This window comes from Hemicordylus capensis, chromosome 5, assembly GCF_027244095.1.
Source record: "Hemicordylus capensis ecotype Gifberg chromosome 5, rHemCap1.1.pri, whole genome shotgun sequence".
Taxonomy (NCBI): domain Eukaryota; kingdom Metazoa; phylum Chordata; class Lepidosauria; order Squamata; family Cordylidae; genus Hemicordylus; species Hemicordylus capensis.
This window is the reverse complement of record NC_069661.1, coordinates 78,592,858-78,720,882: the sequence shown is the minus strand read 5'-3', so window position 1 is coordinate 78,720,882 and position 128,025 is coordinate 78,592,858. Positions and strand designations below refer to the sequence as shown.

The window sequence follows — 128,025 nt, the reverse complement described above, 5'->3', positions numbered from 1 at the left end:
TGTGTTCTGGCATTTCTTAGCAGCTTCAGATGTTACAAAGAGGCAGCACCAGCTGGATGTTCAGTCGCTACCACATCTGACTGGAGTGGGTCACTGCAGTGTTGAATGGGGAACTCATGTAGGAAGTTTGTGTTGGGTGAAGAAGATGCACATACAGCCTGCTGAACGTGTCCTCTGTATGAAATCTTCATTCAATACTGCAGTGGAGTGATACTGCCATGCAGCTGTGCTAGTGACTCCAGATCCAGTTGGTGATGCTCTCATGATGTGACTCCTCGGACTCCATCACAGCTTTTAGAAAGCTTGCTAAATCTTGGCTTTTTATCCAGGCTTTTACATAATTGTTTTTATTGCTGCTTCTATGTGTTTTTACCTGTCATATCGTTTTTATGCTTGTATTTTATAGATTTTAAATTTGGTTTGTTTTTATATTTTTAGCTTAATACTTTTATTGTCATTTTATTGTATGTTTTTTAACTTTTGTCAACCGCCTTGCGATTGTTTTTAATGAAAGGCGGTATATAAATGCAACAATAAATAAAAAAATTAAAAAAAATGATCCTCATCTCATGCCTTTGCTCTGTCATGAAGAGTTCTGCCATGGAATAAATTCTTGAATCAGTTTGAGATTTTCAGATGTGGCTCAGCTCAGGTCACAGTTCATGACAATCTTTGCTGAACTGAGGTCTGGCTGTACCTTGATCAGGCTCTTAATGTATTTTATACAGGTTTGTTTGGGTGCAGGGGCTGATAGTGGCCTATACCCAAACTAAGAATTGCACGCAGAGAATGCTTCTGTGTGCAGATAGAGGGGAGGGGCAAAATATGGGATGTGAGTCAGTGGTGGAGCAACTGCTCTGCATGCAGAAAGTCCCAGGTTCAAACCCTTCCAGATAGGGCTGAGAAAGACTCCTGCCTGAAACCTTGGAGAGCTTCTGGGAGTCAGTGAGGCCATTCACACAATCAAAAACTGTGTTCTACCTGGGTTTAGGAGCTGTGTGTGCTCCCTGTTTTTGGTTGTATGGAAGCAAGGTAAGAGGAAAACCTGGGTAGAAGTGATTATGTGGAAGCAAGGTAGGAGGAAAACCTGGGTAGTTTTTCCTATGTACCTATAATGTCCTTGAAGAATCAGGGGGTTTCAGGACTCTCAGGAGGTACAGGCAGCTTCATTTTTTCTGTGTAGACCACTTTGAGAACTTGGTGGGAAAGTGGTATATAATTAGTCATAGTCATAGTCGTAGAAGGGAGGATTGTGGAAAATTACCCACGCCAGTGACTGTGCACTAGCAGAAGTGTTCCATGCATTCAGTTCTTAGTTTGGATGTAGGCCAATGTTATTTAATGGTTTTTGAAAAATATACTAGAATGATTTAATGATTAAAAATTTATATAAATTATCAATTTTATTGAGCCTGAAACCAACTGACAACTCTTTCAGTTGAACCAATGATTAATTTGATCACTCAGAAAATACAAAATTTTGCCATGCTGTGCTTCAGCATAGCCATCTGGGACACTTAGTAAATAAGCAGCTCCTCGTTAAAACCAGATGCTTGTATCTTAGCTGTGCTGTACTAAGAAAATCAAGAAGTAGTTACCTGTTCTCCTCCTCTTCTCCAATCCCCTAGCCCAAGCACATGGAAACCTTAGAGCTATTTGTTTCACCCATTTAGAAGGGCTCATACACTGAAGCCATGCAGTTATGTGGACAACTTAAAATACACTGGGGTATATCTGATTCCAAAATATTTCACATCTGTTACATGGAATCTGTTTGGACTGTGGAATAGGGTTAGTTTTGAACTTTCCAACGGAACACACCTCTATCTAACTAGCAGTGTTCTATGGAAACTCTCACATTGTTGGAATTTCAGGGAAATCTCAATGGGTATATGTCCAGATGGCTCTCATTTCAGAGATCCATAGTGTTCTTTGAAAATCTGTAAAAAGAAAAAAAGGAAAAAGCCACAGAATGAGGAACATAAAGTATTCCCCTGCCTTTCCCTTACTCTGCTCACTTAACTGGCTGATAGGGATCAATGAAGCATGAATTGCACAGTCCACATAGCTGTGGTATGTGTGTGGATGGAGAGGAGGAGGAGGTCATTTAGTAAACCAAGAGAACAGAAAGCTGCCACTGGGACATTCTTGAAACATCTTTAGATAATATTTTGCCCAGGGATGTAGTCCCCACCACCACCACCACTTCAGCCATTCGAGGATTTCCCTCATTTTACTCAACTCCCCCACCATACATAATAACCTATAACTTTAATCCCCAAAACATATTTACCCCATACCCAAATGTCTTTTCTCTCTTCCCAAAGAAGTTCTGAGTAGCTACTCCTCAGACTTTCCCTGTCTGCCCCCCTCACATTGCTATTGGCTGGAAAAGCCATTATAGTACACAGGGACATAGGAAGCTGCCTTATATTGAGTTAGGCCATTGGTTCATCTAGCTCAGTATTGTCAACACTGACTGGCAACAGCTCTCAAAGATTATAGGCAGGAGTCTTCCCTAGCCATACTTGGAGATGCCAGGGATTGAAATTGGGCCCTTCGGCATGTAAAGCAGATGCTCTACACTGAGATAAGGGCCTAGAAGAGGCACTTGTTGGGACTGTGGTGGCTACTAAAGCACCATAGTACAGGTGGACCTCATTATCTGCAGATTTGATATTCACGGATTCGCATATCCACAGTCGGGAAAAAGACACCCAACCTCAGCATGAGTGGAAAACAGGGGGAAAAAACATGCTGACCTCGCATATCCATGATACAGAGGTGGCCGGAAATGACCATGGGTGTCATTTCTTGCTGCAATTTTCTTTGACGGAGCCACAAAATGGCTCCCATCTTTGTTAAAAAGTATAAAATAAAAAAATGCTCTTTTTGGCCAATTTGGGGGCACAGCATGACTCAGGGGGAGCAGCAGGACACGCTAAGAAGCTCCCCACCATGAAAATTGGATGATCTTTGGCCCATTTTCAGCTCACCAGGAACCTAACCTATGCAATCCAATAGCCCACAATGGCTTGATATTTGCAGTTTCCATATCTGCAGCTGCAGCCTGGAACAGAACCCCTACAAATATTGAGGCTCTCCTGTACTATACTGTGAGAAGTTTTTGTACATATTTCTGCCATGCTAGTCATATTAACTCTACAACCCCCATTGTGTGCTATGTACATTATAAGTAGATCAGCAAAGCATCAACATAACTGCTGTGAACCTTGCAAGTTTTGTGTTTGCTGAACTGGTACATCTGGGTCCACTGACACAACCAGGTAGAAATGCCTTGACTAACATGCCTTAACTCCTGCTAACTTAGCAAAGAGGCAGCTTTTAAACATGGTGATTCCCCTTTCAATTTCAGTGCTGTTGTGGAAAGTTACAAATATTTGGCCCTTTCCAGTCCACTTAGAACTGCAAAGTTTTGGTCGACAATGCTGGGATTATTGTTCATTTCAAAGTTTCAAAAAATAACAGATATGAACAAAATATGGAAATTTTTTTGTGGTAAAGTAAGAGATGTGGAAATGTAAGTACAATCATTAACTATAACATGAAGAATTATGACTGTTAATAATAATTTAGACCTTGCTGGCTTGAAAATGAGGGTGGAGTTCAATGTGACAGCAAGAAATCATTTTTCAGATCTCCCACTGGCTGGAATTCAAAGCAAGCAAGTGCTGGTGCAGCAAGAGAGCAGCCTAACACAACTGCCCAACTAACTGTACCAGTGCATAAGGGAAGCGACAATATTTTACATCCACCCCTTCCCCAGAAAGCCCTCTCTGCTACCCCAAAAACACTGTATGTCCCTGAGGGTTGTTCAGCCCTTTAGGACATATTTTTGGGCAGCTTAGAGGCTTCCATGGGAAGGGGATGGCATCAAAATTTGTTGCTACCCTGGTGCAGCTATTTTTGAAATCATGTTAGGTAAATGTTATGTTATAACATATTGAGCCGGGTCTCACGATCCGTGAGACCCAGTTTGGGGAAGTGAGCGGGAAGAGTGGGCTAAGCCCACTCTCCCTGCTCACGAGCGGCGAGGGAGCCCTGGGCAGCTGGATCGGCCGCCCACACGATTGCCAGCTCCAAGATGGAGCCAAGATGCGCAGGGCATACTGGGGAGACCCCCGAGCCGGGAGGCTGCTTTTAAGCCTCCTGGACGGGGGTCTACTCACAAGTAGCCATGGTGCGGAGCCGCGCTGTGGCTACTCACAAGCAGATAACCCGAGTTTGTGGAACGCTCGCTCCGCAAACCCGGGCTAAGGGGCGGGCTACAGGTGCGGGTTAGCCGCTCGAGAACCAGCGGGCTCGGCTGCGAGCCCAGTGGTTCTGACAACCCGCAAAAATCGGGCTAGGCTTTCCTAGCCCGATTTTTGTGATCGTCAGAATAGCCCCATTATGTTATGTTAAATAACATAATTATTTATGTTAGTAAATTATGTCAATGCACCGATATTTCCTTGCTCTGAATCACCCCTGAATCTGGGGTGGAGAGAGAGCCTTACAGTAGAAAGTCTTTGCTAAGTAGGGTTTGCCTTGGTCTGCATCTGGATGGGTGACTACATGTGCGTACTGTCTGCTGTAAGATATTCCCCTTAGGGGATTGGGCTGTAGCTCTGTGGTAGAGCATCAGCTTCCATGCAAAAGGTCCCAGATTCAGACCCTGGTATCTCCAGGTAGGGCTGGGAAAGACTCCTGCCTGAAACCTTGAAGAAGCTGCTGCAAGTCACTGTATACAATAGTGAGCTAGATGGATCAGATCATTATAGTCTGACTCGGTATAAATCAGCTTCCTATGCTTCTTCATAATGGATTCTATGTCTATGGATTTTCATTAGTAAAAGCCTGGGGTTAAGAGTTAAACTCAAGGAGTCGAACCATTAACAGTTTTAGATCAGGTCTGGTTCCGGTTCATTGTTTGTTTTTAACTCTCTGCTTCAGTTCAGATTCAGATACTGAAGCAGTTTTTGAAACAGTTTAGATACATAAGAACCGCCCTGCTGCAACAGGCCCAAGGCCTATCCAGTCCAGCATCCTGTTTCACACAGTGGCACACCAGATGCCTCTGGGAAGCTCACAGGCAAGAGGGGAAGGCATGCCCTCTCTCCTGCTGCTACTCCTCTGCAACTGGTATTTATAGGCATCCTGCCTATAAAGGCATCTTGCCTATACAGGAGTTGGCCTATAGCCAACAGACTAGTTGCCACCGATAGACCTGTCCTTCATGAATTTGTCTAAGCCCCTTTTAAAGCCATCCAACCTAACAGCCATCACCACATCCCAGGGCAGAGAATTCCATAGATTAATTATGTGCTGTGTGAAAAAATACTTCCTTTTGTTGGTCCTAAATTTCCCGGCCTTCAGTTTCATGGGATGACCCCTGGTCCTAGTGTTGAGAGAGAGGGAGAAAAATGTATCTCTGTCCACTCTCTTGACTCCATGCATAATTTTAGACACCCCTACCATGTCTCCCCATAATAGCCTCTTTTCCATACTGAAAAGCCCCAGATGTTGTAACCTTGCCTCATAAAGGAAGGTGCTCCAGGCCTCTGATCATCTTGGTTGCCCTTTTCTGCACCTTTTCCAGTTCTACAATGTCTTTCTTAAGATACGGTGACCAGAACACAATCTGTTTTGGATTTCACTACCCTAAATAGCTTAGTGTCATCTGCAAATTTGGCCACTTCGCTGCTTACCCAAACATCTAGATCATTTATGAACAAGTTAAAAAACACTTGTCCCAGTAGGGATCCTTGGGGGACTCCACCTTACTTCCTGCCATTGTGAAAATGTTCCATTTATTCCTACCCTGTTTCCTGTCCTTCAACCATTTACCAGTCCACACATGAACCTGTTCCTTTATTCCATGACTGCTAGGTTTACTCAAGAGCCTTTGATGGGGAAGTTTGTTAAAAGCTTTTTGGAAGTCCAAGTATACTATCTCTACTGGATCACCTTTAACCACATGCCTATTGACACTCTCAAAAAACCCTCAAAAGTTTAGTTAGGCCAAACTTGCCCTTGCAAAAGCCATGCTGGCTCTCCTTCATCAAAGCCAGATAAGTTTAACAGTTTTGGCCTTATGTTTTCCATCAATTTACCTGGCACAGAAGTTAAGCTAAATGCCCTGGCGTTTCCTGGATCCCCCCAGATCCCTTTTTGAAAATCAGAGTTAAACTGAGGCAGGTCTCATGATTAATGAGACCCGCCTCCAGAGGATTTGTGGAGAGAGCGGGCTAAGCCCACTCTCCCCGCAGACGAGCAGCAAGGTTTGCCTGGGCAGCCACTGAGGCCACTCACACGACTGCTGGCTCCGTCACAGAGCCGGCGGGGGCTTGGGAGTTTGGGGGCTGCGTGCCCCCCAGTAGTTCCAGCATTCCCTGCGTTAGCACACAGGGCATGCTGGAGAGACACCTGAGCCAGGAGGCTGCTTTTTAGTCTCCCAGTCGAGGGGTCTAATCGTGAGTTGCTGTGGGGCGGAGCTGCGGAGCGGCAACACACAAGACAAAAGCTCCGCTAACCTCTGCTAAAGGGAGGGGGAATAGTGGAGTTTGCTGTCAGGAGCTGCACAGCTCCCATTGCAGCACATGATCCACTAAAAGCGGGCTAGGCTCCCTTAGCCCGCTTTTAGTGGATCGTGAGAATCTCCTCATTAGCTACTTTCCAGTATTCCGGTACAGAGTCTGATTGTAGGGACAAGTTACATATTTTTGCTTGGAGATCAGAAATTTCACATGTGAATGCCTTCGGAACTCTTGGGTAGATGCCATCTGGCCCTGGCGATTTGTTAAAAACTGATCTGGCCCTGGCGATCAGTTTTTAAAGACAGTTTAAAACATTCTCTCTCATCACCTTGAATTGGTCCAGTTTTTCAGCCTCTAAGCCTGAAAAGCTCAGTTCTGGAGTGGGCATATGGTCACTGTGAAGCACTTCCTCTGCTGTGAAGACAGATGCAAAGAACTCATACATCTTATCTTCAGTTTCCTTACCCTCCTTAATAATCCCTTCCATGGCCTCATCATCTAAGGGTCCAGCTGCCTCCCTGGCAGGTATTCTGCATCTGATATATTTCAATACATTTATGTTATTCCACTTGACACTTCTAGCTATATGCTCCTCAAACTCTCTTTTTGCATCCCTTATTGTCTCCTTGGATTTCTTTTGCCAGAGTTTATGTTCCTTCCTGTTCTCTTCATTTGGGCAGGACTTCCATTTTCTGAAGGAAGTCTTTTCCCCTTTTATAGCTTCCCTGACTCTGCTTGTTAGCCATGCTGGAGTCTTCCTGAACTTGGTGGTACCTTTCCTCATTCTTGGTATACGTTCCAACTAAGCTTCTAGTATTAGTATTAGTATTAATAAGTTCCATGCTTTCTGGAATGATCTGACCCTCCTGACTTTCCCTTTCAGCTTCCTTTTTACTAGTCCCATCATTTCTGAGAAGTTTCCTCTTCTGAAGAAGGAAGTGTTGGACTTCCCTGGAAATGCTCCACTCTCATATAGCCTGAATTGGGTCACACTATGGTTACTGTTCCCCAATAGTTCTACAACTCTGCCATCTTTCATCAGGTCCTGAGCACCACTCAAGATTAAGTCCAAGGTCACCTTTTCTCTGGTTGCATCCGCAACCAACTGTTCTGAGGTACAGTCATTTAGAATGTCTAGAAATTCGGCCTCTCTGTCAATACCTGCATGGAAATTTGCCCAGCCTATGTGAGGGTAATTGAAGTCACCCATTATTGCAGCTCTGTCTCTCTTTGATGCCTCTCTGATTTGCTTCTCCAATTCCAAATCATTCTCAATTCACTCTCAGCGTTTTGATCCAGAGGTTGAAGCTAGCAACACATTTCTTTTCAGTCCTCGTATTGTCACCCATAATGATATTGTGAAGGACTCCAGTCCTCCTAGGTTTTTTAGCTTGCTAGATTCTATCCCTTCTTTAACATACAGTGCTACTCCCCCCACAATCCACCCCCCCCTGGACTTTCTGTGGAGTACTTATCCAGGAATAACAGTATCCCACTGGTTCTCATCGTTCCACCATGTTTCCATTATGCCCACTATATCTATATTTTCATTAGCAACCAAGGACTCCAGCCAGTGTTCTCTCCAATTTTTTTCATCTGTGTGCAGAATGAGTTTTGTTCTGGGTGGGGGAGTATCAAGGCAGTGTGTATGCACATGCATTCAGAGTGGGACCTTCCTAATTCAACCTGAGCGGGATCTAAAATGAACTGAGCAGACAACAGAAAATGTGTGAGCATGCACACATGTGCATGCCTTAGAGGGAACAGTGCTAACCCCTGCTAACTTGGCAAAGAGGCACCTTTTAACATGGTGATTTTCTTTATTTAGCGGGGGAGAGTAACTGGCCCTATCCGTACCGCCAGTGACTGTTGCTGGTGTCTATCTTATGTTTCTTTTAGATTGTGAGCCCTTTGGGGACAGGGATCCATCTTATTTATTTATTAATTCTCTGTGTAAACTGCCCTGAGCCATTTTTGGAAGGGAGGTATAGAAATCAATCAAACAAACAAAAAATAAATAAATAAAAGTAAGTAAGTAAGTAAGTAACAACAACAACAGTGACTCCAGCTCACCCAACCTGAGACTTCTTGCGTTGGTATATAAATACCCACAGACCGAGGCTCTTACCTGGCATTGGCATGTGCTATCTCCTTTACTGTCACTTAATCTTTTTGACCAGCTGTCGTGTTTCCCGCTGCTCTACTCCTGGTTCTACTTTGTCCCCTTCTGGTTTCTTTGAAATGCTTGGACCCGAGCAACTTAGGGGATTTTGCTTGCCAAACCAGATACCACCCAATTCCTGCTGGCCACCCACCAGACGTCATTTTAAAAGCTGCTCTGTGGCCTTTTTGATTTTAAGGGCCATTAGTCTGGTTCCATCTTGGTTCAAGTGGAGTCTGTCCTTTTGTTCAAGCTTCACTTTCCCAAAATGTATCCCAGTGCCTAACAAATTTTAACGCCTCCTCCCAGCACCACCGTCTCATCCACATATTGAGACCCCACAGCACCACCTCTCTTGCTGGCCCTGCACGTGGAACAGGTAGGTTCAGATAATGCTACCCGGGGGTCCTCCGATACAACCTAAATTTGGCTTCCAGTACCTCCTGACTGCATTTCCCAACATTGTTGGTGCCGACTTGCACCACAACAGCCGACTCCTCCCCAGCATTGCCTAACAGCCTATCTAGATGCTGTGTGATATCTGCAATCTTCACACCAGTCAGACAAGTCACCATGCAGTCTATACCTGGGTCAGAAGCCCTCCTCTCTATGCCCCTAACTACTGAATAACCCATTACTAGGAGGCCCACAACCCTGGGGGAGTATCCTCTGTACAAGAGGATATTGGGCACTGCACCCAAGGAAGGGGTCCCTTCTAAGGGAGTATTCCCCTCTTCCTCAAACTGATGTCCTCCTTCCCTCAGATGTTCATTCTCCATAACAGCAGAGGAGCTGTCAACCTGGGAGTGGGATACCTCTATCCCATCCCTGAGGGTCTCATCCACAAAACTTTCTGTCTCCTTGAGCTTCTCCAGGTCAGCCACCTTGATTTCAAGGGAACAAACCTGTTCCCTGAGAGCCAGGAGCTCTTTGCACTGAGTGCACACCCACAACTTCTGCCCCTCATGCAAGCAGGGATACATGCAACACTGTGCAATACACTGGAAAGCACCCCCTCCACTGCTGGCATTCTACCTTCATAATTAGTTTTATTGAATATTTAGAATATAGAGAGCTTGTTTACTTGAAAACTAGGTTTTAGCTGCAGTTGTCACCTAATTAAAGGTTTTATGCTCTGTCCTAGAAAATTACAAAAGTGGGGTGTTACTCACCTTCTCCTCGTGCTGGGTGTCTCCTTTATGATAAAGGGGGACCACTTGTGTTTCTCCATGCACACTTCCTCTCTCCTCCTATATCTGTTAGTAAACGCCTGTTCACAAAGGTCCAGGTAGCAAAGTCCCCCTGGTCTTAGCTTTGCCTTCTCAGGAGCCACTTCCAAAGTGACCCAACATTCAATCAATCAATCTTTATTATGGTCATGGACCAGTATAAAATATAAGGTTGATTACATGTTAAAAGAAAACGTAGCTAAAAGTATCCAGGGTGATACAATACCTAAAACCAAAGCAGCAGTTGCTGTGCCTTTTAAAGGCCAAAATATATAATGGGGCTATTCACACAGTCTGCAAAAATCGGGCTAAGGGAGCCTAGCCCGATTTTTGCAGCCCGTGAGAACCACCGGGCTTGGCTGTGAGCCTGGTGGTTCTTAACTGGGTCACCCGCTTCTGTAGCCCAGTGCTTAAACCGGGTTTGCAGAGCAAGTGCTCCGCAAACCAGGTTTTAGCAATTGTGAGTTGCTGCGGTGCAGCTCCGTTCTGCGGCTATTTATGAAAAAAAGCCGCCTCCTGGCTCACGGGGTCATTTGGGCAGCCACTTCGGCCACCCAGAGCAGACTGCTGCTCGTCTGCAGGGAGAGCAGGATAAGCCCGCTCTCCCTGCTCACTCACCCCAGGCGGGTCTCTGTGATCGTGAGACCCGCCTCAATGATTACTATAAAATTACTAATATTTGTTAGTGACAGAGTGTGTTAAATAATTTCCTAAAAAATCATAGAAGGCATCATTAAAAAGAATCATAAAAGGAAAGTAACAAGTATATAATAAAATGATAGTCATATAAGTATAAAATGAAGAAATAAAAGGTATATGGGAACACAGTTGTAAACTACCCAGAGACATAAGTTTTGGGCAGTATAAAAATATGTTAAATAATAAATAAATAAATAAATAGTTTAAAATTAGATAAAGATCAGATGGTGGTCATACCAAATAAAGACATAAAAAGTACATGGAGTTAGATTAAAATCCAGATGCATCATATTTAATCATCCAGGGAAACTATAGGTTGCAAAGCAAAGGCCCAGATGTTGATGAGTTATTGGATGTAGGGCTGTCATGAAGAACTCTGGGGCACCATGTGAGGCTATACTCAAGTTCATAAAGCTTGGCACTAGGCATGAAGGGGAGGTCATCAACCGCCGGACGATCTGGCAACTCTTTAGGTGGTAGCAGGGTTGCTATCAGAAAGCAGCAAGGAGGTGTAGAATTGGTCCATACAATCAGGATAGTCTTGTAGTAATGGTAAGATGAAGGTCTATTTGCCTTGTGTCACAGGGGGATTGACGTTCTGATAGTAGAATTTTTCTACAGCATCCTTCAAGGATGGCTGAGGGGTTGCCATGGCAGTACGCCAGTGTGACGGCCTTCCTATACTTTGGGATTTTCCAGTTGAATATAGCATAGATATAGCATAGGGGAGGTGGCATACCTAAACCCTTCCCTAGCCAGAAAGTTTGGGGTCTTGCCTATATCAGATTGACACTCTATATAATATGCTGTTTGATGAGTGCTTTGGCCGATTCATAGCCCATGGCTATTAAGAGAGGTGGGGATAGGCCAAGAATAACTATTTTACTTATAGTTGACTGTATCCATTTGGATTGAAAGTCATAACTCAGAGTTGGGGGGGGGAGGCCTGAGGAGCAGAGAGAAAGCCTTAACCAGTAGTTAAGTACAGTCATCCAAACCCTTCCCTCCAGTTTCATCAAGCCTGTCTCCAGTCTTAAGGTGGCGTTTGAGACACATCTTGGAACTTGAAGGTTTGCTCTTAGGAACTTTGATTGCACACATTCCAGTTTGACAATGTTGGCCCCCACCATGCTATGACCCATGTTGACTTTCGCCAATGTAGAGCAAGAAGCGAAACCCTCGTTTTTTGCAGGAGGTTGGACATGTTATGGACATTCATGAAAATCCAGTTTCCAAAATTGTAGGACATGAATTCAGTCACAAAATAGGGTTGCAGGGCTGGTAGAGCTAGGCCTCCCCACTCACCCTCCTTAAATGCTACCACACAGGCCAAAGGGAAGGACGCTGTGTGCCATACTAGACGGAAGACCTGGCTTTCAACTCTCCGAAGGAGATCGAGAGGAGGAAGGTAGACTACTGCCAGGTTGTGTACTGGGGTTATCAGGTAAGTCCGGATGTAAACTGCTTTCTGGTACATGGTAAGGATCCATTTTTTCCACATGGTGATTTTAAGCATTACTTTTTCTTCCCAATCTGTCCAAGTTCCTCCCCAGATTTTTTCCTTAATCCTGTATTCAATCCCTAAAATATTTACTGTATCTACCCACTTCAGCTTGGACTCTGGGACCCCTTTGCTTTTACATTCAGAGATGGGTAGGCATGAGAGTTGCTGGCATTTTTGGTCCATTTTAAGAAATACATATTCTGAGCCCAAGATCTTGCCATATTCCCAGAAGAGGTCCAGTATAACAGAGATTTCACTTTCATCCAATAACAGTAATGTAACATCATTGCCAAGAGCTACAAATTTTACCCTAAACTCAGAATGTGGTTGTGAGCAGACAGGTGGATCAGCCATCCCATCGTTCTCCCTCCTCCTCCCTCCCGAGAAGATCTCACGGAGGGATAGAGACCAAGAGTCCTCGCAGACGGGGTTCTCTCTGAATCCTGATCAGGATCAGATCTGGGGCAAAAACATAAAGTAATGGGCTCAGTGGGCATCCTTGGCGGCCACCCAAATGCAAAGCAACTGGGTCGCCCTGCCATCCGTTAATCTGTGGTGTCACCTTTGCATTCGTATAGAGCAGCTGTATCCAGGTAACGAAGAGGGGTGGTATACCTTTAGCTTTCAACAATGTCCACAGGTAATTGTGATTGACCTTTACTTGGCCTTAACTTGGTCAACAATGGCCACAGGTAATTGTGGTTCACTTTATCAAGGCCTTAACTTGGTCTAATAAGAGGAGGTCACCTTTCCAACTTTCAGTTTGTATAGAGTAAAAAAGTTCACTTAGCAGACACAATGAGTCTGTCATCTTTCTTCCCAAGATGGCGCTTGTCTGCAAGCTGTGGACCAATTTAGGGGCCACTTTCACCAATCTATTATTTATGATTTTGGCAGAGATTCTGTAATCAATATTTGTGAGGGTTATCGACCTCCAGTTTTGTGGTAAAGTGGTGTTGCCTTTCTTGGGGAAAAAAATTAAGAGGCCGTCCCCAAAGGACCTATTTAAACGCCCATTGTCTAGGAAAAAATTAAATAATTTTATTAAGACTAGTAATAGCTGATCTGCGTAAACCTTATAGAAAGGCCATGTCAGACCATCAGGCCCAGGGGCCAATGCGTTCCTTCCCGTTGAGATAACCACTCTGACCTCTTCTATCGTTACAGGATGGGTCAAAGAGCCCTTTTCCTCTTCAGTGAGGGAATAGCCGAGACCATATTCATTCAGACCGCAGAACCTATCTAGATAAGATTGAATGTCCTTTACAGCAATATCTTTCAAAACATAAAAGTTTGTATAAAACCAGGCCATGATCTTTAACATATCGTGGGGGTCGGCCTTTAGTGGTCTACTTCCATCCGATCGCAGGCCTTGGAATGTCAAACTAGATACATGTGTCTTGTCCTTTGCCCACTCCCCCTTTTCAACTACAGACCCTTTAAAGCGATACAGCTTGTTTTCCAAACGCCTGTGCTGCAGTTCATTTTGATGTCCTGATTGTCTCTTTGTAGCAGCGGCGTGATTCCACGTCGAAGAGTTCTCCCCTGTTCATCCTATCGACAATCCTCAGAAGTTGGGTGATCGCTTTCTGATAATTTTTGACCCCTATCTTATACGTCTGGCTGGGCACTGCCCTAGTATGGCAGCCCACCCTCTTTTTAAATGTTTCCCAGCCTCCCAAAAATTCATCTTTTGCCTCTAATAGCCGAGGGATCTGTCGCTTCAGTTCTGATAAAAGGACAACTTTGAGGTATTCATCACTTAGAATTTTAGGGTGTAATTGCCACAAAGGTTTACCATGTGGAATTACCTCAGAGAGATTACAGATAAATCCCGCAACCACATGGTCTGACCATGGGGTAAGTACTAGTTTACACTTGTAGACTTCAAAAGAAGGGGGGCCCCAGAGTCTATCAGCTGTCTAGCTGATCTCAGGTGGTAAAATGTAAATTTGACTCCAGATTTAAATTCATGACAATACTACAATTTAAAAACCTCTTCGTGGGAGATTGGGGAAAAATCAAAATCATTATATACCCCCAAGGCCTTATCATCTAAACCCAGAGTCTCACTCAGAAAACATTGGAGAGCTTTTTATTCACTCATTATAGAGGGATTTGAGCGGGGGACTGGGAGGCCTCCTGAAAAGGCTTTCCTGTCGCTCAGTTGGGCTCTATTAAAATCCCCTGCGATCAGGAGGTGGTGCTTGGTGTCACATATATCTTTCAGTTTAGCCCAAAGAGCCTTCCTAGGGTGTGATTGTACCGGGGCATATATGGCGCAGAGTCTGAAGGCTCGGTCAAACCTCTGAGTGGTTGCCAAGCTTGGGTCACCCGACAGTAAAATCTACATACATTAGTCTGCCCTGATCAATTTCCTATACCATTTCGATTTTGAGATCAGATCTGTCTTTAATCAATATCGCTACTGCCGCATTGCCGCTCCCATCGCAGGACCAGAAGGATGGACCCACTGTCCATTGCAGTTGTGCTGAAAAGTGGTGGCTCTCATTCTCGAAATGGATCTCTTGAAGGACATAGATGTGATAGTTCCACTTTGTTAAAAAGTGTAGGATCTCTTGCCTACGATTTGGTGACCTTAATCCATTAACTTTCCACGTGAGTATATTATAGGAATTGGTCGTACAACCCATGATAGAAGAGTGTTTGTGTAAGGCAAGGACCCATTGAAAGAGTCGCTGTTTACGTAGAAGCGAGGCAATAAAATGGTAGGCGTTTGTACCTCAGATCTCAGATCGTGTCAAGTAGAGTTCAAAGGGGTTTATCGGGTTATTCAACCGTCACCTCCACGTCTTCCATGATAACAGCATTACCTCCTACCCCTTCCATGTTTACTTCATGTGAAAGTGTAGACCTACTCTGAGGCAGATGGGCCCCGGGAAAAGTCAGTAAAGGGGAGGGGAATTCGAGTTCAGGGATGGGAGGCAAGGCAGGGTGGTTTGGGATGAGACTAGACCCACTTTTGCTCCTAGGTTCCTGGGAGGCCTCTAAGGGATGTTCTTTTTCTACACTTTCATCCCAGCTCTTTTTAGGATCTGTCCCTTCTTCCACTAACATATTCTCTTCCGTCATGGTACTATCATCAATAACACCATTTTCGGCCAAGGTAGTTACTTTGTGTCCCTGTCGGGAGCCCACTAGGATGCTTTTAATTTGTTCCATTTCCTCATGTATATTTCTTATCTTTGTAAGCTGATAGCTGTAACTCGAGTTTGTCGACTTAAGTTCTGCAGTATCTTCCATAATCTGGGCTAGGACTCGGTCCAGTTTTTCCACATTGGGGTCTTTCTCCCCTGAAGTTTTGATAGATGGGTCTTTTGTTTGTATGGCTTGGCAGAGGGCTAACTTTTCCTCTTCATGATGTTTTAGAATACTCTTGTATTCTTTCCTTAGGTTCCATATTTCTGCTTTTTTTGTCTTGTTCCACCCTCAACTCTTCCTCCAGGTCGGCTACAGTTTTAGGTGTATTTAGTCCAATTTTGTTTGGAGCCCTTGAGTGCTTCAGGGATATCCATTTGTTTTTTGTGGGCTTTCTGAGTTGTCTCTGTTCTTTGATCAAGTCATCTACCTGTTGGACAGCTGCCAAGTCTGAAGGAGGGATTAATTCATCATTGGCATCTGGAACCTCTGCCATGGTTGCTAGCACCTTGAATCTATTCTGTTGGGTTAGACCCCTCCCCGTGTCCCTGGGGTGTCCATTTAGATTGGTCAATCTGTTTCTCTCATCCTCCCATTTGTGCCCGGAAGGCCTGCTGGCAGAACATTAGAGTTGCCCCCAGCTGGAGCTCCCAAGCGTCTCTTGCTATCTGGGGAGTGCAGAACTTAATCAGTTTAACTCTAAGCCAACTCTAATGATTAGAATGCAGAAACTCTAAAACTCTACTCCAACTGGTTAAATGCGTACACCAGCAGTAGATTGACAAGTAAATGGTACTGGCGCTGATGTTTATAGACTTAGTTCCAAAGTTATTAAGGGATATGCATTATTCAATTAGGCTTTCGTCAAAGACTGTAGTTATGGGTAATGATTTATATTGAGAGCATTTTACATGTTGGGAGAGATTCTTGCCTGCAACCCTGGAGATGCCGCTGCCAGACTGTGTAGACAATACTGAGCTAGATGGACCTATGGTCTGACTCAGTAGATGGCAGCTTCTTTTGTTTCATACTATACTTGTCTGTATGGGGAACTAAACATGTACTTGATCACTGTACACCCAATTCACTAGTCCAATCTAGCAGCCAAGACTGTGCACATGAAGCCTTGTCAAAGGAGCTGCCACCATGCTTACCAGGTGTCTGAAATGGGGAAAAGTGGGTGTGTTTATTCTCGTCACATTCTCCACAAAATCAGTGCAACTGAAGCTAAGTTGACAAATGAATGTAATCACTGTCGTAAGCATGCTTGTGCAATGGATTGAGGGCAAAGTGTTGTTTCAGTGTTGTGAAATTGGCAAAACACTTATCTTGAACTAAGAGCCTCTTGTCTGGGATATGATCCACCATCCAAATATGCATTTATTCACCGTCTGAACTGTCGGGTGAAAGAATGAAGTTACATTTCAGTATGTCACTGAGATACTCATTCTTGTCTCATCCGCATGTACAAAATACTTAATATTCCCTGGTGGAGTAAAGCAATCCGCAAGTTAAGATGACATCATTTGCAGTATCTGAGAAGTAACCTACTTATCTTCTTACTGGAGATAAATAGAGTGATAGAATGCCTAATGTAAATCGGACTTAATGGATCTTATGATAGCACTGCACAAACATAGAGTTTGGCATGGGAGCTGGGCCTAACAGGAACTGTGCTAAAATCAGTATGCTACTCCCCAGTAACCTCCATAGCTATTTGCTTCACTCCATGATGACCAGAAACAAATTAACTTATGCAGATTTGCTTAAATTTTATATATTGATTGAAGAAAGGGTATTTGACTTTTCTGGAACAGAATGTGGGTACCTTACTTTCTTTTAGAGCAGTGTGTACTGAGCTCAGGGTATAAAATCTTGGCAAAATACTTTTGATTCATAATTATGAATTTGCTGGGCAAGCGAGAGCAAAGATGACAAAAGCTTCCTTTAAAATCTGGAACAGACACTGAACACATCCTCCCAGCAATCCTTTTGCCTTGTACTTCATTTTGCTCTGTTTTCAGACCATCTGAGATTGCTTTCTCAGTGGTAATAAAACCACTAATTAGCTGTTAATCCTGCCCTAAAGGGTAGCTACTCCTAATTATCTGGGGACAGGATAAACATTCTTAGACCTACAGATGACAAATGTAATAAAAAAGTTGGTCTTATATTTAAAAAGGTAGTGACAAAAGTACACACCACTTCACTTTCACAACACCTTCCAGTGTACAAAGTCCTTTATCAACTCTTAGTATCTCATTTATCCACACAGCAAGCATATAGAGAGACTGGATTGAAAGGCAATCAATCAACCAATCAATCAATCAATATTGGCTGACATACCATGTAGTCTTGGCGGGGGTGGGGAGCACACTGCCCATGCTGCAGTGTGGGTCAGAAATACAACACTGCTACTGCTGCTGTGTGGGTCAGAAATACAACACTGATGCAGTTGCTGAAGAGTGCTCTTATGCAACTCCCAAAAATTACGTCAATGAAGCTTTGCAACCATACAGCCACTGGAAATAATGGCCATACAGTTGTACAACAGCGTCCGCACAATTTTGGGAGTTGTGAAACTTTGGTGGTGGTGTGTTTCCGTCTCATGCAACAGCATGGCTGATGCACTACTGCCCGCCTAGCACTAAACAGTATATCAGCTGTATGGATCCATCAGATGTCAGCCATATGGAACCACCTTGTCCGCCTGGATCCAGTGGGTCTTCTTTTGGATGTCTTTCAACCTCCCAAAAGGTCTGAATCATCAGCAGAATTGAATTCCTGTTACTCTTTTGATTACACATTTGTGGACAATGTTACTAATCACTTTTCTTAAATGCTAATTGCATTTGCAATTCTGAATGTTAAGACTGTCAGAAGCAATTCCTTCTTCCTTCCTTATCATGGTATAGGGCTTGTAAGTGTGGTGCAATAGCAGATGATGTGTTTCATGGTTTCCTCCTTACTCATAGAATTATACCATCTTCAATGGTGAAATGTGATTACATTTTAAAACCTCAAAAAGATGATAATCTGACAGTATTGTCTTGAAATTTTAACTAACATGCGAGAGTTTATACTTGCCTGTATATCAAATGAAATATGTTAAAATAGTTTGTGAGTCATGTGTAATCTCAGATAATTCACCCACAATGATCTTATCAGTTCTAAGTTCTGAGAACTACCATCATGCAAATCATTTCTGAATCTGAGCAACAAAGCAGCTGAGCTGTCTCAAAGCATTTACTTTCACACAGTGTCACATCCAGATTTATAATACACATCTCTCTGTCACATTAATACAATCCCCAAAAAGGCAATAGGGAAATCAACATTTTGAACATGCTGAGGGTGCAGTCCGATGGAGACCCGAAGCTCATGAAGCCTCTGGTCCTCCCCAGTGAACCGGGCCACTCATGAGAGGGCTAATCCCTGGCCAGCAAGCCGACATGGGGGCAGGAGTGTGTTGGGGGTTCCTGGACTGCTTTGACCATGTCTGCCATCACAAGAGTATCCTTTGTCACAGTGGACCATACCCCCAGGATCCTTTGCCTGCCCTCAAATACATATTCTCTCTTGGGAAGTCAACATGATCCCTTCCTGGAGTAACAGAATAATAGTGCCCTCCTCAATTCCCCCCATTACCAGTAATTGTGACTATTTGGCTATGGGGCTCTTGTGAGGGCAGCAGGGCAAGTGGTGTGAGGAAAAGGGTTTAAATGCCATTTAAAAGGATTTAAATATCCTTTCCCTGCTGAAGGCGGGCGGGGCATGCCAAAAAAGTACGATCACACTGGGCACGCCCCCTTGAAGATCGTGGCTTTTGGTGGCCACCCTGCTGACATGCTGGTGCCTTGCCTGCAGTCTGGAGACACAAGCGTTATGGAGTTTGCTAGGGCATGGCTTCAGCAGACCAGGAAGAGGAAGGGGCCTCTCTACCCTGAAACTGGAAGTTGCCTGACCTGGGTTGGAAGATCATCTGCGGGATGATCTCAGGGTTCAGGGATTAACTTAAGATTCATCAACCCGCGGTTTGGCATTATGTGTGAAGGCGGCCTACGGGTGTTTCTTGCTTAATGAAAAAAAATTTTTTTTAAGTGTTTGTATTTGCCTGTTGTTATTCTGGGTGAATACTTCACAAGATCTTACAATTAATGTAGATCAGTTCTCATATATTTGTTTTTATCATGGTTTTTAATTGAGGTTCTAGTTTGTTGTTTACCTTTGGTGTTTTGGGGACCTCCTCCTCTTCTGTAGTTGGTTTCATTAAAAAAAAAAAAGGCCCACATTTTATAATAGTATGGGTGCAGCTGCTGCTGTCCTTCTTCCCATGGGAGTCTATGCTGCCGCTTCCTATGCCAGTGTTACCTGGTTTCCAGAGCACTGACACTGGCATGAAGAAAAGCTTCAAGTTAAGCTCCTCCCATGTGGTCCAGGAATTCTCATGTTATCCATTGATACAGATAGAAGTAGTGCAAACCCATACCACCTAGTAAGAGAAGCTGGCTTGTTCTATGCTATGCTAGTTTATGCTAGTTTTGCACAGGTACTAGGAACACAAATCTCTGCCATTAAAGATTATTGGCCTGACTGATTGTCTGGTAAGATAGCTAGAAATCTACTGGTGAGAGGCACTAGATGGAGAGAGAGAGAGAGAGAGAGAGAGAGAGAGAGAGAGAGTCTCCACGAGAGAAGCTTGAAATTCCTGGTGGGGACTGACTAGTGTAATACAGTTTTTCTCCACATAAAGATCTGACTCCCAGTCACCCTGGGCACACATTTGAAGGCGGGGAGGGGGAAAACCAATGTTTCTATTAGTTAATTATGGATATAACTGGCAGCAACTTTTGTGATTGTGATGGCTATGTTATTGTTAACTGCCCAGAGGTGAAAGTTTGTGGCCGTGTACAAATTCGATAAATAAATAAATAAATAAATGGAGGGGGACACTGCAACAGTCATTGCTTGTTTCACACATTATGTTCACATTATGTTTGCCTATGCATGTATGAGGAAAGTTAGGACCCCTTGTGTGAAGGAAAAGACCTCAAGGTTTCCTAGCAGGAGAGCTACAACTGCATTTTTAACAGATGTGTGTGTGTAGGAGTAAAGCTGAAGATTAAAACTTTTTAAAATAAGCTTAGGGGTAAAGAGGGAGTACACTGCACAGCCTCAATAAGCAAATTCTCCTAGTCAGATCTGCCGGCAATTAAATAAAATTAATAGTCTTGAACACAGGAGTTATTAGAACTTTCAGCATTATGAGCGTTCCTATTATGAATTTCCGGAAGAAATGCAAGTGTAAAGCAATGTAGAATTGGCAAAGGCAGCCAAATGCCTTCAAGAAGACAAAGTAAGATGAAGGTTTAATAAGGTTGAATAAAGGCAAACCTTGGATCGAGAAGAGCAGACAGATGAGTTTCATCTTCCTTTTCAGCAGACGTGGAGGTTAGTCTTTGTCAAACAGTGATAAAATAGGTTTGATATGCTGGTGTTTAGACCAAGATGATTCAAGTCTTCCTCTTATGACAGACTCTTGGCACTACCAGTGCACATAAAAGATTTTGTTCAAATAAACTTCGTTAAAAATACCAATCGCCCTTTTTAGTCCTGCCAGGTATTTGCACTTTGAGCAATAATGTACTGCTGTACAAAATATATAACCAACAAGCCTTTGTAGAAAGCTAGTCAGCAGCATTGGTGCTAATTCTCTTACCGTCTCCAAACAATCCAGAAGGAGATTTGCTTAGAATTAAATAGCATTTATTTTTATTGACACAAGGCTACAAAATCATATTGTGTTAGTGGAAATCTGAATGATGAGCCTTTGCTCAAGTAAGGGTAGTGAGGGTCGAGAGGGTTCCCTTCCCTCTCCATCTTTTACTGAAGTTTAGTGATTGTGTAAATGGTTTGTGTAGGAATTCTTTCACTGCCACATTTTGTACAAATCCTTCCTACAAATCCTTCCTTTTTGCTATCCTTCAAATAGAGCACACAGAGGGGCAATTCTCATGATCCCCCTGGGCAGGCAGGGAGAGCGTGGGGGGAAGGCTGCTTTTTTACTTATCTCCCCACTCGCCTCAACGACCAAGCAGGTTGGCTCCGGTTTGCCTCCCCCGCGTGCCCACATGGACAGCCCTGCTCCATGCAGCTCCATGAAGCATGGAGCAGGGTGGATGGATCTGGGGCCAGAACTTGTTGCTCCGGCCTCCAGGCATCCCTCAATGCAATGCGCGGCACGTACCGTCTACATCCCTCAATGCAATGCGTGGCTCTATGCACCATCTCTGTGATTCCTCGGGCTGCAGACAGCCCAAGGAAACACACCATTCCTGGTAGCTGGGTTAAGAGTGCAAGAGCACCCTTAACCTTGGCTAAAAGCCGGGTTTGTTAAGGGGGTTAGGTGGGAAGGGAGCAGAGAGATCCACAAGGATCCCTTGGGGCAGCCCAGGCAGGGTTAGGCTGGTCGTGAGAAAGGCCTCAGAGTTTTCCAAGTTTTCCAACCATGAATACCTTTATTTCAGCTCAGCTTCATATTTTGATTGGATTGAAATAGTCCATACCACTACAGCCCAGTCTTCCTGTTTACTTGAAGAAGGATATCCTTATTCAAGTTCAACAGGACTTCCTTCCCATTGTATGTTGAAGTATGCTTAGGATTACAGCCTTTGCTGATACTAGTTGAGATTCCTTTGGATCTTAATAGGTAAATATTCTTTACCTGTAGCCCAGACAACATTAAAACGAGTCACTAAATTGAGACGTGTGCACTGAAGTCTAATGCACATGGTTTTAGCTTGCAGGTGCAAGCTGCATAATAACTGAGGGAATTAGAAGGTGAAATCTGAAATCCTTAGAAGGTGAAAGTGCAGCCTCATGACTATAGTTTTGTAAACACCGTTTTAGGGAAGAGGTGTGAAATGGCATAGATGTTTCATGCAATACTAAGGAGAGCTACAGAGGATTGTGACTGTTGTGCTTGAACCTGGTACACACTAATCAATACCCTATTTCTTGTTAAAGTTGTGGTGGTGATTAAATTATTTAATTTACATACCGCCTGACTCCAAAGGCTCTAGGCAGTTCACAAAAATAAACACAATAAAACCAAAATAAAACTAACTGTTAAAACAACAATTAAAAAAAACTAAAACCTTCAGAGATTACTAACAGTTTGGCTAAAACAATGTGTCTTAAGGGCTCTTTTGAAGGCTGGTAAAGATGTTAAATCACAAATGTCTATAGGGAGTGCATTCCACAGCCCAGGAGAGACTATAGAGAAGGCCTGCTTCCAAGTCACCACCAGATGAGCTGGCAGTATATAGAAACGGACGTCTCTCAATGCTCTTAATGTACAGTGGGGCTCATGGAGAAGAAGGTTCTCTCCCATAGCCAATTTAGGCTATGGCCCTGGCAATTAGCACTCTCATTTGCAGCGGTGGGATGGGGTGGGGACAAAACGTTGCATCAGAACCATTGGGTTCCTGGTTTTGTTTATAGGGATGGGATTGTGCTGAGTATTGGCAATGCTGCATCACAGCCCCTCTCTTTCCATAACAGATTCATCTGCAAGGCAGTGTAAAGGCAGCATAGCAAAGCTGCACCCTCCAAAAGTGTTCAGTTGATGTAATACTCCAGGTGTTGAACTGCACTTTTACCTTATCCACGCTCACTGCCCAAGAACTACAGCTTCTTGTTAGATCAAATCAATTGGTCTTCCTGCAAGAGAGACACAAGACACTTGTTTCAGGATATGTTTCATTTATATCCTGGATGTTGTACTGCTCTGGTGCAAGGCTCCTTGCACTTTTTCCTATCCACATTTTTTGCCAAGACCTACAGCTTCTTGTTAGAACATACCCTTTGCTCTTCATACAATGGAGTATTGTCTCTCTTCTTGTCTCATGGTGTGTTTTACTCATTTAAATGTCTACACTGCCCCATCCTTTCCATTTGATGCATGTTGGCCCTAACCAGTATGAGCCACATTGGCTCCCTATCTGTTTACATGCTCCATTTAAGGTGCTGGTACTTACCTTTAAAGCCCTTGACAACTTGGAAATCGGGAACCTTAAGAAGCACCTCTTCTCCTATGTTCCCTCCTGTACTCTTTGATCAACAACTGAGGGCTTGTTCCTCACTCCTCCACTGAATGAAATTTGGTGAGTGGTGAGTGGTCAAAAGGCACAAGGGTTTCCCCCCCCCCAGCTGTAGCACCTGCTTTTTGGAAAGCCCTTTCTATTGAACCCACCTGACTCCATCCCCCTCCCCCTTTTGCTACCCCAAAAGTCTTTCATTGTCAAGACTTGGCTCTTTAGAAAGATTTTTCTGGGGTGGCTGATTGTTATGCTATCAGGGCCTTCCACTGAATAATGATGATGATGATGATGATGATGATGATGATGATGATGATGATGAATTCGATTTCTATACTGCCCTTCCAAAAATGGCTCAGGGCAGTTTACACAGAAAAATAATAAATGAATAAGATGGCTCCCTGTCCTCAAAGGGCCCACAATCTAAAAAGAAACACAAGATAGACACCAGCAACAGTCACTGAAGGGGTGCTGTGCTGGGGGTGGATAGGGCCAGTTACTCTCCCCCTGCTAAATAAAGAGAATCACCATGTTAAAAGGTGCCTCTTTGCCAAGTTAGCAGGGGTTCTCAGTAACCTTCAGAGCAGCCCTATAAGGCAACCCAGTATCATTTCCTCCCATGATAGTGGGATGGGCGGGGGGTAGGCAGCCTTGTGGCTCTGTGGCTAAGGCGAGATTCGAATGGGGAACCTTCCCAGCTTGGACTTGGTCACCAGCAGCGAAGAGGAGAGAAAGGGCTTCAGGGCGGGGATTCCCGACCGGTTGTTCCCTCTCACAGAGGACTCACAGATGCCGAGGACTACAACTCCCAGAATTCCCCCAAGCAAAAGCCATTGCAGCGGGGGAATGAAATCTGGCATTTTGCTTCTTTGCTGAGGTTTGCTTCTTGGGTTTTCTTATTCTGTGTTTGTATTGTATTAGTATCAACTTTATTAATCTGACTAATTTTGTTCCTTTTATTACCACTCTTGCTGTGCTGTTTTAGTGTCATCATTCATTAAGGAGAAAGAGCTTTTCTGTTTTGTTTTTTTTAATTGTATTTGTGTCACTGTTCTAAGCCACTCTGAATTTTTTAAAGAACAGAAAACAAGTTTTTTAAATAAATAATGAAATTAAGCAGAGTGAAATTAATTCTAATAGGCACTAATATCAAATTGTGCCATCAGCTTTACTCCAGACAGCCAATTTTCAACATTCATTTATTTACCTTTAGTGGAATGGTTTCTGCTGCTTTCATGGTTGCTTCCATGTTGGTAAAGTTGAGCTATATGACTAGGCATTTTAACATGTACCCAGACTCCAACTGTAGAAGTAATAGCAACCATGCCAATAAGTGCTGAAGGTTGCTTCTGAAAGTTGCTCAGAATTGGGCTTTGATGGGTCTCCAAAAAAGAAGGAGTTCCACATTTGTGGGCAGTCACAGAAAATGGCTGCCTAAACTTGCTATATGGATGGAAAGCTCAAGTTGTTGTTCCCAACAACTCATTACAATAGGTCACAGAGGAGGCAAGCACTTAGTTTTGATAGACCCAGACTGTCTTATGCCCAGGAGTGATGTTTATCCTGTTTAACTGAAGCTAGTAGTCATTGTTAAAACAACTCCTCAGATGTATTCCTTGCATATATTCAAAACAGTTCACAGAAAGTGTGTTTGCTCCAGGGAATTGAACTCTTCTTGGCATACTTCCACGGAAATGGAAGACTTGGCGTTGCACCAGATAATTTTCTCCATTACAAATGTGAAAGCTTTATAAACTCTTAAGTATCATGGGTTGCCATTCCTGAGAAATTTGATCATTCCAAAGAACAATGCAAATTAATAAAGAGCACTACTCATAAATACAAATCATCTCAGCAAGATACACCCTAGATTATTCAAGAAGGTCATCTGATGAGTTCCCCACCCCCGCACCAAGGAAGATGTCATTGTCAGTCCCCTACTCACACCACATGGATCATACAATCAAAGCATTTATGCCAGGCCCTTACCAGTCAGTAAGACTACACAGGTGCACATGATTCAAAAGTTGCAGACAATGTTCATCTTTTAGACCCTTTAAATGGGTTTAAAATAATCCCTAGGAAAATAATCACCTTGGGCATTGCTAAAATCACTGATCAATAAGCAAAGCAGCTACATGAGAAATGCCACCCCTCCTCCAAATTTCATGCAGATCTGTTGAGAAATTACTGAGACACAGCACTGACCTCTAATGAAGGGGTAACAAATTAATGAGATACAGCACTGACCCCCAATGTTTTTCACATGTAAATGACTTATTTGGCTACAGATAACATTTTTTTTGAAACTGTCCTTTTAAATATATTATCTACAGTATTCCATTGGGGCCTACTGAGAGCCATCACTGAGACAATTCAGACACTACTCCAACTCATTGAATGAGGCAGGAGCATGGGTTTCATGTCTCTTCCCAACCCAGCACACTGTCATCTAATCTCATTGGGGATGGTTCATTTGACCACTGCTCCCTAAGCACTGTTGAAATACTATTTTAAAGCAGTATTAACATCATGAAGGTAGACAGGAGTGGGATATGTGGAAGTAGGTGAATCATTAATTGCTACCGGATGCTAGAAGGATTGTGATATCTCACTGATTAGAAAGCCCTACATGAAAAAATGACGTCCAAGGCTTTGGATACAATTAAGTTTCTTATCCACCCCCACCCCCCCACACACACCCAGTTGATTTAGTAGAAAGCTAACATATGCATGACACTATATTCCCAAGCATACCTGAGAAACTAAGTCAAGATACTCAGCCCTTTTTATTACTGTAGTACAGGGCAGCCATAAAAGGACAAACTATGTGAGGCATGTATATTGTATTATCATTGTATGGGAGCATAGCTGGCATAACTAAATTAAATTTACTTATGAAACTGGAAGAGGCTTGAACTGTTTGTCCTGTAAGTGAGAAGTCAGTGCCTTATCAGCTGAACTACTCATGCCCAGCCCACTGCACTTCTGAAGAGCAATTTCATCTAAGCAATGTGTTGCTGAGTCTTATTTAGAACAATGCTCTGACGGTCACTTCTCTGAATCACTAGGAGGAGCTGAAGGAGCTTTCAAATGTCTTACAGCAGCACTGGTCTTAGATACTTTTGCACCTTAAGCAAAAAGGCCAAGTGGTCATCTTCATGCCCTTTTGCTACTCTGGATTGCAATGTGTTTATTTTTAACATGGTTATTTGCAGCAGTAAATGGCATATCCTCTAGGATTTGCAACCTGAAGCAACTGCTTCAGAGAAAGGCAGGTCAAGTTTAAATGCACATGGTATGGAAATGGGTCATGGTTATGCTAACTCAAGGCTGCACAACTTTGGCCTTCCTGCAGATGCTGGACTACAACTCCCATAACCCCTGACTATTGGCCACTGTGGCAGGGGATTATGGGAGTTATGATCCAAAAACAGCCAGAGGGCCAAAGTTGTGCAGCCCTCATTATAAATGGTTATAAGCGTAGAGACCCTTTGAGATGCCTACATCTCTTTGAATGTTGAACAGGATGAGGGGAATCAATGCCGGTCTAGGGGTCTGGGAGGTTAGACCAAGGTAGTGGGAGGCCAACACAGTTTAGAAAACAGAATTTTTTAAAAAAAAATTAAACACAGTAGCGGGCACTCTGACATGACACCAGTGCAAGTAAATAAAGCACTGTGCGCACTACTACTACGACGAATAAAGATGGCTCCCTGTCCTTAAAGGGCTCACAATCCTAAGAAAGACACCAACAACAGTCACTGGATGAATGTTGGGGATGGATAGGGGTTGGATATGGGCTAGTTGCTTTCCCCCTGCTCAATAAAAAGAATCACCAGTTATAAAAGGTACTTCTTTGCTCAGTTAGCAGCACTATCACCTACGTTTCTGAAACGTGAGTTTTCGTGTGTGTGTGTGTGTGTGTGTGTGTATGTGATTTTTGCTGATCCCCTCTTCCTTCAGAAGCACTCCGTGCAACCCAGAAGTAGGTCCTAAGCACTGCACATGTGTTTTCTTTGCTTTCATGGACTCAGCATTAGTCAAGATTTCGGCCAATGTATTTAATCCTCTGTCTGTATGGCAACTCAAGAGTACAAGAGATTGGTTGTATGTATGTATGTGTGTGTGGTGAGGCAGAGGTTTATTAAAATCTGGGACTACTATATGTCCCTGTCCTTGATCAAGACTTCAGGCTCACTTTATTGGCCAAATTGGTCATAAGAACTTGCACAGGCTGCCATTTCTGCATAAGGTGACCCTGGACAGGCCACACGACCATTTAGCATACTATAATTTATTTTAAAAACCACTGTTTACCAGCTCCAGCCATGTGGAGAACTGGCCATATATACCATCTTGGTCATGTGGTAAATTAACATAATGCTCTCCCTGTTGGCAGATTGTTATGAGATTTCCACCTATAGTACTAGCTGGTCTAGAGGACAGGCTAGAATTGCTCAATATTCTGCCATGCTGAGATGGCAAAACCAGAGATTATAGTAATCTTTGGCAAACCAACGCTGTATTTTCTTTCCTACAGCAATGCACTTTTCCATGTTGGCCTTTCCACCACCATATCCAAGCTCAAATGGCAAAATACTACAAGAATTGCTTTTTCTTTGGACTTTTCAGACTGTCTCAGCTAGAGATTTCTAAGTGTTTGAATAAGTATTCACAGAAGTCATCAATACATGTCTCTTCAAAAGTGATTTATTTCCATTTATTTTGTGGATGACACAGTCGGAAAAGAAAGAGCCACAAGAAATCAGAGAGAGAGATAGGTAGAGATAGAGAGATAGAAAGAGATGGGGTGTGGGGAGACCTATATGTTGTTCTCACAGTAAAGCTACTTCCAAGAGGTTTTTCCAAACAGCAATTTTGTCCTGCTTTACTCTGATTAGGGTAGGGAGGAGTTCAGAAGAAGTGGGGATTTAGAGTGACTTCAATATGGTAACAGCAAGGTGCTGTTCATACAGCCAGTGGCATGATTCAGCCTTTTAAAAATGACAACTGGCCCTTAATGCATCATATGCACATCTTTTAAAAGTTGCACATTGGGAGAGTGTTCAAAATGGTTGTGTGCCATACTACAGCATTTTTGTGGAGCCATATGGAGAGACTCCGAGATAAAGCATGAGATGGAGGTGTGGCTACCTGTTTGGAAGTGACTTTGGAGAGTATCGGCTCCACCTGCTACCCCTCTCAATTCCACCCCTAGGCAGACTTGCTTCCTGCACCCTGCTGTCTACTTCTGATCCAGACCGTCTCCATCTAATACTGATTTTTTTAAAAAAAAATGTCCCCAGTGTTCTAGCACTCTAACAGCAGCGCACTAGAACAATAGGAAGGTTCAGTTGCTGCAAAATCCATAGCAGGTGGGGGGATAGAGGGGATGCTGGAGAGTATATGCTCGGTACACAGGAAAAGCAGAGTTTGGAGAGGTCTTGCGGGGGTCAGGAAGCCCATGCTCCCTTCCACTTGTTTATCCTTTTGTTTTTTAATATACCTCCACAGTGTTCTTGTGCAAGAACACTAGTTCATCAGATCAGCCCAGTAATATTTCCTTGTATAAACAGAGAAAGAAATCATAACAGTTCCATGGTGTCTGAGGAGGAGGGAGGGGGCAGTGATGTGGTAGATCTTCCAGTTCCTCTAGATCTTCCAGTTCACCAGAAGTTCTGGTGTACTAGTGTTCTTGCACAAGAACACCTTTGGGATTTTAATTTTTTTAAAAAAAATCTCCAGGTGACGGCAAAAATGGATATTGCTTCCATTCCAGAGGGAAACTTTCCACTCCTGGCCCCATTCCCAGCAAGACTGCAAAATGTGGTTTGGATTTACTGCTCCATTACAGTAGCTGGAGCTTCCCATTGATCTAGTGTGCAGTTAGTGTGCAGGGGGGGAAATTAAGACAGAAAATTACATTTGGGGGGGATTCACAGGCACTACGCATGCACTCACACATGTATTCCCCCGCTTATCTTCACTACCTGGGCACAGAAGAATGTGCCAGTCAGAAGCAGGAGGCGGGTCTTTGCTACAAACCTATTGGCCAGAAATCGGTAGGATGGATCGGGGGGAGTTATGTGAACAAAGGAACATTTGAAAAACTGTAATGAAATGTACTCAACTGTAATAAAGAGCAGCAATGTGAATGGCCCCAATTTACTCTGATTTATGCTTGTACATGCTTATACATGCTGTATATACTCTCAGCCTAACTTACACCACTTCCTCCTACAGTAAAGCCCCCGGTCTAGGAAATCTCCAGATGGGAGTTTCTGAAGGGCATCTAATGCACTGAATTGCAAACCATATGAGAACGATGACACTTCCCCTGCTGATTCCTGCTCATTTCAAGAGATGAGGGATGAAGAGCACCAATGAAACTGCTACAGTTTAAATGAGTGTTTTATATATCCATGCTGATAGGTCCCTCTCTTTTTGTGGCATTTCCTCCCCTTGCTTCTGGTTTTGCACTATGTTTTATAGCTGCTTCCCTCATACACACAAGGATATCTTGCGTGGCTTTAACTAAAGGTTTATTCAGCAACAACTCAATTTTCTCCTTCTCCTTTCCCTTCTTTTTCCTTTCTGACACCTCCCCCGCACTCTCTACAGGATCCCCCTTGGGACACGTGTCCAAACAAACAAACCAACAAACTGCAAAAGATAACTGGGTAGGATTCAACACACTACAATTCAAATGATTATTGGAGATCCAAATATTCTCAAAGGCTTCCCATCCGGAATGCCACCATTTCAATCCAACTTCAAACTAAAGTCAAGGCACATTCTCACCACTGAGTAATACTGACCCATTTAATTTTTCTTCACCACCTTACTTGGACTACTTATGTCTGGCTCCAACATGGCTGAGAGCTTTAATCAGATACCACACTAATGAAAGGTATGTCAGAAATGATGTCAGATGAATAGAAGTCACATGGAAATAACCTCATTTGAAAGAGAAAAAGAAAAAGAAAAACATCCAACAGTGCAATGCTTGTTTTTCAGCTGCTTTATGACTTGCCTGAAAAATGACTTGGTTCACAACGAAACTCGGCAAATGTAGAAGCTGTTGCCCTAAGAGTTTCACACTTCTAGGATTTTCACAATATTCTTTTCATTCACTTAAGTTAGACAAATAGTGGAAATATCATTTAACTACTCATATCATCAGCTTCATATATCAGCACTCACGCTACATAGGAGAAAGTAGGGCTGTATATTAACTAAAGCAGAGGAGGCATTTAACAGAGATAAAACATTTCAGTATTTCGTATAAAATGGCTTATATCATGAAATACATCTAAGATAATTTATTTGGTGGTATCCCTTCTAAGGTATGGAAAATGTGGCTTTTCTCTCTAGATTATGAAGCTTAGCAAGAACTCGATTATGAAAACTGGCTTTTGAAGATTAGCATTGGAAATCTTCATAGATAAAACAGAATTATTGCTCTTGGGCTATTTTCTGGTTTAATGTAACCAACTGATAAAAATCTTTTACCCTTTAAAACGCCACACTTCAGTCCCTTTCAACAATGAAAGCCTTCTCTACTCGTATTGTTGATCCCCTGAAAAGTGGATCATGTAGCAGCAGATATAACAAGTTCTGCAGAATGACTTGATAATTTAGAGCTCAGTGTCAATTCTATGTTACATAAAACTCAGCAAAAGCAAAAACTGAAAATGATGTTTGAAATCATTTTCTCCGCCACCATTGCACTAGCACAGTGTGCTGCAGAGCTTCATTGAATGTCTAAGTCGTTGCTCCATTCAGCAGCCTGGGAAACTGGGCAGGTGCCCTCAGCAGCTTGCTGTGATCCGTCTGCATGTCACTTTGTGGACAAAGTTGCTTGCATTTCTTCTGACTTAGACTTCAGGATTCTTGCAGTAGATGATGACGTGCCTCAGGCACCATCTTGTCCTGTTGTTATGGACAAGACAACAGGGAAGTGAACTGATGCAAGTTCATATCCCTTGCAACAGTTCACATTGCAGCTGGTGCAATCAGTCACACCAGTGCAATCCAGGGATGTGAACTAAGGCCCTCTGTGATGTGACGCTGACATCAGGGTGGCCCACAGTACTGTGATGAATCAGGAAAGAAGCAAAAAAAATATATTGCTTTACCCCATACCTCTAGTGGGGGGCAGGCCCCTTTCAAAGCCCACCCTTGCATGCTTGGAAAATGCATGGGGAACAGGAAGGAGTGAACGTTACCAGCAGCCTCCTCTTCTCTCATCATGTTTCTGGGAAGCTTTGTAAAGACTTTGACGACTGGCACTCCTTGCAAAGCCTGCAAGGGTCAAATCAATTCCCAAGAGCTGCTTCACTGGTTATGGCAGGAGGGCACCTGCAGGAGATGAACATCATGCGCTCTTGACCTTAATCATGGAGTGGGAACTGGATGACTGGAGATAATTATTAATGCTTCATTGAAGGAAGGCTAATACTGTGCCTCAAATGAAGTGGTGGGTGATCTAGGGAAGGTTTTGAAGAAACACACCCTCGATGATTCCAACCTGGAGAACTACCAGCCAGTTCTCTAGTCTCCAACAGTCTCTCTCCATTCTCTTGCCATTTGTGGGCAAGGTGATATTGCAGGTGGTGGTATTCCAGATGCAGGGGATCCTGAATGAGACATCCTTTCTAGACCCACTTCAATCTAGCTTCTGACCTGAATTTGGTATTGAAATTGCTGTTATCAGCCTGGATGACAACGATACTGGGAACTGGAGTGTATCCCTGCTAGTTCTACTGGACCTCTCAGCAGTGTTCAGTCATAATCCATGAGATTCTTCTGGAACTCTTCTCTGGGATGGGGATCTAAGGACTGGTCATGGATTGGTAGTGGTCCTACCTTGAGGAGAGGTTCCAGAAAGTGGTGCTGGGTAACTAGTACTCAGCCATTGGCTTATGGAGTTCCACAGAGTTTAATCCTGTCACCCAGGACTGCATTAGAGCAACATGCTAAGTCACTGAAGTAAAGCACTCTACAAAACAGATACTCCTCTCCCCACTTTGTATGTGATTTGGCCAGACCTAGATTTAAACAAGCAGTTCTGCCACATTCAGGTCTAGTTTAGCCCTAAGGTATTGCACTCCATCCTGAACCCTTATTCTTTGTTCCAGCAGTTCACAGGATTGGACTGTACTCATTTCCACAGAAACTCTGAAAGTGAAATCTTAATGGGAGACTACTGTTAAAACACCAAGTAGAAACTGCTAAAATAAACAAGATAATTATCTAATTTTTATAATATCACTCATAAAATGTCTGCCTCTTGCCTTTATGAGGTTCATAGATTAAATACAAGGCAGATGTTTTGTGCAATTTGCTCAGAAAACAGGAAAATTATTTTTTAAAATACTCATAAAACTCACAAAATGAAAATGAAACTAATTTAAACCATATGTAGTCTACAGGTTCAAATGAAATTTAATTTTTGCCCCCTGAAGCTATAGATGGGCTTTTTATGAGACAAAAGGCATCTATTCTGCATGCATTATATTCCAAGATGTTCTTAAATGGGTTGTACAAATTGAGGTCCTTCTGAATGATAAAGATGGCTATTTGCATTTTTAGATAGCTGTGGCTACTCTCCAAAGACTAGTGGTTTCAAATAAATAAATTCTTGGCTTCCAGGGTACATGGAAACCAGTGCTTTGCGAATACTGTTCAGCAATCTGATTAAACAAGCAATGTGCCCTAAATAATAAACAGCTTGAATTTTGTTGGATTTAGAATGCGCATACTTGTGGTGGAAATAAAAATAAACTTCATGTCCTTCTCAAGTTCATCTTTCTATGTTTAACACACAGAGCTGAGACTATTATACAAAGAACTTCATGGAAATGAAGTTCATTCTGTGTGCATTCTGATTTACCCACATTGCTGTAAGGGAGTAAGAGTTTACACTCAGTAGCTCTGCGCACCCTAAATTTTTCCTAATAACTCAACTGTTTTTATTGCTTACAACCCACTGGAAAAAGCCCAGCACATCTGAATTAGATGAGACGAAGATGAACCACCACCACCACTGTTCTGGAGACCTGGAGACCTGAGATCAGGCACACAAGTAACCAAACGCTTCCCCTTTCAGCACTATGGGAACCTCTTATGTACAGCTCCTATGGCAGGCATCCCCAAACTGCGGCCCTCCAGATGTTGCTGAACTACAACTCCCAGCATTCCTAGACACAATTTTGTGTGGCTGGGTATGCTGGAAGTTGTAGTTCAGCAACATCTGGAGGGCCGCAGTTTGGGGATGCCTGTCCTATGGTGTACAACTGGCTTTTGCCTCAGATTTTGGCACTTTTCCAGAGTAACTATATTTTTTGAACAAGTGGAATAAAACATGGCGTGGCTATCCTAGTGGTTGGAGAATGGGACTTTAGCTGAGTTAGTTGAGTTATTAGGAAACAAAAACAGAATACTGAAGCCAAATTCCACAACTAGTTCCATGTGCCCAAGGGGTGTTTATCAATGGATTTTATTATTTCCATACCACATGGCAAACCACTTTTGGACTGAATGGAATTTCAAAAAACAGTTTGTGATGTGGCATATAGAATTCTCACATTCAAGGACATCTGATAAGAACTAATCTGCTTACTTTCCTTTCACTATAATCTTAATTGATAATTACCATCTTCACAAGTTAGCCTACTTCAGCCTCAAACATTCAAGCATCCGCCAACTTGAAATGGGATGGATTGCATCATCACAAACTACGCCATTGAGGTGACCCTATATGTCATGACAACTGCACCAAATTTGGTTCAAATTGGTCCAGGCATTAAAAAATGGATAGGGACACACACACAAACACACAAAGCTGGGTGCTCTCATAAGCTTGCAGAAAGTACAAGCAACCTCCCTACTGTAAATGTTCAAATCGCTGGACTCATTTAAAATAGTTCTTTGGATCCCAACCCCTTTGAATGGGGTTCTCAACTTTGGGTCTCCAGATATTGTTGGACCACATCTTCCATCATCTCCAGCCATAATGGCTTTCAGGGCTGAGGATGATGAGAACTGTAGTCTAACAACATTTGGAGACCCCTGCCTTTGATGATAACTGAGGCAAGGAACTGTTAGTCACACTGACTTTGACAGCACAAACTGCAATGTCCAATCTATAAAAAGCTCCAAACCAGTGTTCCCTCTAACAGGGATTCCCAGATGTTGTTGACTACAACTCCCAGCTGCAATGGCTTTTGCTTGGGGATTCTGGGAGTTGTAGTTAACAACATCTGGGAATCCCTGTTAGAGGAAACACTATTCCAAACCATTAAATATAGGGGAATGCCATCTTAAGAAATTCAGGCTAAATTGACAGATGATCCAGTTTGCTGTTCTTTGATTGCTATAAAGCTACAATCTTGTAGTTCTGTAGCTCTGTGGATTTCACCAGATTCCTGAGATTATTATTCATATGTACATGCAAGTGCAAAATACTTTGTGTACTGCCAGTAAACAAAGGATTTAAAACATGTACTTGTTGTGCCCATTAGTGGTAAAGAAATATATGAGTTTTATAGTCCCTGAGCACACATAGAGAAAATACTCCTGCAATGAATATAAACAATTTTATAGCTAACCATAGGGCAAGAGGAAGCCACAGAAGTGGAGAGCTCAGCAGCTGTTCAGGGGAATGGCAGCAGTTACGGATTCACATTGTGCTAAACTATGGATGCACTAGCAAGTGGTTAGGGGAATCTGGCCACTTTTAAAGATATAACTGAATTCAGGAACAAGAGAACCAAATGATGAAGACCACAGGGCAGCTTGGGACCCCAATCAGGCCGATCCCCATCGCTTGAGAGCTCACCTAGCAGCTGACAGACATGGCGGCTCGGTACAAATTGTTAGTTCTACAGATAGAAGAAGAAGAAGAGGAAGAGGAAGAAGAAGACGACATGAATGTTTGAGGCTGAAGTGGGCTAACTTGTGAAGATGGTAATTATCAATTAAGATTATAGTGAAAGGAAAGTAAGCAGCTTAGTTCTTATCAGAAGCATAGGTGGCATGATTTAGTAGACCAACTTTTGGGTGGAAATACGGAGCAAAATAGTTTTGGGGGACAAAAATAGTTAAAAGAAAACCTATTTTAGATGGGAAGGATTAATGTATACTAGCTTAACCCGTGCAGAGCATGGGTAACTGTGGCCAGATCTGCCTTCTCGAGAAAGGGACGCAGCTGGCGCACTAGCCGAAGCTGTACAAAGGCACCCCTGGCCACCGCCTCCACCTGAGCTTCCGAAAGCAGAGCCGAAACCCCCAAGCCCTCATGCTCAGGCAAAACTGGGCTAACAAAGCCAAGCCCGGTCTTGCCCACGTGTGAGAACTGGTGGGATTTCACCTGATCCCAGCGGTGCCTCAGTGGTAAACCTGCCAAGCCAACCACCCGCTTAAATGAGATTAAGGGAGTTAGTGCTCCCTTAGCCCCGTGTTTTTTGACTGATACCTCTGGCTGCTTGCAGCCAGGGCTGGGAGACTGCAGGGCTCCTGACTGGTGTCGGGGCAAGAATCCCTAGAATGCAACATGCACTTGTGTGGTGCATTATGGGAGTTCAGGGGGCGGGGTGATGCATCCCAGCCCCCCAACCCTCCACAATGCCAGAGAAGGCAGCTGCACAGGGGCATAGCTAGCCCGCCGGCGGCCCGTGTGCAGCCGTGGCGGGCGCCCCGATAGCCCCGCCCCCTGCGACTGACGTCAGACACAGGGGATAGCTATGCCCCCGCATCTGATATCAGACGCGGGAGGCGTGGTCTGGCTCCCGAATGGAGCCTTGGGGCTCCGTTCGGGAGGAGCAGCTTAACTGCCGAAGGGGCCGCGCGGCCCCTTCGGCAGTTAAACTAAGGCTGGTGCTGCGTTCACAGCGCAGCCCAGGAGCAGCTCTTCCCTGCAGGGAAGAGCCGCTTCTGGGCTGCGTTGCGAATGCAGCACCAGTCTTAGCTCCTGAAGGGGCCGAGCAGCCCCTTCAGGAGCTAGTTAGGCTGGCGCTGCGTTTGCAGTACCAGCCAGGAGCAACTCTTCCCTGCCTTTGCAGGGAAGAGCCGCTCCTGGCTGGTGCTGCGAACGCAGCACCAGCCCTTCTTTAGCTCTTGAAGGGGCCGTGTGGCCCCCGCTTGGGAGCTAAACTCCTGCCCCAGCGTCTGACGTCAGATGTAGGGGGGCATGTCAGGGCCGCTAATGGCGGCTCCTGATTGGGCACGGCTCGGGTTCTTTGAACCCGTTTGCCCAATTATAGCTATGCCCCTGCAGCTGCATATCTGGGCACACAATCTGCCCACACAGACCAGAAGCAATCGTCTGCAGGGAGGTAAGCTTTTCGAGGATTTCTCCCCACTCTCCCTTGAGGCCTTTCTCTCCAGTTGTTAGAAAGGGCTCCAAGTCTGTGTGGCAAAGGATGCATACCAGGAAGCAGAAACAACTGTGTGTGATACTGCTCTGTGGGTTTATAATTATTTTTTAATGTGTAACAGGCTTGCATGTGCATACCCCTAGCTGTATGAAGAACCACGTATGCAAATGAGTATTGTGCATCTGCTACAATGCCATTTCCAGGGACTCACAGCAGCTTCAGGGAGGAGATTTCCAGGTTGGAAATGACATGGATACCTCCATGTCAGAAGTTAAATGCCCACCACCTCTGTGCCACCATCCAGGCACATTTAACGTCTTGTCTAGGGTTGCCTCTATAGAACTCTCCAGGACTGACCTGGAGTCTCCAAGAATCAGCAACAATCTCCAGCAGTCTATTGAAAGCAATCCTGGAGATCTGAATGGTGTGCAGTGAATGAATGAAGACGGGGAAGTAAATATCTCTAGGAATAGCTTTGGTCAGATATATGACATATATGGCATGTTCTCTCAAGAACTACAAATCCAGAATTTCTTCGTTGCTGCTGTCATTTCCTGTGTACAGGGAGGAAAAGTCAGCGGAATATATGGATGGACCAGCAGTAGGAAGGAGGAATAAGTGTAATAATCAGGGACATTTTGATCTCAGGGACAGCGAGTACTAGTGTTGCAGATATGATTTACAGGCCCCAGAACATCTACAAGAAAATAAATGAGGCTTCTGGTCTATAGAGTGCATAGAAGAGTCAACACAAGATCCCAGGGACAGATAAGAGTGCCCACAGGGCATTTTTCAGTGCACTCATCTATAATTACTCTACACACACGCCAAGCTGCAATGCCTGGCTATAAATACAAATCAAGCAGTCAGAAATGTATGAAGCTTAAACAAAGCTAAAAGGACACCAATTAATCCTCAGGTGTTGTTGTTTTTTTAAAACAGGCAAGGGAGTGTGGAGGAAACCCAAGTTTGTAGCAGGTCCTGAAGAATTATGCTTGGCATTGTCCACTGAGCTTAATGTCTTGTTTTTCGCTGCAACTGCAAAATCTTTCTTTGGTTAACCAACAATCTCAACTGAACGACAGCATGTTAAATGGTATTATGTCTTTCAGAACTAATTGTGCTTCATATATTGACCATCAAATGTAGTTCTTAAATCCAAACATCTGCGACACCACAAGCATTTGGGTACACAACTGTCCTTATCTTATATGAAATATCAGCAAGAAAAGCACATTAGCATGATGACAGGCGAAGTTCAGTTTGGGGAAAGCCTCTTTGAAGACAGGATTATTCAAGAATAAGAGATGTGGGGAATGTGACATTTATCACATGTGCATCTTTACTGTTTTTTTTAGGAAAGATGCTAAGGAATCTGGTTCAATTAAAAGCAAAAGCAAAAGAGGCGATAACAGAACCCACTCTGTTAAGGCTGGCTGCACAACTTTACTGAAAACGTAGTGACAGATAAAAGCATAAATCAGCTCTCTTATCATTCTAACTTCCCTGCCTGCCAAATGGGGGTTCCGTTTATCGGCGACCTATGGGCTCACTGCCGGCCTTCACACTTACGCCTAAGCAGGAGTGGGGGGGAACTGAATGGAAGCTAAATGGCTGTTCTAAAACATGTTCATGTAAACAACCCAAGGTAGGACTTCCTTGAACTGCCAGTTATCTAAGTGTGATCCATCTCACTAAACTGTACACTTGATAGGAGTGTATCATTGGTATCTCAAAAAGAAAACAAATAAAAGTAACAGTGTATTGAAGAGGTCATCTTAATAGTATTCCACAAGATGGAAAAAATATCCACAAGACTATGTTTGTTCTGGTAGAACTGGTAAAAGAAAAAAAAGACTATTCATGAAGAAAAGAAAGAAAGAAACTCTTTGAAGCCTTCTGAAGAACCATGTGGTTCTTCTCTAACATTTGTGCTGTTTCACAACTTATTTCTGTTTTCAGAATAAGTTAGAAGAAAAATCAGCCAAGTGAAGGATAGCTTGACAATTAAGAGGAAAGGGAACCAGACAGCATGAGTGAACAGAGCTACAACTGTAAAACGCACCAGCCATTCTAAGCATCTCTGCAGGCTATTCAGAGGAAATAACATCTGAAAGTTACAAAAGTGACCTTAATTTGAACCAAGGGAATGTGATTATTTCTGAACTGAAATGTTAAAATGAAGTTTGGATTAAATGTTTCACCAATGCTAATGCTTCTAAACTTCCCTTGGCACTGGGTTCTCATTTTCGTTGTCAGCTCTATATTCATATTCCCTCGTTTGGTCTTCTGGTTTCTTTGACCTCAGTGTGACATTTTAGTTGCTTGATTAATTACTGCTAAATGGCACTGTGTTTATTAAATGGAATCATTGTCACCATAACAGCACAGTAACAATGCCACAATTCAGTCTGATAACTTTAAATACACAGAGATCAATGTAACAGTTTCTAATTTGCCATACAACCAGAAAGGGCTTGTGATTGGCCAAGACACTCAATGCTCTAAGAGTAAGTACCCTCAATAAATGCATCCATCCCTATCACATCAGCCTATTTCAGAGCTTGCAGGAGACAGTAATAGTCCATTTGAACCTAAGTACCTTAAAACTAAGGCCTAAGGGCTTCTTCTGATAACATAAGAACATAAGAACAGCCCTGCTGGATCAGGTCCAAGGCCCATCTAGTCCAGCATCCTGTTTCGCACAGTGGCCCACCAGATGCCGCTGGAAGCCACAGACAGGAGTTCAGGGTGTGCCCTCTCACCTGCCATTACTCCCCTGCAACTGATAATAAGACAATAATAAGAACTGTGGAACAAGAGCGTTAATCTACTCTTTTTTGGCAGACAACAGCTGATCTGGTTTTTAAAGACCTTGTTCAGAGCTATAATTGAATTTTAAAAAGGCAAATATCAGCAAAAGCACACTTGAGGAATAAAAACAGTCATAATTCAGTTGAAAATATTATGGAACTAGAATATCAATAAAGTAGGAAAAGAACCAAGCAATGCCTCTCACACTGAAGTTTTGTGTTTGTTTTGTCAAAGTGACCTCATCTTGGGAAATAGTGATAATCACTGAACTAGTTGGTCCTTTGAATTAAGCAAAATTGAAGAAGGCTACTAGAAAAAAATGAAAGGGGTCAAGAAGAAAAATTAGACAAATGGAATAGGGACTGGTCTATCAGTGGCTCTTATCAGCCAACCATGATAGCTAAGAATTGGAAGTTCATGTTAAGAGGCAGTATACCGGTTAACCAGATGCTGGGAGCAAATAACAGTATCCTGTTCCAGGCTGAGCCAGGTTCTCTGCCAAGGGAGGAATCTGGGAGGGTCACAAATTTCAGAGAGCTCCCAGAGAAAGGAGCCAGGACCATGGATAGCAGGACTACAAGAGAGCTGGGTGTAGCAGCATAAGAGGCATGTTGCACTAGCAACTGCTTGGAGTTGAATGGCAGTTCTTATGGATGCTACCCAAGCATAGCAGATTGGACCTGCTTCTTTCCTTGGGAAGGCTTTGTTGTCTAAAGGGGCCTTGCCTGATAGTCTACATGCTGGCACTGGGGAACTTTTCTAGGGCTGGCACATCTTCAAGGGACTTCTCTGAGTCAGTAGCTGAAGACAAGGCTGTGTCTTTGGGTTTTGGTGGAGGTACTGGCTTAGGTTCCCCTGGTATGGAGATGGTTCTGGCAGTCTTTGGGATCTCTGTTATAGTCTTCACACTCTGTTTCCTTCTTTGAACTGCACATCTCATCATGTAATGGGTTGGGTGTCCCAGATTTGGGTTCATAACAAACAGGAAATGGCTTTCCATCACACCTTGTGAAATTACTAGAAGTATGCGGCTGGCCACTGCAGGAGACAATTTGCTGGACTTGGTCAGGTCAGATAGAGAAAGGCAGTTGGAATAAAGTCAAGGCGGAGCATACATTACTACTAATAAAGATACAAATTAATTACTAGTTTTGTTTTTTATACTCATAATAAGGATCAGCACACTCAATTACCCTACTGATGGCACCTCTTCTTCTCGGCTAATGGTAAACCCCTGTTCATTGCAAACCTGTCATTCAGCACATTCACCACAAGCAACTTTTTCAGTTTTTCATAGTATTGCTCTACTATATTTAGAAGGTTTGTAGTGGGCAACAGCATAGCTGTAAGAGGCCCTGCAGGGGGCATTCCTCACATAGCTCCTCAGCAATATTCCAGGCCCCTTCCTAACTGTTCAGTTTTTGGTATAAAAAAGTACAAGCAGTGTTTACCTAAGTTATATTGTGTTTATGATGGTGAAGCCTTGCCTTATACAGTGTATGAGTGAGTGAGGTGGAGGAGCTGGGGCTGAATGGAGTGGTGCTGTGCTGTGCTGATCAATGGGAGGTGGAACCACAGCCAACAAGCTCATTCAGTGGTTTTAGGCAAGCTAATATGCTCTTACTCCTCACCGGCAATATGGAGATAACATTGACCTCCCTTACAAAGTTGTTGTAATGCTTACTGAGGTAATGCATGTGAACTGTTCTGAACATTCAAAAGTGTAACATGTGAACATATTAAGCTGCCTCGGCTCATTGCTCATCAGTTTACACTAACTGGCAGTGGCTCTCCAGCTTTCTAGTATCAGGGACCTACAGTAGTCCCTTCCCAGTCACAAAAATTACATCTTCATCACCACTGTTACTACCATTGTTGGCTGGCATTCCGAGCAGTGTCATGTAACAGGAGCTGCCTCTGAGAAAGATTCTGTAACGGAGCTCGGTTCAGTACGTTTATTTTATTTTATTTTATTTATATACCGCTCGCCCAAAAATGTCTCAGGGTACATTTGTTATTTTACAACAAATAAAAACAATTAAAATGAATTAACAGCTAATATCAAAACTAAATCAATTAAACAATTAAAATCATTTAAACATTAAAAACATTAACATTAAAATCACTTAAAACCAGCATTAAAAATTTAAACCATGAATCTAATTAAAAGCCTGGGTGAATAAATGTATCTTCAGCACCTTTTTTAAAAGTTGCCAGAGATGGGGAGGCTCTTATTTCAACAGGAAGCGCTTCCAAAGTCCAGGGGCTGCAACAGAGAAGGCCCGTTCCCGAGTAGCCACCAAGTGAGTTGACGGCAACTGCAGCCAAACCTCACTAGATGATCTCAACAGGCGGTGGGGCTCATGGTGAAGAAGACTCTTAAATACCCAGGGCCTAAGCTGTTTAGGGCTTTATAGGTAATAACCAGCACCTTGTATTTTGCCTAGAAACGTATTGGCAGCCAGTGTAATTCTTCCAACACAGGAGTGATATTGTCTCTCCTAGATGATCCAGAGACCAACCTGGCTGCCGCATTCCGGACCAACTGCAATTTCAGGACTATGTACAAAGGCAGCCCTACATAGAGCACATTGCAGTAATCCAGCCTAGAAGTTACCAGCAGATGTACCCCCGTTTTGAGGTTGTTCATCTCAAGAAATGGACACAGTTGGCATATCAGCCGAAGCTGATAAAAAGCATCTCTGGCCAACACCTCAACCTGGGACACCAGGGAGAGGTTCGGATCCAGAAGCAACCCCAGACTGCATATCTGTTCCTTCTGGAGGAGCGTGACCCTATCCATGTATGTTGCCAAGCTATTGCCACTGCCCCTGCTCAGTTAGCCCCTAACTCAATTAGCCCCTGCTAACTGAGCAAAGAGGCACCTTTTAAAAGTTATGATTCTCCTTATTTAGCAGAGGGAGAGCAACTGGCCCTATCCATCCCAAGCACATCATCCCTCCAGTGGCTGTTGCTGGTGTCTATGCTATGTTTCTTTTTTCTTTTTGGATTGTAAGTCCTTTGAGGACAGGCAGCCATTTTATTTATTTATTTATATCTATGTAAGCCACTTTGGGAACTTGGGAAAGTGGTATATAAAGATATGTTATATTTGTAAGCAGGAAAACATGTGCAGATGGGGAGGCCGTTGTGGTTTTTGTTGCCCTCTCCTCCCTTCAAAAGTATTTTCTGATAACACAGCTTTAAGGCACATATTTCTGAAGTCTAAAAGGACTTTTGGAAGGAGGAGAAAAGAGCCAAAATTGCTGTCCTCTCCCCCTCTGTATATGTTTGCCTCCTGTTACAGCTCCTATTATGTGCTTCTGTCACTGCTTGGAACATCAGTCACTATTCCCTATTAGCCAAATCAAGGTTTGAAGAAGGTTCCTAGGATCAGTTGTTCAATACAAAGCTTACTTATTCCCGTCTTTGAGTATTCTGATGAATAAAGGCAAAACTCACTGAAAAAACTGTTCTTAAACTTAAAATGAAATTTTATTTACAATATTCAATAAATCAAATAAGTTTATACATGATGATAATTTGCTCATATTTAGCTCTTTGCTCATTTCCCTCCCTGACTCATCATACACATAAGCTCTGCCACCACAACTTTTCTGACAACGTGCCTCAATGGCAAATGAGCCAGATGACCAAGTGCCAGGATCAGAAATCTGTCACATCCCACCCCCCAAAAAATTTATGGATATTGGGACCATGCCAGTAATATGTCACCTCAATTCTAAATGTATTTACTTGGATTGCAAGAATAATAATTTTTATTTTTATTATATTTGTATATCACCTTTAATCTCTGGGTGGTAAGTTAAGAGAAATTACTGCCAGGTAAGTGTGTGCAGAATTGCATCCAACTGTGACTGAAGTTACTGTTCAGTGATCTAATTCCACATTGGAAAAGTAAATGGAATTCTCTTTTTGCCACAACTTAACACCACACTGTGCAAAAAGGATGATAATGGGCTTCCACTCTGTATTAAGGAATTTGGTGAACTTTTATGTGGAGATCAAATGAAGGGACATCCATATCCCTTTCTGTTTCCCACTTGGTAGTATCTGAGATTTGGAGTACAGTGCACACTTGTGTGAGCATTTGAACACAGAGGTTTTGAACCCAAATCAAAGACTTTAATTTTAAAAAAAAACTGTAGTGCATACAATAAGCAAAAGAACATAACTGAATAGTGAATTGAGGACTGAATTTATGTACTGCCCCAAGCAAACAAATGTACATTAGACCAAATGTAAATTTAATTGAACTTAATACTGTTTGGATTATTTTTTTTAAAGGAATCATTATAGGAAAGGTACTTTATGCTCTTATGATTTGGGAGGAAAAAAATTCTCTACAATGTTAAGTGCCAGACATTGTACCATCTGGAGACATTAAAGCACTCCTGGCCAGAGGCTAAACACCACTAATAAACTCTAAGACTAAGTGAAGCAATAAAAACCATAATCACAACTCTTTCTAAAAGGATTATGATAAAGGTGACTTTGACCACCAGTAATAGTCAAAAAGGACAAAGGTGCACAAATGATAATGTCCCATGCTTTGCAACATTCTCTTCAGAGGGACTCAGAGTGCAGACTTCACTAATTTGATCAAGAAAGATAATGAACAATTCTCAGAGGCAACTCTTTAAATTAGGCATCGTTACAAGCAAGGTGCATGTCTGTAAAGTGCTCCACATTTTCTATGCATACAATGCATCGAGGCAAATCACTGGAAGAGATCTAATTATTTTTCTGTTGATTTACATTTTCCTGAATCAGAAGATGAGGAAATGTATGTATGCCAAGAATATATGCTAATATCTAGGAGAACTGGATCTGGCAAATAAATATGGAAAATGCATTACTGGGTTTAAGATTTAGACCTGTTGAAACTGAAAGGACAAAGCTAGGATTACTTAGCCATGTCACTTCTTGATAGCGACTTATCTCGCATGGCAAAAACCAGCTGTCATCACATGACGGTACATTCAAATGAGATATTTGCCACACTAGAGTGATGCAGTAAATATTCATGTGTAAAAATGATGCAAAAAATGAACATGACTGGCTCTCAGAGCTGCTGCATACAAAACAGCTGCAATATGGGGGCCAGCTTAAATGCTGCATTTTGGTTCCAGTGTCCACAGTGATTTGAGGATTTGTCCGCTGCAGACATACATCACATAACAGTCATTTCATGAGCAGAATCCATGAAGCAGCAAAACACAGAGAAGTCATTCACACAATCAAAAACTGAGGCTCTTCTCATGATCACAGGCAAGCAGGTTAAGGGAGACCAGCCTGCTTTCCTGCAGTTGTGGGAACTGATGGGAGCTGCGCAGCTCCCAATGGTTAGTCCGCTTAAGTTCTCCACGCCACCCATCCACTTAAACAAGGTTAGCAGAGCAAGGGCTCCACTAACCCCATTTTACTGATCATGTGCCGCTGTGGCTGTACATGAGTAGTCCCACAACAAGCAGCCTCCCAGCTTCAGTGGTCTACCCCAGAATCCCCTGCACACTTGAGCAGGGCATCCTGGGACTTCTGAGGGCCAGGTGGTCCCCGACCCCCGCCGCCACTACCGGCTCTGTGACGGAGCTGGTGGTTGTGTGGTTGGCTGATCTGGTTGCCCTCTCTCCCCGCAGAACCCAGTGAGGCGCTATACACGGATTGTGCATAGAGCTTCAATGACTGGCAGCAGCTCTCCAGAGTTTTAAGCAGGGTCTCCCGCAGCCCTCCTGGAGATGCCAGGAACTGAACTTGGGACCTTCTGCATGCAAAGTTCTCTACCATTGTGTTCTATCCCTCCTTGTTTTGGTGTCAAACCTAATGCTGTTTGTTTTTTTACTTCCGATTATATCTTTGGGAACCTAAAGGAGTCCAAGCACCTCCTCCAAGCCCCCATAGGTCCTAAGCTTCCATAAGCCTCTGAACCCTGTCTGCTACTTCTTTCTTTACCTTCTTACTTAACTGAATGTGGCTTGGGGAATCTCTCCCTGTAGGTCTCTCCGGAACGCCCCCATTCCTCCTTAATAGCAGCACCCCAAGTGATTGTACCTGCAATCACTGCAGCATTCAAATTGCCAACGAAGAAGGGATGGTGGCTTCTAATGAGATCTTCCTATCACTGCTGCTGCTCTGCCAGGTAAATGGGAAAGGAAGAGAGCACTGGTGAGCTTGTTCTCAGTTGGGCTGAAACGTCATTCAAGTTCGAGCTCAGCTTGTAATCAGGCTGAAGGGAAGATAATGCTTACATTCACCATTACCAACTCCCTACTTTCAAATTTGATGGTATCACTAATCTGGAGTGGTACTCCCAGACAAACATTTGCTACCATAATTATTATGAATATGATTGACTATTTATATATCACTTTTCAACATAAAAAAATTACCAAGTGGATTCCATAGAAAAAGAAATAGGAATAAGATTATTCCCTGTCCCCAAAGGGTTCACAATCTAAACACACACACACATACACACCACCACCACCAGCAACAGCCAACTGGAAAAATACTGTGCTGGGGCTGTATAGGGACAATTGCTCTGATAAATATGAGACTCGCCACTTTAAAATGTGCCTCTTTGCTCAGTTAGCAGAGGTTATGAGAATCAGATCTTAATTGGTTTGTGAACCATGAGATAACAACAAACCCATATCAACCCCATGAGGTCATTCACACAATCAAGAACTGTGTTCTACCTGGGTTGCGAGCTGTGTGTGCTCCCAATGTTTGGTTGTGTGGAAGCAAGGTAGGAGGGAAAGCTACCCAGGTTTCCCTCCTACCTTGCTTCCACACACCAAAAATTGGGAGCACGCACAGCAACCAAGCCCAGATAGTTTCTGATTGTGTGAATGATCTCCATGAATTAAAAAAATCCTGAAGTAAATTAAACCAGGGAAGACCCCCATTTAATTCTAAATTTCAAATGCATTTAAATTCTACAAGATTACTTGCTTGCTTTGAGCAGTTAGTCTCACTAGGATCTAAGTTGGTTGTGACTACTTTGTATATTAATACTTATGGGATGTAATTGCAACTAATTTTCCCATATTGGGGGCCATCGTTTTCTCTATCCCCAAAACTGGTAACTGGTAAAAACTGGAGTTACCTACTCCAAGTTTGATTTATGTGATGGACATATGCACTACTTGAATCCATTTGGCACAGCCCAATCAATTTCAGTGGAACTTTCAAACATTCGGTGTCCTCTGGCTTACGCCCAATATTTCTAGATTGCAACTATTGTATTTGAGATGAATGTTATCCATTAGCAGCTTCTCCGTCAGAACTGGGCTGTGGATACTCAGAACTCACTCAGTGTTTGGCAGCTACTTTGTTCCGAACTGTATTAGGCTTCTGCTTCATGTTGCTGAAAGTTGTAGGGTCAAACTCTCAGTATTCAAAGCACAGGACATTTCCTCTCATTTTAAATAACTGCTTTTTTACATACAGGAAATCATTAAGGACTTTTTATTAAAAAATTCTTTATTTTATAAAGAATGCTGGGCAACAGGGTGATTTGAAAGAACTAATCTAATGCAACATATTTAGCCTGCTGAATGAATAATAAGAGAACACTCTGCTAGTGAAAACTATGAGTGGGGAAGACAGACAGAGTGGGGGGGAAGCAGTACAAAAGCGCCTTGTACCCACCCTCAACTTAGGTCCAACTGGGAAGAAAATACTAATAAGATTTTTTTTTCCCCTATAGTCACTGATATCTACACACAGGCTCATCCACAATAGGCTCACACATTCATTCATTCATCCATTCAATCAATCAATCAGCCATTTATGTTGTAAATAAATAAGCCCTTATAAATAAATGTTCCACCTTTCTACAATATTTATACTCAATATGGCTCACAAGTTATAAAGCAAAGCAATAATATCACAAAACAACGCCCTCCCCCCCAAGACACAATAGTGGTGTGCAAGAACACACAGTAATGTTACATGCACGTAATATTACATGCACGTAAGTTGCACAAATGCAAAAATTGTGCAAATGACATTATACAAGAGTAAACCCACTGGAAATAATGGGATTATTCTTGTAATGCACCACTGAGAGACCTTAAAGGCCAAGTTGAAGACAGATCATCCTGGAGAGAATCTAACTATGTAGTTGCTAAGCATTGACACCGACTTGACGGCACTTAATCAATCAATCAATATCATTTGTACAACTTGTGCACATGCAATGTACTGGGCTGGCATACCCTTCCACAGTATATCAGTCATTATAAACAATTTAAAAAGGCTTATTTAATTTAAGCATGCTGGAATAAAGCAGTCTTCACTGCATGCTGAAAGGTGGACATTGACTGGGCCAGGTGTGCCTCCTTAGGGAGAATGACCCTAATCTGGGCACTACCACTGAGAAGGCCCCTCTCTCATGTCCACACACCCTTGTGCCCTCAGATGGCAAGATGCAGCCTCTTTAAGACATTCCTGGTTTGGGCTGGGCTGAATTGCTGCCTTTGTATTTAAGGCTACAGTTGGCCTCTGCCTGCTGCTGAAGCAAGTTTGTTGTGGATATGTTTGGCCTTGTTTCTGCCCCCTGCTTTTGGATTCCTTGGCTTCTATCCCCTTACTTGTTTTTGACTCTGACCTTGCCTGCTCTCACTGAACTGATCCTTGGTTCCTGACCCCTTGCCTGCTTCTGCTGTACTGATCCTTGGCTTCTGACTCCTGGATTATTTGCCTCTGGCCTTGCCTGTTCCTGCTGGTCTGATCCTTAGCTTCTGACCTCTGGTCTGCTCCAACAGTGTGTTTCCTGCCACACCTGACTTGCCCAGGTATGATACAGATGGCCCGGGTCACGTGCCACCTAGTGAGCCAAAAGCAGGGCTGGCCTGCCTGCTAGGTGGACCCAGGTGGCCACCTGGAGGTGGCAACCTGTGGGATGTGTAGTTGCACCCTCTGCACCCTTGCTCATGAGGGTGAAGAGTGTAAGAGTGCCACAGCCAGGCTTCACCTGAGGTGCCAGCAACACTTGGGCTGGCCCTGATGTTAAGGGGACATGGCGGAAGACCATGGCGGAAGTGGATCAGAGCTCTTCAGAAGTTTCATACAGAAGACCATTAAATGAAAGCTGAAAATTCAGGGAAGGGGCCTAGAATATACCTGAACGGTTCAGCCCCTGCCATGGCTATGACCCTGACTGAATTCGTGTTTCAGAAGCCAACAATCAGGATATGCTTTTTGTTCCTGTCATCTTGCTACTTACCATGTAACCTGAAGCATTTCATCCATGACTGAAATCAAGGGTAGAACACCTACAAATGTTAATAGGATTCATTGAATCCTTGGTTTATCCTCCAAGTACAATTAATCCTATGTGTATATATCTCATATTATACACTACATCCCAGAACTCAGAGCATCCTGGGAGAAGGATCTTGCTTTTTTCTCTCTATTCCTTTTCCCTACCATCAGCGCTACCAATGAATCTACTGAAGTGTCAACAGTTTACCCTCTCACCTCAAGAGGCAACATGACAATGGTCCTGTATTCTTTTCCTACTCTGCAAAGTATAAAGGTAAAAGTAAAGTGTGCCGTCAAGTTGATTTCGACTCCTGGCACCCACAGAGCCCTGTGGTTTTCTTTTGGTAGAATACAGGAGGGGTTTACCATTGCCTCCTCTCACGCAGTATGAGATGATGCCCTTCAGCATTTTCCTATATCGCTGCTGCCCAATATAGGCGTTTCCCATAGTCTGGGGAACATACCAGTGGGGATTCAAACTGGCAACTTTCTGCTTGTTAGTCAAGCATCTCCCTGCTGTGCCATTATGTGGCTGCGCAACATACAGACTATATTATTTATTTTTATTACACGTATAATCTTACCTTTCTCCCATCATAAACCTCCAGGCAGTTTACATGAGGTTCCTCAGTGACCACCTATTCAGGCACTGACCCCTAAATCTGCTTCACTACAGTAAGGTGCTGTATCATGTGCCCTGGGATCCACATGGGATGAGTACAGAGGGAGGGAGAGAGAGATGCCTCACTAATTTCAGTTGACAGCCCGCAAGACCTCTTCAGGCATTCAAAAGGAATGTAAAGTAAGGGACAGGAATGGGCTAGCTAGGCACATCCCCAGCACCTACACACAGTGGCCCCCCCCCCTTTTGGCACTGTTGGAAAATGACTAGCTAATGGGGTCTATTTCCGCCTTTACACACATTATTTGAACTCCCAAAGAAGGCTGTTTTGAGAACTGAATGGAGCTCTTCTCACAATCAGTGAGAAGAGCTCTCTGGAGGTCTGTGGGGAAAGCGGGTTTGAGTCACCCTCTCTGGAGACAACCAAGCTCTCTTCTCTGGGTGGGCGGATTGCCCACCCAGATGACTGGCTGCGCTCCTGGCAGCTATGGGGGTTGGGCTGCTGGGGTGCACGTTACCCTGCCCCCACAGCTCTGATAATGCACTGCACATGTGTGCGGTGCATTATGGGGATCCCCCTCCCCCCCCGGCTGATTACAAAATTACAAAACTGCAATTACAAAATAAAAAAATTACAAAATTGTCTGATTACAATTACAAAAATGAGGTTAAAGGAGCGTTCACTCCCTTAACTTCATTTAAGAGGGTGGCTACCTAAGCAGTGTAGTGGATTAAAGCCTTTGTCTCAGAGTAAGCTCACATGAGGGAAAGAACTACTGAATCATCCCTGCTGAGCTACCTGGCTAAGCAGCTCCTAAAACTATTCTGTATTATCAGTAGGTTCAAAATGCTGCCACCAAGCACCTTAAAACTTGCAGAGAACTGGACCAGTGGATTGGGTGCTTTAATCCAAGGTCCCACTGTAACTAGGTATTGAGCAAATACAAAAAAAATTTTAAAAGACACCTTACCATGTGAATGCCTACATGGGATGAGAAAAACTGATCATTGCCTAACATTTGAAAACATGTTTGCACCAGAGTAATCCCCTTTTGCCCCTGAGTTAAAAACCAACTCGGAGAGGCTTGTAAAAATAAAAGAACTAAAAAACAAGTTTTATTCAATTACTACAGATTGCTTCTGTCTGAGGCTTTCTCAGCTTTTATGTACAATTAAGAATACTTAGTAAGATTACAAAAATAGGTTGTCTTGATGCACACTTAAATGTTTACAGAGGTTTTTGCAACGCCCTAGGTAGGATGGGTGTAGGCTAGTGTTTCTTATTTTAATTATGTTACAGGTAAACAATAATAGACCAGTATTAGGGATATACAAAAGCACACACCAAAGAAACAGAAATTCTAATGCAAAGTCTGATTAAACAAAAATTTCCCTAAATTAATCTTCCTGAAGCCAAAGCCCTGGCTTAAACTCACCAAACTCCAGATGAGAATTCAAGCTTCCTGATCTCTTGTCTTTCAAGGATATGCAGAGTCATTTTCCTGCAGCCATCCTCCATGGCCACATGTTCTTCTTAGCACCTCCAGCCTGCTTCTTCGCCAACAAAGACTGCCCTTCTTGTTCCCAGAATTCCCAGCAACCTCTTTCAAGGTCCCACCCACCTGGTGTACTGATTGGCTACCCTGGAGTTCACCAGTGTGTCAGTCAAGACAAGGGTTCACTCCCTGTTAACTCTTTAGGGGGAGGGTAGGCTGGTCACTACAGGCAGGTTTGCCGCCATGTTGCTGATGGGATCGGGCCCGATCCCGGTGACTCACACAAGTCTGCAAAACCGGGCTGGGATCCCTTAGACTGGTTTTGCACGCTCGTTTGAATTGCCTCATTGTTTTGGCACTATCCAAGACTATCTTCGATACTATGGAGCAGAAAGGGAGGGGCGGTTTCCCTCTTTCCCCCACTTGTGGGCTTCCCAAGGGCACCTGGTTAGCCAATGTGTGAGGCAGGATGCTGGACTAGATGGGCCCTGGCCTGATCCAGCAGGGCTTTTCATAGGTTCTTATGTGACTTTTCTGTCTGTAAGCCTTAGCCAAACAAGATGTGTTGTCCTTCTGAAAGACCTAAAGAGATGGACGTAACTGGGCTTTCTTAGGTAAAGTGTTCCATAATATTGGGGCTGCAATGAGAACTGGAATATAACATTAGTGGCGCTACCAACAGCCCCCTTGGAAAACATTTGGAAGGACTTGTAGCCCAACCCACCTCCATTATGAGGGTACTTGCTGTTTTTTTTCTAGAAAAAGAAAAGTGTATGTAAAGTGTGCCTAGGAAATAACTGTGCCTCTGAGAACTCCAACATGTAATTATTATACATTTAATTAAACACATATGTTTGTTGTACTCACAAACCTTTAGACCACCATGTCAGGTTCCAGCCAATAAAACAGAACTGCAAGGGCTTAATTGATACCATTTATCTGTATGTATACTGTTTGCGGTACCTGGTCTTTTTGGTATCCCCATAACTAAAGGTGTGGTTTTGGGTTTTTTAAATCATAGAACAAACTTTTTATAAGGATTCATTCTGTGATGATACTCTTGTTACTCTATGTGACCCCTAATAACTCTTTTCATTTCTGTCTCAGGGAACACCAAAAAATTTGAAACTTTGAAAATGAGAAAGGAAGAAGTTATTGTGGGTTAGGGCAAGGAGTTCAACATGCTTACTGAGGCAGTGATTAGTGGATGTCATCTTATGGATGTCACAGTGGCGTCTTTTGGGTGACATAGTGGATGTCACAGATATGTGAGTTTGGGGCAGTTTAAAAATATGCTAAATAAATAAATCTTAGTTCAGCTTTAGTTCTACCCTTTTTAATGCAAATCTGTAGTGACTTCCCTCCTTTTTTCTTATTGCCTTCTTTTCCATTACCAAATAATAAATTTCCTTTGTAGAGGCCGTATTTATTCAGCTCACAGAGTGTTTCCCCCATACTGTGTTTCTGTTGGTGGTAGTGCTCATAGCTTCTTCCTTCCTGAACAGAACGTTGGCTCTTTTTATGGCTTCTTTCTGTGTAACTAACTCTGGCGGCTTTAACGTTTCACCCTGCTCTGAATAGAATGTTGGCTTTTCAAGAAAGGTGTTAGCCTCTTCAGACGTCATAAAAACACCCCACTGTAGCCATGTACAGTGGGGTGAAGGGAGAGAAAGTCCTACACACACCATGACAGTCACCCACATGGCCCACCACTCATGCTTACTGTGGGGCTTGTCTGAAGAGGGCAGAGCCCTACCCATGATGGTGGACACTCCCTTGATTGCAAGACTGGATCGATCTCCACCATGCAATCACGGGAGTGCCCACTATCATAGGTAGGGCTCTGCCATCTCTAGACAAGCCTTGCTGTAAGCATGAGTGGAAGGGTGCACAGGTAAGTGATGCAGCATAGACAGGACTTCCTCCCCCTTTGCCCCCTGAACAAGCCTATAGCAGCCATTTTTGTAACCTCTGAAGCTGCCTATATTTGAAGGCAAAAAAGAAGGCATGTACTTCAGACAGTTGTTTTATTATGAACTTGCTGGGCCGGGCACAGAGCATATGCGCCTCTAGTTCTCTCCCCACCGCCACTATTTTCTCTTCGCCTGCCTGCCACTGCCATTTTCTTCCCCGCACCACCCACCTGCAAGTAAGCCTGCCAGCGCTGCCACTTTCCTCTCACCCTGCCAGCAGCTCACTCACGAACTCTCACGAGAGCTGCTACACATGGGATTCGTGACGGGTACACTGTAGATAAATAGATAGATAGAATGAACAACAACTGCTTTTTAAAGTTGGTATGAAACATCCATAGCCATATTCTCTCCCTCTCCCTCACAAACACACACACACACACACACACACCCCGCTTCACCGATTTTGCTACCACTTCAGACACAGTTATGTGAAAACAAGTTTACATTTTACAGTCACTAAATGGAGGCTGCCTTAAATGGCAGCTGTGAATAAATGCTGAGCCATTTTGAGTGCAGTAGCCAGAGATAGCCCTTCTATGAGTCAAGGTGAGACAGTCCCCTTAGGTAGCAGATTATTGGAGCACCAGTGAGATGGCAAAAATGCCCTTCTGCCCCCTACTTTTAATGAGGGGAGGGGGAGGGTGCTAACAAGGGAATGGCATTTGGCTCTCTGCCTCAGGTACACAGAGGCCTCAAGCTGCCACCAGCAGTGACTCGCCATTGAAATGGGGTGACTTTCTCCATGTCACTGAAAAATATGCAAAAAGAACAGCTTGTGGAGGTTTATTAAAAATTGCCTCAACTGAATGATAAGCTGCTGTTAACAAATAGCTTTCAAAGTGGCCACAACTGTCATATGGAGACTGGAAGCAGCCTTCACAAAGCAGCAGCAGGACATAATACTGCCTCAGCTCCAACCAATGTGTCTTTTTTTCATCTGGGAAAAATGCTGAGTGTGGTTTGTTTGAAAAAGCCTTCAGAATTGAATTGAATTGAACTCTGAAGGTGAGTATATTCTGAAGAGTCTTTAGACATACAAATATTTGATATTCAACATTCACATTTGACACCCAGTCATTCTGTAGTAGCCACAAAAGTAGCTGAGATGGAGCAGTCCACACATTTAACAGTATTCAGCAATAGATCTGCAACAGGAGTTCATAAATTTTGCATGAATTTCATACATACAATCTATCAGAAACATCTCCCTCAAGAGCAAACAAAAAACAAAGTGATGGAGTGTTAGATTCAGAGAAGGGACCGTACAGCTCAGTAGAAAAGCACCTGTTTTGCATGCAGAAGGTCTGAAGTTCAATCACTGGCATCTCCATTTAAAGAGTCAGGTAGCCGATGATATGGGAATCTACTGCCTGAAATCCTGGAGGACCACTGCCAGAGTAAGTTATACTGAACCAATGGTCATAAGAACCAAGGCAGCTTCTACAACTCCCATCTCATCTCGAAGAATCTTTAACCAGTCTCTTGATAGCATCTTGATCAGCCCATCTGCTATCATCTCATGAGTTGGGCAGCACTTCAGCTTAACTAGCCTATTCTCTTGTGCCTCTTGAATACAGTGGTGCCTTGTGTCTATGTGCTTTGTTTGAGACATAGAGGCATGTCTCACAATCAGTGAGACCCGCCTTGAGAGGGTTAGTGGGGAGAGCGGGCTTAGCTTTCTGCCATCTGCCAGGCTTATTGAGGTTTTATAAGTCACCTCACTGAACAGTTCTTTGTCTTTAATCAGATTTGCAGACAGATTCCCACTGTCATTTTTGCAATCACCTTCAACATTATTTTCAGCAGATTCAACAGTTTTAAAAAATTCTGAGTCTACTCCGTATCCCTTTTCTGCTGTTTCCTTTGAATCTCCTTTAGCTCTGTGTTCATGTTTTAGAGTAATTTGAGCTCTGGCTACTGAGTCATCCCTCTTGGAATTTCTTTCATCAGGGCATCTGTGGCCAGGGCCTTTGTTCTGAGAACAATTCACTTGAAAATGGCCTGGCTTCCCACACAGCCAAAACACCTTGCTGTTTTGCTTGGTCTGAAATGCTGTAATCTGACTATTTTGGTCAGAGACTCCATTAGGGATTGTAACTCATCTTAAAACCCTGAAGTCTAGAAATCAGAAATTCCAAATTAATCTGTTCTCTTGATTCCAAAATGCAATGTATCACTTGAAATCTCTCTGGCAGACTATTCAAAACAAATCCAATAATTGCTTGATCTGGTAATTTAAGATTTTCTTGTGAAACCCTTCTTGTAATGTGCTGCAGTCTCCATGGTAAAAAAACATCCCTGCCATTTCTCTGGAACTCCTTTCCAAAGAAGCAGGCTTTCCACTTACTTACTGTGCCTCTTTGTTTGCTTTCTCTGGGTTATCTGGATTCACTGGGCCTATAACCCTGTTAGAGAGTTCAGGAGGCAAAATTTCTTTATCTATCCCTGCTATAGTGGAGGTGCACAGGTAAGGGAGCACTGCTAATTAATATTGTCTGGTGACATGGAGTTAAGTTCCAAATAAAGTAGTTTATTTAGGAAATCCATCAGGGAAATAGATTGAGACCTACATGCCTCATTGCTAGCTACATACAGAAAAAGAAGGGAGGGAGAAGAAGGAAGTGTCTCTCTCTCTCAGGTAAAAGAATGAAACCTGAGACTACCAGGCTAACAAAGGGGATTCAGAGTTGAAAAAGCATGGTCAGGGGGGAATGCCCTTACTGGCTATCTCTGTCCCTAATGCTCCTAGTGGTCAATAGCATTGCTGGTGCTAAGAGTCAATGATATCAAAAGCTGTATCTGCAACACCTTCTATATCTGAAATGTTTTTAAATATCATTACTTTCAATAATGAAATATTCCTTTGGATTTACCCTTTAATGTAATTTAATTGAAATTGGATTTCATTTCATAGCCAGAAGGAAGTGAGCCCATGCTTTTCATGACAAAATACATTTTGCAGAACCTTGTCATTAAGTCAATTAAACTATAATCTGTGCCATTTACAGATGACATTTATGCTTGTAATTGTCAGAAGGGGAAAATTATAAAGCCTTATTTAAGTGTAAAGGTAAAGTGTGCGGTCAAGCCACTTTCAACTCCTGGTGCCCACAGAGCACTGTGGTTTTCTTTGGTAGAATACAGGAGGGGTGTACCATTGCCACCTCCCGTCCAGTATGAGATGATGCCTTTCAGTATTTTGCTATATCACTGCTGCTCAATATAGGTATTCCCCTTAGTCTGGAAACATACCAGCGGGAATTCAAACCGCTGCACCACTTAAGGTAGCTAAAAAGCCTAATTTAAGAAGCCCATAAAATCATACCACTGAGACAGCTGAAATGTTATGTTATCATGTGGTATCATGTAGGCTCTTAAACATGAGACCAGGGCCCTTCCAAGATGGAAGTTTTACCTTGCTTCACCATGCAAAGTGTGTGTTTACATTGATATTTGTGTGGAGACATCAAGGTGCCATTCATACATTGTTCAGCTTTTTTCTTGCAGATTGGAGCTTAGTGTGCTGTATCTCTGTGCTAAAAATTTGCTTTTTTAAAGGTGATTTTTTGGTATGCTTCCTGTTTCTTCATTACAGCTACTGACACCTCCACTGACTTCTGCTTCCCCCTTCCTCGTCCACCTCCTCCTCATTCTGCCTCTACTGCCCAGCACCCACCCAGACACTCATGCACTTTCCAAAGCAACTGAGCAGCTCAGGCGGAAGCTCGTGCAGCGTCTCATGGTGCCAGTGAATTGGGCAGCAGGACAGCACACAGCTTCTCTCTCAAGCAAGAGAAGGGGGAATCCATGCAGCATCCCATCTTGCTGACCTGTCTTGCAACTGCGCTCTACCCAAAAGGCTCAGAGAAAGGCTGCTCTCCATCCCACTGCTGTCTCATCAACAGGTTGGCAAGCTGAGAGGCTGCACAGATTAGGGGTGTGCACGGACCGTGGTCTAAGTTCCGCTCCAAATTTAGACCGGCCCACAATCCAGCAAACCAGTTCAGCCCAGTTTGGCCAAATTGTAAACCAGTCTGGCAGTTCAAGGTGGTGGGGTGGGGGAGGCAGCAAGCAGCACCTTTAAAAGTAAAGACGCAGGTCTTCACCAGCATGACTGCCACTCAAGACAGCTTCCTGCTGCTCCAGTTCCCTCCCCACCAGGAGCCCATGTGCAGTAGCAGCATAGCTTTGTCACTCACCTGGCATCCAGAGGAGTTGCAGGGGCTGAAGCAGCAGGGAGGCGACTGGAACGTTTGTGGAGGAGAATTCGGCTCGAATTTGACAGAACACAGCATAAGACCCATTTGAAGATTTATGTGGTGGCGGTATGTGCAGCAAAAAAAAGATTTTGGTCAGCACGCATTGCATCTGCAGGTTCACATTCAGTAGAGCTATCTCAGGTTGTGAGGAGCTTAATTTCCACGCCTTCTGTCTTAAACCAGTCTCCAGAAACGTTATTCCGCTGTGACACCTTTAATGGGTTCTTTGTGGACAAAATCTCCTATATTTAGGCCGACTTAGACTCCGCCATTTCTGCAAAGTCTATGAAGGGGGTGTCCAGCAATCCCTCTTGCAACGTTAGAATGGATCAGTTTCAATCTACGATTCCTGAAGATGTGGACAAGCTGCTTGGGGCGGTGCGGCCTACAACATTCTCTGGACCCTTGTCTGAGTTGGCTGCTTCTATCTAGCAGGGAGATTGTTGGAGGTGGCCTAGTTAATATCATAAATACATCACTGAGGGAGGGTAGGGTGCCTCCTTATTTGAAGGAGGCAATGGTTAGACCTCTTCTTAAGAAGCCTTCCCTGGATCCCTTAGTGATGGATAGTTATATTCCAGTCTCCAATCTCCCTTGGTTGGGCAAAGTGATTGAGAGGGTGGTGGCCGACCAGCTCCAGGCAGTTTTGGAGGAAACTGATTACCTAGACCCATTTTGACCTGGCTTTAGAGCTTGCTATGGGGTTGAGACAGCCTTGGTCGGCCTGATGGATGACCTTTACTGGGGAATCGACAGAGGGAGTGTGATCTTGCTGGTTCTTTTGGATCTCTCAGCAGCTTTTGATACCATCGACCATGGTATCCTTCTGGATCACCTAGGGGAGTTGGGGATAGGGGGCACTGATTTGCGCTGGTTCTGCTCCTATCTCTCAGGTAGATTCCAGATGGTGAAGATTAGTGCCAATTGCTCCTCAAAACAAGAGCTGTTATTTGGAGTTCCTCAGGGCTCCATTCTGTCGCCAATGCTTTTTAATATCTACATGAAACCGCTGGGTGAGGTCATCAGGAGATTTGGTGCTGGGTGTGTTATAAGTATGCTGATGACACCCAAATCTACTTCTCCTTGTCATCCTCATTATCATGAAATGTCATTCATTCCCTAAATGCCTGCCTACAGGCAGTAATGGGCTGGATGAGGGATAGCAAACTGAAAATGAATCCAAGCAAGACAGAGGTGCTCATTGTAAGGGCTCAAAATCTGAGGGATGTTTTATATCTTCCTGTGCTGGGTGGGGTTACACTCCCCCAGAAGGAACAGATATGAAGCTGGGGGGGGGGTACTCCTGAACCCCGACCTCGCCCTAGTATCTCAGGTGGAGGCTATGGCCAGGAGGGATTTCTATCAGCTTTGGCTGATTCAACAACTGCATCCATTCCTTGAAGAGGACGACTTCAAAACAGTGGTGCATCAGCTGGTAACCTCCAGGCTTGATTATTGCAATGTGCTCTACGTGGGGCTGCCTTTGTATGCAGTTCGGAAACTTCAGTTAGTTCAAAATGTGGTAGACAGATTGGTCTCTTGGGTAACCTGGAGAGACTGTATTATGCATGTTTTAAAACAATTACACTGGCTGCCGATATGTTTCCAGGCAAAATACAAAGTGCTGGTTATTACCTTTAAAGCTTTGAACAGCTTAGGTCTGGGTTACCTTAGAGAGCACCTTCTTCTGTATAAACCCCACTGCATGTTAAGATCATCTGAAGAGGTCCATCTCCAGTTACCACCGGTGTGTCTGGTGTTGACTCAGAAGCAGACCCTCTCTGTAGCTGCTCCTTGGCTGTGGAATGCACTCCCAGCAGAAATCTGTAGTTTTAGTTCATTGCTGGCTTTCAGGAGAGCCCTTAAAACCTATCTGTTTGGCCTGGCCTTTCAGAGTTTTAAATTGTTATTTTAATTGTTAATGGTTTTATGCTGTTTTCACATTTTCTTTGATGATTGTTTTTAAACAGATTTAATGCTGTCTTAATATTGTTTTGCAATGGTTGTTTTTAAGGGTATTAATTTGTGGGCTTTGTTTTTGTTGTTGTGCACAGCCTAGAGCCATTTGAATAGGGTGGTATATAAATGTAATAAATAAATACATAAAACAATAAATAAAATATAATTTTTAAAAGGCCTGTGTCTCATTAGCTAATCCAGCCAGTTATTACTCCCTCAATACCTGTTCTAACTACTTTGGCTAATACACTTACCCCAGCTAACACTTCACTTTCTGCAGTTACCTCTGCACACACAGTCAAATTGAATCAAAAGTATCCTACTGCCTCTTCTCAGCCTAGTTGACAAAAATCTTGTACATTTTACAAGGGAAAAAAAAAGCCATGGCAACACTGAAAAAATGTTTAAAACATTAGGCATGGTTATTCTTTACAACAACATTTTATATTGCTCACATCCACTAGTGTAATCAGAAAATGTTCCAGCTTGCACTAGAGTAAGCCTCTTCTTGGGGCAGAAATGAATGAATTATGATCATGTGCCCACCGAAAGACTACTAGTACAGGATGGCCTTTGCCTCTTCACTAGGTGAGTGTTATCAAAAAGTTTCTAAGACCTTAATATTCAGCTATAAAACTCCAGGGAGAATCAAGTCACATGAAGTGATTCTCTCTTATATTTCTGGACATCCTGAAGAAGATGCCTTACATTTTCCTAATAGTACTTACTTTCTTTTGGATATGATGTTTTGGAAGAACAGCTTGCATTTATAATCAGCACAATTTATCACCTATCCCCCAAAGTACCCTGCTGTTGAAATGCCTGACATATATATTAGGTGTTGTGGATTTAGCAAAAATTGAATTATAAATTGCCTTGCCAGCTTTGCCTCTGGAAATAATGAAAACCCTAGCTAAACCAAAGTTCTGTGGAAGGATTTATTTTAAGTGGCTATAGCAAAAGAACAACAACATCTGCATTCATCAAATCTCATTCTTGCATTAATAGAATGGGCTTGAAATTCTATAAAGGATTTTTTTTTATTTGATAAGCTCAAGGTGGGATCATTTCAATTGCCTAACAAATAGCATAAATGACAACAATCAGTTATTTTTAAAAACTAATCTATGCTCTTGATATATTAGGTACAGCAGCTGCCAGCATCTTCAGCATAGATCCCACTGGAATGAATGACAGTTGTTCAAAAGCACATCCAAGCACATCAGAAATAGGCTGTTAGTGAAACACGATGAATATGAATACAATAAATACCATTTCATCATATTCGAAATAAATTACTCACAATTTAGACAGCATCTTATGTTCATTGCAGATGAAATTTTATATATTGCCATGGTTAAGCAGGATTGACTCTAAGAATTTCAATATCAAATATAAAGAATTTAGCCATATATTGACTGACATCCCAGACATAAACACACTTGTCCTTGGAAACAAGTACGTTATTACAATGGAGGCAGGGGGTCGGGGTTTGGGGCAGAGGGGGGCAGTTGCTTCCCTCCTAGCTAGCCCCCCCCCTTCTCTCACTAAACATATCATCTCTTCTTCTCTGCCTTTCTCTGTGTTTGTCTGTCTCTCTTGCTTGAATGTAGCTTTTGCATTTTCACTGCTTGACAGTAGATGGCACTGGCTCTAGGTCTTTTTTCTAAATTCCTTTGCAAAGGGTTTTCAGTGGGATCCATGGCTCCCAAAATAAATAATTACCATACTTCGTCACTACCCCAATTTCAGACTGGAGATTCTATACTGGAGAGATGTCATGCCTTCACCTCTTGCCTGTGGGCTAGGGATGTGCACGAAACCGGTTCTGTTTACTCCTGGGGGGGGGGGTCGCTTTAAGGGGCAGGGAAGGTGCTGCCTACCTGCCAGCCCCCACTCCACTATTTTCCTCCTGCCGGCGCTCTTCTAAAAAGTGGGTGTGTGGGGCTGCAGTGTGCCTTCTTGCAGCTGGGATAAGCATCACCACGCAAATGGCCAATGTGCATCAAATGGAGTGCCGAACGGTTACAAGAACATCCCTACTGTGGGCTTCTTAGAGGCATCTGGTGGGCCACTGTGGGGAAAAGGATGCTGGACTAGATAGGCCTTGGACCTGATCCAGCAGGCTAGCCCTGCCCCCAACCAATCATAAATCAGCCAATCAGCTTACAGGCACCTATTCTGACCAATAGCCAGCAAACAAAGCCAGCCCAGTAATTTGATTTCCCAGGATCCTTCTAGGCAGGCCCTAGCTACCTTTCTCCAGCCTCCACTTTTCCAGAGGGAAGGCAGCCCTTTTCTCCTCTCTCAGCACTCTGATCAAGCCCTCAGGAGCCACTGGATTTCTCCAGCATTTGCTGGGAGTGCTCTTCTTTATTATTATTTTTTCTTTTTAAAAATACCACTGGCAAATCTTGGCAACATTCAGAGATCTAGAGAATGAGGGGGGAAGTTGGAGATATGGTGGACTGGCACTTCCTCTGGGTGGTTGTTTAACTAACAGGCAAACAAGCAAGCAGCCCCCCGCCTTTGTTCTTAGATTTTAAGCAAAGCCCCTTTCTAGCTCCTTTATCTTTCTTACTCTTTCACCTCTCTTGAGGCTGAAAGAGAGGGAGTGGGCTATGGTTTCCAAATAAAACAAGACATTTAAACTGAAATTACTAACTGGGGGAAACTCCTATATCGGGCAGCAGCGATAGAGGAAGATGTTGAAAGGCATCATCTCATACTGCGTGGGAGATGGCAGTGGTAAACCTCTCCTGTATTCTACCAAGACAACCACAGGGCTCTGTGGTCACCAGGAGTTGACACCAACCTGACAGCACACTTTACCATTACTAACTGGACAACTTCAAACTTATCATGTTTGAAATGTGTGTGTCTTTTCTGTAGAAATTTGTCTTTATTTTTAAAGGATTCTGAGATTATTGTCTTCTCTTCACTGGCAACCTAACACACACAGCATGGAATCCAGGCCAGTCCAAATAGTGAAATAGCTCCACCAGTCTATAGTCCTTATGCCAGTTTTTCTTTGCTGTTGTTTGGTTATTTTGTGTTCCCCCACACACCCAGCCAGCCTTTTTCGTGAGTGATAGTAGCAGGTGCGTAACAATGATAGGGCAAGGGGAGACAGTTGTCTGGGGGCCCCACTGCCTGGAGGGGCACCCCAGGGGCACCTCATGTGACTCCCCATTGCCCCCTGCCCAGCCCCTTAGCCTCTCAGCCACTTGCCCTCTTCGCCGTCTCTCCTGCTTTTTCTGCTGGCCGCAATCGAAGCAGCAGGCAAGCTGCAAAGAGCTCCTTTTCTCCCGCCTCTCAACTGATCAGCGGGTGGGCGGGGCTTCCACGGAGGCCTCCGTGTAGGCCGCAGTGAAGCCTGAACTCGAGTAGGGCCCAAGCAAGCCAGGAAGGAGGACGAGGCAGCCAGAGTGTTCTCTGCAGCAGAAGACCCCTTGCTGCCCTGCTTAACCCAGACCAGCATTTGCCAGGTAGAGTGTGAACTCCTTTTTGTGGTTACCTTTCCCGCCCCCCCCCATATATAGGGATCTGCTTGCCATAAGGCTTGCATATGGGGGGGGGGGGACCGAGAAGTCTCTGAATATTTATTTTGAAACAGCTTGGAAAATTTGCTGACTTAAAAAAAACTATCTAAAAAGTCCTATAAGTGGCTTGTTTCATGGCAGAAAATTGCAAAAACTTCTGGAACAGTATTTTATTAATTTTATTTATTCATTCATTCATTTATAAATGCACTTATGTTCAAGTTGTTTTGCAACCCAGAAGGTCTGAGTGAGAACTGTGAAGCATGTGTGGTGCTTTTATTTTATTTTTCTTGTGTGTGAACTGCTCCCCAATAACTTGCAGGGACTTCAGGGTAAATCTGGCCAACATGTGAATGCAGCACCTCCATTCCAGAGGAGATGTGTCTTAAAGGGCTTTAAAAGCCTCCTGTGAAAAACCTCCTGCAATCAAACTTGACTGAATTTGTTCAGAATTCTGGGAAAACAAACATAGGTTCACCCTGCATGGTTGAAAGTCTCCTTTGCTAATCTGCAGCGAGGGGCCCATTTTAATAATTCATCTTTCTAGTGTGTTCTAGGCATTAAAAGTAATACAAATGTATAGTACTCAATGTATATCACTATATATTGTGATGTGTGTGTGTATTCAGTGAAATGTATTTGCAGGCAGCATACTTATTTTGGAATATCAGACTTAAATCCTGGGGTGTGCGGAGGCCCTGGACTTTGGGGGGGGGGCCCATTTTAAAATCTTGTCTCTGGGCCCACTCCAACCTTGCTACGCCCCTGGATAGTAGTATTGAAAGGAGAGGTCCTCAGCATAAGTTCTTTGGACAGGTTTGTGATTTATATGACTTAATTTTCAATTCTGATAGGGGATTTTCTCAAGCAAATGTTGCATAGAACTGCAGCCAATTCTATACAGTTTATTTCAAGTAAAGCCTTAATGAATTCATTGAGGCTCACTCCCAAGTAACCGTTGGGTGCATAGGATTGCAGCCCAACGACATATCCCAGAAATGTTTATATTGTGAGAAAGGGAGAAATAAGGCTTGCTTTTTTTAAAAAAAAAAAGTACTGTACATACACATTTGTGAGGAGAAAGGAAATCAGTGGGTATTGTGTGTGACCAAATGCATTGTGGTATTTTCATGTGGTGTGAAATGTTGTGTATATGCCGGTGCTACCTGCAAATGAAACTCACTGGGTGACTCTGGGCCAGTCATATCTCTCTCAGCCTAACCTACCTCACTGGGTTGTTGTGTGGATAAAGATAACCATGTACACCACTCTGGGCTCCTCGGAGGAAGAGCAGGATAGAAATGTTTTTTTTAAAAAAAGATGCTCAGGACTCCAACCCCTCCCCACCAGTTGATCTTCTTAGCCTAATCCTGCAGGGGGCGAGGACAACAAGGAGTGGGAGAAACAGAGGCAATGTTGATAGAAGAAGGGGTGGAGCTACTGAGGGGAAGAAGAGTCCTGGGGACTTGAGAGAGAAAGGGGGTGTTGCTACTTTCCACACCCACAATTAACTACTCTAAGGGCAGGATTCCTTTACTCACAGCTAACCAAGGGGCAAATTTAGCACTAGATCAGCACTAAATAGCCAGCTGCCAAGTGCTGGTGTGAATGATAGATATTTTGGTTGAGAGAAGTAAACAACTTTATAGAAGACCATGGAATAGTTCTTTCTAACTTAGGGTTAGAACTTACTATTAGCCCCACCTATGGTTACCCTAGCTTCTTTCCCTCTCCTCTGCCCCCCACCAGCCCCAAGAAGCAGCAGCCACCAATGTTTCATTAGATCTTACTTCCACTAATGTGATTCTGACTAAATGGAATCGCATTATTTTGAATTAGGGAAAGATTATTTTAGGCTACAGTTGGTGCAAATTGTATTTTCCTAAGTCACCCATGCCTTGTTCAAGACCTTTCAATGTTCACTGTCTTGAAATTATCAATGAACAGCTTGTATTTTAGATAAATTTACATATGATCTAGAGAGTTGTTCTCTAAAACACTTTTCTGACAAAATGTTTTACTTACAACATATTAAAATAGTGATATCATCATCATATATACCTAGTTGTGTATATATGGGTTTTCTTGCACTAAAACCTTGTTGAGTTTTGAGCAGGATAATGAGTTTTATCCTCTAATAAAAAGATAACATTTTGCTTCTATAAACTGTAGTTGGAGTCAGTCATAAGAGCCATATTCAGATATTAAAATGTCTATGAGTATGCCTGTAGAACAAGTGCCTTTTAGTAAATTTGTATTGGGATATCTTAATATTGATATGTTCGTTAGCAGATTTAAGATGCAGAATAGAAACCTGAATGTATTACTAATTACATTACTAAATACTAAAGTTAACCTTACACTGAAATAGTGCAGAAATCTAAAGTAAATGGCATGGGATGGAAAATATTCCAAACCTTCGGTATCCTCTGAGCCTGTAAGAAGAATACCTGACGTTCTACAAGTGGAGTTGGGAGGATCATTTATTGATGCATTAAATTATTGGTCTTCATGACATTTGCTGCCTGTTTAGGCAATGTATATTACTGAGTACAGGAAAAGGGTGGAGGGGCTAATCCCCTACAGCAAAGCCTTTCTTTAGAAGAGCACTATTCCTTCATTGCAGTGAACTTTTATTCAAATGTCTAACTATTCAAATGGTACTCTGTCAATTTTATTTCTGCATCTTCTCCATTACAGCTGACTCATCAGGTGCTGAGTCCAGAGGCGTAACTAGCAAAAATGGCGCCCAGGGCAAGCACTGAAATTGAGCCCCCTCCCCCCCAACATCTGACACATCTTTCAGAAAACCATAATATTAGCTCACACTGCCAAAAAATTTAAAACTAGCTTTCATTTCTGAACAATAACGCATTTCCCCATAGAAACCTCAAATATACACTTGGATAGGTGAAAAATCAAGAGAAAATCAAGTTGAAAGCCTTGCCAGTACAAAGAGTGGAGGGAGTTTTCCACTGCTTCTGAAGTCCCATTGAGTTCAGAGGGCAGCAGACTTACTTTGGCGGCAAGACAGTTCAACAACAATGCAGGCAGCTCCAACCCCCCAAGGAAGCCCAAGTTCTACATTTTGCACCATGCACATCTGCTGCATTAGGAACTTCCTTTTCTGCATGAGTTATTTTGCTTTCTTTACAAAAATTTGAAAGGGAGGAGAAAAGCCTACTCCCCCTCTCCTTTTGTTTCTAAAGATGAAAGCACTACAATATGAATTGCTTCCCATTGCAATTCAACATCCAGAGAAGAAACCAGAACTTTATAAGATTATCAAACAAGCTTTTAATCCTGAGAAGAAGTAGTACCGGGTAGTTCAACGCTCCGCCCACCATTTTTTTACTTGAGTACTAAAGCACTCAAGGGAAGCTTTCCGTAGCTGTATCCTTCCCAGCAGAACGGGGAAAGTGCTGCTGCATAAACAATTTCGAACTAACGTTACTTACACACAACAAAAAATGCATTTTTAAAGTTGGTTTAGAGCCTACTCCTCTCCACATTATAGTCCAAACTCTACCTGTTAGGTGTTTTTTGTGTTGTTTTTTAAAAGTTCCTTGAAGATAAAGCAAGGGAGACTTGGGCTAGTCTGCTGTGGCTCCTGGCTTCATTCAAATACAGAGCGACCAGGAACTCAGCAGCGGACCAATTACGCTCCTTCTCCAGCGAAATCTAAGCTTCCCCCCACCCCAAGAGGAGTTAACCCTTTCCTTATTCTGAGGCAGAGGGAGGGGAGGAGAGCTCCAAGCCACGTAAAGCAGCAGCAGGAAAGGAGGTGAGGCAGCGGCAACTAAAGGGTGGGGGAAAGAAGGAAAAAATATCACCACCAGCAGCAAAAGCCAATGATCTGGTTTGCTTCATTTTCATTTCACCCAGCAGCAGAGAGAGAAGGATAGAGGGGTGGAGAGAGCACGTGTGTGAGCCAGAGAACTTGAGCAGCAGCTAATTCTCCCAACCTGAGTCTTGCATTTTTCCTTCCCATTTCTCCTGGCTCTTCTTTTGTGTAATAGTTTGGAAGAGAAAAAAGGAGCCAAAAAAGGAGGAGCTGGGCAGGCAGGGGAAAGGGAAGGGAGGATCTGCGGTTGGCGCTCCTTCGCCTTCCTCCTAGGGCTCCCTCCTTCCTCGCCAGCTCACATAACTCTCCGAAGTGGGTTTAAAAAAAAAAAAAAAATTACAAAACTTACTGGTTGGCTGGAGTGATAGGAGGAGAAGCTTCTATACACTCAGTACACCGGGCATCTCGTCGGATTAAAACACATGACTGCCTCTGGCTGCCTTTCCCACTCCCTTTCCGGCGCTTGTCCAGAGCAACAGGAGAGCACCCGCCCTGCCCCTACAGATCTTCCAACTGGCGAGTCCTGTGGGCGCCTGTGCAAAGGGGGGGAGGGGCCGCTTAAAATTTTTTTTTAACTTCCGACGGTCGAGTCCCGTGGGGCGCCTATGCAAAGGGGGGAGGGGGGGTGAACTCATAGCCAGCAAGGCGAGCAATGGGGGGGCGGGGGCGGCGCTGGGATCGGGGGAGGGGGCGCCACGCCACCATGCGGACCGGAGTGGTCAGACTGCTCTTCACTCTGCTGCGGTTTAAAACAAAAACAAAAAAACGGAAAGCCAGGGGCTCGGTTGGGGCACTTTTTGGCGCCCCCCACGTGACCAACCAGGGTGGCGCCTGGGGCACGTGCCCCCCCTGCCCCCCCTATCGTTACGCCTCTGGCTGAGTCCAATATATCCCAGCACCTTCCACAATCAAGGCCTCTAAGCAACCTTCTCTAGTCCTTTGTGTTCTCACCATACATCTTGCATTGGCTTCTAATTAATAAATCCAGAGCTGCCCTATAGCTTTTTAGTTATAGCATTATTTATGTTTTTATTTCAACTGTATATTCACTTTGTCTTATTTATAAGTTTTTGAGTTGTAGTAATTAACTCCCTCCTTAAGATTGGGAGGCTCTTGGTGGTTTCAGTAATATACCCTAGAGTATTGTGATATAAGTGGTATGTTTTTATCTTAAACTGTGTTGTATGTTCTATTCTATTTCCTTGTTGTGCTGGTCATAGACTGTAATAAACCTTGAACTGAACTGAACACCATACATCTTAACAATATGAAGAATAATGCCAACAGATTTGCAATACATGCTTTATACACTGAGTTGCACTTTTTAAAATCGATATTTTATTTCATTTATTTCATTTGAAATATCTGTATCTTGCCCTTCCAGTAAAACACTGCTTGGGGCAGATTACAGATAATTATATATAAACATCTTGAATATTTGCCTATATGATGGTATAATGGTGTGTTTTGTGATGTTTCTCTAAGCACATACACGGCACAGCCAGTCTTAGAATCCCCATAAATATGCAAATTTTGCACTACTCATACATAGATCAACATTTTTTATATTATCAGTGTGATCCATAAACAATATCAGAATACTCATTTTTAAAGCTGATTTCATACTATTATTATTATTATTATTATTATTATATTTATATCCCGCTCTTCCTCCAAGGAGCCCAAAGCGGTGTACTACATACTTGAGTTTCTCTTTCACAACAACCCTGTGAAGTAGGTTAGGCTGAGAGAGAAGTGACTGGCCCAGAGTCACCCAGCTAGTTTCATGGCTGAACGGGGATTTGAACTCGGGTCTCCCCGGTCCTAGAACAAAAACCCTGTTAAAACTAAATATGTTCCAGTTTACTATAGATTCATTCACTAGACAATTCATTCTTGAGCTTGCTTGCTAGAATTAATTGCTCTTAGATTGCCACAAAAAAAGTCTAAGGAGCGCTGTGAGATTGTGAGAGGACACTTTTCATTTTCACTAAGATAAGGCATCTTAAGTGAATAGGATGCAAATTGATTAATTTATTGTCTTACCCCAAAGCAAAACAGCTACTACCATACAACAAAAACAAAAGCTCTTAAATTGTCCCAGCTGAACAGAATAATTTAATCTGAGCCAGTTTGCCAAGTTTCATGGCAAATAGTCTCACAAAGGCCTAATAAGCCCCTGAACACAGGTTACCTCAATGAAAATGCTGACAGGTCCTTAACTAGAGTGGTGTGAACAGCCATGCTGTAATAAGCAGTAATTTAAAGGCTGTGGGCCAGGCAGCTATTAGTGCTAGTAAACAAGTGACCCTGATGGGATTTCAAATTAGAGCTTCAAGGGAATCATTTGATTTTTAACTCTGCTCCTTTTACACCTAAAACAAAAGGTAACTTCACATTGCAGTATAACATTATCCCACAATTCACTTTCTTGACAAGTACTGGACTCTGAAAGCGGACAATACTCTCATTAAGAACAACAAACTCCACTGTGCCTGATGAAATCACTAAAGATCCTTTTCCTCATTATTGCATTTGTAGCACGAAACTCTGCTACAGTTGGCTTTTCTTTTGTCCGCACTGAAAAGCAATGGGATATTGGCTCAGTCCAAAGACCAATAACTCTACAAGTCACACAACTTGACACAGACTCAGATCCATAAAGCTGAGTTAAAGGAATGGAAGTTGAAGAATGGACTGCATGTTGGTCTGATGATCCTGTTGTTGTGGAAAGCCCACAACACAAGTTCAAGCATCAAGGGGATAGCGGTGGTGTGTAGATCAGATGAGTGCCCAGTATGCCAAGTGGGGAGAAGTTACCACAGCAGCCAGCTCCATCTGCTTAGCACTGAGTGCATACTTGGAAGACTTGTGATTGCCCCTCACTTGAGATTGCCCCGCCAAGTGATTGCCCCTCACACACAGTTAAAAATGTTCTTGCGTGGATCTACAGTAATTTTAGTGGTGAGTTTTAACCTGTCACATAGTGATCACCTGAAATTCAGCAGTTTATTTGCATATGCCATCAATCAATGTGGCAAGTTCAAGAGAGAAGAATGCAGCTTTGCTACTGTCAGGACAGAGGTGCTGCTACCTGACATGGCTATGAATTTGTGGCTATGAACTTGTTTCAACTTGTTTTAATCTAGCTCTTAATCTTGCAATGTGTTGAGGACCAGTGTGGAAGAGTGGATAGAAAGGGGGATCTGTGTGTGTTAATGGGATATGTAAATAGTTCTGCTCTCCTCTCTAGTATGAGCTGGAATGCTGTTGTAAAGTGTGACTGTTCCTGTACTGGGGGCGGCGGGGGGGGGGGGGGGGGAGAAGAAGCATTCAAATCACCATTAAACCATGAGACTCACTCAGTGACCCTGAACCGGTCGCTGTCACTGCTGGTACTAAACTGTATTTATTTATTTAAGATATTTAAAACCTACCCCTCAAGCACACTACTGCTCAGGGCAGCATACAATAAAATCATAACAACAGGAAAAAAATAAAACAAAAACATGATGCCACACAATAAAAGACAGCAAGCTAAGATGGGTAGTATATAAAATAGAAATAGATAAAACAGCAGTCAGAAATAAAATTGATTAAAAATGGAATGCCAATTTCAGCAAATTTTAAAATGCTTATCTGAAAGAGAGGATTTTTACCGTAAGTTTTTAAAAATTAGTCAAAGAGGGAGACTGACAAGCCCCTGTGAGAGCAAATTTCAAAGGGGACCTCTACTGAAAAGTCCTAACCCTATAGGAAGCCATGAATGAGAATCAGAGCAAGGAAAGATATCATTGTGCAGGCAAAGTCCCAGCCTAAACAGGAAGTCATTATAACACTTCTTGGTGAGGAAAGCCAACAGCCATCTGGGTGAGGGACGTCACTCCAGCACAGAGGAACTCTTTACTGTTTAGAGAAACAACTGTGGTGGCTCATCACATGTGCAGGGGCGTATCTATGGTGGAGCAGGCAGGGCACATGCCCCAGTCGCCACTTGAAGGGGGCACCATTTTTTAAAATTATTTTTTAAAATGGCCACCGAAAACAAAATGGCCACCATGCATACTCAAATGGCCTCTGTGAGGCCCTAGGCCATGCCAGGCCTTGCAGAGGCCATTTGAGCATACGTGGCAGCCATTTTGTTTTCAGTGGCCATTTTTAAATATATATATATATTTTAAAATGGCCACCACACATGTTCAAATGGTCCCTGTGAGGCCCTAGAGGCCAGTGGGGGGAGGTGGAACCTTTGCAGACACCCCCCCCCAGACTTTAGGAAGCCCCCCAAAGGGGATATAGGTAAATTTAATATTTACCTATAGAATATGTACACATATTCAGTTTGGCACTATGTACAGATAATCAGGGCTTGTGAATACTGAGCTGAAGCTTATGAGCTAGGATTGTATTCATTTGCTCTCACTTTGCTTCTTGTGATAATTGAGTTAAATGTGATGTCTTAATAATATGGCTATTAATGGTGAGTTTGTCTTTGAATCAGTGTGAAATCCTTAGTATTAAGGCCCACTGGGAGTTTCTTGCTATCTTTCTCTCATTTTAACTGTCTTTCTGAAATACTAGAATATATTCCAAGCAGTGATACAGTTTACTCTGCATATCCTTTCATTATTGGGAAAAGAAAATAATTATTGGCATCTTGGAAAAGTCAAATTCTCCATTTATTTTTAAAACGTATGTAATAGTGATGCTCCAATGCATAGCAGAGAATTAGACAGGCACTTCTGTTTAGTTTTCCAAGTACACCTCCACATAGTATTTGGGTATTTCATGAGTCCCACCATACTGAAATTTGTAGTTTTCCAGCATCTTTTGGTCTGGCTACGTCCACTGCTAAATAGTTTTTGAAATATTAAAAGATTAATGAGCTTGACTTGTATTTTTCAGCTGATATTATGGTAAAGTTATCTGAAGGATGGGTGTCAGATGTTTGGACAGTGGGCGCAATGTCAGTGCTTGCCCTAGGAGCTATTTTCCCTAGATATGATTCTGCACATGTGGCAACTATGCACAGAGTGTAATTTAACTCATATGGTTGTTGTGAGAACAAAACAGAAGTAGAGATCATGTACACTGCCCTGAGTAGGGGTGTGCACAAAACCAGTTTTCCCAGTTGGGTTCAAATCCAAACTGGATTCGAACTGGACCGCCTTGGCACTACCACCTCAGAAAAGGGCCCCCGGCTCAGTTAGAATTTAAAATGGCTCAGGCCCAGTTCAAAGCCATTACTGATGGGTAAAATGGCTTACTTTACAGATGATTCAGAGTCTCCAAGGACTCTGAACCAGCAGTAAAGTAAGGTTTACAAGGGCTCTGGGGTGGTTCAGAACCACCTCCAAGGGCTCTGGGGTGGTTCAGAATCTCCAGGGCCAGGCCGGGACCAGTTCAGGGCTGGTTTAGGCCTTCGTCTGCCTGTTTCAGGCATTTGTGCTGCATAGAGGCCTTTTTATTTACCTCCATGTATGCGCACAGGCCATTTGTGTGACCACAAAATGGCCTCAAAAATGGCCTCCATGCATGCACGAAGGCTCAAAATGGGCCAAAGAATGCCTGAACTGGCCCCAGAATGGCCCTGGAGACTTGCGGGGAAGCCGCAGAGGTTGGGGAGCCACTGCCGCCTGCCCCCCGCCCCCCCCCCAGCTGCCACAGCCATTGGGAGAAGCCATAAAGTAAGCCATGTTACTCATCAATAGGAGCTTCGAACCAGGCCTGAGCCAGCCCAGTTGGTTCAGTTCAACCTCGGACCATACTCGACCCAGTTTGTTCTGAGGCCAAGCCTTCTAACCAAGCCAGTTTGCATACCCCTAGCCCTGAGCTTCTTGGAGGACAAAAAGCAATAAACAAATCTAAAAATATGAATATGGATAAGTATGGTGTATGAACTACATTAGGAAATGGGCTTACTCATAGCCCAATTCAGACATTATGCTGTACGAGGGTACAGATGTCTGTACACTTGTACACATGTTTGTCTGAATGACTGTAACTGCTTATTTTAAAAAGGAACCCGGATACAGGCCCTTTAAATTCATGGTACAAATAGGACGTGTTCTGGTGTACTTCTGTTCATCATAACAAGTGAATGACTGTACCTGTGTACACATCTGTACCTGTGTACACTATACACTCAAATTAATGTTGAGAATAATGTGTGAATGGGCCTATAGTGAGTGTGACATTCACAAACCTGTTAAATCAGAGCACTTGGTATATGCCAGTTTAATCTCACTGAAGCTGCCGGAACTCAACTAGTCTTAAATATCTAGTGTGAAAAGAGCTTCTATTGTTAGACTCACACAGGCAGTCAATACCAGAACAATTTCAAACTACGGTATTATAACAATGGGGCATTTGCCTCACGCAGGCAGATGTTGTACCAGAACAATGTCAAACTAGAGTGTTATAATGATGGTGCAGAGCAATAATTTTAGCAATCCAAGCAAGATTCACTGTTTATGCTAGTAACCTTACTAACTGGGCAAAGAGGCAACTTTTTCTAACTCGTTGGTTTGTTTTAGATTGTGAGGCCTTTGAGAACAGGAAAGCATCATGTTATTTCCTATGCAAACTACTTTGAGAACTTTGGTGTTGAAAAGCAGTATATAAATAGTAGCAGCAGTAGCAGTGTAATTCTAAATCAGTTAATAAAAGCATACCAGGTCTTAAACCAGTTTAGTCCCACTGAACTGTAGGGTGTGCTTTAATATTCCATGTTAGCTTAATTTGGTTTAGTCCCTGAATCTTCAGTGGGGCTAAAGTAATAAGTCCAAGTATACTGCTTTAAGTCATTTGCTGCTTGCCAGATTAGAATATATTGGAATACATGTATATATTGGTATACATTATGTCTTCTCCCACTTTTTTTTGACTGCACTGCACTTTTTCTGACTGCACTTTTTTTTAAAAACTGCATTGTCTTGATCTTTGGATTTATTTGACTCATTTTTTCATGTAATGCAAATTGTCTTGGGAGCCCTTGGTAGGGTGAAAAGGGAGCATATATAAACCTAAAGGAATGAAATAATTAAATTAAATAGACATTAGACATTAAATAGACAACAGACTTCAAATCCGCATGCTAATGCTCTGATGCAGAAATGGACCCTCGCCCTGCAACCTCTTTCCTATTCCTTTTAATGAGGGGAGCACATTTGTTTGTATATTCTTTGGGTCCACAGAGACCGGCTCCTTCCATTGGAATGAATGCAACAATGTGTGAATGGAATGGAATGTGTGCATACATCAGGGTGAACATGAACCAAGATCAAATCAGATGTTACATCAAGCATGCAATTGGCCCTGGCATGTGAACCTTTTTTCCTTTTCCTTTTCTTTATTCTTTTGCTTTTTGCTAAATAATAGCTGCAGACCTAATCTGTATCAGGATCACAGAATGGGGGAGGGGGCTTTACTCTTTGCTCTTGCCATGGTCCTGATTCAGACCCCTCCTCCCCAACCTACAGCTGTTTGCCCCTGTTGGGGAGTCTACACATGATATTCACAAAATCACTTGACAACCTGAACAGAAGTGTTCGTCATAACTTTTTGATTCACTGACTGTCTTCGTATAAGGCCAAATTAACACATACTGTATTTGATTAACACAGAAGATATCCTTGCTAAAAATAAATAAATAGTAGTGTTTACTACATTAAAATAAACAGTTTTATATCAACTCTCAGTGCAGCAGTAGGGCAGACTATGACTGTAAGCTGCACGCTTTAGAGAGACTTTTATGGCTTTTAATTTATCAAAGGAAATAATTAGCACACTTTGTGGCAGCCAGTGATGGAATTTATTCATTTGGAAGGCATTGGTTTCCTGTCATTAAAACTACATCATGTCCTTCCTTTTCTATTAAACTTGAACTGGGGGCAGTAAGAAGTCACTAAAAGGAAATGAAGAGGTTTTTTGGCAGTGCTCTCATGCAATGATTTAATGCTGCTAAAAGATAGCAACCCTATAATGTATGCCAACATAGTTTATATTATCAAGCTTCCAATTAGCATGTTTTCTTCATCTGATGCTTGTTACAGCCCAACCCATTCTGATGTACAAAACCACTTCACTTAATTTTTCTATTGAACAGTCATTTTTAAAAAATTAATCTCAAATTGTGATGAGTGGTTGTATGTGTGTGTGTGTGTGTGTGTGTGTGTGTGTGTGTGTGTGTTTCTGTCTGTGTCTGTCTGGCAAAGAATAAGGTTTTGCCCTTCAGTGACTTTGATTTATATTCTGTAAGCTATTTGTTTTCAAAATGCTCGATCATATACTGTGCATCTAATAATAATTCTGACCAAACCAGGTTTTCCAGCAGTTTTCTCAAGATGAAGCCTGCAGTGAAAAATACCAACCAGAATACCATCCACCTTACCTAATGATAACTTGAACAACAGGCACAACAGAGATTGAGAGAGTTTCAGGCTGCCGGACCACCACTCCCAACCCCACCACCCCCGTTTTTTCACAGGAGGTCTAAATAATCAGTTAGCAGGGAGACACAATTACACATTCACCCTCAGGAGTGGGTGGTCCTTGTAGGTCATGGCCAAGGCACACTAATGGCAGACAGAGAATGCTCCCAACATTGCATGAAAATGTGAGGGCAGTATAGAGATTCAAACACATACCAGAATCTGTCTGTCTTTCTGACTGCCTGTAATTTCTATCCTGTTCAGTCCCTTTAGCTCAGGGCTATTTGCTTCATGTTAAAGCATGATAAAGTTATATAAAATAAATTCTCCCAACCTTCTGCCCAGTCAATATCAAGCTTTTCCATGGTATGTCTGGCCATTTGCTTGTTTGACAGATTGCAGAGGGAGTGAGAGGCAGTGGGCTGAGGAGGCAGGGCATGTGAGAGTCCAGAAGCTTTTGGCATTTTAATTCAAATTGAGAATGGAACTAGGCAGTCACATCACGTGTGCATGGCTTTTGGCCTGAGCTGTGCCCCTCCCCAGGTGAACTCACTTGGGAAGCTGTGCCAGTTAGACCAACACCAACATGGGGGAGATCCCTGTGTTACTTCTTCTGGAGCATCCTCTCATGCCTGCCCTTTCACCAGGGCTGGCATCAGGGGACAGCATCATAGGGCCACTGCTAAGGTCCTAGGGCCCTCAGAAGGGCCTACTGCTGAGACGATCTGAGTCTGGGCCCATGGTCTTCATGCACTGGTGATGGAGTGACTATTTTGTTGACCAAGAGAATGGCTCCATCCTCACTCACTCTCTCCCATCCACCCAAGTAAGTCCCACCCTGAACCTTATGGAGCTCATTGAAGCCATTTGCCAAGGGACCCCTGAAACCTGGAGCCAGTTCTTCCTGCTGCCTCTCCATTCTTGGCACAATTTCTTCCTCCTGCAATCTCTCCCTCAAGCCAGTGGGCTGCAGACAGGGCAGTCGTGGGTCTTGCACTAGCCTTTGGCATCCTCCCACTATAAGGAGAACAAGGGAGGTAACACAGCTCCCCTGTCACCTGACATCACTAAACATTGTGGAGCACACACAGGAGAAACTCAGTATGACCAAATGACAGAAGTGCCAAGTTGTTCTTCTGGGAAACTATCCAGGTCAGACTTGATCGGATCTATAGCGGCAAAGTTCCAGAACAGGGAATGTCTGTTTATCCTTACTTTTTTGAGGTTGGGAAGGATTGTGAAGTTGGCATCCTCACCAGTGTTCCCTGTAAGAGGTATTCCCAGGTGTTGTGGTCTACAACTCCCAGCATCCCCAGCTGCAGTGACCTTTGGCTGGGAGTTATGGGAGTTGTAGTTAACAACAACGGGGAATACCTCTTACAGGGAACACTAATCCTCAATAAACTTCAGTGGCCATAAAGTACCTTAAGGAAGAGCTGGCTTCTTAAAAGAAAGAACTATGCCATTTAGAGCAGCCTTGCAAACTGCACTTGCCTAGTCACTGTGCATAGCTCTAGGGACTGGTTGAACCCCCATTCTCCCTCACACCCCTGAGAGCCACTGGCATTGCAAGGCCAAAAGGCCATGCACTATGCTGTCATTCTCTCCTCATAAAAAGGGAGAAAGAATCAGTCCTCTGCTTTAGGACGCAGCTCTGATGAATCAGTGCTGGGCTGTGAAGGTTATGAGTGAGGGCTTTTTTGGTCTTCCTTCTAGCCTTAGAAATGCAAGCTCCTCACCTAGCCCCTACCCCCATGCATTCGTGTTTTTTTAAAAAGCTGCTTTCTAAAGGCTGTGAGCTCAGGCTTGGGGAGAGAGAGGAAGACAGACACACAGACCCAGGCAAAACCCTAGTGCTGGTAGATCTAAGACTGGAAACAGACCAAAATGGGTGTCTCCTTTTCAGCTTTAGATCTTTCAGATCAGGGGTTCCCAAACCTGGGTCCCCAGATGTTGTTGGACTGTTGCTGGGGATAAGGGGACTTATCATACATAACAATATCTAGAGACAAAAGATTGAGAACCCCTGATCTAGATCTACTAATACTACTACAACAACAACTAATATTTATATTCCGCTCTTCAACAAAATTCTCAAAGTGGTTTAAATAGAAATATACATAAATAAGAACCCCCAAAGGGTTCACAATCTAAAAAGAAACACAAGGTAGACACCAGCAACCGCCACTGGAGGAATGCTGTGCTGGGGTTGGATAGGGCCAGCTGATCTCCCCCTGCTAAATATAAGAGAACCGCCACTTTTAAAAGGTGTCTCTTTGCCCAGTTAGCAGGGAGCAGGACTGGAAAAGATGCATCTTCCTTTCTCCTAGTCTTAGAGTTTGTATATCACAGTCTGGAAAGGAGACATCTGCATATCATTTCTTCCTTCCTTCCCATTCCCTGCCTCCCTGACAGTCTCTATTATACAGCCTGCAGCTGAAAGGTTTGCATGAGAATGGCTGATATTACTGTAGCATCAGGCTGCAGAAAACAAAGCAACCTCTCTAGCAGTTGCCCATCAAGGCTAACATTTGCCCATCAAGGCTAACATGTTGCAGAAGAGTGAAGGGAGAACTTGGCTCAGGGGAGCTGCTCTTGTTGATGGCAACTCCATCTTTGCCCTCACATCTAGTACTGCCCTGACTGGATATGGAATGAATCTAACATGTTGAGAATGAATATAAATCTAGAGACAGCACAATAATGTAATATAAGTATTAAGAGAATGCTTATAAAGCATGTTTATAAGTATTAAGAGAATGCTTACAAATGGTAATAACCATTTCACATGTCAGGCAAAAGTATCTAACAGCCTATTTATAACCTCTGTGGTTTCAGTCCAGTTCTATTGATGTCAATAGCAATTTTGACATTTACTTTACAGTGGATGTGCTTTTCACCCCATATCTATGGCATTTCTGTGCAGCTAAGCTTACTATTAGGATTTTCCAGTGTTATATTCACTTTCTAAATCCTTGAACTGTCATGAACTAATCTTACCCTCTAAAGTTACACCTTATCACCAAAGCCATGAGCTTCAGCTTTATTAAGGAGTCAAAAATGATTACGCTGTTCTTTTTCCTTTAGTTCCTTATGAAATCTGCTCAAATTCTTTTCTTTTGTTTTTAGTAGTGCCTTTTACTACAGCTCAATAGGAAATGGGTTAAATTCAAGAATGTTTTCTCATCGCTCCTTAAATTGGACTCTGATATTGTTGCTGAGTTTGCAAATTAAGATATAAGATCAGAGCTGGCTGAGATTGTCATATTGTCTCCTCTAATTTGAAAAAGTAGAACTAGGCTAGGGAGAAGCCCATAAAAAAAGACTTTATTGCTCTCTACAAGGCTGACATGGAAGCTGGTGCTCCAACCCCTTCTCCCAGCCTCTTGCAATTACATTTCGACAGGAAGAAAGGGAAGGAATTAGAAACAGGATAATGCAGCTTTAAATCACTTCTCGGAGCTTTGGCCTTCTAGTGGGAGCCCACCGTTTTTTGAATGTGCTTCCTATATTGTTTAGTGTGACACAACAGAAAGCACAACTTGTTTGACCCTTCCTCAATAAAAAATCATTTTGTTCTGACATCCTATAAAACCTGTGCATGAGCCTGCTAAGCCCTGGTGTCTCCTCCAATCGACATGGTGAAGCTTTGCATAACCATACAGTAAAGATCCATATGCAGATTGCGCTCAAAGGTGATCTAGATAGAACAACCCATGTCATCAGACAGAGTGGTAGCACATAGCCAGGTGCTTCTGGTGAACAGCACTCATATTTCTTGGGTTGGAATTATGTCATCACTAATCTCTATGTAAAGGTTCTGAGTTGTCTGGGTTGCCTTGCACTTGGGGGAGGGTCAAGTTCTTTGGGTATTATGCAGCAATATATAACTCTTCTTATGAACTCATCAGAACACAATGTTATTGTCTACTCACTCCCAGTCTGAGAAAGACATTCCTAGCACAGCACAGCTCTCTTGCTCTTTTTAAAACTTCAGTCTGTTTTCTTTTTCTTTCTCTTTTGCTTGAGGGTTTATTACACACACACACACACACACACACACACACACACACACAGTAGCACCATAATTGAATCCTGTACCATTTTTGTCCTCCCCCCCAAAAAAAGAGGAGTATCAATCTAAAAAAAAAAAAGAGGAGTCTCAGAGCCAGCGTGGTGTAGTGGTTAGAGTGCTGGACTAGGACCGGGGAGACCCGAGTTCAAATCCCCATTCAGCCATGAAACTAGCTGGGTGACTCTGGGCCAGTCACTTCTCTCTAAGCCTAACCTATTTCACAGGGTTGTTGTGAAAGAGAAACTCAAGTATGTAGCACACCGCTCTGGGCTCCTTGGAGGAAGAGCAGGATATAAATGTAATCATCATCATCATCTACTGGGCAGTTCTCCAGCTCAAGTCCCAAGGAACAGGACTTTTGCAGAGCTCATTCCAATAGAATGCTGGAGGATTTCGCTGGTGATAATGTCCAAACTCCAAGGTCAACTTATGCAACAGAATTAAACATATGCAACATATACTATTGTTTTAATTTATTTATATAGTCATCCCTCGCCAACCATGGGTTTCCCAATCACTATTCTTAGTAACTGCAACTGGGAAATTGTGGCAGGTCTCGCCAACCATGACCCAAGTACCCACAATTTGATGAGATTTTTTGGCAATTTCTGGGGGGGTTATGCAACTTTGGGGTGTCTGGGAGGGTATGCAACTTTGGGGTATCAGGAGTGATTTTTGGGACTCAGGGGTGATTTGGGGGGGTCAGGGGTGATTTTCAGGATTCCCCTTCACTCCTCTTACTGACTCATGATGATTTGGAGGGGGGATTTGGAGGGATTCCCCCCCCATCTTTAACTGTATTTAGTGGTCCTTCCATAACCACGATACCCCTACACACATACACACACACACCCCGTTTGCCATTGATTTCAATGGCTCAGCAACGGCTAATTTGCCAACTGCAAGGTTTTCCCGGAACGGAATCCTCGCAGTTGGCAAGGGATGACAGTATTAGCTCCTCTTAGGTTTGCTTCCAATTATGTTTAGGATGAGCATATTAATGTAAAATATGCTGCTATTGCTCTTTCAGAAATCTAAAATGTGGGGCAAAGATTGCCACCCCAAGAAATACATGTTGCCTCTTCTGTACCCCCATTTTTTTTTCTGGCACCATCACTCTGGCATAATTTACAAGCTTAACTTGTTTCTGAACCAAATAATTTATCAGCTCAATATCTCTGGCATATGCTACCTTATTTTTCCTGATCTCCACTTGTGGTGCACAGTGCTATAATCACAAATTCAGAACTGCAGGCACTCTCCATGACAGCCCCCATAGCCACACCCACCATGACAGCCACACCCATCCCAATGGCAACACCCCTTACTTAGAGAGATGCAATAATTGAGAGTGTCCTGTTACAAGTAGTCAAGGATCATGTAGACTCTAGGGAATGTAGTGGAATGAATGACAGGGAATGCCCACTGAAATGGACTGGTTCCTTCCAAATGGCCATAGGAATGCAATTTAGAATGGCTGTTGGCCATCCCCAAATACCATGCATTCTAGTCCATTTCGGTGGGCATTTCCTGTCATACATTTTAGGATGTCCTGATACTGGTCTATTGTATCATGCCAACGGTCCCAGGTTCAATTCCTGGCAGCATCTCCAGGAATGACTGGGAAAGACTCCTGCCTGAAACCATGGAGAGCCACTGCCAGTCAGTGTAGACAATACTGAGCTAGAAGGAACAAAGATCTGACTCAGTATAATGAAGCTTCCTATGTTCCTAAGACAGGAAGAATGGTAATAAATACTTGGACTAGCAAGGGCAGCAGATTAATTCAATTGAGAAAGCAAAGGGTTTTGAATTCCTGCCAAAACCCTGAAAGGGGAAAAGTCCCGGGACTGCATCCCTGCCCTTCCCTGCAGCACTACACCACTGGTGGTGCAAATGAGGTGTGATATGTGATGAGTGGTGGTTATTACTTTTTTTGGTAGATGATCATCATGGCCTCAACTGCTTTAGACTTGCAGAATTTAGAAATTTTATTCTGGCAAATTGTGCCAGTCTCCTAAGCGTGCATTGCACAAAAACATGTTACTTAAGATGGGGTCTTAAACATGGAAGTCATTCCACTGCAGCTTATTGGAACTAAAAGTCCACATGTGTACACATTGTGGCTGCCAAATGAAACTACTTCAAATTAATCTATATGGCAATAGCTTTGGTGTCGTGGTGAACCATCTTCTTACAAACAGCCAAGAAGAAAGCTTCCTGGAAGTTTCCCCCCCAACCGGGTTTTAGTTCGCATCTCCTCCAGAATGGAGGTGTGTGTTCACATATTGGCCAAATTTACCCCAAAGTTCCTGCGAACAATCAGGGAGCACTCCACACACATAGGGAGTGTTAAGAGTGTTGAGTGTAACCCGATTTATATCCGGGGTAAAAAAAATCCACTTCTTTCATCGGTTTTGGGGGGCAACTTCAAACTCACAGTAAAGACTCGCAGAAAACCCATGTTAAAGCCTGCTGTCTGGGAAAGTGCCTGATGCCCTCACCTGTTTGGTGAGCTGCTGCACACAAAACACCATACTGAGCAATTTAATATGGCTCCTACATGCCAGTCATGGATGTGTAGATAGGCCTCCTTTTCCAAGTCAATGCGCTTAAGGGTTGGAGTGTAAGCCTATCCTAAGGCTGCTTAAATTCCAGCAGTAAAGATTCTCTTTGTTCACCCACATTTATTAACAGTGCAGATCTATTAATTCCATGTGTTGCTATAGCTCAGCATCATCAGGTGACCAGGAAAACAGATCTGTAAGCTGCAGATAACATTCTCTCTCTTTCTCTCTCTTTCTTTTTTCTGAGGTCATCTTCCTCAAAATATACCCTAAATATTACACATGTGCAATACAACTGTATGCTTTATAAGGTTTTGCATTTTGAAGAAACAATTCTGGATTAAAATAACAAAGGGTCCCATGGTAGCTTAAAGACTAACAAATTTACTATGGCATAAGCCCTGTCTTCATCAGAAGAATGACGAAACATTTTTACCCAGAACTGAGTTCCACTGGACTTACTCCCAAGCAAGTATGCATAGCCCTAATTTACTGCTGAAATGAATGGGGGGGGGGGGAGCCAAGCAAATTTATGAAATTAAATGTGTTTAAAGTTATCTATATACTAACACCATCTTCTGTTCCTCTCAGTATGTTAGGAAGTTCCATACTTTACTAACAGAAGCAAATAACATTTTAACATTGGCATTGATTTTTTTTCCTTACTGTCTAACTTGAACATTACAAGTTTAACCTGAAGCAAATAAACATTACAGTTTTAATCTCAGGCATGCTATAGACTCAGTGTTTTCTATGTGGAATAGCCCACGTAATAGCCATTAAATTGCTCTAAATAAATTAATGTTAGGAAGAACTACATGTTACGTTGCTGCTGCTGAAAAAAAAGATGCTACAACCTCATTGTCTCTCCTATAATGTTAGTCCAACTTATGTCACAAAGCTGAGTATTTCCCCAGTCCTACCAATGGCAACCCATGATGTGGTCTGGGTCAGAGGGAAGACATGTCATGATTACTCTAGTACATCATAGGGTAGGTTTTACTAAATGTTACAGAGGGGAAGGGGATCAGCTATGGTTTGATGGAGACTGATTTTAAAAATAAATGTTAGGACCAAACCATCTTGTATACTATTAGGCTCCAATTACATTTTACAGTAGTAGCTTTTGTTATCAGGTGCAGAACAGGAATTGCTATAATTCTGTTGACAGGCAAGGTCACGGGAGGAATCCTAGAAATGAAGTTTGTGATGCTGAGGCTTACTCATGTTACTTATCATTTCTACATGCACAAAGTGCTATATAGCCATATGTTTGTTCAATCTGCATTTGGCTTTAGACTGTGTTCTAGCAAAATTGGTAATGAAATGCTCTCTGAGGTGCCAGAGAAGCAACCAAGAGGCACAGGAAAGCTATAAAATGTCAAGAACCAATGGCTCTCGGAAGACTGTGAAATACAGTTAAAGATCAGCAAATAGAGCAAAGACACTTTGCACAAGGGGGTTAAGATAAGCTGTACTAAACATTAAAAATGCACAAAGAACGAGAGGTCAGCAGACAAAACAGGAGGATCACTATGAAATGACAGGAGGCACAGTAGATATTAGTAGAAATTAATTTAACTAAGGAGGATGTGAGGCTGGTGCCAGAACAAGGCATAAATTTCCCAAAGGAAGAAGAGATTCTGAAAAAGATAATCATCATGATTATATGAAATTAGAAAGTCCACAGCCTGACACATTTCTAAGACCAGATGCAATCTGGAGGGAGCGCCAGACCAAATATCTTTCTGTTCTGTACCATTAACTCTTCTAGTTGTGAAATTCTGGGATAGTTGGAGAAAAAATGACAGAGTTGGATAGTTGGATGAAGGATTTTGGAGAGCAATTTTGACCTGATGGGTCACAGAAGGGTTTTGTTTCCCCATTGTGATACTGGATTTCTTCCCCTTCTTCTGGACCATCAGTGACTTTCAAAATTAGGGTCAGGATGTTGATAGCATGGAATTGCAAGTCTCTGCCTTCCTGTTTCCCAAGTTTTCTTTTGGAAGACTTGATGGATGGGTTTTAAAGACTGTATGATCAACCGTATTTGAGATTAAGAAGAAATTATCCCCAAAGTACATTTGCTGGCCTTATCAAGTTCATCTGGAGCAATGTGGTCTGCAAATTCCCGAGATACATCTACTGTCTGTTTATGGTATATGTTAATAATCTCTAGACTACATAAATTGATCTTTGTGAGGGATGGGTAGATGGTCCTCCTGCCTCATGAGATCAGGGTTGTACTAGATGCCTTACTGATTCCTTACAACTATTTAGATGTAAACAAGTGAGAACCCACTATGTTAGAATAAGAACAGGATGAAGAAGGTAGGAGATAATCCCTTTCTACTTTTACTCCTTCCTTACCTCATGTGTGCTCTAAGTACATACTTGAGGGGAACCTTCTTAAAGGTGATGTAAAGAAACACAGTGGATGCTGTTGTCACTAGCTGTGTGCTACTGGAACACAAGACATAGTAGGAAAGATTCATTCCAGATCACAAATTCCATCTGATAATCCAATGTCCAGCAGCAGCTAGATCTGTGAACCTGTCTTATTTTCCAGGAAAAGTGATCAACTGATACGCCCACTCATTCTTAATGCCCTATCTGGACAGAGCTTCCGTTCATTAGTTCTCATCCGGTCCATCACTATTTTAGAGATCCATTAGCAACCTTGGGATTCATGGAAAACAGAGATACTTAAATGTCGTCAGCATATTGAGGACACCTGAACTCCAATTTATGTATGACCACTCCCAGCAGATTCATGGGGGGAAATGGGATCCTGACACACCCCACAGTAGTTTCAACACCACCATCTTAAACCTGATTTTCAGTAGGAGCAGAACCACCTGAAAGCAGACCGACTTCCCATTCTCTCTAGTGATCTAGAAGAATTTATTTCAGTAAAAATAGAGTTTTATAGAGTTTTATAGCACTTTAAAGACTAACACATTTATTGTGGCAGTTATGATTCTGAAAATGACATTTGTAGCCCAAAGTTGAAGTTGGTTACAGATGTTGGTTCAGGAACTGTAAGTTGCACTGACAGAGCCGACGTTGGCAGGTTCAGACGACATGGCCAGTGTCAGCTTCCCACCCCTTCCCACCCCACCTCACCTCACCTCCACCCCCAGAAGTCAGGCTTGCCACTGAACTCTAATTGTGTCATGTGAACACACTCTTTGAATAATAAATATATTTTCCTATATGGAGATTATATCCATGTATGAAAAATACTTTATGTGGAGCACTCCCAAGTCCCCTTGTAATAATGCTATCCCCAGGTATCTCTCTGTTAGACCGATCCCTGCATAGTCTTTAGATATGTTCAAATGTCATGAATACAAAGTTGAGATACTTTATCAGATTAGAGAAAGTGGGTTATGAAGTGTATAGGTGGTTTGGGCCATGTGCTCTTTGTCCCCTCATTTCTATCAAAGGTCAACTTAAAAAAAAAAAAAAAAAAGATAACAGAATTGTGCAAAACTCACAACCCAGTTTCAAATGTTTCCCTCTATTTTATTCAGGTCACCTAATCAATCTCTAAAAGTGGCACACATTAGCACACCAAAGGAAGTAAGAGACTAAAGCATAATGTCTCCTTGCTATTAAAGCTGTAGAATAGAGTCTCAAACTAGCATGTTAGTTGGTGCCTGGGGTTCAAAGACACTAGTTTATTTGTTTAGGCAATAATTGTCTCCTCTACATTCAGAGAGGCCTTGAAATCGCTTCTATGTTTAGAAACTAATTGCTCTGTTAAGGCTGCCTGTCACTGCATTTCTCCTATTTTAGAACTCTGTTTATTCCTAATACGCCATTTCCCAATTTACTCCCTTATGGCATTTGATTGATGAACGTGCATCTTCCTGACACATTATAGCCAGAACTCTGGAAACCTTTACAATGTGCCTAAAGGCAGTATAGCTACAATTCAGGATTTTCACAGAGCTACAATTCAGGATTTTCATTAAATTCCATTATAACCTAGCTTTCAGAATAAACCTTACAATAGAAGTAATTGGTGTATTATTTATTTGCAGCACAATGAATATTTGTGCTATGAATATTTATTCAGAAATAATCCCACTAACTTCATAATGGGGCTTAAGTCCAAGTATACTGTTAACATCCCTAAAAGTAAAGTTAGCAGTACTTCTGGATTTGTTGTTAAAAGATTGTTGTCAGACAACGAGCATGCCCCATGGTATTTTATACAACTACTGAAAGGGAAATGGGCTGTGGGTTGCAATTTGACACCACTGTCCTATAGGTATATGTAGCTGGCATAGGACACAGTGGCCTGGTTCCCAAAGAGGCTATTTTAATGATGGGGGGAAACCGGGGAGCCCAGCCTGGTTTCCCCCCATCGTGAGAACCACTGGCCTTGCGGGCGGGCCCAGTGGTTCTCTGGTGGCTAGTCCGCCAAAGAAGCCCTACCCTTAACCCAGGTTAGCGGCGTGAGTGCTCTGCAAACCTGGGTTTTCTGGTCATGTGCCACGGTAGTGCGACTCCACACCACAGCAACACACAAGGAGACCCCTGCTGGGAGGCTGAAAGAAGCCTCCCAGTCCCGGGGGTATCTCCAGGATGCCCTGTGCACTCGCATGGGGCATCCTGAGACTTCCGGGGACCAGGTGGCCCCCGACCCCTGCCACCCCAACTGGCTCAGTGATGGAGCCGGTAATTGTGTGGGCGGTCAATCGGCCGCCCAGGGATGGCTTGGCGATAATCTGCGGGGCAGGGTAAGTTAACCTGCTCTCCCCACAGAACCACTGGAAGCTCTTCTCACCTATCATGAGAAGAGCTTCACAGTCTTTCAAATCTAGGTTTCAATTAGGATGATTATGTGAACACATACCAAGGCAGATTCATCTCAGGCCATAAGCCACCTTGGTGTGGGTTCACACCATCATGCCAATGTTGGCAACCCATGTTAAACCAAGATTCAAAAGATTGTGTGAACCAGGCCATAGTGTGTGTATACCAATAAAGCTGTTAGTAGTAATAGTAGCTCTTTTATTGCAGCCATAGGCCAAACAGAAGCAGAAGTGACAATAACACAGCCATTCAGAATTACAATAAATTGAGTAAATATAACCAATAAAGCTGTTATACTACATTAACTGTCATGATGGTTGATATGGGATGCCCTTCTTTTAGGTAGTCCCGCAGTCACTACTCAGACTCTTTTTATTTATTATTATTATTATTATTACATTTATATCCCACTCTTCCTCCAAGGAGCCCAGAGCAGTGTACTACATACTTGAGTTTCTCTTTCACAACAACCCTGTGAAGTAGGTTAGGCTGAGAGAGAAGTGACTGGCCCAGAGTCACCCAGCTTATCATGGCTGAATGGGGATTTGAACTCGGGTCTCCCCGGTCCTAGTCCAGCACTCTAACCACTACACCACGCTGGCTCCTTTTTTGACACATCGGAGACAAAATCACAATTTCACACAAGATTTGAAAAGGTTATACTCTTATTATATTTCCCATATATTATAAGCTATCCTGTAGCATGGTTAAAAACTTTGGGTGAATGTGGAAAAGGGAAGAAGTGGGGGGAGAGGGAGACTTCCTAGGTCCTTAGTAAAACTGAAATAAGTTTTTAATTTTTCTTCTTAAATTTACTTAGAATGATTGTGGTACAAGTTCTTATATGCATATTGATTTCAGGTAAGAAATAAAAAGGTAATTCATAAATCAAAAACTGTGTTTTACCCGGGTTTGGGAGCTGTGTGTACTCCCAATTTTCAGTTGTTTGGAAGCAATTTAGGAGGAAAACCTGGGTAGCTTTTCCTCCTACCTTGCTTCCACACAATCACTTTTACCCAATTTTTCATCTTGCCTTGCTTCCACACAACTGAAAATTGGGAGCACACACAGCCCAAATTCGGGTAGGACACAGTTTTTGATTGTGTGAATGACCTCAAAATATAACATATTTTGTAACGTCATTGATATTTTGTGAGGTTACTCCTGGGAAATTTCTTTCTCTGTTACTTTCCTTTTTAGGGTTGGGGTGACTTGCTGGGTTACTTCATATTGGTTCAGACCTGCCTCCTAGTTAAGGCCTTTACCAGAATCCTGTTCAGGAGTTCAACAAGCCCTCTGTGCACACTTAGAGCGGACAAAGCGGGCATCTGTCATCTTGCTGCTTAGAGGAGTCAACATCACTACAAGAGCAGATTTCAGATGACGACAGTTGCTCTTCAAAAATTCTTTCACCAATTCTCTTTAACATCTACATGAAACTGCTGGATGATGTCATCAGGACATTTGGCACTGGGTGTTATCATTATGCTGATGACTTCCAAATCTATCTCTTCATGTCAATACCATTCCCTGATAATAACATCTCCCTAAATGGCTGCCTACAGGCAGTAATGGGCTCGGTGAGAGATAATAAGCCTGTTCGCTTCTGGGTCCAATTCAAAGTGCTGGTTCTCACCTACAAAACCCTTATGGGCTTAGCACTTATATATCTCTGGGATCGCCTCTCTCAGCCGGTTGTATCCCAGCCTGTGAGTTCTTCCCAGATGGCCCTCAGTGTCCCAGGCCCTGGTGTAGTGTGTGGTGCCTGGGCCCATAGTGTGTGGTGCCTGGGCCTTCTCTGCACCCGTCCCTCTTCGTTGGAACACGCTTTCCCCCAGATTTGGTCAGCCGCCTCCCTGGCTGCTTTTAAGGCCCTTCTTAAGACCCACCTGTTTCACCAGGCATTTACCCTTTTATTTATTATTATTAATTATTGTTATTAAAAATTGATTGATATTGGTGTTGTTGTTCACCTTCTAGAGTCTTTGGAGGAGGCGGTGTATAAGAAAATTTTAATAAATAAATAAATAATAAATAAATAAATAACTGAAGCTGAATCCAAACAAGATGGAGTTGCTCATTGTGGGGGGTTATAATCTGGAAGATAGGATCTAATATCCTGTTCTGGATGAGGCTACACTCCCCAAGAAAGAACAGGTACACATTCTGGGCATATTATTGGATCCTTGTCTGACCCTGGTGTCTCAGGCTGAAGCTATAGCCAAGAGTGGGTTTTTTAAAAAACTAAAAAGCACCAGCTTCAGCTGATACAACAGCTCCGCCTGTTCCTTGAAGACAATGATCTCAAAACAGTGGTGCATCAGCTGATAACCTCAAGGTTAGTTGCCAGAAGCCTTGTAGGGAGGAGGAGGCTTTAACATCTGCTTCCCAGAGACAGTGGCTGCCCATTGGTGAGAACCTGTGTGGTTGCTGTCTGCTGTTGTCAGCTTGCCAGCCAGTGTGCCCCCTAGCATGTGAGGCTGTGGCTGCCCTGCAGGTGAGTCTGTGCGGGATTGGGGCCAGAGGGGGTGAGTCAGCAGTTCCTGAGGGTCAGGTGCTCAGATTAACCATCTTTCTGGGCTTATAAAAGGACTGCTGCCCCTTTGGGGGAGCCACATTGGGGGGCAATGAGGGTGAGGGTCTCATGATATTTTTTTGGCAATCCTGGGTATTCTAGATGTGTTTTGGTTTGTCTGGGGATGGGGAGACAGGGGGTGTATCCACTGACTGTGGGATGGCTATTCTGGTGGTGGTGGGGAATGGATGGAGTAAAGTTGGCAGGTCAGCGCATCGTTACAAGGGAAGGGAAGTCAGAAATCTATTAACTGTTGCCCCTTCCAGCTGCCCTGCCAGATCTTTGACCTTGGGGAGTAGTGCCAACCTCCCACAGACTCTCACCTTGCTCCTCTGTAATGCCAGGTCTGTCCAGAATAAGTCAGAAACCATCCATGATCTGATTCTGGATGAAGGGGCCGACCTGGTATGTATTACAGAGACTTGGTTGGCCAGGCGGGCGGCCCAGTCTGGTTCCCGCTTCTCCCTCCAGGGTACTCTGTTAAGAAGCAGGTGCAGGGACGTGGGCAGGGAGGTGGAGTAGCTCTGGTCTATAAGAATAACCTTTCCCTGACCAGGATCCCTGTCGAAGTGTCTGACCATATTGAATGTGTGTACCTAAGTTTGGGGACCAGGGATAGACCAGGACTTCTCTTGGTGTACTGATTGCCCCGCTGCCCAATGGAGTCCCTAACTAAGCTGACAGACTTGGTCTCGGGTTTTGTGTTGGAGTCTCCCAGGCTTGTGGTGCTGGGGGACTTCAATGTCAACTTTGGGACTGATTTGTCTGGGGTGGCTCAGGAATTCATAGCAGCCATGACAACTATGGGCCTATCTCAAGTAGTCTCTGGACCGACACACATTGTAGGTCACACGCTTGATCTGGTCTTTCACTCTGATCAGGGTGGTGTTCCATGGGTGGGGACTTCTGTGATTTCCCCATTGTCATGGACGGACCACCATCTGGCTAAGGTTGGACTCACAGTCACACTGCACCTTTGCAGAGGTGAGGGGCCCATTAGAATGGTCTGCCCAAGAAGGTTATTGGATCCAACAGGGTTCCAAGAAGCCTTGGAGGGATTTAGTGTTGGCTCTGCCGGTGATCTTGTTGATGCCCTGGTGGAGAACTGGAACAGCAAGCTCACCAGGGCAGTAGACATGATCGCACCTAAGCGTCCTATCTGACCCACTTCAAAACTGGCCCCTTGGTATATGGAAGAACTACGGGGGCTGAAACGGTGAGGTAGACTACTGGAGCACAAGCGGAAGAAGACTCGACTCTAATCCGACAGATTACAACATAGAGCTCATTTGAAGATCTATGCTCTGGCAATATGGGTGGTAAAGAAGCTATTCTTTTTGGCCCGTATTGCGTCTGCAAGTTCACATCTGGAAGAGTTGTCCAGGGTTATGAGAGGGTCTAGTGAGTGTCCCTCCTCCCTCAAATCAGAATTTGGAACCATCTATTACCCGCTGTGACATTGTTAATTTCTTTTTTCTGAATACAATCACTCGTATTCCAGCCGACTTGGATTTAGACCCCACAATTACTGCAGTGTCTGAATCGGAGGTGTACAGTGACTACTCTTATGTGGTTAGGCTAGATCAGTTTCAGTTTGTGACTTGTGAGGATGTGGACAAGCTGCTTGGAGTGATGCAGCCTACCACCTGTTCTTTTGACCCTTGCCCGACATGGCTAATACTATCTGGCAGGGAGGTTGTTGTGGAAGGCCTTGTAGAGATCATAAATGCTTCTCTGAGGGAGGGCAGGATGCCACCCTGCCTTTAGGAGGCAATTATTATATCACTTCTGAAGAAGCCTACCTTGGATTCCTCAGAGTTGAGCAACTATAGGCCTGTCTCCAACCTTCTGTGGCTGGGCAAGGTAATTAAGAGGGTGGTGGCTTCCCAACTCCAGGCAGTCTTGGATTAAACTGATTATCTAGACCCATTTCAGACTGGCTTTTGGATGGGCTATGGGGTGGAGACTGCTTTGGTCGGCCTGATGGATGATCTCCAATTGGAAATTGACAGAGGAAGTGTGACTCTGTTGGTCCTTTTGGACCTCTCGGCGGCCTTCGATACTATCAACCATAGTATCCTTCTGCAGAGTCTGAGGGTGTTGGGGGTGCCTCTCTTACCTCTCAGGCAGATTCCAGATGGTGTTTCTCAGGGACTGTTGTTCTTCAAAAATTGAACTTCGGTATGGTGTCCCTCAGGGCTCCGTATTGTCTCCAATGTTGTTTAACATCTATATGAAACAGCTGGGAAAGATCATCAGGAGATTTGGTGCAGGGTGCTATCAGTATGCTGATGACACCCAAATCTATTTCTCCATGTCAACATCATGGGGAGAAGGCATAACCTCCCTAAATGCCTGCCTGGAGGCAGTGATGGGCTGGATGAGAGGTAACAAACCGAGACTGAATCCAGATAAGATGGAAGTACTTATTGTGCAGGTCAGAACTCGAGAGATGATTTTGGTCTGCCTGTTCTGGATGGAGTCACACTTCCCCAGAAGGAACAGGTATGCAGTCTGTGGGTGCTTTTGGACACAAAAGTCTCCCTGGTGTCCCAGGTTGAGGCGGTAGCCAGAGGTGCCTTTTATCAGCTTCTTCTCATACACCAGCTGTGTCCATTTCTTGAGATAAATGACCTCAGAACAGTAGTACATTTGCTGGTCACCTCCAGACTTGACTACGCAATGCGCTCTATGTGGGGTTGCCTTTGTACGTGGTCCGGAAACTGCAGTTAGTCCAGAATGCAGCAGCCAGGTTGGTCTCTGGATCATCTCGGAGAGACCATATCACTCCTACCTTAAAAGAACTGAACTGGCTGCCGATAAGTTTCCGGGCAGGGTACAAGTTCTTGTTTATAACCTATAAAGCCCTAAACAGCTTGGGCCCTGGGTATTTAAGAGAATGTCTTTTTTGCTATGAACCACACCACCCACTGAGATCATCTGGAGAGGTCCGTCTGCAGTTGCCCCTGGCTCATCAGGTGGCTACTCAGGAACGGGCCTTCTCCATTGCTGTCCCGAGGCTTTGGAACACACTTCCTGATGAAATAAAAGTCTCCCGATCTCTTATAACTTTTAAAAGGGCAGTCAAGATTCATTTGTTCACCCAGGCTTTTAATTAGATATTGTTTTAAATTGTGTTTTAATTAAGTTTTAATAGTTTTAACTTTTTAAATTGTAATTGTTGAAATATGTCAATCTTTTTATTGGTTTTTAAATTGTTTTGTAAACCAACCAGAGAACTTGTGCTTTGGGCAGTATAAAAATATGTTATACATACATACATACATACATACATACATACATACATACATACATGTACTATATGTAGGACTGACTTTTACATAATTCATAAACTACCATTTGTCCAAAATGCAGCAGCCAGATTGGTCACCTTGGTAACTTGGAGGGACTGCATCATGCCTGTCCTTAAACAGTTGAACTGGCTGCCAGTATGTTTTGCTGCCAGTATATTAGTTGTTTTGTTGCTGTCATTATTGTTGTTTCTGTGCAAAATATAATGTGCTGTTTATCACCTTGAGAGCACTGAATGGCTTAGGCCCAGGTTATATGAGAGAACCTTTCTCTGCAAGATCCTCAATGATCATTAAGATCATCAGGAGAGATCCGTCTTCAGGTGCCACCAGTTCATCTGGCGGCAACCTAGGATGGGGCTTCTCAGTTGTTGCCCCTAGGTTGTGGAACGTGCTCCCCATGGGTATAAGAGACTTACCATTTTTTGCTAGGATGGGAGGCATATAAATGAATGAAACAAATACATATATACATATTTCTGCTGTATTTCTGATGCATACAGTTGTCCTTATGTAGCTGATGTAACAACAGGCAATATGCATTTACAATTACACATGAGCAAGTCACTCTTCAGCCCTGAATGAACTCCTCCCCAACTATTTTCAAGTTATATTATAGCTTTGTATAATTCTGCTACTATACTTGAGTAATGGTGATTGCTGTTGATGCAGTTCTTTCACATTATGTTTGCTCCCACGTAACATCCAATCTCAACGTGAGATACAGCTGTAATGCCACATTGTAGATATGTGATTGTTCCCCATCCTTGTAAGTTCCCTGCTTGTATCAGGACCAATGAGACCAAGCTTTGGGGCTGGTTAAAAGAGCTTATATGCATCTGTGGGGTGTATTTCAACACAATACTACAGAAGGGTCCAACTACCCAGCGCTAAGAGAGAACCAAACAGTACTAGCTGGTTATCTAAGCTAATACATTACAATAACCCAACAGGAACTTTAGTCTCTTTCGGTGTACTATTGTTAATCATACCTAGCAGAGCCAGCAATTCATCTTCTCTTTGACATTATGAAAATCTCTTCACACAGATTATCCTATTAAATTTGGATGATCTTTTCTTAGACACAGATCTTCTTGCCAAGAAGCAAAGAGGAGGAGAAACCTGGTGAAGAACTCCGACGTTTCCAATGCCTCCTTGTTTTGAATGGCTTTTTATTAAAAAGAAGGATATTTATGATTTGATTCAGTTCCTCGGGTACTTCAGAGATTGTATCCTTGTAAGGGCCTTATCTAAAACTCATTGACATGAACAGGAAGCTCTCACAAACATCAGACGGCTTCCAATCAGCTTGCAAGTGTGATTACATGGGAACACATCTGAGCCTTTCTACTAGCCAGGATTTATTTTTATTTTTTTACAAAACAAGTTTGTAATCTTAAGGAGAACATAGCTTGTTCTGCTGTCAGTAATATACTAATGGGGGATGAGGTCAAAATAACATATATGAAGCCTGCCTCATTAATCTTGCTTGTGCGCCTCAACTCCTTCCTAGACAGCTAAGAAAGTAGAAACGGGCCCTTAAAATAGGTTACTAGCATCTCCCTCTTAACAAAACTGGAGGTCTAGGCCCAACAGATAGAGTAGGAACTCCCCTCTCAAAGACAGTGGTGTTGCTAGATTATCTATTTGGAATCTTTGTCCCGGACCTTCAAAGTTCTCAGATTACTTCAAATAGAGAAGGACCTCGAGATCTGCAGGGGTTCCATTCCTGGCTGCAACCGCAGATATGGAAACCATGAATATTGAGTCATTTGGGCTATGGGATCGCGAGAGTTAGGTACCTGGTCATCAGGAAAATGATAGAAAATCAGCCAAATTTTAGGGGGAAATGTGGGAGGAAGCTCCCTACTATACTTTGCTGGTCCCCTGAGTTGCACTGTGCCCCCCAAATTGCTAAAAATCACCTCCAACTCAGCCAAAATTCATCGGGGTGTTTTCAATTTTTTAAAAAAGAAATTGAGCCATTTTGAGGCCCTGAAACACAAAATGGTGACCATAAATTACCTCCGCGGTCATTTCTGCCCACCTCTGATCCGTGGCTACATGAGGTTGGTGTGGGTCCCCCACCCGCCGCATATGCCAAAGTCAGGTGTCTTTTATCTGACCACAGATATCGAGGTTCTCCAGTACTGACAGACAAAATTCTCAGATTACTTCAAATACAGGCTTCCACCTGTATGTCCTCTTTCTCTCACAGCGACATAATGAGTCACTACCTCAGGAATGTGATTAGGAACAGCACAGTTGCTAGTACAGCTTCTGTAATTTTTGCTTTTCACCTCAGTGGCTTATGACATACTAGCTACCTCTTACACCTAACCCAGTACAAAGGAGTGTACTGTTCCCACCTTATGGTCACTTTACCTCAGGAATGTGATTAGGAACAGCATAGCTGCAAGTACTGCCTCTGTGGTTTCTACTTTTCACCTTGGTCATCAGCGGCTCCTGACATATTAGCAGGACCTGCTCTCCTCTTTCTTTAAAGCTCCCAAACGGTGCTCAAATCGTGATTTGAACCACAGTTCATACATACTCCTACTGCCTTCCCCCAATTTGCTCTCTTGGTGGGGGTGAGCGGGGGGGAGAGAGAAACCCTCAGTCCTTCTATCATACTACATCAGGTGCTCTTCAAATATTGCACTAAGCAACTCTGAATTCTCACGTATTTCTATAAAAGAGTACAATGAGGCTCATACAAGTATCAGCACTTTCCTACAGCTGACAAAACAGTTTTCTCACAGGAATTCTCACTCTTGCCTATAGGCCTAGTTGTACGAATGTACATGTTTTGTGTGTGACTATACCTGCATTCATTTTAAAAGTGAAAGTATATGAGATACAGACCCCTCAAATGCATCATAAAGACAGGAAGGATGTTGCTGTAGCGATGTGCAACATAACCTGAAAGTAATTGTACCTGTGTACTCTGTGCACTTGTACAATGTAGAAAAGGGATGTGCAGAACATTTTGAGCTCAAAACGGGCCATTTCAAGTGTTTCATGCTCAAAACAGAACACCCTTCAAATGAAGGGCCTTTTTTGAGCTTGGAACGGAACAACCCAGTTCCAAGTCAGAACATTTCGAGTGTTCCAAGCACCATTTTGGAGGCCTGTTTTTCCCTTGCTGACTGCTTTTGGCACTGGCTTCCAAATGACCTGTGATCTCCTTGCTGTTTGGTTGGCTTGTTATCATACAAATCAAGTTGATTTGTATGATAACAAGCCAAACAAGCAGCAAGTTGATTTGTATGATAACAAGCCAACCAAGCAGCAAGGAGATCACCTGCCAATTGGAAGCCAATGCCAAAACCAGTCAGCAAGGGGGAAACCGGCTTCCAAAATGGCACTCAGAACGCGCAGAACTTTCTAAACTTGTTCTGTTGGAACAACCAGCTCGACCAGTGGTTCTGACAGAACATTCCAGACATTTGCATTCCATTCCGAGCTTGGAACAGAACGCAAATCCCGATCCATGCACATCCCTAGTGTTGAATATAACTCATGAATAGGACTGTCTCTCACCCAAACTTGCTTATATTATATTCTTTTTATTTTTTCTGTGCAAGCCACTTTGTTGAAAAGTGGTATATAAATATTTGTAATGAGCAATACAACTTCCTGCTGCCACCATCCCACCTCTTCTCTGTTGCCCATCTCTGTGTGCCCCCCCTCCGATGCCACCCTTCTTCCCCTTCACCTTCCAGGTACACTCTGGCCTCTAGCCTGCCTTGCGCTGATCTTGCCATTTGGCCAGGCAGTCTGCATGCATCTAGCAGCAGCTTTGCCCACCAGCCTCTCCTCATAGCTGCAGCTGGTACAGGAGCAGATTGCTTGCTCTCCGGAAACAAATATATCTGCTTTGTTCCCTCCATTTCAGCCACAGAAAAAAAAGCAGACACGCTTGGGGGGTGTGTGTGTGTGTGTGTGTGTGTGTGTGTGTGTGTGTGTGTGTGAGAGAGAGAGAGAGAGAGAGAGAGAGAGAGAGAGAGAGAGAGAGAGAACAAGTTGATGCTATAGTAGTGGCAGCAGTGATGAGAGACCGGCTGGCAATGGAGCCACTGATGCACATTGCCCACCTGGCCAAACTGCAGGCAGCAACATAGGCCAGAGTGCAGTGTGTGCCTGGAAGGTGAGGCAGTGAGAGGGGAAAGGGGTAGCACTGGGGCAGGTAAGGTGGGAGGAGGGCCAATGAGGGGGCATGGCAGAGCAGCACATTGCATTTCCCTCAAGAAGCAAAAGGCAAGGAGCTGGCCCTGGACAGAAACGTAATTAACTAGTTTTCCATTCCAAGTGATAGGATTACTATAAGCCAGGAGGTGGAGCCAACATCCCCTTCTTCTCATGCGTGTGTTGCCTTGCAAGTATGAATTGAGAGAGTGAGAATACATTGTGGAATCCACTCTCCAGTGCATCAGTGCAAGCTGAGTGGGCCCAGGTGTTCCTTTTCCTGAGACACAGACATTTTCACAGTGCTCAGTGGTCCCTTTAAACTCTGATTTCCACCTGCTTTTGCTAGCAGGTAAGCACAATCCCTATTCCCTGTGTCCTTTTGTTTATTTAGGTGTGTGTGTTTGTTTCAGCATCTAATTTAACACATTTATAAAGTCAGGCCAGTAAATTTTTAAAAGCTGGTATTTAGAGTTTCTCACATTACCACCATGTGCATGACTAATATGCAGATGCATGCTGGAGAAATGCCTAAGAGTGTGGTGTGAGCGATATCTAACAACAACAAAAATGTTTCCCAACATGCAATTAGAAGTCTTTTATATACACAGATTATTCTTCCATTCCACCTTTGCAAAAAATAGCTCTTTTTTTAAAAAAAAGGTTTATGCCTGTATTACATTTCTACACTGCTCCATAGTAAAACTTCCCGCTACACCCCACCCCATCCCCTTCAGAGAGAGGCACGTCTTGCTCTTGGACTGGTCTGAGAAGAATACAGGCAGCAACTCCACGAGTCTTGCAAAGCTTTGTGAAACTATTAAGTCATTTGGCATCTTATGTGAAAGGCAGGACTTGGGTGGGTCTATAAAAGGCCTAGTTCTCCTCTTTGCTCAGCTGGCTGGCGGGCTAACCAATTGCATTTAGGTGTGGGCTGATTCATGCAAACACAATCACACACTCACTCTTCTCAGTCTTCTACAAATTTGGGGAGTGTGATGTCAGGGTTGGCCCATCCATAAAGGCAACCTAAGCAGTTGCCAAGAGTACCAAGTTTTAAGGAGTACTACTGCTACCACGCTGCCTACCCCACTGCACCCCTTCACTGACAAGGCAACAGTGGAAGAACAGGCAGCAGAGGAGACTGGCGGAGAGGAGAGGAGGTGGCAGCACCAGCACCTGGGAGGGCCCTTTCTGGGCTGTAGCGAGTGTGCGCCCCAGTGAAGGCAGCAGCTGCTATCCCGTGTGTCTAGGTGCATCATCTGCCTGCCAGCTGACAGTTGTCTCCCCTCTGGCATTCAGGTGCAAGGGATTTGCATGCCCAGCTAAGCCTCGTGCTGGTGTTGGGGTGCTCAGGGCTTGAGGGCTATAGAGGAAGAGGAACTCACTCCTTGGTGAGTTCATCATTCCTGGCTGCCAGGCACATTCAGGACTCTGCACTTCTCAGATGGGGTGGGAACGCCAAAGTCATACTTTGCCTAGGGTTCCAAAAATCCTGGGGCCAGCCATATCTTCCACTTGTTCAGAGTGAATTTTTCTAAACTAACTTTGGAACTGGAGCAAACACGGATTGCCCTTGCCTCAGCTGTCTGCTTCTCTCATTCATGGTGGTTTTATTTACTCCTCAGCTAAGATGTGCCCATGAGTGAACACACTCATTTTGGGCCAGATTATACATTTTATTAATGACATGATTGACCTTGATGTGCTTCACCTTTATTCTCTAAATAGTAGCCATGGGGTTGGGATTCAAGATCAGGATCAAAGCATGGGGGGAAAGGACTTTTAACTTTTCCTTGCCACTATTCTAATATGGATCAGTTCCCTTGTGACTGCTCTTTACCCTAGTAGGGAAGTTCCCATTATTCTGGCGCAAATAGCAGCAGCAAGTACTCCCTTAGCCCAGGCTACTGGGTCATGTGCTCACTGGGGCTATGTTTAGCCCCAGCAGACACAGATGTATGCCTAGAGCACCTGTCTTCTGGGGGGAATTCTGCAATGCATCGTGCATCACATGGTGCACTGTGGGATTTCCAGAGGCACATCATCCTGACCTCCGGAGCTCCGCACTGCATGTGCTCTGCTCCGCACTCGCAGCAACACTGGAGGGGTCATCTGGGGGAAGGTGAGTTAAGCCAGCTTCCACCCACCCACCGCCCTGCCTGGTCGTGTGGACAACCTCACAGATTCTTTGACACAGATTGCATTGTCATGGATTGCTTCTAATTAGATGACTTTTCACTCCTCCAGTATTTCGATTAGCTTTAACTTGTATCAGGAAACTATAAGATGTGTGCAAAGCTCCACTTTAAAGAATGCACCACTGTGTAAGCTCTTGTTCACTAGGGCAGTGGTTCCCAGCCTGGGAGCCTCCAAATGTTGCTGAACTACAACTCCCATCAGCCCCAGCTACAATTTTGTAGCTGGGGATGATGGAAGTTGTAGTTCAGCAAAATCTGGAGGCCCCCAAGTTGGGAACCACTGTACTAGGGTATTATTATTGACAATATAAAAGATAAGAAGTTGACAGAAAAATCTTCTGCTAAAATAGTTACTCTGTTGTTGTCCCCAGACTATGGAATGCTCTCCCAGTGGACATCCGCTCCTCAGTCTCCATCACAGTTTTTAGAATGCAAGTGAAATCTTGGCTTTTTACCCTAGCTTCTATATGAGTGTTGTTTGTGTTACTGCTGCTCTGTATTTTATGATCTCATTGTATTTTTTAAAATTAGATTTGTATTTTTAGATTCCAGTTTAATATTTTTATTGTAACTGTTTTATAACTGTATGCTGTTTAAAATGTTCTGTAAACTACCTTGATATTATTTTAATAAAAGGTGGTATCAAAATCTAACAATAAATCAAGCAAGCAAGCATAAGACATTGAAAGCTGAATTGATTACACAAGTTTTATATGAAAGAGAATTTTAAGGAACTAATTCTTAATTCACAGTCTACCACAGCTGGTCTTAAGCTGCAAAGAGTCAAGTGAGGTACTGAAGAGCAACTTGACTGTCCCTTCATCTGAGTTTAAGCTTCTTTTTTTAAGCCTACTTTCCTAAGGAAAGTAGGCTTATTTCCTAAGGAAAGTAGGCTTATGAAATCAGCCAGCATTCTCTCTGTGTATGTATCCATGTGTGTCCCCCTCTATCAACTTTGCAATGCCTAGACCAACATGAACCAAATTGAGTACAGTTGTAGGGACACCTCAACAGCACAGTTTGTGATGATGTCATCAACCCTGATTTAAGATGGCAGACTTTTGAGGCACAAGTAAGCTATCTTGTGGACTGCCTAACTGATTTGAACCAAATTTGGTACAGTTGTAGTGAGTGACACATAGGGACACCCAAGTGGCATAGTTTGTGATGATGTCATCCACCCCAATTCAAGATGGTGGACTAATGAATGTTTGAGGCGCAAGTGCGCTAATTTGTGAACCCGCCTAACTGATTTGAACCAAATTTGCTAAAGGTGTAGGAACACATAAGGAAGGCTCAAAGGCATAGTTTGTGATATCATCCAGCCCAATTCAAAATGGCAGGCACTTGAACATTTAAGGTTGAAGTGGGCTAACTTATGAGGATGGTAATGGTCAATTAAGATTATAGTGAAAGGCAAGTAGGCAGGTTAGTTCTTACCAGAACAACTTGTTAATTCTAAAATTTCTCATGATCAAGCAGAAAATCATAACCCAGAGAAAAGTGTCAGCATTCCAATGCTTCTCCCAATAGACTAAGAAAAGCATAAGGAAAAAAAAGCATAAAGAAAACAAACTAGGCCACATAGGCATTAAAATCCATGTAGGAGGCATTATACCCTGGTTTGCATAATCTTGTGAAATGAAAATTCCCCCTATCCAGCTTGCTCAAAGCAGGGTAGCCCACCTTTTGTATCTTGCTCTCTTACCTTGCCTTTCAGGCTGTGCAGATCCATTTACCTCTTGAACTCAGCTTCTGGGATTCAGCACACCTGGAGACAATAAAGAGCTGTAGCTATAGGGGCTGCCATCATGGATGTGCAACTCTACAAAGACCACTCTATGATCCTGATACTGGTGCTGCTTCAGCAGGGTTGGGTCCGCCTCCTGCTTCTTTGTGGCCAATCAGAGGGCAGCTGCTGACATGAGGCTTTCCAGTCTACTGGCAGTGCAAAGCATGCTGGAAGGCCTGCTAGGCCTTTGGAGGACTTTCTGTGCTTGCAGCTCCTGATTTCAGTAATGAATGCTGGGCATGGCTTAATCATGTGTTTCCTGGGTTCATTGACTCAAACAGAGTGTGTTTGCGTGCTGCTATTGGGGTAGGAGCTCTCTGACCCTCCAGTCCTCCTCCAAACAGTCCTGTGAACAGACCTACTGTCTTGTTTACACTTCTTTCTTTTTCTTTCTTTCTTTCTTTTATTGTTACTCCAACTCAGATTTTAAGATTAACCCCTTTCATGTAGATATAAATTACTTCACTAATCCCTATATCGAAGGAACAGAGAACTAGATAACTTTGCTATCTCAAACAATCCTGGTAAACACAAGCATGAGCATGAATTCTCTGGTGAACAGGTTACAGGTCAGAAGGTTATCTTGTTTTAGGCCAAAATTGAATCATATTAAAAGGGGTGATTTTATTCTTAATATCCATGACAACATCCTCCTACTCAGGGGTCACTGTAGTTCACAGGACCTCCCTCTAATCACCTAGTATTTCTCAAAGTGACAAGTGTTTTGCTATGTAGTACTTAAATACTCAGGAAAAAACATATACTTATAATAGGAACCAAAGAAGCTGTAAGATCACACTCCCCCTTGCAGTACCCTAAAGATGCCATTACAGTGTGAATTCCTGTCATTAGATTGCCCTTTTTTAGCAAGTTCCTGGACCAGTATTTAATCCTACCTCTATAGCTACAATCTCTTTTTCTTACATATATATTTTGTTTATGTATATAATATTTTAGAGCTATACATTCTTACAGAGTACTGCCTACATCTTGGTGTCACTTATCTATTGGGCTGAAGTGTCACCAGAATGCTGATGAATGCACAACTCCTCCTTTTGTTTCCATCTTCTTATCCTAGGTAGATGTTGCAGATCCTGAACTAGTACACGGCATCAGAACTAGACTGGATTGGGGTGAACAAACTGAAATTTAATCCAGAGAAATTGAAAGTACTATTAGTTGGTGGGGATACCAGCAATCTGGGATATGTAGTCTGTTCTTGATGGAATTGCACTCCCCTGGGTGGGTGGGAGAGAATGTTTGTAGCTTGTAGGTACTCCTGGATTCAGTGCTGCTCCTGAACATTCAAGTGGCAGTGATAGCTAGGAACACTTAAGAAACTCAGCTGATACACCAGCTATGGCCTTTTGAAGAAAAACAAAGCCTGATCTTAGCCATTTGTGTCTTCATTACACCTACAGGCCCATGGGAAAATGCTTGACTAAAAAGCAGAAGGTTGCTGGTTCGAATCCCCGCTGCTACTGTATCGGATAGCAGCGATATAGGAAGATGCTGAAAGGCATCATATCATACTGTGCAGGAGGAGGCAATGGTAAACCCCTCCTGTATTCCACCAAAGAAAACCACAGGGCTCTGTGGGCACCAGGAGTAAAAATCGACTTGATGGCACACTTTGCTTTACAACTGTGTGAGAGTATTGTAATGCACGTCAATTGTAATGCAGCTGCCCTGGTTTTGACTGCAGCTCTCAGTCCAGATCATATAACAGCAGGTTTCAATCATGATACTTTTCAGCCATGATACTTGCTGGGTGACTCTGGGCCAGTCACTTCTCTCTCAGCTTAACCTACTTCACAGGGTTGTTGGGGGGAGAAACTTAAGTATGTAGTACACTGCTCTGGGCTCCTTGGAGGAAAAGTGGGATATAAATGTACAAATAATTTTTTAAAAATCATCTCTATGGGTCACCTGTTTGTTTCCCAGCTCAGTACAAAGTGTTGGTGTCAACCTTTAAAGCCCTCCAGAACCTAAGATGTTTTAGCTGTTCCCTGCACTGAACAGAGAGGGCTGGGAGGAAGATCTACAAAGTTCCTTTCTAACACTAACATTCTGTGATTCTTTGCCTCTTACACGCCTCACTTGTAGCACTCTTGCTGAGAAGTCCCTTCATCCAGTAAATTAAGATGAATGCTTATAGAGGGTCGGGGTGGAAAAAGTTTGCTGTGATCTTGTTTCCTGGATATAATCAGAGAGAGGCACGCAACCTGAACATTAGAGCTCTTAATGGCTGGCTTGGAGTGAACTAGAGAAGACCGAGGATGCTTGGCTGCTTGCATTGAGTCATAAGTTTGGAAACAAGGCCCTAAGTCAGAGCTATCAGTCCTGGTGCTGCTGTTTTCCTGGCTCATGATAAGCCTGTCTCTTTCTGTCCTGGGCTCCGGCCTGCAATTTAACATAGCAATGACAGCAATTGGTTGTCTTGAAAAACATCCCTAACCACTCTAAGCCTAATACAAATCGCTTATTCTTTGTAAAAGGGGAGTGAGTCATACAATTTAACAGGCAAGCACATTAAGGCTACATTGTTAATGTGTGCTTTAATTAGTTATGTGGCATATAATGATGTGGGGTCAAATCATAATTTAATTTTTGTACACTCTCCTTTTTTATTGTGAGCTGCAGCAAGACCACCCCTAAGATGAAGGATCTCCCAATATTATAGAGGATCCTAACTGTAGATGATCAGGAAGTTTGTGAATCCCTTCCCACAAAGGCCCTTTACATGTTTTGGGGTGAGGGTTTTTGTTGTTGTTTTTTAAAGTCTTTGGCATTATACAACCTGCTTTGAAATCTGGAACCTAAAACCTTTGTAAAACATCAGTTGAAAAACCAAAACAGATGCAAGCAAATGTGAATGAGTCTTTTTAGACAAAATATAATATGCCTTTTTGTTATTAATTTTTACCTCTACATCATAAATGCCTAGAGTATCATGTAATACATTTCTAAATGTATGTGAAGAAAAGGCATTGTTTTAGTTAATTTGGAAATGTGATCATGTTCTGGTGAAAAGAAATTCTTCTAAGTCACATCACATATGAACAGGGGTTTAATTAAAATTGTTAGCACATTATTAACTAGCAATCTAGCATAACAATATGATGCAATCTAGTAACATAATGAGGATAAGAGATGGCCAAGTACATGTGTAAGGTCATTAGGATTTATTTTCTGCTCTTACAGCCCTTTTATTTTCTAGACTCTAAGTTTACACACTCATACAGTTGTAGAGGAATACCATGGGTCATTTAGCTCAGTGGTTTTCAAACTTTCTCCTAGGGAGTCCTGGGTTCCTCAGAAGCTGAAGAAGGATTTATTGATTAAGGGATCAGTAATGGTGGACAACAGGGGTAAAATCCCCACCCTATTTGAAGAATCTTCTCTCCTTTTACTGATCTCCATCCTAAAACATATATTTCCTGCCCCCAAAAGTGTCCTTCCTCCCCCACTCCAAAAGTTTCTTTAAAAAAAAAAAAAGTTGTTCCTTAAGTTTTCCATCTGTCTGCACCCCTGGTGGACAAGCCTCCTTGAGAGACAATTCGATCTTCCCCAGAAATGTCCAGATGCAAAAGATAGTTGGGTGTGTTCTTTCTAAGCCACATTCATTTCAAACAGATCAACAGTGAGACTCATCAGGCCTGACATGGGAAGGCCTGGAATGGCAAGTACCCTACATAAACTGAGTGTATATCTTTCAGTCACCCACAATTCTTTGCAGATTGGCGGCTACATGACCCCCAATCTCCACAGCCCCCACTGGCTATGTGATGGCCCACTCTCCCCACAGACCTGCCAGAAGCTCTTCTCACTGATCATGTTTTCTTGTTTCTCAGGAGACCAAAGACTGTTTTGGTGTAGCAGGAACTATGATTTTATTAGGGATGCACAGGATTTGGGAATGGGCTCCCCTTTTGCTAGGTAATTTTTGTGGTGGTTGCTTTGACACTGCTCTTTGATTCAAAAAAAGGGGGGAAAGATGTATGAAGAGCTCTCATTAACCTCACAATTAAGAAGCATTATTTACCAAAATGAATCAAAGCATCCTAAAGGCTAATGACAGCAAATCAGTTTACTAATTAATTGCATTAAAAAGCCTGGAAAGGTTTTCATTATTCTTACCAGAGTTCATCAGTTTTAGGGTTAATGAGGTTTAGACAAATGTATACATTTGTCTTTACTGTTAAAGACAACTTTACTGTGCATATAGCAAATCATATCTATGCAATCCTGGCTTCAGAGAAGCATGATAATTGCACTGGACAGCCATATGCAATTTGCTATAACTTCATTTTGATGGGGAATTCTAGGTATGTTGTGGAATTCATTTTGTTCCTCTGAAAATTCCAACACATGGCCATAAATAGCTTTCTGTGGCGTGTAAGCTTAGGAATATGGTTTTAAGAAATAGCATAGTGCTACATACTGGGAAATCTTTTTAAAGCTGAATGGGTCTTTATATTCTCTATATATCAGCTCCCTAATGGCTTTTCAACAGTTTGAGGTATTTTGTAAAATTCCCACAGCTGCTTCACATTAGCAATAGAGCTTGTTACTAAGGGGCAAGGTAGTTGTTAAGTCTTAGATCCTTACACTTTTTTCTTGTTGATTGATTATTTGCAATCATCATCATCATCAACAACAACAACAAGAAGAAGAAGCTACCTGTAGCCAAAAATTGGTGGGACCATAAAATTGAAAAAGTGGTAGAAAATGAAGATGCAAAAATATTATGGGACTTCCGACTACAAACAGACAAACATATGCCACACAATACACCAGATATAACTGTAGTCGAGAAGAAAGAAAAACAAGTGAAAATAATTGACATAGCAATACTAGGGGATAGCAGAATAGAAGAAAAAGAAATAGAAAAAAATCACAAAATACAGAGATCTACACATTGAAATTGAAAGGCTTTGGCAGAGGAAGACCAAAATAATCCCAGTGGTAATTGGCGCCCTAGGTACAATTCCAAAACAACTTGAAGAGCACCTCTACACTACAGGGGCCACAGAAATCACCATCAGCCAATTACAAAAAGCAACTTTACTGGGAACAGCCTATATTCTGCGACGATATCTATAATAACAGCAACAACATTGATAATAAAATTCAGCCATCCCAGGTCCTTGGGAAGGACTCGATGTCTGGTTAAAACAAACCAGTCAATAACACCTGTCTGACTGTGTAGCAATAATAATAATAATAATAATAATAATAATAATAATAATAAAATGCAAACAGTACCAAATCTCTTATGCTGTGGATTTCTCTAGTAATATTGTTCTGTTCCAACGTGAGATAGCTGACAGGCTTCATAAAAGGAGCTTTGTCCCGTTGTTTTGTGATTTGGGTTGAAAATGTTATATAAGGCTTTCATAGGAACATAGGAAGCTGCCATATACTGAGTCAGACCATTGGTCTATCTAGCTCAGTATTGTCTTCACTCACTGGCAGGGGCTTCTCCAAGGTTGCAGGCAGGGATCTCTCTCAGCCCTATCTTAGAGAACCCAGGGAGCGAACTTGAAACCTTCTGCCCTTCCCAGAGCGACTCCATCCCCTGAGGGGAATATCTTATAGTGCTTACACTTCTAGACTCCCATTCATATGCAACCAGGGTGGACCCTGCTTAGCTAAGGGGACAAGTCATGCTTGCTGCCACAAGTCCAGCTCTCCTCTCACTTCCCCAGGATCAATCAGACCTAGAAAATAATATTCCAATAGAAGATATCTGTTTGGAGAAGCAACGTTAACTACAAATAATACTATTCCCACTTGTTAGCAGAGGCTTATGCTGCAGTAGCTACATTGGGGTCATGGTCAGGCAAGGGCAGAAGGCACTACTCTGTTGACAAGACAAAGGGATCATAGGAACATAGGGAGCTGCCTTTTACTGAGCCAGACCACTGGCACATCTAGCTTAGTCTCAGTGGTCCATCGAGCTTAGTGGTGTATCTAGCAGTCAACACTAACTGGCAGTGGCTCTCCACGGTTTCAGGCAAAAGAGTCATTCCCAACGATACCTGGAGATGCCAGGGCTTGATCCAGGGACCGTCTGCATACAAAACAAATGCTCTACCACTGAGCTATGGCCCCATGCCACAGCTAGACTCCACTTATTGCTGACAGGCCTAACCCAAGACTTCATACTGAATGTCAATCACATGAGTCAAGGTGTTATTTTATCTATACATTTTTTAATTATTTTAATTACAAGATTTAATATACTGCCCAATTCACAGACTCAGGGCAGTGTACAAGGCAAGAACAGCATCCATTATTTTTTTTAAAAAAACATAAAGGGCAAATGCCTGGTGGGAAAAAAATGTCTTCAATAAGGATTTAAAGGCTGAAAGGGAGGAGAAAGACTGAATCTGGAGGATGGAGAGAGTTCCAGAGTAGGGGGGCAGCAACAGAAAAGGTTCTTCCATGGGCCCTAGTGCAATGGACCTCCCTAAGACCAAGGTTGTTAGAGGTCTTACCATAACCAGATAATGGTTAGAGTGCGGGACTAGAACCGGGAAGACCCGAATTCAAATCCCCATTCAGCCATGAAGCTCACTGGGTGATTCTGGGCCAGTCATGTATCACTCCGCCTAACCTACTTCACAGGGTTGTTGTGAGGATAAAAACCACGTACGCCACTCTGGGCTCCTTGGAGGAAGAGCGGAATATACATTAACAAATAAAATAAAATAAAATCCCTTTTAATGTTTGAAGAGCCCAGTTAGGTTTGGGTGCGTATGGTCCATCGTAGTTCAACAGGTTTTGTCCCCATGTTAGACTCTGGATGGAGGCTGCTGGTTCAAGCTTCAAAGTCTTATGTGGCATCTTGAACCGAGCTGGAATGGCTACAATTGCTTCTAAAAATAAGAGGTTCCCATGCTACTGTTTCTATCTGACATAAGCTTAGGTACCATAGGACTACTTTACGTGCTTTAAGACAATGTGCAAGGGCCAATGGTTATCCTTACCTCTCCAGACTCCCTTGTGTAATGCTTCTGCACTACACAGGGGTCCCATTGGTCCCCTTGCATTAGCACTAGGAGCTCAGAACCTGACCTTAGGCTCTGTGTGAAGCAGAATATGAGGTCAGACTTCTAAACCTGCAAAACAGTTGTTTACAAAAGAAGTCCACTATCTAAATACTGAATTTCCCATACTACTAATTATATGCATACTAATTTTATGCATTCCCCAGTTAGCAGGGGCTAGTTATGTTAACCTGCTAAATAACTAGGCAAAGAAACACTGTTCAAAGTGGTGATCCCCTTTATATTTCGCAGGGGGAGATCAACTATTCAACCCCAGCACAGCATCCCTCCAGTGGCTGTTGCTGGTTTCTACCTTGTGTTTCCTTTTAGACAATTTGAGCCTTTTGGGGATAGGGAACCATTTTCGAATTCTTTTTCTGTGCAAAAATCCCTTTTGGAACATTTTATTGGAAAAACTTTGTATAAGTAGCAGACATATTGCATCTTCTCTAGCAGGCCTTTAGATGCCTGCTAGAGGCCTGTTTGACTGTGTTTTCAACTATATTGTGTCACTTCAAGGTTTTATGGCAAAAAAGCATTTCATATACTCTGTGTGTGTGCATTTGTGTGTGCGTGTTTTTGTCGATAGATAGATAGATAGATAGATAGATAGATAGATAGATAGATAGATAGATAGATAGATTTTCATTTGACTGTTTAGTCTTTTAAGGTCCACTGAGGGACAAGATGCAGTCATTGGCTGCTGGGCCTCACCTTGATAATCCCAGCCTTTTTCAACATTTACCCTCCAGGGCACTTTTCATATAGATCTTTTAGCGCTCATCTCTATATCGGTCAGATTTACCCCGAAGTCCCTGCGAACTATCAGGGAGCACTTCACACACAATTCGTGTTTTTCATTGTGCATTACAGTATAGCCTGATTTATATCCAGGGTAAAAAAAAAAAAATCAACTTTTTGCATCTGGTTTTTTGGGCAACTTTGAACTTGTAGAAAAGCCTCACAGTAAAGCCTGCTGTGTGAAAAATGCCCAGGTGTTGACTGAAGCTCCTGATGCATTTCCCCCTCATTTTTATTTCAATAAGATTACAATAATGCGTATAACATAATCAAGGATAACAATTATATGTATGAATATAAAAAAGAAAAGGGAGTTCCCTTAAGCATAACCTTGACATAATAAAATACCACCTACCAGGGGAAAATGGAAAGGGAAGAGAAGGGAGGGGAGGGGGGGAACCTCAAACCCTCTAAAAACCCACACCTTCTTCTAGGGATATATATCTTTTGTTTTCAAAGCATAAACAATTCATTAAAATTTGACCAAATAGCTGAAAATTCCTCTTCTATACCTTTATGTTGGGGGAGGAGGGAGTTCAAATCCAGACAAGGAACACATATCAATTATCCAAAGTTCCAGTTCAGGAGTAAATTTGTCCTTCCAGTGCTGTATTATCTGTTGTATCATCTTATTTGTTATTATTTCTCTATGCTTTGGAAACTTTTTTCTTGAAAAGCGGCATATAAATTGTTGCATTATAATCCTTTTGGCAACCCCTGCAAGCACAAAGAGTCCACAATTCTTGATGTAATGCTAGATTCCATCTGCTGGGGATGTACCCCAACAAAACATGAATGTCCTTGACAGGCAATGCTTGCTGCAATGTCATGTGCATTTCAAGCCAAAATGGCACAATAATGCATGATGTATTTGGATGAATGAGTGAAAGGGGCACATACCTGTGTGCCTATTCATGTACAGCTGTATGCACATAGGAGAGCCACTTCTATATTCATGCAAGATTCCATTTTCGTCAACACATACAGACCCCTAAATCCTGCATGTGGCAGTGAATGCATAAACAGGTGGCCAGGCATGGACTAAGAGTTTAAATATAATTTGCAGGAGGGGGGGGCATTTTTTCCTGCTGCTCTTCCCAGTGCCATTTGAAAGGACCCTTTAGTTAATATCTTAGAGGTGCCTCTGACATTCATGCACCTTCATATTTTCTGCCCATTCTATATAGGTTGAAAATAGGGCATATATTTAAAGGGTTGATCTCCATGGGAAGTTTGGGCCAGTAGGTTTCTGCTTCAGCTTTGGGGCTGGGCTTTATTGCAGTTGAGTCATCTTCTGTTCCTATAAAACCCAGGGAGATGGTTCATCTGTCCTCATTCGTCTCTATCTATTAACATCAGTGTGGCTGAAGTCTATGTAACTGGTTGCAGAGCTGCGGCCCTGGTGTAGCCTCCAGACTTTTGGCAAGCAATATGTTTCACTTTCCGTAACATAAAAGCCAAATATAGCTTAAATCCACTTAAACTCTCTTACATTTTATTTGGTGTTTAGTGTCAGGAAATGCACTGCTATGTAAATGGTAAGCAACAACCTAGTAAGAAAATATTTGCTCACTTTCAGAATCTGCCATGTGAATAAAAATGAGTCGGTTTTGGCTGAAAATAATGAAAACAGAACTATAATGACTAAAAGGAAGCAAAGCTCAACTCCTGTAAAAACGTGGGCCAGTTATTAATGGAATCTAAAAATGATTCTTTAAACCCAATAAAAATCGAATATCAGCATTTCGTCTGTTTTGATCCTCCGCTCCCACTTACATCATTTCTATCCTATCAGTGCAGCCACAGCCTCTAGCAACAAGGTATTTACAAATGAAGGGTGAAATCCTCTCCTTAGATGTGCGTGTATGACTCCTGTTGGCACCAGTATGAGCTCCGAACCCACGTCCAAGGGAAGCATTTGGCTGCATACTAGTTAACAAATAGCTCTCGTAATAAATACCAAATGTCTGTATCATCAAAAGCCAGGCGCATTCACAGATAATAGTGTAGCCTGACATTTAAAGTTAGACTATGTAACAGAGAAACATGTGCTTGTTTTCGGTGGATACAGAGTTTTTCAGCAACTGCTAAAGCTGTTACTATTGATGAGAATAAAACATCAACAAACAGAAATGCTCGTGGCGAAAGCTTTTCTAACAAAAATAGATTGTGCATGTGAGAAACCAAGCTCTTTTTGAATCATTGCATTGTCAATAGGATGAATGGATGGATGGAGAGATAGATTGATTTTTGGATTTGTACTGGAATATGCTGCATAATGGGCCAGAGTCAGTGGGCACCAGCTGAGGCCCACAATCCATTCCAGTGGGGGGCCTACTGCCAGCCCCTAGAGTGACACCAACCCTGCTGCTCCTCTTTGCTGTTTCTGCCTGTTTACCTGCCCACACCGAGCCTTAAGTTGTGACAGCACACAGACGTACGAGTAGCCTTTACTCACCTTCCCTTGGACTACGGTGCAGGTATGATGCAGTTTGTACTTTACACATTATCTGCCCACAGTTTGGTCTGCTGAAGAGATGGCTGCCTTTTGGTCAAAAGAATATCGAAGATCAAAACTCAGAAGCTGATAGTCCCACTAATGCCCAGAGACGGAAGTTTGGGGCAGTATACATATATAATAATAAATAAAAATAAATAATGGTGCAGAGTTACTGTGTGCAAAGCATCTCAGCAGCAGTGCTTTGTAATCCAGAGTTCCACTGCATGAGTGGGAGGCAAATTTTGCTGATCTCTCCTATGCCTAAAGCAATTTTTAACAGGCAAAAATATATCCCTGAGGGCTGTGTGACTTTCAGGGATATATTTAGGTATGATAAAGAGCATTTCAAGGGGAAGCGGAAACTGGCACACACAAAAAATTGGCTCCCTATCCATGCAGCAGGGCTGTGGATTACTACATGCTGCAGAGGCACTTTGTACACAGCACCTCCGCACCATTAGTGAAGGTGTCAGCTAGTATATTTTATCGCTAATATAGCCTATTCCTTACCTTCACTCCACAATAAATTATTGGGTCAATCAGATGGATTGTTCATCTTTTGGGTTAAACAGGGAATCACAAACAGGCTTTGAGTACAGCCCAAATTTGCTAAAGCGCTACAGACTCAAAATATTAATTCTGGCAGAATCCTAAATCCATGTTCACCATGTTGGAGCTAGGACCCTGGCAGCATCAGCTTTCAGCTGCAATGTCTCATAGTGACCACTGCAGGGGGCTTAGTGGATAAAAGTGCTGGTCTCCTCCCCAATTTATTCTCCCTGTGTTAGTCTCCTTTTTGTCTCTCCAGAGACGGCTGTTTGTTTTGGTCTCTCTCTACAGCCTTGTGCTATGGCTGAAATTAAGCTGCAGGCTTTCCCACATTTGTTTGTAACCTTTTCTTTAAATAAATCCTTGTAGTTCTTCAATACTAAAGAACTGTCTTAAGACCTCTTGCTTTGCTGCTTTCTCATCAAACTGGTTTTGCTTTGCTATTAAGGACTGGACTGCCATTCTTCCCCTACACGCCACAATTCCCCACCCCCACCCCCATTTTTGTCTTAACGAATGTTTTATTTTGTTTTTATTTTGTTGAAAACCGCCCAGAGATGTAACTTTTGGGCGGTATAAAAATGTTTTAATAAATAATAAATAAATTACTTTTTCAGGCTGTTTAAAATATAATGTATTCCAAATTTCCTTGTAATTTATCAGGCTATAAAAATATACTTAGTGCATAGGTATTAAAAACAATATAGGTTTAAATACTCTACATACATAAGGTTTTTGTCATAAAGAACTCTTGCTCCGTGACAAAATTATTTTTAAACATGTATCTTCACATAACAGTGTAGTTTTAAATATGAAATGCCCATAAAATTAGTGTGTCTTCATTGTGTCTGTGTACATTTGAGTGAATATTCAAATCAGTTTACTGTCTCATAAAGCTACAGATTTATTTTTGAACTGGAAAACAATGTGACTTCAATGACAGCCAAAGGGTATCCCACAACATTGCCCTGTGTGCTAAGATTGTCTATAATGTAGCACACACATCTCTGATGCACACTACACATGGGATAAGCTGATAGTAAAATAATCTTAGTTGCCCATATCTCTCTTCTTCATGGCAAATATCAATTGACTTGTAAAATGCAGTATTATAGGTTAAAAGCAGGAAAAGTTACAATTTCCTATGCTTTGTTGGCCATGCTGATATGAACCCAACTACAAGTTTCTGATTTCAAAGAAGCTGAATGTTAATTAGGTCCCACAATAAATCTAAATATTTTCTTGCAGCCAACGCAGATGAAGGAAAGTGACAGAGAAAACACCGCAAAGTTATCACTGTCACCAGATTATTCTTTCCCCAAAACAAACCCACAGGAAAAATGTCTTTATCTTATCATCCATTGCAAACAGTTTGTTGTACTGTATTGTGTGCTTTCCTTTATGAAATGTGCCTGTGGAAAACTGTAGTCACTGTATTTATACAGTGAGAACCTAGCAAAATGTGTAAGAAGATGTGGCGAAATTGTAAGTATGCTTGGTAAATGTAATATAACCCAGTTAGGAGCTCAACACTGGCCACCAAAAGACCACGGAACAGAAAGAACTTGCAGTAATTCCTAAAAGAACTTAGACTATGGAGAATCTTCAGACAAAAGAAACTCCATGTTTACAGAATGGCCATTGGGAATGCTTCTTTATAGTGGCCTTGCTTTCTGAACTTGGTGCAGAGAGTACACCAAGAGTCTGCAACTAGAGACTGTTCACATAAGCAGCCCTACCTTGGGCAGCCCTATCCTGCTCATGTGAAGTTCCAGGATCAAGACCAATCCGGTGCTGCCCTCCCAGGTAGCCCAGGATTTTTACCCAACTGTTTACCTGGGTAAAAGGGTGTGAATGCACCCTTCTACCCAGGTACAGGGTCGTGTGAATGTACAGGATACATTTGTGTACAGGGTCATGTGACACAGAGCTGGGCACCTAGAGCACTCGACTCACAGGGGAATTCCTCAAAGCACCGCACTCCATGCAGTGCATTGTGGGATATCTAGAGGCCAGGACACATTTTCCCAGCCTCCAGTATGCCATGCATCTTGCAAAAGTGCCGGTTCTCTGGGCACACAAGCCTCACTGCTGGTATCACCACTGTATTGTCTGGGAGGAGGTAGGTGCTATCCTGCCTTCCCTCCTCCTGCCCTCCCCAGCACTCTCCAAGGTTGTGTGAACAACCTCAGAGAGGAGGAAGCTGTCTTAAGGCATGCAATAGATTAAATATGTGTTTCTTTTCACATAAAACATTGTTCATGGAAAGCTAATGTCATTCACATGTGATAACCTTAATATATGGCACACGGATGTGCACATGTGCATGCACACAAACACATACATTGTACACACAAAAATCCACAACACCTAAATCCCAATCCTAACCTTTAAATTCTTGAAAAAGACCATGAAAAATAGAAATGCTAAGAAGACCAAAGCCAGGTGTAGGGTGTGGAGAGTTGACTAGCAGAGGCATAGCGTGTGGATGCAAATCCTGAAATCCTGAATCAATTACTGATTTTTGATCTGAAGATGGGCAACATTATCAGTGGTGCTTTACCTCCCCGCCGCCTGCCGCGCTTTCTCAATAGAAGAACTTTCATTTTCAATAGAGCAGCTTCTACAAAATGAAATTTATACCAATGCAGAAAGAGCAGGCTGGTTTTATTGCAAATTTGCGAAGATTGCCAAAACCCGATAACTTTTCTAATGTCTTGTAAAATGTATTTATCTACTGGTAGTTGGTCTTTTAGAAGTGTAAGATTGGGGGAGGGTGATAGAATCACTGTTACATTGTATCTATTTTTTTTTTAAAGTGGCATGTTTTTAATCTGGGGATGTGTTAGGTTAGAAACACAAGAGAAAAGGGGAAAAATTCCTGTGAAAATTAATGATGATAGGGGAAATATATCAAATGCATACAAACAAGACTGACCCTCTGCTCCTTGACAGTGGTGTGAATAACCCAGCTGGTATCCATCTAGGGGGGGAAAGATTCCAACAGGTTTAAACTTCAAACTGTCTCCTCCAAGGCAGTGATTCCAAAACGATGGCTGATAAAATCTAAAGATTCTCTGGCAGAGACTAAGTCAGCCAATGAGCCTCAATATTTAATGATAACAATGTGTGGTTCTTAAACAAATAGTTAAGACATAACAATTAAATGGTACTATTACAGACAACTGCTTCTTTCTCCCTACTCCCCGCCCCCCGCTTTATAATCCATTCTCTCAAATGACACCATAACATTATATATTTAGCAACTCCTTAAAAAGAGAGAAGTTCCAGCTAGCAGATCCCTGCTATAGCAGCATGTGCAGTTTATCTGAATGTGAACATACATTTTGTGAGTGAGACTACCCTGACCTGGTCAAATTCAATAGAACTCTCTATTTGTCCACTGTATCTTGCTTCAATAAAACAAAGCAAAAGGATCAGGACTAAACAAATAAAATAATGGAGATATCTGATCCTTCCCCTTCTGCAGTAAACAAGTTACTTCCCTTAAGTGTCTCACACACTAGCAAATAATTTATGGATGGATATTTTGCACCAGTTGTTATTTTTGTTGGGAATTCTCTCTGGCAAGGGAATCCCTTTTTCATTATATCAGAGTGCACAGAGGCACAACGCAGCAGAATTTGGTTATGCATGCCTGTATGCTGAGAGTAAAGTAACTTGGAGTCAGTTCATAGTTTCAAATCAATATATATGGCATTTATTAAAGAACTCTATTCTGGATAGGAAAGTGAGGAGTTAGGATCTCTAATCTAGCTAGCTAGCTGGATGCAGATGGATTCTGCATCTCTGCACACATGGTGCAGGGAGAGGAGCTTGCTTGCATGTTGCAAGGTAGAAGGAACAGGAAGAGAAGGGAGAGAGGAAGGAGGAAGTGTCCCTGAGATTAGCAATCTACATTCCAAAGGGATAGTGTCAGAGCAGTAGAGAAGGGATGACCAATGTCTTGACACTCTAGCCCTCTGACTCACTAGTCTGTCCTCCACTGTCTTTGAGACAAGAGACAGCGCAAAGTCCTTCACTTCCAACAATTTTTTTATTGTTAGAAGAACAGGGACCTATTCATGAACAGATTATACTACTAGTGGCATTGCATCCATTATCGCCCACCCTCCTTTGGAAAAATTATATTGTCAACAATGGCTGACATCCTAACAAACACAGCAGTAGCACAAGGTTGTTGAGCTCATACAAGGCTGCTGCACAGGTGACTTCCACTATGTTGGGAGCTTGCCTTTCAGACTAGTGTTGTGTTTGTGCTTGCTCAACAAGTTGTGCAACCTGTGTGGCGCGTCTCTCCCTGGCTTCTCTCCCTGGCTTCTCCAAGATAGGGCTGAGAAAGATTCCTGCCTGAAATCTCGGAGAAGCCGCTGCCAGTCTGTGAAGACAATACTGAGCTAGATAGACCAATGGTCTGACTCAGTATATGGCAGCTTCCTATGTCCCATATACTTTGCAGGGAACATTTGCGCAATTGCGTGGTAGTGCAATTCTGAAAATCCCCATGATGTAGTACAGCTATGAGATCTTATTGCACTAGCACAACTTCATTGAGTAAGTGCAGCATTAGTCAGGATATCAGCCAACAAGTATTTATAGCAATACTTACAGCATATTCACACAAGCCTGTACATGGACTCAGATAAGCGAACATCAGAGCTATTTTATTTTTAGCATAAAAATACAGAGACATGACAATGCTTCATGCCCCTAGAGTAATACATGACTTGAGCAATCAGCTGCAGGGTCACGTACAGTATCTTTAATTTCACCTGGTGAGTGCTTGCATGAATGTTTAAAGGCCCCAAAGGACGTGAAAAACCACTGAAGAGAAACACAATCCCTGTGAAGATGAGGAAAATATTGAAGAAGAGCCAGGCAAGATCATAAATAACATGAAAGATGGACTTTGCTCGCTAATGTTCTCATAAAGCTTTTCTCTCAAGGCACTTCTGGGGTCAGCCATGTGGAAGGCTGTGATGACGGGCATCATATAAGTTAGATGCAAGAGCTAAGGATGCTGCCGTACCTAGCTTGCCAGAACCAACATGTCTTAAGGCCATAACTAGCCAGGATCATTTCCAGGTGAACTAAAGCCCTTTCAATGAACATACAATCCAAAGGCCCAAAAAAGACTCAAGAAGGAAGGCACAAGGAATGATGTGGCATACCTCATTGGCATACCTCTTTCACTGCCATGCCACCCTCTTCCACAAGTGCTCATACTTGCATTAATGTTAGGAAACAAAGGTGGTATTGGGAATGTCTAATTCTGCCTTAACTATCATACTTTGGATACATTATGCGAAGACCTAGCAACCTTAAGAAGTCCATAATGCTGGGGAAAGAGAAGACGACAACCAGCAGCAAGGTGGATGGACTCAATTGCGACAGCAATGAATGCACCACTTGAGAGACCTTAAAGGCCAAGCTGAAGACAGATCGTTCTGGAGAGAATCTATCTATGTGGTTGCTAAGAGTCGACACTGACTTGACAGCACTTAATCAATCAAAGTCAATCAATCAGTCAATCAGTTCTGCCTTGAAACATCAGTCAAATGGGTAATAATATGTCTGAAGAACAACAATGTTTTCCAAAAAGCTATGGTGCCAGGAGGATTTTAGAGTCCTCACACCATAAACCATCAGACCATAAACCATCAATAGGGCCACTAACTGGTAAGCAGTGGGGGAGGAAGAAGCATCAACTAAGAGACACCTGTAAGTGCTTTGAGGCATGCTCTTACTTTGTGCAGGTCCCAACCCCAGTGTGTTGATTGGCCACTAATATTCTAGTCATTTTTTATTTTGTAGAATGCCATGTGTGTTAATTATCAGCTGTGGTGGGGCAGCAGGGAAGCAGCTTGCCTAGAGTGCAAGAGAATAGTTCAAATCCCTGCTGGTGTACTTCCCAGGCTGTGCCTAGTAAAAACATTTGTAGTCACCTATATTGGCAGCAGCGATATGGGAGGTGTTGAAAGGCATCATCTCATACTGCGTGGGAGGAGGCATTGGTAAACCTTATTTCTCTGTGTAAACCTCCCAGAGCCACTTTTGGAAAGGCGGTATAGAAATCGAATGAATGAATGAATGATAAACCACTCCTGTATTCTACCAAGAAAATCACACGGAATGTGATCGCTAGGAGTCGACACTGATTCAACGGCACAATCTTTTAATGTGTGTTGATTGCACTACATAAAGAATTATAGCCCTTCATGAAAGGAATAATTTGCCATGCTAACTAGTCAAAGAGCACCTTTTAAAGTGGTGACTCTTGTATTTTCCAGCGGGACTGCAGCTATCCCTGTTCATTCCAGCACTGTGTCTCTCCCAGTAACTATTGGTGACTCCTCTGTTTAGATTGTGAGCCCAATTTGGGACAGGAAACTGTCCTCTCATTCCTTTGCTAGTATGTACCACTTCGTGAACCTTTTTGTGTTTAAAGATTATATATAAATATTCAAAATATTAACACTAGCTATAGTACCTAAATAATAATTTGATCAGTTATAGGGAGTCCATTAGGGGCAAACTGTACAACAATGTCATGGATAGAAAAGAAGCTGGGAGAGGGATTTGAAACAGAGAAACTGCAGGTGGGGACAAGATTAAGTGAAAAAATACCTCCCATTGTAGTTTCTCTACTTCTCAATGATTTATTTTATGCATTTATGCATATCGTATGTGGTTAGCCTTTCAGAACTGCATGCAACTTGTTGCAGACCTAAATATAATATCAGATACATATAATATTTTTCCAGTTACATTCACATGGCACTGAACTTGATACAAAGATATATCTATTCTTGTCCCTAAGAAGAGAGGGCCAATATAGTGAGCGTCCCAAGATGTAATATAAATGAAATCCGTTTGCTTCTTATAAGTAAATGTGATCCGTACATTCGCCCAGCATGTGATTTGCACTAAAATATACTTACAGTAAGTAATTTAATCAGAAGCACTGAACTGTAATTTTTTTTGTAGTTGCCCATTGATAGGACATGCTTCTTGACTCTAAAAATGTTTTGGATTTATCTGAGGTCTAAAATAATTGAACCTGCTCTTAATTGTGCCAACACAAGAAAAGAGATGGAATTATTTTTTACTACTTCAGAAAACTCTTAAAGTAATTTTACTATATGGCTGACTTACTTTACATTCTTAAAATGCTGTTGGAGAAAGAAGGAATTAATTGTTTAATTCTTTTCTTGGTTAAACATAGGCCCACTCTTGGTTCCCTGCCAACCAAAAGGCTCTACTACTGGAATGCTGATTGTTATGATGAATGCTATAGCAAAGTTTTCCCCTGTTTTATGAATCTGATGGCCTGTTCACACCTACACGTGGTTTTTATTTTCTCTGCAGGACCATGTACACAGCAACATGGAGAATGTTTAGTGTAAAGCAGCCATTTATGCAGCTCCGCCATTGCTGAATTTGCAAAACTAAGCTAAAGGTAGATGTGATCATGGCACATGGCACATGACTGCTCAGTTATTGTTTACAGTATCTACCCCAGCTGCAGTAGAAGTGCACAGGTAAGGAGAGCACTGTTAATTAATATTGTCTGGAGACATGGAGTTAAATTCTAAATAAAGTAGTTTATTTAGGAAATCCATCAGGGAGATAGATGGGGCCTGCATGCCTTGTTGCTAGTTACATACAGGAAGAGGGGGGAAGGGACAAGAAGGAAGTCTCTCTCTCTCTCTCTCAGTGAGAGAATGAAACCTATCAGTCTCACAAAGGGGAAGTAGAGTAGAGAAAGCACTGTCAGAGAGGGAATGCCCTTGCTCACTATCTCTACCCTTAGTGCCCCTAGTGGTCAATAGTGTTGCTGGTGCCATCAGGAGCCACATCTCCAATAATTTGATTCATATCACAATGTGAAAAACACTAAAATTGCTATCTGTGTTTCCCAGCAGTCCATCAACGGCCTGCACCAAATGATACAGGGGAGAGCTAAATGTAGTAATGGAACTACCCATTTCCTGTCAATCACATCTAGATGTCTGAAATTTTTAAAGAACTCCTGATCTGGAGACTGTATGCTCAATCCTTTGCTTATTCTAATGGGTAATCCCTCACTTCTCCACAATTCCCTAATCCCCTTTGAAACCAAGTTAATAGAATTATGGAAGCTATAATGAAAGCCCATAGTCTCTTTTCAGTTAATGTGTGGTGTGGTGTGGTGTGTGTGTGAGACATGTGCAGATGGGGAGGGGGCATGGAGTGGCATTACACTGGCAGGTTTCTCTGCTGACCTGTTTGTGTCCAGATATCTAGAATATGTACAGCTGTATGCACAGCTCACATGTCCAGCTGGTTGTCAGGGGAGGATCCTGCTGCTGCAACATCAATTCCTCCCACTCAGCACATTTATTTAGCCCTTAAGAACATCTGAAAATTGCTTATACATTCTGGGATAGGGAGTTGCATTGGTCGGTTGTATGGTGGAAAAAATGCTTGTATATCTTTGCAATAATATATGTATTAACTTCATCAAGCAGCCCCTAGTTATTGTCAGATGAAACTGGACAAACAGCTGTTTCTCATTCACTTATTCTAAATCATTCATGATTTTATACAGCTTTATCATATCCTTCATCCTACACCTATGTAAGAAAAGAGTCATAGACTTTTATCTTCTCCACATGTGGAATATTTTCATTTTTCTCTTCCACTTCTTGTCTCTTTTTCTCTTCCACTTCTGGCCTCTTATTTTCAGATGGGGTTACCAGACTAGTACACAGCAGGCAAGTGTGGTTACACCATTGACATATTATTTCCTGAGAGTCCCCCCCACCCCCAAAATGATCTGCTTTAATTATAATGTTTGGTGCCCTGATCTGATGCCTTGAGAGGCAAAAAGGGTTTGTTTACTCTTAGAGTCTTCACAATACCATTGTGTTTGCACAATTTTTAAAAAATATTGCCCTTCATGAAGTGGTATATAAATAGCAGTATTAGCAATAAGTAATTTTGAACTCACAGGTTGCTAGTGGTGTGAAACTCTTTCAAAACTTTACATACCGTCTGATTTAGATGTAATTACGACCAATGATTTCATATGATTTACAACTATCGCTTTCCAATAAATACTCTTCAGGTGAACAGAATTCCACCACTAATCAGGGGCGCATATTGCTGATTTACTTTGCCCATTTTTGAAAAGTTTAAAAAGGATTGAAAATAAAATATTGAAAAATAACAACAGATATTGGCCAGGAAATCTTGTCATTTTATGGTACTCCACCCCATAAAACAGATGAATTTAGTGAGTTGACTGAGTTGTAAGACAAACAAATGTGGTTACCCCAGTATAAATGAAAGCTTTAATGAGGCAGCCTTCACTTGAATGTTTTAGAAAGTGTTCCAAGAATTTATTCATGAATGGACTTTCTTTGCTTATTCATATAAGTTGTTGACCCTTCCAGCTTATGAAGGCACAAATTGCATGGTCAAGAGCTCTGTTAGGTAAACAACAATCCAAGTGAATGAGAGCTATGTAAGTGTCTCCTGGAAAATGCTTAGATGAAGGATGTTTTATGTCTTGCTTCAAAAATATACATCACATTTGCATTTGCACAGGTTCTGATTTAGCTATGTAAGGCATTGAATACAGTGCTTGACACCTTACCAATGCTGAAATCAAACGTACAACAGTATTTCCTCAGAAGTACACTCCACTGATGTCAGTGGAACTTCCTTGCAAGTAAGGATGCTCAGGATTTCAGCCTTGAAGCACGATCTCCAAAAGCTCCCCACTGTTTCAGGGCTACCCTTTCCTCCATCGTGCCACTACTTGATGCCAAGTTCTGGCAGACTCTTAGCAGACATGAGGCTCAGAGACAAGCAAACTTTACTCAACACTGTGTGATCCTTACCAAAACTAATCTAAAAATGGCTACTGCCCTAGGTTTCTCTGAAGGTGTTCCCTCCATGCACTCATTCAAAGAACCCTTTGGTTCTTGACAGGGGTCTAACAAGATCGAGTGGACCCTAGGAAAATAAGTGAAGATGAGCTCCTTGCCTTATTCTCCTCACTCCCCACCCCATGTCTTTGCTCCAGAAGAACCACATGGACATGGTAAAAAAAAGAAAACATTCTTGGCATGTCCGTTCTCTCGCTACTATGCAAATAATACGCTGATGACACCCATATCTACTTCTCCATGTCAACTTCTTCAGGAGCTGGCATATCCTCCCTAAATGCTTGCCTGGAAGCAGTAATGTCTGGATGAGGGAGAATAAACTGAAGCTGAATCCAGATAAGACAGAGGTACTTATTGTGCGGGGTCAGAACTCCAGAGACGATTTTGATCTGCCTGTTCTAGATGGGGTCACACTTCCCCAAAAGGAACGGGTTCGCAGTCTGGGAGTACTTCTGGATCAATGTCTCTCCTTGGTTTCTCAGGTGGAGGCGGTGGCCAGGGGTGCTTTCTGTCAGCTCCGGCTGATACGCCAGCTGCGCCCATTTCTCGAGATCAACAACCTCAAAACAGTGGTACATCTGTTGGTAACCTCCAGACTTGTAATGCGCTCTACGTGGGGCTGCCTTTGTACGTAGTCCGGAAACTTCAGTTGGTTCAGAACACGGCAGCCAGGTTGGTCTCTGGGTCATCTCGGACAGACCATGTTACTCCTTTACTGATGGAGTTACACTGGCTACCAATAGGTTTCCGGACAAAATACAAAGTGCTATTTATAACTTACAAAGCCCTAAACAGCTTAGGCCCTGGGTATTTAAGAGAGTATCTTCTTCATTACAAGCCCCACCGCCCATTGAGGTCATCTGAGGAGGTCCGTCTCCAGTTACCGCCAACTCGTTTGGTGGCTGCACAGAGACGGGCCTTCTCGGTCGCTACCCCAAGATTGTGGAATGCTTTCCCTGCTGAGATACGATCCTCCCCATCTCTGGCAATTTAAAACAAAAAACAAAAACCTGAAAACCCATCTTTTCGCCCCAGCTTTCTCAGCTTCCTAATATTTTGGGGTTTTAATCTCTGGTTTGTTTTTAAATTGTTAAATTGCTTTTTAAGTTTTTTGTATATGTTTTTACCTGGTTTTATGTTATTGTAAACCACCCAGAGACGAAAGTTTGGGGCAGTATACAAATTTGAAAAATAAATAAATAAATAAATAAATAAAATCACATACTCTCCACACTCCAGTGTTGTGCAGTGAGAGGTGGAGCCAATTGTGGGCAGCAGTGGAGTGGAGCCAGAACTAGGAGGGTGTCTTAGCAATAACTAAGAAATTGTAGATTTGTAGCTAACGAGTGGGATAAAAATACAAACACACAAGCACACAAATTTCAATTGCTCATCAGCAGAGATACAGAGAAATATGAAAAACATCAGTTGCTTTATAGTGCTTAACAGGTCGACAGCAGTGTGTAGATTTGCATCTAACGCAGGATCAAAAGGATCAAAACCTAAGCACAAACGCACAGGAGAAGAACTGTGCAAGCCACAAGTAAAGCACAGACCAGCTATAAAAGTCTGCTTCTGTGGAGAATAAATGCATTCTGAAGTTACCATGGCAGCTCTGTCTGCCTAGTTATTTCAATACTACTATTTCGAGGAAGTCTCTGAGTACCAGTTGCAGGGGAGTAACGGCAGGAGAGAGGGCAAGCCCTCAACTCTTGCCTGTGGCTTCCAGCGGCATCTGGTGGGCCACTGTGCGAAACAGGATGCTGGACTAGATGGGCCTTGGACCTGATCCAGCAGGGCTGTTCTTATGTTCAAAAATACTATGTATTTGTAATACTACCAATAAAAGTAGTATTAAAAAGAAAGAACTCTAAGCCAGAGTGGCACAATGGTTACTGTACTAGATTAGATTGTGGAAATCCAATACAAATCCCCATTCAGCTATGAAACTCATTGGGTGACTGGGACAGTAACTTATCTCTCAGCATAACTTTCTACATAATATGTTGGGATGGTAAATGTAACCATGTGTGCCACTCTGGGTTTCTTGGAGGAAGCACAGACTATACATGTAAAAGTAAATAAATCTATATAAACCACAGGTAAAACAGAGACCAGCTAAAAATATGGAGAATAATTGCATTCTGAAATCACAGGGGCAGTTCTGCCTGCCTATTTAAAAAAATGGGTTTTTTTTTAGGTTTTTCTGTCATGCTTGCTGCAGCTATGAACCACCTCCTGTAACTTAGAGGACACCATGGGAAACAAAGCGGCACAGGGACACACTCTCCATACTACATACCTGCTGTACAACTGGGTGCCACTCTCTGCACACCTTGGGTGCCCACCACTTAGCCTAGTTGTTTATCCTAGCAAATAACAAAAGTGTTTAAAGAGATCACTACCTTAATCCTTGCCCAATGAACCTTAACCCCCAGTGGACATATTAATTACAGATAATGGCCAAAGTCCAGAGAAAAACATGGCCAACTCTCTGCATAGCAAATGATTTTTAAAATTATTTTCCTTTCAAAAAATCTATTCCTTCTCTACACCACACCCACGTGGAAAGCCACTTCTGCAATTACTTGGAAAGCTGTTTGGACTCAGAAATCCATGCATATGCCCTAAAAGAACTTTCTGGCTTTATGTGCCAGTTTCTAATCTAATTAGTCTAATCGTACAGTTTGCTGTTCCTTCCAATCTTGTATGGAACATCATTTTGGGAATTGGTCATAATGCTTTGCATACAGATCAGATCAGAAAGCAAGGGAGAGAAAGCAGTGGCTGCATTTCTCCTAACAAAAACAAAGAAGCCAGCAAAAGATCAGACTTACCAAGAGCCAGCCAGCCTACCTGCTCTCTAACCAAAATGGTGATTGGATTCTTCTGAGTAGCTAAAAGAAAAAGACTTCCCCACGCTCTCGGCACTCTGATTGGCTCCCTGAAGTATCAATCAGCCTGGTCCCACTCTGATTGGTTTATAGGGTGGTCCTAGGACTGCCCACTTTGCAAAACAAGAGTGAGCATATTTATTGGCTCCTGCCTTATCAATATTTTAAAAGATCTGTGGCTTTTCATTTGTTCTTTGAGGTTGGTACTACCAGCACCCACCTCACAACTCTTAAAGTAGCAGCAGGCTGCAGGCAAGAGCAGCAAGGAACAATAGAGGCAGTAAGCACACAAAATGGAGGCAGGCAACATGGCTGGCTGATAAATTTAAGGTGAATGCCACCCATTTTGCCCACAGATAAGATCCGCCCTTGGCTAGAAGGGAAGCCTTAATGGAAAATGTTGCCTTGTGGGTTTGCATGGGGGCGGGAGCTATGCATTCTTTTACAATTGGGAGACAAGAGAATCACTTCTATGTTTTTCTCTCTAAAACAAAGGCATCAGAAATAGAATATTTACTATTTTCTGTTTTTCCTCAGATATTTTTAAACAATATTTTTTTATTCATAACAGCAGCAGGAAAATAATTGCTTTCCTAAGCAATTTCCTTACAAATCATGTATTTGGAGTAGATCAATTGATATCTAAAGTCTTGGCTATTTTGACAGAATTAAAAATATATGCCTTCGGTTTTTTCATTGTTCTTCAGATGACAATTTACTCTGGCTGGTTAACATTTCTTCTGAAAATGGAGTAGTAAAAGCAGCTTAAAGTTTTAAGTAAAAGGACTATAAAAGTAGAGTTGAGGAGATTGGTCAAATTCCTAATGGAATGAACAATATGGTAAATTATGTTTCTAAAGAAGTTAAATTTAGAACTATCCTAATGTGGCTAATAATTTGGATAATACCTTTTAAAAATTTGTTTTCTCCGTATTTAAAGCATTTAAGAACCATTTGATAGGAAACACTCATTATTTAACGGAACTATTGCAAATTTGGCTCCACATACATCATATTTTGTGGAATCTGAACATTTGGAAGAACTTCTTAGTGAAATACACTTGAGAAGAGCATTTTGTAACTTCCAAAAATATCAGACTAACTGTTTCTGGAAAGTAGTGGAAATGCTGGCCGTTTGGATTACCATTTCATACAGCAGAGTAAAAAATAGGTATTTCAAGGAGCAAATGAAAAGCATGAGCAAAATATGACTTTCCCCCCTCAAGCCTGAACTGTGAGTAAAAGTTAGTGCTACAAGTTATGTGGCTTGGAGAAGGAGAGGGGAAAGGATGCTTGAAGGGAAAATGTGGGCCAAATTATAATTTTTGCTACGCCAGCATAAAGGAAGGCAGAGAAGTACCTACCACTGTGTGTGTGTATGGTATGCATGTCTTTGACAATGACCCAGCTCACACTGCTGTGCAATGTACCTGGATTTATTTAAATATATGTAATTGAGACACAACATACTAATCTGGAGTAAAATGATACATTAAATGTTTACAAATTGTGCTTTTCATTTCCATATTATCAGCTCCAAAATGTCATTAAATATCTTTTCACTCCACCCCTCTGATGATAGGAAAGTTTCCATGAATTGCTAATTGTGTGAATCTAAAAGAAAATGCTACCTGAAACAAATAACTGAATGGAACAATAAGCACTAGAATTTCAATTGATTTCCTAACAGTCAGAACAGTCAGCGATATCAAAATGTCATAATTGTGGCTAGGGGTGTTTCAGTTTCTGTTAATTTTATATTACAAAGCAGTAGCATGAAAAATTATAGTAACTTGATTTCAAACATTTTCACACAATGTTTTGGTTATCTTCTTCTTCTATAGAGCATGCAAAAACATATAATTCAAGCCTTTTGAAAATGATTTTTTTGTCTTTTTAATGGGCCTTTTCAGTTGTCGCCCCTAAGTTGTGGAACACACTCCCCATGGATGTGAGAGGATTATCTTCCTTGGAGGCCTTCAGGAGAGCCTTAAGGAGCCATCTTTTAAGTCTGGCTTTTAATGATATATAGTTTTTGTTTTTGTTTTAATCCGCTTTTAAATGGTTTTTGATCTTGATTTTAATGTAAACTGTTCTGAGCCACTTTAGGAAGGGTGGTAAATAAACTGAATAAATAAATTAAATAAATAAAAATAAATAATGCTTTATTTTACTGTGTTTACCTGAATCCAAGACAAGATTTTTTCCAAATTTTTTGATATTCGAAATTGGGAGGTTATCTTAAATCCAGAGTCCCATTCATTTTAGTAAATGTAGGTATAGCCTGTATTTAACCTCTACTTTTTAAGGGGGTCATCTTAAATTCAGAGCCATCTTCAGTTCTGGTAAATATGGTATGTTGTCTATTATTGTTGAATTAAAAAAAATATATAAAATAACAATCCAAAAGGTAACAATTGAGTGCCTAAGCAAAAAAAACAAAAAAACAACAAAAAGACTAATAACAAACCAGCTTTCTGCATTTTTAGCATTTGTGCTAATGAAACAAGCAAATAATAAGCTTTAAAGGGTACCTGAGCCTCATCATTACAACATCAGCTCTTTCAGTTGCCAGAATTGAAAGGGGTACTCGCCATGGCATTTCTGACACTAGTTTTGTGGGATCCTGCCCGCCACAAAAGGTATACTCATAAGGAAACTGCAGCCAATCCTGTCTCTCTGATTAATGTACCTGTACGACACTGGGTTCTGTGGTCGCCAGGAGTTGACACTGACTCGATGGCACAACTTTACCTTTACGACACATATATCTCCAAACACATTTGTTTCAGTCATACCTTGGCCAGTATAAGATGTAACAGACCAGGATGCTATGTGCATGAACAGGTGCGGGCCACAGCTTCAGCCCTTGCCCCTCCCCTTCCTTTCTACTTTGAGCACAAAGTGAGAAGATGCAACACTTCTGTTCACAGATTGGAACAAAGTACAATTTTCCTTTTTTTCCTGACTATGGGAAACTGCGGGCCAGTTGAGATGATATTATGGCCAACCTCTTGAAACATTCATCTCCCACACCCCTTCAGTGCACCGTGTTCTAATTGTTCAGGAGGGTGATTTGTATGAACCTCTCCTCATCTGATTAGGTAGTGGGGTGGTGGCATGCCTGGTGAGGTTCGCAGACATGAGTGCTCATGCTCCTCACATGTTTTAAAGGGCCAGGCAGAGTATCATCCAAACCAGCCCTAAGGTGTGTTAAAACAAAAGCTAGTTAACAAAGCCTGGTTTGGTTACCAGGACTATATATGTAATTCTAAGCCATGGTTTACTTACTTTTAAATTAGCCATTATAGTCCTATGTGTACATTTAATGTTAAAGCTGTAGTCAACCACTGCTGCTTCTTGAATAGATGGATGAAGAAAACGCCCTAATAAATGAACTCATACCCTCTCTAATAAATGAACTCATACCACTGTGCATGTGCCCAGTTCTTACGAACAGCAGATTGGGTAGTAAACTTATTTCTGAACTGTGCCATTTACTGCCGATGGGGGTTCACAAGGCTAAATTCTTCTTCATACAAAAACATTATTTGCACATAGAAAATTATCGTGTCAGGGATGAAACTAGGGTAGAGCCCTTGTTCTGACATTATATTCATATTCACATCTAGTCTTCTATGTGAAGAGATTTGTTTTAATTTGGAAGATTATTTTCAATCATGGGAGTGAGCACCCAGCAGCAGTCTGAAGTGGTACAACGCAGAAA

General features: G+C 42.6%; 1 long non-coding RNA gene across 1 annotated transcript; it reads right to left on the bottom strand.

The window, feature by feature from the left end:
- Positions 1-20,691: 20,691 nt before the first annotated feature.
- On the bottom strand, positions 20,692-100,608 carry LOC128326379 (uncharacterized). Its single transcript, XR_008308017.1, has 3 exons — positions 100,460-100,608; positions 22,953-23,013; positions 20,692-20,836 (listed from the first exon to the last, which is right to left on the bottom strand). It is a non-coding gene; the product is annotated as an uncharacterized LOC128326379 (long non-coding RNA).
- Between the last annotated feature and the right edge of the window lie 27,417 nt (positions 100,609-128,025).